We start from the raw sequence: 144,179 nt of genomic DNA, 5'->3' as shown, positions 1-144,179 counted from the left end.
TATAAATGTTCTGAATTTCAAGAGACACCTGAAAGCCTTTGAATCACACAAACACAAGGAAAGCATCTGAATACCCCTGAAATTTCATGAACAGCCCTGAGTCACAGTGAAATTTTGGAGATTTTCCTGACAACTACAGATACACTGTGGAATGCACTGAGATCCATTATAGCATGGGAAAGCCATGTGCTTCATTGTTGAGCTTCAAAAACACTGACACAAGAAAACACTAGGAAAGATCCACAACCCAACCTTGACCCTGGTGGAGGCCCTGAAACAACCTGTAAAACTATGTATTGAAGGCCTTTTGCCTCAGAGAAGTTCTAGGGGAAAACTCTGAATCCCAATCATACCTGGCATCTCAAAACAGACCCAAGAGAATTTCCTGAGCACATGTAAGTCATTCGAGAAAGCACTGAGCCAGACTGAGAACCTGGCAAAAGCCCTGAGCTAACACATGTGATCATGGGGTAGCCCTGAGTGCCACTCACACACTGGGAAAGGCCCTGAGCACCACTATGGATGGGTTACAGTGACACACTGGACAGGGATCTATTCCCCAATCAGACACTAAGAAAGTTATTAATTTCCCAGAATATGGTGGGAGTATCTGAGCAGCACTAGATATTGTGCAGAGTTTTATATCCACTGAAATAGTACTGTAGGCCCAAGAACCCACAATGATACTTGGGAAAGCCTGGACACAAATCAAACACTGAGAAAGATGCCAAGAACCACTGTGATGCTGGGAATGGCACTTAGTTCCAGAAACAACCTGTGGAAGGCTCTGGGATTCTTGAGAAACCCTGGTCAACCCTGAACCCCATGTTTTCTTTCAGAAGATTCAGAGCCCCACTCTGAAATTGGAAGAAACATTGAGCATCACTGAGATTCTGAGAATAGCACAGAGCCTCAGGGACAACCTATAATAGATTCTGAAGTAATACTCTGAGGTTGGCTCTGATCTCAGGGTTCCCCTGCAAAAAGCAACAAGACCTATGAACCTTTGGGAAGGTTTGGATTAAATTGTGAATCTGTGAATGGTGCTGATCTATCTAGAGAGCCTGGAAAGGCAATGAGACCACTAAGATTCTTGCAAAGGTTGTGCACACATCTACCAAAATAAGGAAGCCCCTTTCTCTTCCTATGAATCTGAAGATTATTTTGAACACAACTGAGATAATAATGAATAAAATTAATGAAGCTGAGATTCTTTATAAGGGTTAGACCTCTTCTAAACACAGGACAATATTAGAAGCACCAGGAAGCTCATGTGGCCCTTTCTAAACAAGATTGAAAATCTGGGGAAGGCCTTGAAACCTCCTGAGACTAGGTGAGGCTCTAAAGCCCACTGACACTGGGAAAGGCCAGATCCCCTCTGATACCCTAGTGTCACTAAGACTCTGGGTAGTCTCTGATCATCTGAGTGAGAACAGTATTGACACTGACACAAGCATTCTGGGAAAAAAATGGAAAACATTTTCACTAGAGAGTGAGGGTTTAGATGAAAATATCTATATGATTCTATAGAATCTGAAAATAAAGAATAAAGGGATTTTACAGCTGCATCTTATGTGTTACCTTCCATCAGAGGTCCAGTAATTTATCATTAATAAAAACAGATACCACCCCTCTTTGCTTACCTCTATCTGTATACAAGATTGACCCAGCTACAAGAGGAAGGGTAGATCAAGAAAGAGGGAGAATGTGTAACCTGACATAACAAAGAGACTCACCCATCATCATGAGACATGTGAAAAAAATTGGTGCTAAAAAAAATCTGCCAATACAACTTGATAGTAGGGGAAAAATTATAAATATTGAAGATGTAGAATTTTTCCATTAATGAGATATAAAACACGAATGTCCATGCCTGTTAAAGATAAAATTTTAGTAAAAACATCAGCAGATAATTATGCATATGTATCAGCAAAAGACAGAAAATTCCAGACTGAAAAATGAGAACTGAGTAACCATTCTAATATTCACAATCCTTGATTGTGAATAGCAATTACTCATATAAAGGCATAAAGTTTTCCAATGAAAATTACCAATGATAATGGCACATTAGATAAAGGAGATCAACTCACCATTACTGGCAACAATTTTCTGTTAATTTTTGTAGAGCTTGAAGAACGCAGTGTAGTGTTGTTTCTTTAACAACTAGAAAAAATGAGAGCATATCAATAGTTAATGGAATATAAGAACATGCTCAATTTATGTATAATAGAAATTGCTGTAAATAAACCAAAAAAATTTTTGAAGGAAGGGTCAAATTTGGGATGTGAGGAATTGAATATTTTTGAAGTAATGTATGTCCCAAGCACCTGATAGAGAGTTAAGGATGAATGTTTTTCTGTAACAACATGGAGACCTGATTGTAATAACACTTCCTGTAATGTTTGTAGAATTTCATTTGTGACGTTTAATCCTATCAGCAATATATGATCCATACAATGATAAAAAGGCAAATGAGAAAATTTCTGACCAAAAAAGAGCAATGCTTTATTAGCAATTTTTCTTAATTGTTTTGATTTGTTTTAATTAGTTATACATGACAGCAGAATTCATTTATGCAGCAAAAGACAATTGCTTTTGCTCTGGCTGGCCAGTGGGATTTGGCCTAATAGGTCAAACAGCTAAGGTGTGAGTTTCTCCCTCCTGCTCCACTTGCTGTAAACATTCAGCCAAATGAGATCTAACCAGTGGTGGCAGTAGCAGCAGAGAAGGAGGAGTTGGTGAAAGTGAAGGGAACACCTCCATAAAGAATGTCAGAATCACAAGTGGCAGGTGGGTGGTAGCAGACAGAGGAGGAGGTGTTTGCTGAGAGACAAATAGCATTGGGAGAAAGATGAAAAGCATGCAATGGGAGCTCACATTCCTCCTGAAGCTTCTTACCTATATCTTCCCAATATTTTGTGCATATGTAACCATTTTCTGAGTTTCAGGAGCAACAAGAACCTACTTCTGCCAGCAAAGCAGTGAAGTCAACATTACATACGGCATGTCCAGCCTTGATAAATAAATAGGAGAGCTCAGTCCAGTGACATAGTTGAATGCCAGACAGGCATTTTCCCATAGCTTACCAATGGGGATCAGTAGCATCTGGTGAAAGACAAACATCAGCCTGCTCCAGGTGATAAGAAATCCCTTCCCCCATTAACACATCCAGAAGGGTCCCTGTTTCGGATGTCCAGGTACCACATTGGGCTGCAGCTGTAAGAAAACAAAAAGAGAAAGAAGCAAGATGCAGAGGCAAAACAGCTGTTTAGGTTACCGTAGCTCACTGTACCACTAGTACATTATTGTTCATTATATCACTAAGTCAGATACTTTAGGTTATAATGTAAGATGTTCTTGTTAATAATCAGATAGGAGTTCTGGCCAAGCATGTATTAGTTATCTTAATAGTTTCTGAGAGAAACTGCAGAATGTTCCAGCTGTGAGAAATAAGACACCTATTATTCTAGGGGAGTTTGCTCACCAGAGAAATGTGCTGTCTTGTGTACATTTCCACAGTCAGAACACTTACATCAGACTCAGCAAGATCTTCAGAGGCACTAGGTCCTTAGTAAGTGGACTGAGACTCAGTAAGATGCTGGGGAGGCCCCAAGCAACACTGTGACCCTGGGAATGACACTAAACTCAACTGAGAACCTGGGGAAAGTGCTGAGGGTTGCAGAGACCCTGGCAAAACCCTGAATCTAGTGTGTTCTATGGGAACTATCTGAGCCCCACTGACGCCCTGGCAATAGCACTGGACAGGACTGAGACACTGCAAAAGGCCCTGAGAAAAAGCAAAAGCTTGGTAAAGGCCATTTTCACTCCCCATCCAGCACAGAAGACTAAACTAAGGACATTTATGTGAATTTGGGGTGATGCAAAATGAAACACAGACACAAATTACCTTTACACAAGTTTCAGAATGGCTTTTCCCAGTTCTCCAACTCAAGCTCCCCAGAAGGGATTACAAGAGAAAATCACAAGAGGTTGACAAGAGAGAGGAAAGCAGGTTCTGTTGGGAGTCGCCCAGGCTCCAAAGACTAACTTCCCCATCCCCCGGCAAGAGCCATCCAATGGTGAGCCCTGCTGGCTCACATGATCCTTACCCACCAATCAGACTAGCCCTGCTGGCTCACATGATCCTTACCCACCAATCAGAAAGCACTCCATGCCAACTGTCAAACCCTTCAACCTTTGAACTGTCATAACTGTCAAACCACCCCTGGCTCTATAAATATGCAGAGCTGTTCCTCAATAAACGGGCATTATCTCCAATGACGAGCCTTGTTCTTTCATTGGTGCCAAAACCTGGGAGGGGGAAAGCCTCACTGCTCCAGGGCCCCCTCTCTCAAGGCTTGCCATCCTCATCCACTCTTTCGAGCGCTGCTACTACTCACACAACACCAGCTCTTCAGTAGGTGAGTTGCCCTATCGGGTATCCAACTTCAGATGGGCTACGCAGGGGCTTTGACTGTGATCGTCCAGCAAACCTCTGACACCCAATCTGGAGAAGAGATCGAACCCCACCATGACCTTCAGGCCATGGTGGACTCTCTGTAGCCCGGTTCATGAGCGGAAGGTACTGAAGGGTGGAAGAATAGGCATTCCCCTCTCTCCCCCCCCTTTCAATAACCACCCTTGTATTGGAGCCTCTTCTTCCCTACCTGCAGACTCCCCCTTATTAAATTCTGCACACAAGATTGGCCTTACTATCAATTAGACAATCAAAGTCAATAGCCCCCAGGAGGATCCCTAGATCCCGCAATTCTCAGAGATCTGTTTAACTCCTGTGAGTGCTCGAAAAAGTGGAAGGAGATCCCCTAGGTTGAGGCTTTTTCTCTTCTTCATTCTACCCCAATGTATCCAGCAGATGAACCCCCTCCCTACCAACCTCCCCCGTCGGCTCCATCCAGCCCCTCAGGTGCTCCCCCTGACTCAGCCGAAACCTTTAGTCCCCCCCAAACTAGGTCCCGAGAGTTTCAATGGGTCCTCCAGGCTTATGGCCTCACTCACCAGAATCTGTGAACTTGTCAGAGCCCATGTGGATGAAACTCACCGAGTTAACCCTAATCATCCTTAGGGGCCACTTGCTGCCCCAGAAACTCCTGACTGGGATTATACACAAGCTGGCATACAGAGTAGGGACCGATTCTCTGCATGTATTATTGCTGGGTTTGCAAAAGTGGCATGTAAGGCTGTCAATTTCTGAAAATTAAAAGAGACCCCATCGGAATTTCTGGATCAGTTTACAAAAGCCTTTCAGCAGTAAACTAGATCCCGAAACCCCAGATGGCTGACATGTCCTTATGAGATATTTCCTCTCACAGAGCTACCCCGACAACTCGGCCAAACTAAAAAAGCTCGAACAAGGCCCTGCCACCCCCCAGACTGAGATCTTGGCGGTAGCCTTTAAGTTTTTTACCCATCACCACAAGTCAACACCCCCGGGCGCCTGCTTCAAGTGTGGCAAGGAGGGACATTGGGCCAGGGCATGCCCCGCACCACACACTCTGTATGTCCCATGCCCTAAATGTCAACAACAAGGTCATTGGGGCTCTGACTGTCCTAGATCCCGTAGGAGGCCTATGGCCAGGGAACCCTCTGACCTCCTGGGCATGGCAATTAACTGAAGGAGCCTTGGATCCTTGTCCCTGGTTGTAAGGAGACAGGAACCCAGGGTGCAGATTCAGGTGAATAGGTGCAAGATTGACTTTCTCCTTGACACCAGAGCTACCTTCTCAGTCCTGACAGAATTCTGGGGGCAAACAGTGCCGTCCACCTCTCCTATTGTCGGGGTAAGAGGAAAGACCATCTATCCAAAAAAGACTCCCCTATTATTCTGTCCATAGACAACTTCCCATTGTCTCAGACATTCCTAGTTATGCCCCAATGTCCAGTTCCTTTGCTTAGCCAAGATATTCTCTCTAAATTCAATACAACAATCAACATCTGGGCTCCTGGCATCAAATCAGGCCCCAGATCAGCCTGTTCATCTTTTCTGGCTCTTGTGGCAGAAGACTGGCCATTCTGCTCCACTTGTGAGGCTGACATGAAATACCATACTAACTTGGTTGACCCAATAGTATGGGATACCCACACACCCTCCACCGTTTCCTGCCCACCAATTAACATTCATCTCAAAGATTCCAACACCTTCCCCAATCAGGCTCAATACCCTCTGTCCACAAAAGCTCTTCTGGGCCTACAACCTATTATTCAGGACCCTCTTAGCAAGGGGTACCTCTGTTCTGCTCATTCCCCTTACAATACTCCCATACTAGCAGTAAAAAAGCCCAACAGGTCCTATCACTTAGTTCAGGACCTAGGACTCATCAACACCTCCATTAGGTCCATACATCCTTTGGTTCCCAACCCATACACCCTGCTGTCTCAGATCCCCCACACTGCCTCCCACTTCTCAGTCATAGATTTATGCTTTCTCCTCCATTCCCCTTGCCTCTGAATCACAAGATCTTTTTGCCTTTACCTGGACAGATCTCACCACCAGACATTCTCGATAACTAACCTGGACTGTCCTTCCTCAGGGATTTTGAGATAGTCCACCCCTCTTTGGACAAACCTTGGCCTCCGACCTCCAATCTTTCCACCCCCAGTGCCCCAAATCCACCCTCTTGCAATATTTTGATTATCGCCTGGCAAAACTCTTTGCCAACCTGCGGGGAGAAAAGCACCCTACCACAGCCTTTAAGGCTACGGTGGCCCTCAAGGATTCCTTCCTTGGGCAGCTTCCTAAAGTCCTAGTCCTCTCACCTGTAAGACTTGGCTGCAAGAGAGACGCTTACCCTCCCCTTCCTCTCTCTTGCTCTGCCTCTTCCCTCTTTCTGACCCTGGGAGTATCTGGCCTCTCCAGGAGGGGTCCCGAAAAGCCTTGACCAAGATCTCCCAAGGCTCTGACTCCATCCAGGATGAGAGCTTCGACTGTCAGGATTTGGTGACAATCAATCTCTGCAGCTCGAACCTGCCACTTAGGCACTCCTGATTTTTTGGCTCTAGCGGGGATGTCCCTTTTGCCAATAAATCAGTTTCCTCCTTCTCTGTGTCCTCTTCTGTCCTCCTTAAATGGGTACTGTGTCCTCTCTGCTGGTCGACTCTCCCCTACAATGCCTCTTGGATCAAATATAGCACCCAGGCCTGGTCCACTTATCCCTTAGACCACCGAAGCAGATGGCCCCTTTTTGGGTCCCTGGATCCCTCCGTTCTAAGGGGTCTCTTCCAGGCTTTCTTCTTGCTCCCATCCAATCCTGCTCTCTGCACCTCTTGCAAACCTCTACAAATTCTTCTAGCCCGTCCAAAGGGCACTCAATAGATGACACATTTCTCTACTTTTTTGGCCTTAAAGGGATCTCTCTCAAGGGGAAAGGGCCATTGCAGTAGACAGAAAACAGCTTATTGTGTCTATACCTACACCAAAGACCAAAGATGACATACTCTCCTTCTTGAGTTTGGCTGGGTACTTCAGGGCCTGGATTACTTTTGAATTTCTTCCTCCTTTCCAGGCTGCTATATAATCTGGCCAAGGGCCTCCAAGATGAGACCCTACCCTCAGCGGCAGGGAAGCCCTTTACAATCCTTAAAAAGGCCCTCCTCCGGGCACCCACCCTGAATCCCCCTGACCCCTCCCGACCCTTCACCCTCTATGTACATGAGAAACAGGGACAAAGTTTGGGTGTTCTGGGTCAGAAATATGGCCCCACATTTGCACCAGTGGCCTACCTATCCAAACAGCTCGACCCCACTGTCAGGGGCTGGCCCCCATGTCTCAGAGACCTGGCAGCAGCTCATGACCTCCAGAAAGAAGCACACAAGCTTACCTTTGGCTCCCTGCTAACCATCTCATCTCCTCACCATCTGAAGGATTTCCTCACTTACAGGGGGCTACAGTCACTTCCTCCTTCCAGGGTTCTATCCCTCCTTGTCTCATTCCTTGAAAATCCCTCCATCTCTTTTCAGCCTTGCTCTCCATCCATCCCATCCACAAATGCCTGGAGATATTAGAGATGAATTTACCCTGCCCTACTACCATTTCTGAGGGACCCCTGCCCTCTTTGGACCTTGTCTTGTTCTCAGATAGTAGCTCCTTTATATATAAAGGGGTTAAAGTGGTAGGGTATGCTGTCATTTCCCTCTCATCCATCATACAGGCAAAACCTCTCCCACCCAATACCACCAACCAACAAGCTGAACTCATAGCTGCCACAAGGGCATGCAAAACCCTCTCCCTACAAGCCTCCAGGCTGCCTTTCCAACTGGGAATGCAAGGCCCATCAAACTGACTCCTCCCTTACCATGGGGGAATTCCAAGGCCAATCAAGTGGCTCCATCAGCCACCCTATAGAGCTTTACCTCCTCTCCACTACTCTTCATTACCACCGGGGAATGGCCCAAAGATCCCCAACAACTCTTCCAGTTTCTTCACTCTCTATTCCATTCTAGTCCATAGAGTCTCACTAACCAATACCAATACTCCATTAAAACCTAAACCTTTCCCTTCTCATCAGGCCCACAGTCATATCCTGGCTGCAGACTGGCAGATTGATTTCACCAACATGCCCCAAGTAAAAAAACATAAAATATCTTCTTGTATTGGTAGATACTTTTTTGGGATGGGTTGAAGCCTTTCCCACTTCTAACAAGCGGGCCTCTACTCACATAATCTTCCATTTCAGGATGCCTACTTCTGTCCAATCAGACAGTGGCCCAGAATTCACCTCACAGATAACTCAGGGACTGGCTAACGTGCTATCACTCCCTTGGCATTTCCATTGCTCTTACCATTTACAGGCTTCCGGAAAAGTTGAAAGGACCACTCGGTCCCTTAAAGAAACCCTCACCAACTCACCATGGAATTAAGCCTGGACTGGGTAAAGGTGCTCCATTTGGCTTTATTGCACATTAGAGCCTTGCCAAAGAAGCCTTCTAATCTCTCACCTTAGGAAGTCATGTATGGCTGTGCCCTCATTTCTCCCCTAACTCCTACCCATCTCTGAAACCTATGCCCTGCCCCTCCTCTTACATCATCGTTCTGAACTCTGGCTCTATCAAGACTGGCTCCTTCCTGACCCCAGTCTCTCTCAAAACCCTACCTCTTTGACACCTGGTCAACTTGTTCACTATTGCCCACCGGGGGAAAAGCCCCCTCTAAAACCAAAATGGGAGGGTCCTGCTCAGGTGATTATGTGCGCTCCCTTGGCAGCCAAACTCAAGCTGTCTAATAACCAACTTACCCCATGGATTCACATTTTCAGGCTTAAGCCGGGTGCTCCTACACCTTCATCAGAAGAGCCAAGGATCGTCACCTGTCATTAAGTAGTCTTGTCAATGCTCTTCCTCATTTCTGGCCACTTTTAAGGCCTCTCTTTGCCCTATGTCTGGAGATTCAAAGCAAGTGACCCTAAGGGCCCGCTCCAGCCAGACCCCCTTCTCCTCCTTACAGACCCCCTACTTGCTTGGATCTGGCTGGTAGTGGGACCGTTGTGTGTTGTCCTTCTGACAAACCACTTAGGGGTCCAGAGCATGGTGACCCCTGAATAAGAGTGAAATACCTTTATCATAAGAGAGCACTTTACCAGTTCCCTTCTGGGCCTAAGGAGAAACATGTGTGTTTTGTTTACCCTTCCAGTTTCGTAAGAATTTCAAGTATCAGTATTTAAGGTTGAGATGTTTCACATAAAACCTGGAGAGATCTGACTGCTCTCAAAGGGAAATCTGGTAACAATGGGCCACCGTCCTCCCTTAGCCACCTTTGTTCAGAGCATGGGAGAAGCTGGCTTCTTTATTACAAAACCCATGAATTCTTGGTGTGAAGAGAGACAAGTCTAGGAAAAGCTTGGAACAGTGATATTTTGGGAAAGGTAAAGAGAGAAGCAAGCTGGTTTCAGAGACACCCAGGTAGGAGAGAGTTTGATGGTCAATAAGAGCAGCCTTAATAGAGAGGGGAGGGAGTTAGATTGGACTAGGAATGAAGAGTGGAATTGAGGGTGTTAGGTGCAGGATAGGCTGAATAAGTTGTCTGCAGGGCATGCCAAACAAAGTTAGCTGCAGGATGACCTGGCTTCTCAAACCCTCTGTCTGGTTCTTTATCACCTGTTTGCTTCAAGCCCAAATGCCCAAGCCCCCATTCAAGGCTGAACACTTAACCCCCCTTGTGCCAACAAGGCAGCTTGCAGACCAAGAGTCCCCATTAGATTTGGGCTATATAAACTCCCTGTGCCTGTTCCTTCGCTTTATCATAAAGTTCATTCAGACTCAGGTGGGTAAAAAAAATTTTAATCAAGCTTTTAACCAGCTTCTCCTCAGGAATTACCAACTCCTGGCTGCTGCTGATACCTCCATTTGAGACCTATGCTGAATGGACTGACATCATCATGGATCTGGGGTGGCAAGGAATCTTCATTGATCTGGTTCCTGAAGTTATACCAGTCCTTTCTGCCCTCCTGTGGGGCTCCCTACTTCCCTCCAATTCTCCTACACTGCCCCATCTCAGCAGAAAGCAGCAAGAATGAGTCCACACCCACTCTCATTTAATAACAAAGAGGAGGGAATGTTGGGAGTAGCCCCAGCTCCAAAGACTAACTTCCCCATCCCCTGAGAAGAGCCATCCAATGGTGAGCCCTACTGGCTCACATGATCCTTATCCACCAACCAGACTAGCCCTGCTGGCTCACATAATCCTTACCAACCAAACAGAAAGCACCTCATGCCAATTGTCAAACCCTTCAACCTTTAAATTGTCATAACTATCAAACTACCCCTGGCTCTATAAATACGCGGACCCGTTTCTCAATAAACGGGCATTTTCTCCAACTATGAGCCTTGTTCGTTCTTTCAGGTTTAAAGTGAATGTTTTATTTGGGAAATGCTATTCTTAGAAAGCTCTATCCAAAAAAAGGGCAGAAGGGGTAGGTCTACAAGGGAGCAGGTGAGTGTACCTCAACCCTAGTGGGCATGCCTACACCTGGATCTATGCCTTGCTGTCTGAGGTGGGACAACACCCAAGTCCTATGAAATGTAGTAACTGGTCAGAGCCTCAGGACTGGAAGGTGTGTTCATTCGGAGTGACTTCCCACAGGCCACGACTCCCACTGAGGCCCTGGACAAAACCAATAGCTTCTTGAAAACCTGGGGAATATTCTGAAACACACTGAGATGCTAGGAATGTCCAAGAATTCCAATGAATGCCCAGGGAAAGAAAGGATAACACTAAACTCATGGGAAACACTTGTATCATGTGTTGTGAGACTAGAGGAGACCATGAAACTTATTGAGACCCATGGCAAGACCTCACAATACATCAAATCAGTACAAGGGAGCCTGAACCTCATTAGTGACCTGGAAACTCCCTGAAACCCAATGGTACACTGAAAAAAAAGAACAGAAAACAACTTAAAAACCTTGGAAGTCCTGAAGCCCAACAGACAATTTTGGAGACCTTCTGATGATACAAACCCATACAAATGATCTGAACACACCTGAAATATGGGGGACAACCTTGAGCCACAGCAAAATCTTGGAGAAGAACCTGAGACTTACTGATATCTTGGACAAAGTACTGAGGCCCACAAAGAAAATATAGAAAAGCCATGAAACATACTATTGCCTTGGAAAGCACTGGAACACAAAATAAACTGGGAAAAATCTACAATTTAACATAGGCACTAGTGGAGGTCCTAAAACTCACTGAGCCAATAATGAAGACTTTTAGCCGAGCAGAAGCTCTCTGGAAGAATCTGCAACACAGTCATACTTAAGATCCAAAATAGACCCTAGAGGAATCCTGAGCTACTAAAAGCCAATTGGAAAAGCACTGAACCAGACTAAGACTCAGGAGTAATCCCTGAGTTTACACTCAGAAAGTTGGGGTGGCCCTGGGTGCTGTTGACACAGAAGGGAAGACCCAGAGCAACACTATAACAATGGGAATATCCCTGACTTTTAATGACACACTAAGCAAGGGATATTCCCCTTTGAGACACTAGAGAAGGCCATTATTTCTCCAGAATAACGTGGGAGAATCTAGGCACCACTGAATAATTTGCAGAGTCCTTAAACTCACTTAAATAATAGGCTAGGCCCTAGAACTATTCAAGTCTATTGGGAAGACCCTGAAACAAAATCACACTCTGGGGAAGATGCTGAGGAACACTGTGTTGTGGGGGAAGGGCACTGAGCTCCATACAAACCCTGGGTAAGGCCTGGGATTCAGTGAGAAACCCTGAAAGGCCCTGAAACAACTATTTTGTTGGGAGCAACTCAGAGGCTAGCTCTGAGTCTAGGAGAAGTGGTGAGAATTACTGAGACTGTAAGAATAGCACTGAGTCCCATGGAGAAGGTGGAAAAGACCCTAAAAGAAAATGAGACTTTGAGTATGGATCAGAAACTCAATGAGACTCTGAAAAAAGTAAAGAGACCTGTTGAGAGCCTCAGGAAGGTCCAAGTACTTGCTGACCTTGGGAATGGAGCTGAGATGCACAGAGATCCTGGGAATAAAATGAGACCACTAAGACTCTTAAGAATTTTGTGCATACATTTGACAACCTAAGGAAAGTCCTTGGATTACTGAAATCTCTGAAGAAGATTTTGAATATCATTGAGACAACTGTGAGTGAACTTAACCACTCTGAGACAGTTACTGAGGCCTCTAGCCTTTTTTAAAGACTGGGAAATATGCTGATCACCACAAACACCATGAAACTTTCTAAACAAGATTGAAATCTGTGAAAAGCCTGTAGCCCTCCTGAGACTCTAAGGTAAGACTGAGCCCCGCTGACACTGGAAAATACCTCTGAAACCCTCTAATGCCCTGAAGAAGGCCTTCAGGATCACCAAGACTCAGGGGGATGTGCTGATCACCATTAGAACCTGGGAATAATATAATTTCACTGAGTGTGTAGGAAGGGTACAAAGCCACTAAGATACTGGAGAAGGCCCTGACACTGCTGTAACCTTGGGGAATACCCTGAGACTCAGTAACTATTAAGTATAGAAAAAGAAATACCCACAAATTGTGAGACCTAGGAGAAATAAACAGAATAGAAAGCCATACACTGATGACTTTCTTCTCTCCCATAATAAACCATTCCCAGACACTGACCACAAGAAAGGAGAAAGAGTCTCAGGAAACCTAGAAGTGATAGTTTCTAAAAAAACATTACTTTTTTTTTTTTTATTATGACTCTTCTCTCAATACTGGTCACCAACTCATTAGCACAAGGATTCAAATCCCTGAGTGCCCAGACTCACATGCTCACTAAATCACCCACAACCTACACAAGCCCATTTCTGTCCTTTATAGCTCATGTGCCATCAGTAAATTGGGTGCATTTTCATTGGTGAAGTCCTGTTCCTGAATAAGGGCAAAAATGATCTGGGAAGATTGCCTCCAGCATACTCTTTTTGTTCTAACAAAAGACTGGATCTGGATTGGTTCTGAGCAACACTGGGATCCTGGATATGACAATGAACTCCAATGAGAACATGGGAAAGGTATTAAGATATTTCTGAGACCATGGCAGAAACTCTGAATGTCATGTGTTCTTGGAAAACTATCTATCCAAGCTGACACTCTGGGTATAACACTGAACTTGACTAAGACACTGAAAAAGGCCCTGAGAAAAATGGACAGCCTGATCATGGCCATGAGTCTGGTAGTGCCATGAGTTCCACTGAGGCCCTGGGCAAAGTCTTTGGCTTTTTGAAAACCTGCAGAATACTTTGACCAACATTAGTAAACTGAGAATGTCTAAGGCACAAATGAATGCATGATGAAAGGAAGAACAATGCTAAGACTCCAGGGGAACAACCTGAACATGACTGTGAATAAAGGAAAGCAGAAATATACTGAGACCCTGGCAAGGATTCACAATCCACTGAATTAGTACTAGAGCACATGAGCATCTTTAGTGATGTGAAAAACCCTGACTTCCAGTGATAACACTTTGAAAAGGCCTGAACACCAGTTAGAAACCAGTTGCCGAAGCCAAGTGCCAATGACTCGGCTTGGCACAGAATCACGAGCCACCACACAGCTCTGTAGGTTCAAACAGCAATTCTTTATTCCGGATCTCACACCAGCCTCCACACACGTTCAGGGGCAGTCTCGTTCTGCCGCACACTTCACCTACTCCACGAGGCTTTTTCCAAAATCCCATTTGAATCTCACGAGAACTCAACGGGAACAAGCAACAGGAACACCCTAATCCCAGCAGCAATAATCTTCAACCTCAACTTCCCTAAAACCCATATTCTTAAACCGGGAAACGCCTTAAACCGGGAACACCCTAAGCCCAAGGACCGGGATACTTCCTCAAACCTGCAGGATACTTCCTCAAACCTGGATCCACCCTCGATCACCTTGAGCAGGGTCATCTTTCTCAAACACACAAGCAAGGTCGCAGCAAATTTCCAAGGCAAGTCCATTTAACATGGGGTACACTGGCAAGGATTACGATGCGTCAATACCTACTTGGTAATGGCCCTCAGCATCTCCCCCCTTCTGATTAATTAAACAACAAGCAATGTGGCTTAGGACCGTGCCTGGTAGGTTGTCCAATTCAACATGTGGTTCTTACCCGTCATGGGAGAGCTGACCTTTGGGCGTCAACTTCCTGTCTTAGGTTGAATCCACTGCAACCAGATCAACCCGTCACTGACTACCGGTCCAGCATTCAGCCATGCTTGTGGATAGGCCTAAGCACCAGTGGGGGGGTGAGGTTCTTGCCTCACCTCTGTTGGCCCCCAAATTTTAGACCATCACTAGTAGAAGGGAGGAAGACACAGAAATGCCAAGACACCAAGCCAATTGACGGCTCCTTTGGAAAAATTGCGTCACTGGTGACACCATCAGCAAAGATGCCAGTGTTACCACAATTAACATGGGGTGCGCTGGCAAGGAAATTGCATCACTGGTGACACCATCAGCAAAAATATGCCAGCAGTACCACAATTCGCTGCACCAGACGATAGTTCACAATGCATGCAACTGATATATAGTCCAGGCAAGTTCTGCAGGCAGTTCAAAGTGGAAGAGTCTATCAATATGTCCATTTCCTCCCAAAGTAAATCAAGTCCTTGATTGAGCATTACTTGTTGAGTTATATTCATTGATGCATCAGTTTATACAGTTTACTGTGATCATAGAAGCTGTAGTTTGGTTTTCTTAGTCTTCACAGGCACTGGGATGGAGATGGGAATTCTGGCAATGATGTTAAAGAGACATTATCCTGAACAGAATTATTAAATATAATGAAAAGGAAAAGTGAAAGTAAACAAACAGATCTGTTAATCACTTTTAAAAACAATAGCAAGCAAACAGATCTGTTAACCACCTTTGAAAACAATCATTAACAGCTGTTTACCTAATTTAGATTAAACCACTTAAATCACGTGAATAAAAAAAAAAAAATTCGGATCCATTTTTTCATGAGCGCTCCTCAAATAAAAATATGGACATACACACATACTGACATGCAACACAAAACAGTACACACATAACATACAACACATAAGACAATAATAAGTAAAGGCCTTGTAGCTATACCTAAGTGAAATCTCCATTGCAATGTTTAAAAACTCCACAGTCAAAAAATAAAACACAGTCAAAAAACAAAACTGATCAGAAAAACATTAACCTAGGTTTGTATGAGCTCAAAAAATAAAATAGAACTTTATGATGTGGGAAAAATGCAATAATAAAATAGATATTGAAAAAAAGCACCGTGGTTAATCACTGTCGCAGATGTAAGAATAGCCAAGCTGGAGCTCTGGATATCAGCTGTTATGGATTTCAGTCAAATCATCTTCTTTTTCTGTAGAAATTGTTTTGGTTAACCTCTCTGGAATCCAAATCGGCTGCTGTTCTCCCTGTGGGAACACACAAACGGAACCCCGACTCCAGACAATAACTGGGTCGGGACCTTTCCATTGTCCTGTTAGAATATCTTTCCAAAGTACCTTAGGCTTATGTACATTTTTCGGATACATATGTCTTTCCGCAGCACTAAGTCCTGATGAATCCAAATTTAGAAAGTTTAGAGTAAAAAGGGTTATTTTAAGTTTATCTTTGGGGGATATATACCCCTTTCCAATTCCCTCTTTTTGCTTTAATAAGTACGTTTTAATAGTTTGATGAGCTCTTTCAACTATGCCTTGTCCCTGTGGGTTGTATGGGATTCCTGTTATATGAGTAATACCAAAGGATGAGCAAAATTGTTTAAAAGAGTTAGAAGTGTAACCAGGACCATTATCAGTTTTTAACTGTTTAGGAACACCCACAGTGGCAAAATTTTGTAAGCAATGAGCTATAACATCTTTAGTTTTTTCTCCGGCATGAAGGGAGCCCATCAAAAATCCGGAAGAAGTATCAACTGTAACATGTAAATATTTTAATTTTCCAAATTCTGGCAAGTGTGTGACGTCCATCTGCCAAATATGGTTAGGTATCAGTCCTCTAGGATTGACTCCAAGATTAACTTGTGGTAAAAAGGTCACACAATTTTGACATTGTTTTATTATATGCCTGGCTTGTTCCTTAGTTATTTTAAAATGCTTTTGTAAAGTATTAGCATTAACATGAAACCTTTTATGAAAATTTGTAGCTTCTTCTACAGTAGAAAAAATATGTATATCATGTGTAGTTTTATCTGCTAAATCATTGCCCAAACTAAGGGCTCCAGGCAATCCTGTATGTGCCCTGATATGTCCTATAAAGAATGGATCTTTTCTATCCCAGATTAGACTTTGTATAGTGGAAAACAAAGAGAAAACAGTAGAGGAAGGGGAAATCCTACCAGCATCTTCAAGGGATATAATAGCGTTAACTATATACTGACTATCAGAAAATAAATTAAATACAGAATCTTTGAACATCAGGAAAGCTTGTAAAACTGCATTAAGCTCTACCTTTTGAGCTGATTGTTTGGGAACTAAAAATGTAAAAGTTTGATCAGGGGTAACTACTGCAGCTGTACCATTATTAGACCCATCAGTGAATATATTTGGAGCATTCACGATAGGTGTTTTTCTTGTCATTTTAGGAAAAACTACAGGATGCTTAGACCAAAAAGACAACAAAGGATTAGATGGTAAATGATTATCAAATGAAACATTTGATTTACACATGATTATTGCCCATGTATTTAACTCATTAGCTAACTCATCAATTTGCTCCATAGTATATGGAGTAATAATTTTATTGGGAGAAATTCCAAACACTCCCTTTGCTGCTTTTATTCCTTTGAGTATTAATTGTCCTACAGCCTCAGGATACCTAGTAAGAATAGTGTTAGGAGAGTAAGATAAATGTATCCACAATAATGGACCTTCCTGCCAAAATACTCCTGTAGGAATATTTTTTGTTGGTAGTACGATAAATAATAAAGGCAAACTTATATCAATTCTATCTAAATGCATATTTTCCATATATGTTTCAATAATTTTTAATGCCTTTCTAGCTTTAGGAGTTAGCATTCGGGGTGAATTTGGATCTGATGGACCTTTTAGAATATCAAATAAAGGTCCCAACTCTCCTGTTGGTATGCCTAGATAAGGCCTTATCCAATTTATATCTCCCAACAACTTTTGAAAGTCATTAAGTGATTTGAGTTGATCTACTCGTATTTGAATTTTAGGTGGACGGACCATGGTTGAGGATAATAGAACTCCTAAATAATTAATTGGAAAATTTAATTGTACCTTATCTATTCCTATCTCTAGATTATAATTTTTTAACAAGTTTGTAAGTGTGGCATAACATTCCAGCAATGTGTTTTTATCTTTATGTGCTAATAATACATCATCCATATAGTGAAATATTTTTAGTTCAGGATTTTGATTTCTAAGTGGCTGGATTGCTTTATTAACATATATTTGACACATAGTCGGACTGTTAGCCATTCCTTGAGGGAGTACTTTCCATTCATATCTCTCATCAGGACCTTCATGATTTAATGCAGGGATAGTAAATGCAAAACGTGGACTATCCTCGGGATGAATTGGAATCGAAAAAAAGCAATCTTTAATGTCTATAGCTAAAACATGCCACGTTTTTGGTAAAGCAGACAATTGAGGAATCCCTGATTGAGCAGGTCCCATAATAACCATCTCATTATTAATTGCTCTTAAATCTTGTAATAATCTCCATTTACCCGATTTCTTTTTGATGACAAAAATGGGAGTATTATGGGGAGATACAGAAGGTTGTAAATGTCCTTCCGCTAATTGTTGTTTGACCAGATCATGGGCTACTTGTATCTTTTCTTTAGTCAGGGGCCACTGAGGAACCCACACTGGTCTTTCTGATTTCCAAGTAATTTTAATTGTCTCAGTGGCCCTTTCTGAAAATCCAACCCATGTCTGTCTGTTCCTTGATCTATTTGAATTGGTGCTGCTATACCTTGCTCTTGTTTTCCTAATCTTTTTTCTTTCCTGATACCTTGTCTAGCCCTAGTAGTGGGCGCATTAGGATTGATGTTATTTGTTAACATCAAACCTAGTTGATCTAGGACATCTCGTCCCCATAAATTAATAGGAAGGTGATCCAAAACATATGGCTGTATAGTTCCTTCACATCCTTCAGGATCCTTCCAATCTAATACCATAGCACTTCTATGGGGATTAGTCGCCACTCCTAGGCCTCGAAGCGTTTGAGTGGCTTGTTGTAATGGCCAATGTTTTGGCCATTCTTGAAGAGATATGATGCTAAGGTCAGCACCTGTGTCCAGCAGGCCATTAAACTCACGACCCTGAATATTTAGTTTTAGCATTGGGCAAGAATCTAAATTTAAAGACAACATAGCCCAATCTACACCTGTGGAGCCTAATCCCCTGGAACCTCTTTCTACATTAAGACTAGAGAACTTATTATGTAGGCTGGGTATTATTAACAACTGTGCTATTCTATCTCCAGGTGAAATTACTGATATACCTCCTGGAGAACTAGCTATAATTTTTATTTCACCTACATAATCGGGATCAATTACCCCAGGACTTATCATAAGTCCTTTTAATGTAGATGAACTACGTCCCAATAATAAGCCTACTGTTCCTTGGGGAAGAGGTCCTTTTATTCCTGTAGGAATGATTTGAACTCCCATCTCTGGAGTTAATACTGCTCTGGCAGAGGCGCAGATGTCCAACCCTGCGCTCCCTCGGGTTTGTCTGATGAGGGATTTAATGGACAATGTGTCCTGGGCACCACCCTTATGGGGTTGCTGGGTTCCTCCACTGCCCCGTATATTTGTGGTTGTGGGCCCCGGAGCATTGGGCCCCCCTGTCCGTTTTTTGGCAATGAAGCCTGATGCCTTTCTCCACGATATCTTGGGTAAATACCTGATCCTTCTCCGTTTTTTGATAAGGGAGTACCTTCTATGGTGGTTTGAGAACGGCATTCATTAGCCCAATGTCTCCCTCTACGGCATCGTGGGCAAATACCCGGTATTCTATTCCTTTGATTTCTAGTTTTGTTAAAACCTCCTCTTATGGGGCAACTCCTTTTAAAATGTCCTGTTTGTTCACAATTATAGCATGTTTCTGGCCTGGCATCTAAAGCCTGTTTTATTGCAGCTGCCATGACTTGCCCTTGTTCATTAACATCTCTACATAATTTAATATATGTGTTTAAATCTTCATGCCTCCATGGTCTAATAACCTCTCTGCAGCAACGATTTGCTTGGTCATAAGCCAATTGTTTTATTAATGGCATTGCTTGTTCTGTGTCACCAAAAATTTTGGCGGCCGTTTGAATAAGCCTATCTACAAAGTCAGCGTAAGGTTCATTAGGTCTCTGTAATACCTTAGATAGCTGACCTTGTAAATCTCCATGTCCTTGTAAAGTCTTCCATGCCCTAACTGCGTCTGCAGCAATCTGTGCATATACAGCAGGATCATATTCCATTTGTTGCCGCTGACCCTCATAATCTCCTTTTCCTAGCAGCATCTCTAGATTTCTTTGAGGGTAACCGGCTGCTGCATTTCGTCTAGCTGTCTCCCTGCAAAATTCCTCATTGGCAACCTTCCATAACAAATATTGTCCTCCATTTAGCACAGATTTACACATGCTAGCCCAATCTGCTGGCGTCATGTCCAAGTTAGTAATGGACTCCACCATGCTTACTGTGAAAGGGGCTTGAGGACCATAGGTTGTTACAGCCTCCTTTAACTGCTTCACTGTTTTAAATTCTAAAGCACGGTGAATTCGCTGCCCTCCTACCTGTTCAAATACAGGGCATGCTAATCTTTGAGGTCCTGTCTCAGGATCCCATCTATCAACTACGATGGGGTTTGAGGGCCATTCAGCTGTCTCCATCGGCGGGGCTGATGGTTGAATTACACCCTCTGGTAATAAAACGGAGTTAGTAACAGCCTTTTGTTGTGGCCTTTTTCCTAATAACCCCTTTTCCTTTAAATTTTCTTCCTCTCTCTGACTAGCTCGAGAGACCTTCTCTTTTCCTTGATCTAAAATGTCTTTCTCCATGGTCTGAACCTCTAACAATTTACTTAACAACTTTTCGGTTTCTTTTTTACTAATTTCTAATCTTCTATAAAGATAACGCAACCCAATAAGATAACATAAGAAAAAACCGCAACTGAATGAAACAAAAACTGAATAAAAATTCGCTGTATCAATTTTCTCTTTCTCGGGGCTAACAAACTTCAAACCTTGAGCGAACCATTTTTCCCAGTTTGCCTGAGAAATTTCTAGGGACAGGCAACTTGAAACAAAAACGAAATAAATCAAAACAAGAACACATTGTTTTTGGAAATGGTCACCCATTCTCTCGCCTTCCCTCAGGGGCGAGCAATTTACTCACCTCCAAATTTCAGATGTTCCGAGTACGGGCCACCAAATGCCGAAGCCAAGTGCCAATGACTCGGCTTGGCACAGAATCACGAGCCACCACACAGCTCTGTAGGTTCAAACAGCAATTCTTTATTCCGGATCTCACACCAGCCTCCACACACGTTCAGGGGCAGTCTCGTTCTGCCGCACACTTCACCTACTCCACGAGACTTTTTCCAAAATCCCATTTGAATCTCACGAGAACTCAACGGGAACAAGCAACAGGAACACCCTAATCCCAGCAGCAATAATCTTCAACCTCAACTTCCCTAAAACCCATATTCTTAAACCGGGAAACGCCTTAAACCGGGAACACCCTAAGCCCAAGGACCGGGATACTTCCTCAAACCTGCAGGATACTTCCTCAAACCTGGATCCACCCTCGATCACCTTGAGCAGGGTCATCTTTCTCAAACACACAAGCAAGGTCGCAGCAAATTTCCAAGGCAAGTCCATTTAACATGGGGTACACTGGCAAGGATTACGATGCGTCAATACCTACTTGGTAATGGCCCTCAGCAACCAGTAAAGAGCCTGAATATCAAGAGATACTTGTGAAGGCCTTTGAATAATACAATCTCATGAGAAGCACTGGAACACCCTTGAAATGCTATGAAAAGCCCTTAGTTACAAAGAAATCCTAGAGATCATACTAAGTACTGCAGATACCCTGTGGAAGGCATTGAGACCCAATAGAGAACATGGAAAGGCTATTAGCTTTATTGTTGAGCTGGAAAAGCACTGACAAACAAGGAGACTATGGGCAAGACCCCAATGCCAATGACCCTGGTGGAAGCCCTCAACACCACTGTAATGCTATTTATTGGAGAGGTTTAGCCTGAGATCCAATTACACCTGAGATCTCAGAAAAGATGAAGAGCATCTGTGAGCCTGTGTTAAGTCATTGGTGAAAGTACTGAGCCAGACTGAGACCCTGCAGAAAGCCCTGAGCTTATCCTAAGAAACAGGGAATAGCCCTGAGTGCCTCTGTCACAGTGCATAAATCCCTGAGCAAAGGGAATGACAATGACAATGGGAATATCTCTGTTATAATATCACATTGGCAAACTCTATTCCCCAATAAGACACCAGGGAAGGCTATTATTTCCCAAAATATGGTGGAAGAATCTGAGCACCAATAGATATTGCACAGAGTACTTAAATCCACTGAAAGAGTACTGTAGGGTATACACCACATTACTGAACTTAGAAAGGCCTTACAAACAATTGAACATGGTGGCGGATCCAAAGCACAACTATGATGCTGGGAATGGCACTTATCTTCACAGAGACCCTGGTCAAGGTCCTAAGATGCACTGAGAAACCCTGCTTGGCCCTGAAAACTGTGTTTGCTTGGGGAACATTCAAAGCCTCACTCCAAAGCTAGAAGCACTGAGCATCATTAAGACACTGAGAATAGCACTGAGCCTAAGAGGCAACCTGTAAAAGACTCTGAAATAATTGGATACTGAGCTTAGTTCTGAAACTCAGTGTTCCACTACAAATGGCAATAAGACCTATTGAGAACTTTGGGAAGGCCCTGAGCACATGGTGAAATTGTGAGTGATGCCAATCTACACTGAACATCTGGAACAGAAATGAGACCACTAACACTCTTGGGAATATTTTGCACACATCTGTAAAACTAAGGAAGGGCCTTGGCTTTCCAAAAATTCTGAAGGACATTTAAATCACCATTGAAAATTAACAAATTTAACAAATTTTTGAATCTTTGAGCCTCTTCTAAACACTTGGCAATACTACATACACCATGAATAACATGTAGACCTTTCTAAACAATATTGAAATTCTTAGAAAGGCCTTGAGCCCTCATAAGAATCTAGGGTATTCCCTGAGTGCCCAGGAAGGCAATGACACCACAAATACTCTGCAAAAGGCCCTGGAGATCACTGTAATCCTGGGGAATGCCCTGGTACAAAGACTCAGGGCAGGACCTGAGCAACACGGTGACCTAGAGAATGGCACTGAACTCCACTGAGAACTTGAGGGAATGTGCTGAGATTTACTGAGACACTGACAAAAACTCTGAATGTCAAGAGACTTTTTTTAAGGCCTTTGAATCCAAACTCATGGAACACCCCTGAAATTCTATGGACAGTTGTGAGCCATGCTGAAATCCTAGAGATATTCCTGACAACTACAGATATATTGTGGAAGGCTCTGAGCCCCACTAAGAACATGAGAAAGCCATAAGCTTCATCATATACCTGAAAAACACTGGGACACAAGGAGACAATGGGAAAGGTCCACAACCCCATTTTAATGCTGGAGGAGCCATGAACACTACTGTGAATCTATTAATTGAAGATCTTCAGCCTCTCAGAAGATATGAGGCAAAAAATCTGAAAGTGAATCTTACCTAAGTTCTCACAAAAGACCCTAGAGAATTCCCTGAGTTGCTGTAAGTCACTGGAAAATCCAATAATACAGACATAAACCCTGGAGAAAGCCCTAAGTTTAAACTAATAAACATGGGGTAGCCCTGAGTGCTGCTGACACAGTGGGGAAGGTCGTAAGCACCACTATGACAATGGGAATATCTCTCTGTTACAATGACACACTGCAAAAGGCTCTCTTTCCTAGTGAAACCATGGGAAAGTCCATTATTTTCCCAGAATAATGGGGAATAATCAAAACTCACTAGATATTGTATAAGTTCTTAAATTCACTGAAATATTAGGGTAGGGCCTAGGCCTCACTATTATTTTTGGGGAGGCCCTGACATATATACCACTTTAGATGCTGAGCGCCACTGTGATCTGTGGAATGACACTTAGCTCCACTCTGGACAAGGCCGTGGGATTCAGTGGGAATCCCCGCACAGCCATGAAAACTGTATTTTTATTTTTTGGGAAGATTCAGAGCATCACAAAGACCTGGAATAAGCATGAGCATCAGTGAGACTCTGATAATAGCACTGGGATTCTTAAACATCCTGGAAAAGACTCTGAAATAACAGGAGACTCTGGAAGGCTATGAAACTCAGTGTCCCCTACAAAAGAAAACATTGTCGATTGAGGCCCCAGGGAAGGCCCTGAGGAAATGGTGAAACCGTGGAAGGTGCTGATATGTACTGAGACCTGGGAAGGCAATGGAACACTAACTTTCTTGGGAAAGTTGTGTAGACATTTGTCAATGTATGGAGGGCTCTTTGCATTCTTAAAAATCTGATGAATATTTTGAACAATACTAAGAAAACAGTGAATTAAATTAATGAATCTGAGATTCTTTTTGAAGACTTGAGCATCTTTTAAACACTGGACAATATCCCAAGCACCATGAAGACCATGTGGAACTTTCTAAACCAGATTAAAATTCTGGGCAAGGCCTTAAGCCCTTCTGAGACACTATGGTAGGCCCTGAGGAACACTGTCACTAGGAAATACTCTCAACTCCTCTGACACCATGACTGTCACTGAGACACTGGTGTAGGCCCTGATCATCAGTGTGACCTGGGAACAATACAGCTCCACTGAGTGCCTGGGAAGGTCATGGCAGCACTGAGACTGGAGAAGGCCCTGGGCACCACTGTGACCCTGAGTAATGCCCTGATTCTCAGTAAAACTTGGGCTTACCCTGAGCAACACTGTGACCCTGAGAATGGCAATGAACTCCAATGAAAAATTGGAAAAGTAGCTGAGACTTTTTTGAGACCTAGGCAGAAACTCCAGAATAATGTGTCTTTAGGGAAGTATAGAAGCCATGGAGACACTTTGGGAATAGCACTGAACATGACGGAGACACATGGGAAAACTGAGAGCCTGGTAATGGACATGAGTTTCACAGAAACTGGCAAGGCCTTTGTTACCTTGAATAACTGGGGAATATTTTGAATCACACTGGACTGTGGGGAATGTCCAAAAGCTCAACTGGATGCACAAGAAAAAGAAAGAGAACACTAAGACTCTGGAGGAATGTGCTAATCATGACTCTGACACTGGAGGAGACCATGAAACCCACTGAGATCCTGGGCAAAAACCTACAATCCGCAGAGTCACTGACAGACTCAATGAGACTCCTTGATGACCTGCAAATGCACTGAATTCCAGTGACACACTGGGAAAAGCCAATTGGAATACCAATGAGAACTGAGTAAAGGCTCTTGATGCCAAGAGGCACTTTTGAAGGACTTTGAGTCACACAAATTCATGGAAAGCATCTGACCATGCCTGAAATTTTATGGATTGCCCAGAGTCACACTAAAATCTTGAGATTGGCCTGAGAACTACAGGTACACTGTGTAAGGTGGAGGCCCTCTACAGACTGTGGAAAAGCCAAGAGTGTTGTTGTTAAGCTGGAAAAGCAGTGAGACACAAGGACACCTGGAAAAGATCCCCAATCTCACTGAGACCCTGGTGGAGGCCCTGAAGCCCACTGTAAAAATGCTTATTTAAAGCCTTTACCCTCACAGAAGTTCTAAAGAAAAAAATCAACATCCAATCATACCTGAGCTCTCAAAAACTATCCCAGAGAATTCCCTGAGCTGCTATATTCATTGGGGAAAGCAGTGAACCAGACTGAGACACTGCAGAAAGCAAGAGCTTTACTAAGAGACATTAGGTAGCCCTGAATGTGGCTGGCACAGTGGGGAAAGTCTGAGCACCACTATGACAGTGGGAATATCTCTGTTATAGGAACACACTAAGTAAGGCTCTATTCAGCAATGTGACATTGGGGGAAGGTTGTTATTTTCACAGAATACTAGGGAAGAATCTGAGCACAATTAGATATTGTGCAGAGTTCTTAAATCCACTGAAATATTAGGGTAGGCCCTGGATCTCACTACAATATTTTGAAAGGCTCTGATACACAATCGAACTACTAGGAAGATGCTGAGCACAACTGTGATGCTGGGAATGACATTTGCTCCACAGAGACCCTGGGCAAGGTCCTTGGATACAATAAGAAACCCTGAGAGGCCCTGAACACTGTGTATCCTTTGGGAATATTCAGAGCCTTACTCTAAGGCATGAAGAATAACTAAGTATACCTGAGACTTTTAGAATAGCACTGGGTGTATTGAAAACCTGTAAAAGACCTGGAAATACTAGGAACCTCTATGTTTGGCTCTGAAACTCAGTGTTCCCCTGAAAAAAAGAAATGAGACATATTGAGCCCTCTGGAAAAACCCTAAACATGTGAGGAAATTGTGTATGGTGCTGATTTGCACTGAGAGCCTGGGAAGACAGTAAGACCACTAAGACTCTTGGAAGGTTGTGCACAACTATGTCTACCTAAGGAAGGTCCATTCACCTTTCTAAGAATATGAAGAATATTTTGAACATCATTGAGATCATAGTGAATTAAATTAATGAATCTGAGACTCTTATTGAAGCCTTGAGCCTCTTTTAAAAAAAATGCTATAATATTCAAAACACCACAAAGACCATAAGGACCTTTCTATATAAAATTGAAATTCTGGGATGACTTTGAGCCATCCTGAGACTTTAGTGTAGGTCCTGAGGCCCATTGACACTGGAATAGTCCCTAACCACGTCTGACATCCAAAATGTCTCTAAGCCTCTGAGATAGGCACTGATTATCAGTGTAACCTAAGAAGACTATAGCTTCACTGAGTGCCTGGGAAGTAATTTCACCACAATGATTCTGCAGAAGGACCTGGGCAACCACTATCACCCTGAAGAATGCCTTGAGAAATAGTGAGATTGTGGGCTGGGCCTGAGTTACCACTCTGATCCTGGGAATGGCAATAAACTCACAAAGAACCTGAGGAACGCGTTGAGATTCATTGAACCCTGTCAAAGACTCTAAAACCATTGCATCTTTAGGCTACTTTATAAGCCATTAAGAGACTCTGGGTATAGCATTGAACATAACTGAGACAGTGCAAAAGGACCTGCAAGAAACTGAGAGCCTGGTCATGGTCATGATTTCCACAGAGGCCCTGGGCAAGGCCTCTGGCTCTTTGAAAACCTGGGGAACATCCTGAGTCACACTGGGAGGCTCAGAATGGCCAAGAGCTCAAATGAATGCACAAGGAAGTGAAGGAGAACACTAAGTCTCTGGGGACACCCTGAGCACTACTGTGACTAGAGAGAAGACCATGAAACCCACTGAGACCTGGGCAAGAACCAGGGGATTACAATAAACAATAAACAACCTGGGAAAGGTGCTGAGATGAGTGAAACTCTGGCAAAATCTCTGAACTCAATGTGATTTGGGGGAACTATCTAAGACCTGGTGAGAATCTGGGAATAGACAGAACATGACTGAGACTTTGCAAAAGGCCCTGAGTAATACTCAGAGTCTGGTAATGTAATGGTCATGAGTTCCACTGAGGCCCTGGGTGAGGCCTTTTTCTCTTTGGAAACCTGGGTAACATCCTGAACCACACTGAGATAATACAAATGTTCATGAGCTGAACTGAATGCATGAGGGAAGGAAGGAGAACACTAAGATTCTGGAAAAACACCCTGAGCTAAACTGTGAGACTGTAGAAGATTATGAAATCCACTGTGACCAGGGCAAGACCCCACAATCCACTGAATCATTATCAGAATCCGAGCTTCCTTAGTGACCTGCAAAAACCCTGAAATCCAGTGAATCAGTGGGAAACCTCAATTAAAATATCATAAATGTTCTGAATGCCAAGAGACACTTTTGAAAGCTTTGAATCACAGAAACACAAGGAAAGCATCTGAATACCCCTGAAATTCCATGAACAGCCTTGAGACACAATAAAATTTTGGAGATATTTCAGATACTTACAGATACTACAGATACACTGGGAAATGCACTGACATCCATTAAAGCATGGGAAAACCATGAGCTTCATTGTTGAGCTTAAAAAACACTGAAACAAGGCAATCCTAGGAAAGATCCACAACCCTACCTTGACCCTGGTGGTGGCCCTGAAACAAGGTGTGAAACTATGTATTGAAGGCCTTTAGCCTCACAGAAGTTCTGGTTGGGGGGACTCTGAGAGCAAGTCATACCTGGCATCTCAAAAAAGACCCAAGAGTATTCCCTGAGCACCTGTAAGTCATGAGAAAAGCACTGAGCCAGACTGAGACCCTAGAAAAAGCCCTGAGCCTATACGTGTAAGCATGGGGTACCCCTGAGTGCTGCTGACACATTGGGAAAGGCCCTGAGCACCACTATGGTAATGGAGCTACCTCTCTGTTACAGTGACACACTGGGCAAGGATCTATTCCCCAATGAGACAATAGGGAAAGTCATTTATTTTCTTGAATACTGTGGAAGATTCTGAGCACCATAGATATTTTATATCCACTGAAATAGTACTATGTGCCCTAAACCCCAATATGAGATTTAGGAAAGCCCTCACACACAATCAAACACTGAGAAAGATGGTAAGCACCACTTAGCTCCAGAAAGAACCAGTGGAAGTCCCTGGGATTCACTGAGAAACCTTGGTCATCCCTGAACTCAATGTTTCCTTTGAGAGGATTTAGAGCCCTGCCCTGAAACTCGTAGAAACATTGAGCATCACTGAGACTCTGAGAATGGAAACAAGCCTCAGGGACAACCTGTAACAGACCCTGAAATAAAATGTACTCTGAGGTTGGCTCTGAAACTCAGTCATTTCCTGCAAAGAGCAATGAGACCTATTAACCCTTGGGAAGGCTTGGATTAAACTGTGAATCTGTGAATGGGGCTGACCTGTACTGAGAGCCTGGAAAGGCAATGAGACCACTAAGATTTTTAGAAAAATTGTGCACAAATTTTCTGTCAAAATAAAAAAGGACTCTTCCCTTTCCTATGAATCTGAAGATTATCTTGAACATAACTGAGACGATAATGATCAAAAATTAATGGAGCTGAGACTCTTGCTTAAGGCTTAGGCCTTTTCTACACTCTGGACAATATTCCAAGCACCAGGAAGACCATTTGGACCTTTTTAAACATGACTGAAAATGTGGGGAAGGCCTGGAGCCCTCCTGAGACTCTAGGTTAGGCTCTGAGGCCCACTGACATTGGGGAAGACCAGATCCCTCTGATACCCTGAGTGTCACTAAAACTCTGGGGTAGGAACTGGTCATCACTGTTACCTGGGAAGACTATACGTTCTGTGAGGGCTTGTGAAGGCAAAGGTAACACGAAGATTCTACAGAAAGTCCTGGACAAAACTGTCACTGTGGGGAATGCCCTAAGATTCAGTAAGACTTTGGTGTGACCCTGAGCAACCATGTGATGCTGGGAATGACAATAAATTCCACTGGCCAACTGGGAAGTGTGCTGAGATTTTTCTGAGTCCCTGGGAAAAACTCTAAATTCATTACTTCTTTCTGGAACTATCTAAGACCTGGTGAAACTCTGAGATAAGCAGTAAACATGACGGAGAGACTGCAAAGGGTCCTGAGTAAAACTGAGTGCCTGGTAATGACCAAGAGTTAAAATGAGGCAACAGGCAAAGCCTTTGGCTCTTTGAAAACCTAGGAAGCATTCTACTCCACACTGATATTATGGGAATGTTCAGTAGCTCAACTGAATGCACAGGGAAGGGAAAGAGAACACTAAGACTCTGGGGGAATACTCAGACACAGCACTATGCCTGGAGGAGACCCTGAAGCCCACAAAGAACCTGGGCAAGACCCATAATCGAACAAATCAGAACCAGAGTCCATAAGCCTCCTTAGTGTCTTGCAAAGCCCTGAATTTCAGTGAATCACTGGGAAGGCCCTGAACACCATATAGGAACCAGTGAGTGCCCTGAATTACAAGAGACACTTCTAAAGGCTTTTAAATCACAAACACATGGAAAGCACCTGAACATCCATGAAATGCTGTAGACAGGCCTAAGTCCCACTGATAGCATAGAGATGGACCTGAGAACTACACATACACAATGAGAAACAATGAGGCCCACTACAGAACATGGGGAGCCATGAGCTTCATTGCTGAGCTGGGAAAGCACTGAGACACAGGAGACCCTGGAAGAGATCCACAAGCCAACATTAACCCTGGTGGAGGCACTGAACAAAACTGTGAAGTATTTATAACAGTCCTTTAGCCTCACAGAAGCTCTGGGGGAAAACTGTTACACACAATGTACCGGACATCACAATAAAGATGCTAGAGAATTCCTAGGCCCCTGTAAGTCATTGCGGGAAAACATTGAGCCAAACTGAGACCCTGAAGAAGGCCCTGAGCTTACATTAAGAAACATGTGGTGGCCCTGAGTGCTGCTGACACACTGGGAGTATTATGAGCAGTGCTAGGGAGTGTCTCTGATATGATGACACACAGGGGAAAGCTCTATTCCCCAATGAGACACTACAAAGGCCATTGTTGTCCTAGAGTACAAGAATCTGAGCACCACTAGATACTGTTCCACATTCTTAAAACCACTAAATTATTGTGGTAGGCCCAAGGTCTCACTGCAATTCTTGGGAAGGCCCTGACAAACAATGAAATTCTAGGGAATATTCTGAGCACAACTGAGGTGCTTGGAATGGCACTAAGCTCCATAGGTGTAGGGCCCACAGTACTATTCCAGTGGATATAAAATATCTAGTGGTGCTCAGAATCTTCCACAGTATTCAAGAAAATAAATGGCCTTCCCTAGTGTCTCATTGGGGAATAGATCCTTGCCCAGTGTGTCACTGTAACACAGAGATAGCCCCATTACCATAGTGGTACTCAGGGCCTTTCCCAATGTGTCAGCAGCACTCAGGGGTGCCCCATGCTGACACGTATAGGCTCAGGGCTTTTTCTAGGGTCTCAGTCTGGCTCAGTGCTTTTCTCAATGTCTAACAATGCTCAGGGAATTCTCTTGGGTCTTTTTTGAGATGCCAGGTATGACTTGGTCTCAGAGTTTCCCCCCCAGAACTTCTGTGAGGCTAAAGGCATTTAATACATAGTTTCACACCTTGAAGACCACTAAAGAACATGGGAAAGTCATGAACTTCATTGTTGAGCCTGAAAAGCACTGAATCACAAGGAGAACATGGGAAAGTTCCACAATCGCACTTAGACGCTGGTAGAAGACCTCAACTACACTGTAATATACTGAAGACCTTTAGCATCACAGATGATTGGGGAAATAATTTGAGAGTCAGTAGTATCTGAAATATCAAAAAAGACCCTAGAAAATATTCTGATCCCATGTAAGTTACTGGGGAGAGCACTGATCCAGACTGAGATACTGGAAAAAGCCCTGAAATTACGGTGAAAAATATGGGTAGTCCTGAGTGCCAGTGACACAGTAGGGAATGGCACCATTATAAAAGTGGGAATATCTCTGTGTTACAATGCCACACTGGGCAAGGCTGTATTCCTCAGTGAGATATTAGCAAAGGCCATTCCCCCACCCCACACCCCACCCCAGAATGCTGTGGAGAAATTGGAGTACCACTAGATATTGTGCAGAGTTCTTCAACCCACTAAAATAGTAGGATAGGACTTAGGTCTTATCAAGATTCTTGGGAAGGCTGAGATACTCAGTCAAACTCTGGGGAGGATGCTGAGCATCTTCGTTTGCAGCTGTGAAGCTGCAAATGGCACATACCTCCACAGAGACACTGGGCAAGGTACTGGGATTCATTGAGAATCCCTGAATGCCCCTGAATCCAGTGTTTCCTTGGGAAGATTCAGAGACTTTCTTGAGAGTGAAAAAAACACCAAGCATCCTGGAGATTTTGAGAATAACTCTGAACTTCTTACCAAAGTGTAAAAAAAAAAAAAAAAAAAAAAAAAAACATGAAATAATAGACACCCTGAGGTTGGCTCTGTAACATAATGTTCTTCTGCAAAAAGCAGTGACACCAATTGAGAATCTTAAAAAGACCCTGAGCACATGGTGAAATTGTGAATGGGGCTGATCTGTACTGAGAACCTGGGAAGGCACTGAGATTACTAAGACTTTGGGAAGGTTGTGCACACATCCTTCAATCTAAGGAAGGGCCCTTCACCTTCCTAAGAATATGAAGACAATTTTCAACACCATTGAGACCACAGTGAATAGAATAACCAATCAGACAATGTAGAAGCCTCAGCATCTTAAACACTGGGCAGGAGTCCATGCACCATGAATACCACATGGGCTCTTCTAAACAACAATGAAATTCTGAAGAAAGCCTTGAGCACCCCTGAGAATCTAAGGTATGTCCTGAGGTGCTCTGACACTTGGAAAGACCCTGAGCCCCTCTGAAACCCTGAGTGTCACAAAGATTTTGGGGTAGGCCCTGATCATCAATGTAAACTGGGAAGACTATGGATTTACTTAGTACCTCAGAAGGCAATGATATCCCTAAGACTCTGCAGAAAACCCTGAGTACCACTGGGACCCTGAGAAAGGCCCTGAGACCCAGTAAGTCTCTGTGCATTCCCTGAGAAACTCTGTGATCCTGGAAATGGCAATAAACTCAACTGAGAACATAGGAAATGTGCTGAGATTTACTGAGACCTTGGCAAATACTAAGAACCCCTGGTGTCTTTAGGGAATTATCTAAGCCCAGGTGAGAGTCTCAGCACTGAACATGACTGAGACTCTATAAAGGCCCCAGAGAAAATTGAAAGCTTGGTAATGATCATGAGTTCCACTGAATCCCTGGGTAAGACCTTCTGCTCTTTCAATAACTGAGGAACATTATGAAACTCACTAGGAGGCAGGAATGTCCAAGAGCTCAGCTGAATGAATGAGGAAAACAAGAAGAACACTAAGACTCTGGGGGAACTCTCTGAGCATGAATGTGAGACTAAAGGAGTCCATGAAACCCACTGAGAACCTGGACAAAACCCCCAATCCATGAATCAGTAGCAGAGTCCATGAATCTCCTTTATGACCTGCAAAATCCCTCAATTTCATTGATACACTGAGAAAATCCCTGAACACCATGAAGAAAGCAGTGAAGGCCCTGAATGCCAAAAGAAATATTTGAAGGTCTTTGAATCACAAAAACTCATGGAAAGCACCTGAACACCCATGAAATTTAATGGATAGTCCTGAGTCACAATAAATTCCTGAGATTGTTCTGATAATTACACATAAACTGTGAAGTCATTGTGGTTCTAGAAGGATAATTGGGAGACACATGAGCTTCATTGTTGAGCTTGAGAAACACTGAGACACAAGGACACACTGGGAAAATCTACTACCCCATGTAGTCCATGGGGGAGGCCCTGAACATTACTGTAAATCATTACTACAAATTACTGTGAAGCCTTTAGCCTCACAGAAGCTCTAGGGAAGAATCAGAGACACCTCATACCTGAGATTTTAAGAGAAAGGCTAGTGACTTCCCTGAGCTCCTGTAAGTCATTGGGGAAAGCACTGAGCCAGATGGAGACTGGGGAGAATACCCTGAGCTTACACTGAGAAATACAGGCTAGCCATGAGTGCTCCTGGCACAGTGAAGAGAACAATAATGAAAATGGGAATATGTCCATGTTACAAGGACACTGGCGGCAAGGTTTGATTTCCCAATGAGACTAGTGAAGGCCATTTTCCCAGAATAGTGTAACAGAATCTGGGCACCATTTGATTTTTGTAGAATTGTAAAGACCACTAAAAGAGTAATAAGTCCCTAGGCGTCACTATGATATTTGGGCAGCCCCTGACACACAATCAAACACTGGACAACATGCTGAGCACCAGTGTGAAGTAGAAAGTGGAGTTTAGCTTAACTGAGAATCTGGGGAAACCCTGGGATTCACAGAGGAACCCTGAATAGCACTGAAGCCTGTGTTTCTTTTGGAAGGTTCAGAGCCTGGCTCCAAGGCCAGAAGAAGCACTGAGCATTACTTTGACTCTGAGACTCATGAAAAATGTGTCAAAGATCCTGAAAGAATAGGTGCTTCCAGGTTGGCTCTAAAACTCAGTGTTCCTCTGCAAAAGCAATGAGACCTAGTTAGGTGTTTTCAAGGGCCCTGAGCACATGGTGAAATTGTGAACAAGGCTGATCTTCACTGAGATGCTGGGAAGGCAAGGAGGAAAATAAGACTTTGGGGAAGATTGTGCACACATCTATCCATAGAAACAGGGTCCTTCACTATTTTCAGAATATGAAGAATGATTTAAACTGCAATGAAACTACAGTGAATAAAATGAAAGTGAGTTATTTCTTGAGGTCTTGAGCATTATGTAAACACTGGGCAGTATTCCAATCAGTACCATGAAGACCACATGGATCTTTGTAAACAAGACAGAAATCATGTGGAAGGCCCTGAGTCCTCCTGAGTGTCTAGGGGATGTCTGAAGGCTCACTGACAATGAAAAAGACCTGACCCCTCTGAAACCTTAAGTGTCACTAACACTCTGGAATAGGTCCTGATTATCTCGATAACCTGGGGAGATTACAGCTTCACTGAGGGTCTAGGAAGGCAATAGAACCACTGACACTCTGCAAATAAGCCTTGAATACCACTGTGACCCTGAGAAATGTCCTGAAAGTCATTTAGACACTGGAGAGGCCCCTGCAAGAGCAATGAACTCCACTGACAACCTGGAAAAAGGTGTTGAGATTTACTGAGACCCACAAAGTCTCAGAAAACCAATAAGTGTTTGCAAACCTATCTAAGCCCTGGTGAGGCTCTGGGAATAGCACTGAAAATGACAGAGACATTGCCAAAGGCCCTAAGAAAAATTGAGCATGGTAATTGCCATGAGATCCACTGTGGCCGTGGGCAAGTCTTTTGGATTTGAAAGCTGGGGAACACCCTGTACCTCAGTGAGATGCTGGGGATATCACAAATCTCAACTGGATGCACAAAGAAAATAAGCAGAACATGAAGGCACTGGGAAAATACCCAGAGCACGAGCATGAGACTGAAGGAGACCATGAAAGCCATGAGACCCTGGAAAAGGACACACAGTCCACTAAATTAGTACCAATGCCCAGGAGCCTCCTTATTGACCTGCAACTTCCTGAATTCCAGTGAGATACTGTGAAAAATCCTGAACAACAATCAGAACCCTGAGGGCCCAAAATGCCAAGAGAAAGTTTTGGACCCAAGCAAGCAAACTCATGGAGAGCTTTGGAATGCCACTGCAATTCTATAGACATCTCTGAGTCACAGGGAAATCTAGAGATTGTGGTGAAAACAACAAACACACTTTGGAAGGCTTGGAGGTCTAATAAGATACACGGAGGGTCATAATCGCTATATTGAGTGAGAAAAGCATAGAGACACAAAGAGATCCTAGAAAGCTTCACAATCCCTCCAGATCCTGAAATGGGCCCTAAACCCCACTGTAAATCTCCTGAAGGTCTCTAACCACACAAAAGCTTTGGGAAGAATTGAAGGCCCAACAACAACTGAAATCTCCAACAAGAGCCCAATGAGTTCCCTTAGAGCCTCCAAGACATTAGGAGAGCACTGAGCTAGACTGAGTCCCTGGAGAAAACCCTGAGCTGACATTAAGAAACATGGAGAAGCCCTGAGTTCCTGTGATGCAGTGGGCAAGGCCCTGAGCACAATCATGACAATGTGACTATGCCTGTGTTACAAGGACTCGGGAAAGCATACATTTCCCAATGAGACACTAGTGAATGGCATTATTTTCCTAGAGTAGTGCAAAAGAATCTGAGCAGTACTCAATATTTTGTAGCAGTCTAAAACCCAATGGAAGTGTAGCAAGATGCTAGGCCTCATTGCAATGTTTGGGCAGGCCCTATCACACAGCAAACACTGAGCAACATCATGAGATCAACTGTGAACCTGAAAATGGAGTTTAGCATCAATTTAAATCTTGGAAAACCCTGGGATTCATTGAGTAACTCTGAATGGAACTGAAGGCAGTGTTTTCTTTGGATGACTCAGAGCCTGGTTCCTAGGCCAGAAGAAGCACTGAGCATCTAGAAGACTCTGAAATAGCACTGAGTCTCATGAACACCCTCTAAAAACCCTTAAATAATGATGACCTTTTAACTTGGCTCTGAAACTTAGTGTTCCACTTCAAATCACCATGAGACCTACTGAGACTTTTCGTAAGGTTCTGAGCACATGGTGACATTCTGAATTGTACTGATCTGCACTGAGAGCCTGGGAAGCTAAAAGACACACAAATTATTGGAAAGTTGTGCACACATCTGTCAATGGAAGGAAAAGTCCTTCCCTCAAATGAATAAAGTGCCCTTAAGCTTCTACAAATATGAAGAATATTTTGAACCCCAATGAGACCACAGTGGACAAAATTTATGAATGTGAGATGCTTTGGGAAGACTAGAGCATATTTGGAAAACTGGGCAATAGGTCAATCAGTACCAGGAAGACTAGGTCAACATCTATAAACAACATAGAAATCACAAGAAAGGACTAGAGTCCTCTGGAGTGTCTGGGGTGGGCCCTGAGGCACATGACAATGCAAACATCCCTGAGCTTTTCTTAAACTCTCAGTGTCCCTAGGACCCTGTGGTAGGCCCTGATCATGTGAGTAACCTGGGAAGACTAGAGCTTCTTGAGTGCCTGGGAAGGCAATGGAACCACGAAGATTTTGCAAAGAAACTTTGAATATCACAGTGACCCTGTGAAATGCCCTGAGGCTCACTTAGACTGGAGATACACAGTGACGTTGGGTGAGCAATGAAGTCCACTGAGAACTTTAAGAAGGTTCTGAGATTGACTGACACTCTGGTAAAACTTCTAAAATCAGTGTGTCTTTGAGAAACTCATCAGACATGGTGACACTCTGTGAATAGCACGGAAAATGACTGACACACTACAAGAGGCCCTAAAAAACATCTGAGAGCCTCATAGTGGCCATGAGTTCCACTAAGGCCTTGGGCAAGTCCTTTGGCTCTTTGAAAATCTAAGCAATGTCCTGAACCACACTGAGATATAGGGAATCACCAAGACTAAAATTGCATGCACGTCAATGAAAGTAGAACACTCGGTCTCTGGGGAAGCTCACAGAGTATAACTATGAGACTGGAGGAGACCATGCAACCCACTGAGATGCTGGGCAAAACCCCACAATCCAATGAATGTGTACCACTAACCATGAGCTTTCTTACTCACCTGCAAAAGCCCAAATTTCAGTGAAACAGTTGGGAAAGCCCTAAATACCAATTAGAAACCAGATAAGGCCCTAAATGCACAGAGACCTTCTAAAGGCATGTGAGTAACCCAAACTCTTGGAAAGCTGGTTATATCACATCAAACTAGTATAAAACCCAGAGTCACACTGAAATCCTGGACACTGTTATAAGCACTACAGATACACTGTGCAGGGCACTGAGGCCCACTAAAGGACAAGGAAACCCCAGAAGCTTTATTATTGTGCTTGAAAAGCACTAAAACACAGGACACCCTGGGAAAGACCCACAACCCCACTTTGATCCTGGTGGAAGCTTTGAAACCTACTGTCAATCTATTTATTGAAAGCCTTTAGCCTCTCAGAAGCTCAGGAAAAAAATCTGAGAATCAATCATACCTGAGTTCCCATTAAAGGCCCCAGAGAAATCCCTGAGTCTCTGGATGTTATTTCTCAATACACTGAGCCAGACTGAGACCCTAGACAAAGCCCTGAGCTTACACTCAAAAACATGAGGTAGGGGCTGGGGTTGTGGCTCAGAGGTAGAGCACTCACCTAGCATGTGAGAGGCACTGGGTTTGATCCTCAGCACCACATAAAGTGAAATAAAGATATTGTGTCCACCTAAAACTAAAAAATAAATATTAAAAAAAACAAAACATGAGGGAGTCTGAGTGCCACCCATGCAGTGGGAAAGGCCCTGAGCCCCAAAAGGAAAATCTGAATATCTCCCAGTTACAATGACACACTGGGCAAGGCTCTATTACCTATTTAAAATCTTGTGACACCCCTTGTTATCTCAGAATGCTGTGGAAGAACTTGAGCACCACTAGATGGCATGCAAAGTTCTTCAATCCAATGATATACAAGAGTGTGCCATAGGAGTGACTAGGATTTGGGGGAAGGCTGTAACACACATTCAAACACAGTCATTTCTGGGGAAGATGCTGAGCCATCCTGTGCTTCTGCAAAAGGCATAGAACTTCACAGAGACTCTGAGAAAGCCCTGGGATTCATAGAGCAAGGCTCAAGTTCACTGGGCCCAGTGTTTCCTGGGAAAGGATTCAGAGACTCACCCTGAGACTGGAAGAAACTCAGAGTGAATGGAGACTTTCAGAAGATATCTAGCCCTAGAGACAACCTTGAATAAATTATGAAAGAAGAGGAGACTCTCAGGGTGGCTTTCAAACCCAATGTTCTTGTGCCTAATACACTAAGAGCTTCCAGAACCTTGCGAAGGCCCCGAGCACATGGGGAAACTGTGAATGGTGCTGATATGCACTGAGGCCCTGGGAAGACTAGGAGAACACTGAGAGTCATGGGAAGTTTGTACACAAGGGATCTCAACTTCTGAAGGTTTGTAAGAATGTTTTGAACACTATAGTGACCACAGTGAATGAACCTGATCCATCTGAGACTATTGATGATATACATCTGAACACTGGGGTCTATTCAAAGTCCCATGAAGACCAAGTAGACCTTTCTAAACAAGACAGAAGTTCTGGGGAAGGCCAGGAGCCCTTTCTGGATTTGAGGGTAGACCCAGAGGTCTACTGACACCAAGAAAAACCAGGAGCCACTCGGATACCTAGAGTAGGGTAGGCCCCAATCATCCATGTGACCTGGAAAGACTAGAGTTTTAATGTGTGCCTGGAAAGGCAAGGACAACACTAAGACTCTGCACACACCCCTGGGTACTCCAGTGACCCTGGAGAATGCCCTGACACTCACCTCAACTCTGAAATGGCCCTGAGCAACACCATGACCATGGGAATTGCAAGGAACTCTTCTGCAACCCTGGGACAAGTGCTGAGATGGATCGAGTCCCTGGCTGAAACTCTGAAACAGTGCATCCCCGGTGAACTATCTCAGCAGTAATGGAATTCTGGGAATGGCATGGAAGATGACTGAGACTCTGGAAAGTCCCTGAAATCAACTGACATCCTGAAATGTCCATGACTTTCACAGTGGCCCAGAGCAAGGCCTTTGGCTCCTTCCAAAGCTGAGGAACTTCTGGAACTGGACTGAGATGTAACTGTGTCCCAAAGCTCAACAGAATGCATGAGGGAGTTCAGGAGAACCCTCAGTCTCTGGAGAGACACCCAGACCAGGAGTGTGAGATTGGAGGTGACCATAAAAACCACTAAGACCCTGGGAAAGGAGACAAAGTTCACTGAATTACTTCTCAGAGTCCAGCAGCCTCCTTAGTGACCTGCCAGCATCCTGAATTCCAGTGCAACAGAGCGAAAAGCCCCAAACAATAATCAGAACCCAGTGAAGACCCCAAATGCCAAGAGACAGTTTGGGAGGCCTTTGAAGCAAACCAACTCACGGAAAGCATCTGAATACCACGGTAAGTCTACAGAGAGCACTGAGTCACACTGAGAAAAAAAGACACACTGTGGAAGTCATGGAGGCCCTGGAAAGAACATTGGAAAGTCATGTTCGCCATTCTGGAGTGGGAAGAGCACTGTGACATGAGGACACCCCTGGGAAAGCTCCACAAACCTTCGAGGACCTGAAAGGCTCTGAACCCACTGTCAATCTCTTGAAGGCCTTTGGCCTCACAGAAGCTCTGAGGAACAATTTGATGCCCAATCCCACCTGAGATTTCCAAAAGAGCCTAGGGAATTCTCTGAGTGCCTGTAAGTGTTTGTGGAAAGCACTGAGCCACACTCAGATGCTGGAGAAACCCTGAGCTTACTTTCAGAAATTTGGGGTAACCCTGAGTGCCACTGACACCCTGGGCAAGGCCCTGAGCACCACAAGGACAATGGGAAGCTGTCCATGTCATGAGGTCACAAGACACAAGGCTCCATTCCACAGAGACACTGGTGAATGCTCTTCATTTCCCAGAACAGTGTGGAAAAATCAGAGCTTCACTCAATAGTGTATAGAGTCTAAAGGCCCCTGAAAGTCAAGCATAGGCCTTAGGCTGCTCTACTGTTTTTTGAAAGTTCTTGACAGAAAATCAGAGTGCAGGGAAGATACTGAGCATTACTGTGAAGTTCAAAATGGCATTTAGCTTCCCAGAGACCCTGGGAAAGCCCTGGGATTCACTGAGGAACCCGGAACTGCGCTGAAGCCAGTGTTTCCTTTGAAAGAGTCACAGCCTTGTGCCCAGGCTTGAAGAAGCACTGAGCATCTAGGAGACTCTGACAACAGCATTGAGCCTCATGGACCACCTGTCACAGACCCTGAAATCATATGAGCCACAGATGTGGAGGCTGAACTCAGTGTAACCCTACTAAATGCCATGAGACCTCTTGCAACATGTGACAAGGCCCTGAGCACATGGTGGAATGGGGACTTGTGCTGATCAGCACTGAGAGCCTGGAAGGCCAGGAGAACAATCAGACTTTGGGGAAGGCTATGCACATACTAAAGGAAGTGCCCTTCACCTTTCTACAAATAAGAACAATGTTTTGAACCCTAATGAGACCACAGTGAATAAAACTCATGAATGTGAGATGCTTTGGGAAGAGTCGAACATCTTTGGAAACCTGGGCAATAGGTCAATCAGTACCATGAAGACCATGTGGACCTTTGTAAACAAGACATTGTAAACAGGAGAGAAATCCTGGGAAATGTCTTGAGCCCTCCAGAGTGTGTTGGGTAGGCCCTGAGGCACATGACAGTACAAAAGACCCTGAGCTCCTCTGAACCCTTCAGTGTCCCTAAGATGCTGTATTAGGCCCTGATCATGTGAGTAACTTGGGAAGACTACAGCTTCTTGAGTGCCTGGGAAGGCAATGGCACCACTAAGATTCTGCAAAGAAACTTTGAACATCACACTGACCCTGGGAAATGCCTTGAGGCTCACTAAGACTCTTATCTGGACCAAAGATACACTGTTACCTTGGGTGAGAAATGAAGTCCACTGAAATCCTTAGAAAGATGCTGAGATTGACTGAAATGCTGGCAAACCTCTGAAACTAGTCTGTCTTTGGGAAGCTATCTCAGCCATGGTGACACTCTGGGAATAGCACTGAAAATGAGTGAGACACTATAAGATGCCCTAAAAAACTTTGGAGAGCCTCTAATGACCATGAGTTCCACTAAGGCCTTGGGCAAGTCCTTTGGCTCTTTGAAAACCGGAGGAGCATCCTGAAGCACACTGAGATGCAAGGAATGTCCAAGAGTACAATTGCATGCACGGTGAATGAAAGAACAACACTGAGACTCTGGGGGAGCTTGCAGAGTACGGCTATGAGACTGGAGGAGACCATGGTACCCACTGAGACGCTGGGCAAAAACCCACAATCCAAGGAATCTGTACCAGTGTACATGGCTTTCTTACTGACCTGCAAAAGCTCTGAATTCCAGTGAAAGAGTTGGAAATGGCCTGAACACTATTAGAAACAAATGAAAGTCCTGAATGCCCAGAGACATTTCTAAAGCATGTGTCATCCAAACTCATGTAAATCTAGTGACTTCACATCAAATTAGTGTACAACCCATGTGACTCTGAAATCCTGCACACTGTTCTGAGCACTACAGATACACTATGCAGGGCATTGAGAGGCCCACTAAAGAATAAGGAAACCCCAGGAGCTTTATGGTTGTACTGGAAAAGCATTAAAACACAGGACACCCTGGGAAAGATCCACAACCCCACATTGATCCTGGTGGAAGCTTTGAAACCTACTGTCAATCTAAAGGCTTTATTGAAAGCCTTTAGCCACTTAGAAGCTCAGGAGAAAAATCTGAGGATCAATCATACCAGATTTCCCATTAAAGGCCCCAGAGAAATCCCTGAGCCCCTGGATGTCATTTCTCAATACACTGAGCCAGACTGAGACCCTGGACAAAGCCCTGAGCTTACACTCAAAAACATAGGGGAGCCTGAGTACCACCCATGCAGTGGGAAAGGCCCTGAGCCCCACAAGGACAGTGGGAATATCTCTCGGTTAGAAAGACACTCTGGCCAAGGCTCTATTTTCTATTTAAGGTATTGTGACACCCCTTGTTTTCTCAGAATGCTGTGCAAGAACTTGAGCACCACTAGATGGCATGCAAAGTTCTTCAATCCACTGATACAGTATTGTGTGCCCTAGTCATGACTAGGATTTGGGGGATGCCTGTGACACACATTCAAATACACATACCTCTGGGGAAGATGCTGAGCCATCCTGTGCTTCTGCAAAAGGCATGAGACCCAGAGGAAGCCCTGGGATTCTTAGAGCAAGGCTCAAGTTCCCTGAGCCACGATTTCCTGGGAAAGGATTCAGAGACTCATCCTGAGTCTGGAAGAAACACAGACTGAATGGGGATTCTGAGAAGAGAACTAGCATTCAGGGACAATCTCAAAAGATTCTAAAAGAAGAAGAGACTCTCAGGGTGGTTTTCAAACACAGTATTCTTGTGCCAAATACATTAAGAGCTTCAAGAACCTTGGGAAGGCCCCAAGCACATGGGGGAAACTGTTAATGGTGCTGATATGCACTGAGGGCTTGGGAAGGCTAGGAGAACACTGAAACTCATGGGAAGTTTGTACATACATCTTCCATCTTAAGGAAGGGACCTCACCTTCCAAAGATTCTGAAGAATATTTTGAACACTACCCAACAATAATTTTAAGTAAAAATTCCTCATCCTTATGAAACCATATTTAAAGATAGGTAGTGGGAAACTCTTGTGACTCCATTTTTGGAAACCGAGCTCTACCTCAGAGCAAAGCCTGTCCAAGGAAGAGGGCATGACCCTTGTCCTTGGAAAATCCCACAGAGCACTCCTAGACACATACTCACCCTCCTGAGTTGTTTGTCTGCAAATAACAGGAGAGATCTGTGGTGCCAGGTGTCCCTGACTCAGTTAGTGTAGGTGAGTAAGCATAGCAACCCCCTAGCAACCTCCAATCAGCATGAGACAGGGAAAATACCTGGGATGCCTGATGACCCCCTACTAGTTTATGGTGGTTGATAACATGTTGGGAAAACATGTTGTTAAGCACCTACATTCCTCATGGATTAACCCCATCAGTTCAAATAAATCCCCCTCTTGTACTAACCAATCACCCTTACCCAACTTTTTCCTACCAGTGAATGTGCTAATCAATGTTGAGTTGTTGTTTGACTTTCCCTTGGTGTGAAATGATTTGCTGAGTGTTGTTTTGAGGCATAGAGTATCCCCCAAACCTATGAAATCTCACTGAACAAATGACCAGGACTCACTCCCTGGGACCTCTGCATCAGAATCAGTTGTGAGTCCAGGCTCAAGCTTGCAATAAAGACTCTTGTGTGATTGCATGGGATTGGGCTCATGGAGGTCTACTGGGGTCCCAAGGATCTGGCATTACAGGTACTTAGTGTAGTTAGGTAAATCAGGTCTAATATTGAGTCAAATAAAGAAAATGGAGGCCATTATCAAGAATAGAGTCCAGGACATCAGAGCAGCACTTGGGGAAATTGAAATGTTAATGTCCCCAAGGCCCAGAGCCCATCCTAAGGAAATGTTAATGAAGCAGCTCCCAGCAAACAGGGAGGAGCTAATCCAAAAGCCACCCCAGGCCCTTCCTGACCAGGTTACTTTTTCAGCCAACCTGTCTGCCACCTTCTGGGCCTTCCCACCTGCATTCTATCACTGAGAAATAAAAGGAAACAAAAGACATAAATGTGAGAAAGCTGAAAGAAGACCTTAGCTATAAAAGAGGGAAGACCTCCCCCTTACACAGATTCCCCTTCTTCCAACAGGGAGAAGTCTTTTTGCTCTCCTTTAATAAACCTTCTACTTTCCATTCTACACTTGCCTTGGTGAGCTTCTCTGGTGTTATACTTCAGCATTGGGGAAGCAAGCACTCCCCAGCAGTACACAGAGGTAACACTTACATTAATACTAGATTTGATGATAATGAAAAATTTTCCTAAATTGGTAGGTAAAAAACTACTTGTTCTTCAATTTTATTTTTATTAGTGGTAATAATAGTTCTTTTCTATACTAATTAAACATATATTTATTATTTTAAAAAATGTCTCTATTAATATCTTCCAGGGCCCTTTATAGAGGTCACAACTCCTAAGTTAAAAAGTCTGCCTCTCACCTCATTTCAAGTAAAGGTAATCAAATTCATTTAAAGTTAAGTTCAAAAGATAAACTTTTATTATATAACTCTCTGTATTCTTTAACAAAAACTAGTATACATGGGGATTAGTTATATAAATTATATTTCTTAACTTATACCTATTATAATAATTAAATATATTCTTACTCTTGTTAATTTTGTATTGTATTTTCCCTACAAACCTTACAAGTTTTGATTGTTAATACACAAACAATACCCAACTATCAATTCTAACATAATGAGTTAATTTAAAACAGTAAGTCTATTACCTATAGAACAAACAAGTTCTAAAACTGACTTTCAGCATCTATACTGACTCCGTTTTATAATTCTATTGCTCAGCCTATTACTAGAGATAAAATCAAATCTCACATTTGGTAAAAACTAGACTTTCTTGTACTGTAATGCCCTTTTAAGTTCAATAACATTAACTTTAATGATTTTCACATGCCTAACAATTAAATTTTGATAATTCTCTTGCCCAGACAAAAATATTTATTCAGTCACTTCTTATTATTTAAATATTTGTACAATGCCAGGCCATTGTCTACAATCTAAGGCTAATTATGCTCCAACTTATATCAATTATTTTCTTCAATTAAAAAAAATCAGTTAAAGGTGGACACAGTATCTTTACTTTTATTTAATTTTTTATGTAGTTATGAGGATTGAACCCAGGGCCTCGTGCATGAGGAGGCAAGTAATTCACGAAAAAACTGTTGGAACAACCTGAGCATGACTGTAAGACTGGAGGACACTAGGATCTGAGCCATGACCCACAGGGACTGAATGCACACCAGAGTCCATGACCCAGCTTAGTGAGATGCAAAGACCTGAATACTAGTGATACACTGGGAAAAGCCTCAACACCACTTAGAAACCAGTGAGGCCCAGACTGCCAAGAGACACTTTTGAAGGCCTTTGAATCACACAAACCCATGAAAATCATCTGAACACACCTGGAATGTTAAGTATAGTCCTAAGTCACACTGTAACCCTGGAGAATACTGTGGAATGCATTGAGGCCCACTAAGGAATAAGGAAAAGCCATGAGCTTCATTGAAAATTGGGAAAAGTACCCAGACTCATGGAAACTGAGGGAAATGTTCAAAACACCACATTGACTTTAGTGGAGGCACTGAAACCATTAAAAATTTATATACTGAAGTCATTTTGCATCACAGATGCTGTGAAGTAAATTTGAGTCCCAATTATATCTAAAATTTCAAAAAATGACCCTACAAAATTCTCTTACTCCTGTAAGTCATTGGGAAAAACACTGAGCCAGACTGTAAACTTGAAGAAAGCCACAAGTTTATACCAAGAAACATGCGCTACCTTGAATGCCTACAAAAGAAAGAGGAGGCCCTGAGTACCACTATGACACTGAGAGTATCTCCATGTTACATTAACACATTGGGCAAGGCTCTATTCCCCAATGAGTCACTAGGGAAAGTCATTATTTTTCTAGAATACTGTGGAAGTATCTGAGCACCACTGGACGTTGTGCACAATTTCATAGTAACTGAAATAGTTCCATATAACTGAAGCCTCACTACAATATTTAGAAAGCCCCGGACACACAAAAACACTGAGAAAGATGGCAAGCACCAATGTGATGCTGGAAATGGCAATTACCTCCACAGAGACCCTGTGATAAGCCCTGGGATAAGAGAAGCCAAGTCATTCAAGGATGATACCAGTCCTACAAATGTGTCCCCCATGATGCTCAATGCCACAGACACCCCTGTGATGCCCATGAGAAAAATTTTGTGGGACTGAAAGCCATGAATAATTATGATGAGGTCTATGACTGAATGGGCTTCATTCTTTTGGGCCCCCAGAAGCCTATGGTTCAAATGCTTATCAGGAACAAACATATGGACTTTATGGTACATGCTAGGGCTCACCATTTGGTTGTGACCCAACCTGTGGGCCCACTTTCAAAGAAAGAAACCACAATTGTGGGGGCCCCAGTAAACAAAACAGATTATCCTTTCCTTTACCACAGCATGGAAATTCAGGGTCATAAAGTAGTCCAACAATTTCTATACATGCAAGATTGCCTAGTTCAATTGATAGTTTGAGACTTGGTAGGAAAGCTCCAAGCCCAGATAACTGTTAATGCAAAAGGCCAGTCACTGGTATCATTGAGAAAACCTGAAGCAAATATTATAACTCTCACATTTCCCTGGGAAGAGGAGTGGCAACTCTTCAGCCTAGTAGAAACATCACAAAAGGAACTAGACATTCCTTTCCAACTACAAGAAGTAAAGACAGAGGACAACCCACCTTGACTAGCCCAAAACTTTCTCCCAGTGGTGATGAAATTTAAAGTTGAAGGCATACTGGAAACCTAAGACAACATCATATTTCTTATACAGCAAAATTTGGAATTCAAAAATATTTGGACACACTTTTACAATATGGAATTCTCAGAACTCAACAATCACCATGAAATACACCTCTTTTGCCTGTCCAGAACCAGAAACTGATGATTATTGGCTAGTCCAATATTTACATGCAGTAAATCAAGCCACAGTCAACTTACATCCTGTGGTTCCCAATCCACATAATCTCCTAAGTCTGCCCCCAGCTGAGGTGGGCTATTTCACATGTCTGGACCATAAAGATGCTTTCTTCTGCATGCAAGTTGTACCAAAGAGTCAGCCACCCTTTGCCTTCCAATGAGAACACTCCAATGGGAACAAAGGCCAATTGGCCTGGACTAGGTTAAAACAAGGTTTCAAAAAGTCACCAACCATCTCTGGGATGGTGCTGGCCTCTGACTTAAAAGCCTTTCCTGCAAAACAATGTAGATGCACATTGTTGCAATATGTAGATAATTTATTCCTGGCTGGAGCAATGAGAGAAGATGGCATAAAAAGAACACAGCTGCTTCTCACTCTCCTATGTAAGGCTGGTTACAAAGTGTCAAAAAAGAAAGCCCAGATCTGTCAAGAAAAGTAAGAACCTTGGTTTCTGTATGACTTGGGGACAGTGGCAACTGGGCTACAAGAAGAAACAGGTCACCTGCTCAATTCCAGTCCCTTCAACCTGCTGTCAAATCAGAGATCTTTGGTGCCTCTTAATTCTGCTGTGTATGGATCCCCAACTTTTCAGTTATGGCAAAACCCCTCTGTGAAGGCAAAAGAACAGGATCTGCTGTTTGTGGGGCCAAGAAAACAAAAGGCCTTTGAGGATACTAAAGAAGCACTCACCAATGCACCTGGACTAGGACTCCCTGACCTCACAAAGCCTTCTTCCTGTATGTCAATGAATGGTATGGGATAGCTGTAAAAGTCCTGACTCAAATGCTGGAAACATGGCACATCCAGTGGCCTATCTATGTAACCAGCTGGACTCTGCATGTAGCCCAAGGCTGGCCACCTTGCTTATGGGCCTTCTGGTGTTGGAAGCTAATAACTAGGGTATGAAACAAGAATTAGGTGCCCGTGTTCTTCATTAATTTTGACATTATTAGATTACAAAGGATAATGTTGGTTGAATAATGAAAGAATGGTCAGTTACCATTGGGTGGGAAAACAAACCTTTTTCTTAAGATTGCAGCTGTTGCTTAAGATGGTTATCCAGATGCTAAGCTAGGACCTTCCACTGGGTAAGAGAGTCTTTATGTAGTAAAGTTGACTATATCTAAATTAAAAAAAAAGAAAAAGAGAATATAATTAAGTGATAAAAATGTCTATATAAATGAAGGGTAAACTTTAAAAGGTTTGTGTGCAATTAAGTTGGTTATACATAAGTAACACAATCAGGTAAATCTACTCAAGTTTCCCTAAAGTCAAATATTAATGTACTGATGTAATCCAAAGTTTAATACATATGTTGAAATGACAAGGATTTTTTCAAATATTAATTGACTCTTAACATTGAATATGTTAAGTTTTACTATCTAGAGCAATTAGTGTTAAAAATCAGGGTTTATATTGTTATTTTAGAGCATTGCACTAAATTACAGAGTCTAGATTTTTCTTTAAAAGCTAAACCTGATTACTATGTAAACATCAATGTAATTATGGCACTGTTACACTTCTTTGTATATTAAATGTGTTCATATATTTCAGATATAGAAGTTTTTAAAGTAAAACATTTATTTTTTAATTTTTATATGTTTATTTTATTTATATGTGGTGCTGAGGTTTGAACCCAGGGCCTCCCTCGCACATGCTAGGTGAGCACTCTACTGCTGAGCCACAACCCCAGCTCTGAAAGTAAAAGTTTTGAAAGAACATTTTATCAAGCTAGTGGTCTCCAAACTAAAGTTGTCTCTAATGGTAATTTTAGACTTTTAAGGATAACAAATTTTATTGGGGATTTATTTATATCATTGAATGTTCTGTAACCAAATCTAAACTTTATGTTACTTGTTACATTGGGATAAAAATGTAAATGTATTTCTAAAAGATAATGAGGGACGAACTACTTAAAGACTGATCTTGGAAAACTTAAAAATGTTTTGCCACTTTTTCCACAAAAAGAAAGTTAAACCTTTCTTAGCCTTTCTTTAATTCTTGTTTCAGAAAATGTCATATTGTGTTAACTAACAAAATCAGTTAGGCCAGAATCATCTCACTTCAAATTTTATTCAAAAGATTGATATTTTATTTTAAAGATTACTGTAGTCTCAAACATAGGATATAATGTATAACTCTTCTAAGGTTTAAGATTATGTATAAACGCAATAGTTTTTTTTACTCTTGTTAATTTCATTTTAAATTTTTCTTGTAAACTTTAACTGCTATATGTTAGTGCCTTACAAAAGTACAACTTCAAATATAACAACCTAAATTAATTTGAAATATAAGGCCATCATCAATAGACAGATAGTATATAACACTAATTTCCAATACTAATAGAGACCCCAATTAAATAAAAGGGGTAAAGATGATTGTAAAGTTATAAACATTAAAGTTAAATGCCAGTACTCTTACTTTAAGACTGGATTGCTGGATATTTAATATCAAGGCTTAAAGATTATGGTTAAAAAGATGGGGTGGGGGCAAGAAACACAATATTTAGCTCTTGCCCACTGAGTCAGCTTCAGCCCAGGAAACAAGGGAAATTCTCTAAGAGCTTTGCAACTCTGGGTCACATGACCCCCCAGTCAGGTGGATTACTGGGATCTTTAAAAAATCCAATCAGTACACTTACTGCAAAAGAGGAGAGTCATTGAAAAAGAGAGATATCCCTGATATTTCCAAGGGAAGCCACATGGTCAGTGAGGCCTTGACTTATCCTGATGGATGGCATTAGCAGAGTTGAACAGCTGCTCATTAGTTCCCCAACAGAGACCCCAAGAGAACTCAGCTGACTCCTAATGATAGATAAGAACAAGTCCACTTTGACCAGCTTGATCTTGGATACCTAAAAATACACTTAAAATGAACACAGAGATCATTCCAATAAAAAGATATTTTATAAAATTCAGATGGCATTAAGTAGCTTAACTAAATGTTGTGTTTACATTCTTGATAACTCTGAACTGACGTACATATTTTCTCTATACTAGAAGAAGCTATAAATTTTCATAAAAGGTTCCATGTCAATGCTAATACTTTACAAAAGCGTTTTAAAATAACTAAGGAACAAGCTAGACAAATAATAAAACAATGTCAAAATTGTGTGACCTTTTTACCACAAGTTAATCTTGGAGTCAATCCTAGAGGATTGATACCTAACCATATTTGGCAGATGGACGTCACACACTTGCCAGAATTTGGAAAATTAAAATATTTGCATGTTACAGTTGATACTTCTTCTGGATTTTTGATGGGCTCCCTTCATGCCGGGGAAAAAACTAAAGATGTTATAGCTCATTGCTTACAAAATTTTGCCACTGTGGGCATTCCAAAACAGTTAAAAACAGATAATGCCCCTGGTTATACATCTACTTCTTTTAAACAATTTTGCTCATCATTTGGCATTACTCATATAACAGGAATCCCATACAATCCACAGGGACAAGGCATAGTTGAAAGAGCTCATCAAACTATTAAAATGTACTTATTAAAGCAAAAAGACGGAATTGGGAAGGGGTATATATTCCCCAAAGATAAACTTAAAATAACCCTTTTTACTCTAAACTTTTTAAATTTGGATTCATCAGGACTTAGTGCTGCAGAAAGGCATATGTGTCCAAAAAATGTACATAAGCCCAAGGTACTTTGGAAAGATATTCTAACAGGACAATGGAAAGGTCCTGACCCAGTAATTGTCTGGAGTCGGGGGTCTGTTTGTGTGTTTCCACAGGAAGAACAGCAGCCGATTTGGATTCCGGAGAGATTAACTAAAGTCCTGACCCAGTGATTGTCTGGAGTCGGGGGCCTGTTTTTGTGTTTCCACAGGGAGAACAGCAGCCGATTTGGATTCCAGAGAGATTAATTAAAGCAATTTCTACAGACCAAAAAGAAGATGATTTGGCTCAAATCCATAACAGCTGATATCCAAAACTCCAATTTGGCTATCCTTACATCTGCAACAGAACCAGGATGCTTTTTTCAATATCTATTTTATTCTATTTTGTTTTTTGAGCTCATATAGACCTAGGTTAATGTTTTGCTGATCAGTTCTATATATATATATATATATATTTTTTTTTTACTATAGAGTTTTTAAACATTGCAATGGAGATTTCACCTGTAAAAAGTTATAAGGCCTTTACTATTATGTTATGTGTTGTATGTATTATATTATGTGTGCACACTTGTGTTTTGTGTTATATGTTTGAATGTACATATGTCCATATATCATATATGATTGAGCGCTCATAAAAAAAAAAAATGGATCCAAAATTTTTTTTTTATTCACGTGATTTAAATGGTTTAATTTAAATTGGGTAAATAACTGTTAAGAAGGTTAACAGATCTGTTTGTTTACTTTCACCTATTCTTTTTATTATATTTAATAATTCTTTTCAAAATAATGTAAATTGTTAAGAAAATTGTTTTCTTTTAGTGCCTTCTAGAATGTTACACAATTATTAATATTAACCATTATTGCCAAAATTCCTATCTTCATCCCAGTGCCAGTGAAGATAATGTAAATTGTTAAGAAAATTGTTTTCTTTTAGTGCCTTCTGGAATGTTACACAATGTTTTCTTTAGCTATTATTGCCAGAATTTCTATCTTCATCCCAGTGCCAGTGAAGACAATGTAAATTGTTAAGAAAATTGTTTTCTTTTAGTACCTTCTAGAATGTTATATAATTTTTTCTTTAGCCATTATTGCCAGAATTCCTATCTTCATCCCTGTGCCGGTGAAGACAAAGATAAAACTAATCTACAATCTCTGCAATAGCCATCACTGAACCGCTTACAGAACTTGCCTAAACTATGTGTCACATGTATGCATTGTGAACTCACTTGTATGCATTGTGAACTATCTGTTGGTGCAGTGACTTGTGGTAGTGTTGGAGTATTTTTGCTGATGATGTCATCGGTGGTACAATTTTTCCAACAAGAGCTGTCAATTGGCTTGGTATATCTTCCTCTCTTCTGCTTGTCATGATCGTTCAGCTATTTGGGGGCCAACAGAGGTGAGGCAAAGAACCTCACCCCCCCCGCTGGTACCTCTCCACAGGTGTGGCTGTATACTGGACCGGTAGTCAATGACGGGTAAGATCCAATTACAATGGTTCCAACCTAAGACAGGAGGCTGACGCCCTGAGGTCAGCTCATCCGAAGACGGGTAAGGACCATATGTAGTATTGGACAACCTAAGGCAGGCACGGTCCCTAAGCCACATGCTTGTTGTTTAAACAGAGAGGGGGAGATGTTGAGAGCCACAGCCAAAGGGGCCCCAGAAAACTTCCAGCTGCCAGCAAACTCCCAGCTGCCGGCTGATGATTGGCTCACAGTGGCCCCAGCAACATCTAGCTGATTGGCTCCTCTGTGGTGATGTTCATTGGGCTGTTTCCCTGCCCTTCAGACTGCCAGCTGATGATTGGCTCACAGCGGCCCCAGCAACATCTAGCTGATTGGCTCCTCTGCGGTCATGTTCATTGGGCTGTTTCCCTGCCCTTCAGACTACGGAACTGCTCATTGGGGGACTTCTTTGGCTCCGCCCACGCGACCTAGCCAATCGGCCTCAAGAGCAGGAGGATTGTGGGAGGTGGTTGTTGGTGTGTGGGAGAGGCTTGTGGAAGCCGGTGGTGGCAGTTGGGCTCTGAGGGTTTTTCCTGAGGAGCTGTTTTGTTTGGCGTTTGTAGTTTTAAAAATAAAGTTTGTTTCTTTTGACAAGTGGCTCCTGAATTGTGCCCAGCCAGACTGCGGCAACCAGATTAAAGATTTACTACCCCAAATTTAGCTTTGTCCTCTCTGTCCTTTTAGGCCTTATTATGAGGACAACTTCTCAACTCTGACATCTCCTGGTGAGAGATTATTAATTTCTAATATCTTCATGATATTCATTGACATGTTCCAGATGATGAAACATTTATTTTGTATTAATCTCATAACAGTTCTTGTGTCTTTATGGTTCTTTCACAGACACACCCATGTTTTGAGGAGTCTCATGACTAAACACTCAAGGTCATGACAGGTAAACTGGGAGGCAAGAAATAACCACACAGAGGCAGAGAAATATCTTTTTTCTTGAGAAATACCTTTTTCTTTGGGTTCTTTGATGGCTCCTGCAACCTTGGCATCTGTGGAAAGAGAGAGAGGAGCACAGATTGAACCCTTTCATTGGGAAGAAGCCATTCAAATGAGGCAAATGGTAGGATTACAAGGGAACAGGTGAGTGTAGCTCAATTGCTTCCACGTGGGCAGCTGAACTTAAGGTTGCCCATGTGAATTTCCAGGGACACCAAAGAAAACTCAGACACACACTTTACCTTTAATCAAGCTTCAGGATGGTTTCTTCATTCTCTGCCTCAGGCTCCTCAAATGGGATAGCAAGAAAAAGTCATGAGGAGCAGGTGAGAGAGAGTAAGCATATTTGAACATGGAATTTTATTGAGGGACCCTTATTCTTAGAAAATTCCATCAAAAAAAAAAGGTCAGAAGTGTCAGGGTTACAAAGGACAGGTGAGTGTAATTTGACCCAAAGGGCCATGAGGTGAGAGGCCTACATCTGAAGACTTGCCCTCAAACTTCCAGGACCGGGGCAATGTCCAGGTCACTATGATATGTAGTGGCTGTCAAAGCCTCTCCCCTCCAGGATGGAAGGCATAAATCATTCAGAGTGGCTTCCCACAGTCACCCCTCTGGGTACCACCTACCCCTAGGGCTACTTCCAGAGCCACACCTTGTTATCCAACCATGGGAAAGATGGAGAATGAGTCATGGCACTTCTGCTCCAGACTACATTGATCTTTCAGACCCCCATGGTGCATCAGGACTAAAGGTGCCTGAATTTGGAGTGGCTACCTACAAAGGTAATTGGGTTATTAGATGATTTAGTCACCAAGAAAATATGGTTAAGCTACTTCCCAGTGTAGGGAATAGTATGTAAATATTACCATATTTTTGTGGATAAAAGGTCCAATCAAAGAATTTATATAATACCAATGAATTTTCAACAAAGTTTGCAAACTTTATTACTCAAAACCAATGTACCACTATAGTTTGAAGAACTCAGTGTTCTCCCAAGTCTCACAACTATCCAGAAAAAAAACAAAAAAAGAGTAATTCGTAAATTTCAGCAGGGTCTTTGAATCAATCAAATTTAGACTCTAAGGAGAATTGTCAAATTTGGGATCTAAGTCAGCAGTTAAATATATTTCATGTTTAATCAAGAATGTGAATTTATTTACTAAAATTAATACTTGCCGTAAACAATGAGAATCATTAGGCAATAAAGACCTTCTTGAAAGGAAATACACTTAACATTTTAATAGGTCTTTATTGTGTCAAAATATTGACAATATCTTAGCACACATCAGCACAGTAGATTCAAGAAAATAGCCTGAAATACTCTTGAATTAATCAAGTAAAATTTTATAGTCAGTCCAGTACATATGATTCTCTTTTTCAATTGTTTTAACTTTCTATATCATCTGTCTACATAATGATATAAAGATTTTTCTTTTTAGGAAAATACCCTTATCATTAAAATCCAGAATACAAAGACCTTGTTTTACCCAAAGATGATTCATTTCTTCCTCTTAGGACCTCCAATGTGTGCTTCCTCTTTGTGGAAGTATCTTCTTTTCCTTTTAGAATTTTTCCTGGTTTGCCTTTGAAAAATATTAGAAAACTGTAGAATATAACAAATTATTATACCTTCATAAGAAGAAACATCTCAAATGAAAATATAGTTAAAGCCATTGGATATTACTGTAGACAGAATTAATTATATTTGTTTATTACCTTATAGAGTTTGTACAACAATTTGGGAGAGATTACTTGATAGTTGTATTATCTATTGAAAGCAAATTTATAGTAAAATACATTTATCTCAAATACCTGAAATTAAAAGGCAGAGCATCAGAGAAATGCATGTATAAGTAATATATAAATTATGTGTTTTCTGTTGAAGAAAAACAATTAGATAAATACATACTAATTAAACAATTAGACATATATGCTAATTATTTAATGAATTAACAACAATAAGTTATCCAAATCCCTAGAAAAATACGTACTAAACATAAGGGCATAACTTATAATTGTATTTAGTTTATGCAACAATGTGGTTCTTATGATATTTGGATACATATTAATTTTTCTTGGATTAGTAGTGCATTGTTTTATATTTCTGCTATAACATATTAAGATCCTTCTGTATACATTTACTTAGGTCTTGTATTTCTATACTCAGGAATGAGAATGAGGATTCTTTGATTATCACAGGGACATTGCCAGCTTTTGTTTCTAAGACAAACAAATGCCTGTCATAACCTTCAAAGTTAAAAGCAAAATATAAAGAAAGTTATGTATTTTTTGTAATTGTTACTTTATCTCTGCAATTTTTCTTAATATTATAGCTATAAAGAAAAAATTTGGTAAGTTACCTTAGAAACTTTGAAAAAGTTAGGCTCAAGGATGCAATGTAGAAGCCTGTGGAATTAAATTTTGCCTGAAAAAGATCTTTCATTAGTATTTATAAGTGGATATTTTTTAAAAAATGCAGTCTCTGTGCAGCTCCTGGTAGCAGGGATGAAACAGGAAGTACAGGTTAGTGGTGGAAAGTGGGACCAGAAGTCCTGTCTGAGTGACAGTGAAATGACCAATGGGAAGCCAGGAAAATACAGGAGGCAGGACCAGGAAACCAGCCTGGGCCTTCCAGGCTTCCTGTTGTTACCTTGGTGATGGAAACAGCAGGGGCCAGCTGTTCCTTGTCTGGGGCAAAGGCTCCCTGAGCTTCCCTGGCCACTTGCATTCCATTTGATTTGTTTGTATTTTCTGCAGCTGGGGAGGGTCCTAGGGTGGGAGGCACCTTGCCTTGTCTCTGCTACCTGCTTTTAGCTGGTGTTCTTCTGTCTTTTCTATATTTCCTTGATGCATGTGTGACTTTAAAATGTGTGTTTTAACAGCAGATGCCAGTGTTACTATCAGATCTTAAGGCAGTCTGCCTTTGGCACCTAGTTCAGGTTGTTTAAGGGTTAAAAGCACTGCTGGTCTAGTTATAGACCACATTATAGAACAGTGGCTAAAGTCTTTAAATTCTGATGTGGTAGGACAAGAATGTAGCAAAGAGGTTCAATATAAACTGTCTGAGTATTCACAAAAACAATAGAAAAATAAAATTCACTTCTCTACAGGTAAAGAATCCATGTAAGAAGTCTCATCACAAATTTCTTCTTTCCTTTCTCTCAGTCTCCAAGGGCAAACTTCTAGTACATAACCACCACCACCCCCCCAAAAAAAAAAAACTTTACCTAATATTTTACAATATAAAGATTTATAAAAACAATTTTAGAAAGCCCACAAACGTACTTTTCCCATGGGAGAGGACTGAACTTAACAACATATCCCATTAGTCTTCTTAACAATTCTTTACATTTATTTAGAGTGTCTAGAATTGTAAAAATTATTTTTACCCTTTCTAAAGGCAAAATATTCCCAAATATTAAAAGTATAATGCCACAGATTTTTCTTCTATCTAATTCACTTACTTTTTACAATTCAGCCCACAATAAGACCAAGACATGAGCCATGGCACTACCATGCAAGACTACAGTAGTCTTTCAGATCCCTGTGGTGCATCAGGACTTAAAGGTGCATGCATTTGGAGTGGCTCCTCACAACATCCTACACAGGTGGTGGAATTTGGGGTTACTTTTGCATAAAGCAGCCTAGCTGTGAAATACCACCAAGAAAAGAAGGCAGCAGAAAAACCACACTACACAGAAAGTAATTTTGAAAGAAGGTGTGGGATGGCTCTTTGGCCTTACAAATCAAGCTTCCACACTGGGAAGAGAGAGCCCAAAGTTGCTTTATTATATAGAGAGAACATTCAAAGATTTTCCATGCAATATTCTTCTGCCAAAAAAGGTAGCAGGTGGCCTGTCCAGGCCCAGTGGGTCATACCTAGTTCTGAAGCTACAAGAGCAGCCCCTTCAGCCAAGGTAAGACTGAAGTTCACTTGCATTGCATAATTCATGAAGTGGGAGAAGCCATAAAATGACTTGCAATGCCAAACAAAAATCTCCCTGGCTCAAGGCCAAGTGAAGATACTAAATAGCTCAGGAGTGGCTTCCCACATCCACCTCAAGATGACTTTACAACCTGTTCTTCACAAATCACACTTTTACCATAGACTCCTTGACCCACCCTATCTCTAATAGGGGACTCCAACTGCTTGTCCCACTACCATGATGTCCCCTATAACCTTGTAGCAATAAGAGTGATCCTCCCACTTTTTCTTACAGCAGCAAGGAGTCCCTAGAATTAGATGGGGAAATAAAGTAAAAATTTCAGTTAGTGTAGAGAGGTAATTGGGTCAGATCACAAAAAAATGGAGACCAGTCTGGTCCAAAAAGTTGGAGACCACCTCTGGATTATTCAAATGTTCAGACCTCCAGAGCCCTTCCTCCATTCTAAGATAGATACTCCTGTTTCAACCAGTTGTTAAGTCTCTTAACAGGTTCAACCTGAAGCTTATAAGTTCCTTGGAGAGAACAAACCCCAAGAGAACACTGATTTCCAACACCCATTCCAGACAGGAAAATATGTCTACAGCACAAAGGTGTCTCCTGAAAAATAAATTAAATAATAAATAAAAGAAGAAGAAGAAAGATAGTAAAAAAAGAGAAAAGAGCAAATGGCCCTCAGAGGCCCCAACCTCCCTCTAAATATAAGAATAAAACATGTTGCTCAAGTTTTGTCTATTACTCAGACTGTTTTATAAAGCCATAGCTATTACAATAACATACTTTGTCAGTCAAATTATTATATATGTTTGGCAATTGCAACATCTTCCTGGATTCAGAAGGTAAATCAAGGGTTTGATTGTTTTTAGATAAAATTAGAATATTATGAACCAAACTACATGTTCCTTGATCAGACAATCTCCATTCTACCTTTAGACTCCATTTCAATAAGATTTGTTTCATGAGAAACCTCTGCCTCTACCACCTCCTGCCAACCACACATTGTTTGGAAAGCCATGGTGGTTAAAAAATGTTTTTCTTATTCTTATACAGTGTATTATCAAGAAATACAGTTGTAAGAAGCTCTCTTTTAGTTGATATTTCTCATTGGAAGTGTACTGTACCCTGAACTGGGTCATTCTGGCCCATATCCTACATTGCTATGGTTTTGAATTACTGGTAGATTTCAGGTTTTGGCTACAAAAGAGATATCCTACTTTCTGCAAGGGGTTGAGATATGCAGAGGCAATGTGGTCAGTGGCCCTTGACCAGCCAATTAATAAATATCCATGTCTTCCTTCATGGATAGGAAGGAAGACATAGATATTCTCGTGTCTCGTCCAGTGATTTATCTAGAACATGCCACAACACCAGGCTGCACTATTCACTAAATCACTACCAGAGGCCATGAGCCTCATTAGTGACCTGGGAAAGCCCTGAATTCCAGTGATACACTGGGAAAAGCTCTGAATGCCCATTAGACACCAGTGAAGGCCTGAATGCCAAGAGACATTTGTGAAGGCCTTTAAATCACACAAAATTATGAAAAGCATTTTAGTATCCCTGAAATTCTATGGACTACACTGAATCATAGCCAAATCCTGGAGATAGTCCTGAGAACTACTGATATACTATGGAAGGTAATGAGTCCAACTAAAGCATATGGGAAAGCCTTGAGTTTCACTGTTGAGCAGGAAAAAAACAAGGGAATCAGGGAAAGGTCCACAAACACATTTAGAGATGGTGGATCTGAAAACCCCAGTGACAAGATACTAAAGGCTTTTACTCTCACAGAAGAACTGGGGGAAATCTGAGACAAAATCATACCTGAGACCTAAAAAAAAAAAAAAAAAAAAAAAAAAAAACTAGACAGTACTCTGAGGTTTGATAAGCCATTGAAGTGAACACTGAGCCAGACTGAGACTCTGGAGAAAGCCCTGAGCTTACACTAAGAAACATGGAGTAGCCCTGAGTACCACTGACAGAGTTGGTAGGCCCTGAGCAACACTATGACAATGTGAATATCCCTGAGTTTCAATGACACATGAGGCAAGGAACTAATCCCCATTGAGACACAAGTGACAGACAATATATTCCAAGAAATGGGGGAAAAATCTAAGCATTACTACATATTGTGAAGCATAATAAAATGTACTGAAAGATTAAGGTAGGCCTCAGGCCTCACTATGATACTTGGGAAGGATCTAACACTCAATTAAACACCAAGAACACCACTGTGATGCTGGAAATGGCACTGAGCCACACAGAGACACTGGAATATCCCTGGGATTCAGTAAAAACTGCTGAAAGGCCCTGAACCCAATATTTCCATTGGGAAGATTCAGTGTCACTCTGATGCTGGAAGAAACACTGAATATCAACTGATACTCTGAAAATAGCACTGAGCCTATGGGGAACTCTATAAAAAGAAGAAAAAAAGGAGACACTGTGGATGGCTCTGAAATCCATGGAGGTCTTGATAAGGCAATGAGACCTATTAAGAGCCTAGGAAGGAACCTGAGCACAAGGTGAACATCGGAATGATGCTCATTTGTACTTACACCCTGTGAAGGTCATGAGACCACAAAGACTCCTAGGAAGACTGTGAATACATCTGTCAACCTAAGGAAGGCCTTTAGCATTCTTAAGACTGAAGAAATTTTAACACCACTGAGAAAACAGTGATTAAAACACTGAGACATTTATGGAGGTCATCAGCCTCTTCTAACCATTGGCAATAATCGGGGCACCATGAAGAACATGTGGAGGTTTCTAAACATGACTGAAATTTGAAGAAAGGCCTTGAGCCCTCCTGAGACAAACAAAACAAATAAAAACAAAAGCCCCTGAGCTCCTCTGATATCATGAAGAAGGCCCTGATTGTCAGGTAGACAATGGGGTAAACCCTGGTCATCAGTGTAACCTAGGAAAACTATAGCTTCACTGACTGCTTGGAAAGGCAATGACACCAATATAATTGAAGAAGGCCCTGGGAACAACTGTGACCCTGGGAATGGCAATGAACTCCATTGAGTGCCTGGAAAGGGGGCTGAGATTTACTGACACTGAACCCAGTTTACCTTTGGGGAAATATTTAAGCTGAGGTGAGACTCTGGAAATAGCACTGAACATGACTGAGACACTGCAAAATATTCTGAGAAAAACTGAGTGTCCAGTAATGGTCATGAGTCCCACTGATGATTTGGGCAATGCTTTTGACTCTGTGAAAATTTGGGGGAACATCCTGAACCATATTGAGATTCTGGGAATGTTTGAGAGATTCACTGAATTCCGGCGGAATGGAAGGAGAACACTGAGACTCTTTGAGACCACCCTGAACATGACTGTGAGAATAGAGGAGACCATAAAACTTATTGAGATTCTGGGCAAGGACAGAGTCACAGTCCATTGAATGCATATGAAAGGCCATGAGTCTCATACTGACCTGGAGAAGCTCTCAATTCCAGTGATTCACTGGGAAAATCCCTGAATCCCATTTAGACAATTTGCTGATATTTTCTGAGACCCTGGCAAAAATTCTGAACATGATACCCTAGAGGAACTACCTAATTCCAGCTGACATGCTGGGAATAGCACTTAATATGACTGAGACACTGCAAAAGACCCTGAGAAACACTGAGAGCCTGGTAATAGCCATGAGATTCCCAGAGGCCCTAAGCAGGGCTTTTGGCTCTTTAAAAACCTAGAGGAACATTCTGAACCACACTGAGATGCTGGAAATTTCTAAGATTACCCATGAATACCCAAGGAAAAGAACAATAACATTAACTCTCTGGGGAAAACACCCTGAGCATGACTGTGAAACTTGAGGAGACCATGAAACACACTGATGCCCTGGGCAAGGTGCCACACTCCACTGAATCAGTATGAAATGCCATGAGGCTCTTTAGAGATGTGCAAAATCTTTCAATTCCAGTGATACACTGTAAAGAGTTCTGCACCCAAATTAGATACCTGTGAAGACCCTGAATGCCTAGAGACATTGCTCTGAGTCACACTGAATTTCAGTGTATCCTTAGTACTATGGATATTCGGAGGAAGGCACTGAGGATCACTAATGAGCATGAGAAAGCCATGAGCTTCATTGTTGATCTCAAAAAGCTCAGAGATACAAGGAGACCCTGGGAAAGGTCCACAACTTTGTTATAGTTTTGATGTAAGGTGTACTCCAAACCTTTACACATGAGACAACGCAAGAAGGTTCAGGGGAGAAATGATTGTGTCTTAAGAGCGTCAACATCGTGATTCAGTCCCCTCATTTGGATTAACTGAGTGGTCACTGAAGACTGTTGGGGTGTGGCTGGAGGAGTTGGGACTTTTGAGGCATGGCTTTCTGATATATATTTTTTATCTGGTGAATGAAGTTATCTTCTGCTTTCTGTTGGCCATGTGAGTTTGTTCCCTCTGCCACACACTTTCACCATTGTCACAAGGGGGCAAAATTGGGATGTATGAAGTTTAGGGGAGGAGTAAAGGATGTCCACTCTCTTCTGCCCCTTTCAATGCTTATTCACTCAAATTACTCCACGCAATTTCATTTTATAGGTTTTTTTAATCAAGAAAATGACAATTCTTAATACTAGGCATTGCAATAAACATAATCAATTCATAGCAAACAATTCTAGATTAATTAATACACAGCAAACAATTCTAGATTAATTCTAAGCTCTGAAAAACACACTTAATCATGATAGTCTGACAGACATTTTCTCTGGAAGACTTAGGCTTTAAGTCCAGCAGATGCACTCTAACTCAGACCCGGTGATCAAGTCCGAAAGCAAGGTATGCTTTTCCTGGTGTGGAGTGGATGATCAATTGAGGAGAGGGTCATAGGAGAAGTTGTGGCTCTCACCAAGGTCCAGATGAGGTGGTAGAGTTTGAGAGTGGTGAGGATTATGAAGACGCTCAGGAAATGATGACAAGTGATGGGATGTCTGGTCCTCATCAGGCTCTCCAGCTTGAGTGCATCCTTGTTTCAGCTGGCTGAATTCCTGTTCATTTGCTCTATTATTCATACAAAATTTGGGGGATTTAACCACCTTTTCAATCCTTACCAGCTACCACCAGATTTCTCAGTGACATCATTTACCCTGTGGTCAGAAACATCTTGTCTGGTGGTCTCCACCCTGATGGTCTTGCTGTTTCCTCTTATCAGGACAGCTTTCCAGGGCTTCACTCATGTTTAATAAGCATTCTGAGTTTTTGGATTTGGTGGGAGGAATTTTGCGATGTGTAGCAATGTAGAGGGAAATGCTTTAGACTGGTATAAGCAGATATTAATGGCTGATTCTGGTGGGAGCTCAGAAGACCAGAATGGCAACAGGACACTGGTCAGTGAAGACCAGGCTCAAGAGGATTTAGAAATGGAGGACTTTATTGGAATTTGGAGTTGAGACTATTCTTGTTATGTTCTGGCTGAGAAGTGTCTGCATTTTGCCCAGGTCCTGAGACTTTCAGTGGGGCTGATTTTAGAAGCGGTGGACTTTTTTTTTTTTCTTATTTTTAGATGAACACAATACCTTTATTTTTTTTTAAATTTATTATTTATGTGGTGCTGAGGATTGAATCCAGTGCCTCACACATGCTTGGTGAGTTCTTTGCCACTGAGCCACAACCCTAGCCCCAGAAGTGACTTCCTTATGTGGTGGAAGAAATGTCTAGGCAGCATAGCATTCAGGCCATGACATAGATATTGCTGACACCTTTTAGCAAAATTTATTGGATTATTCAGGAGCAGAAAGCAAAGCAGAAATATTTGGAAAACGTTAACTTGAAATTTTATAAAACTAAGGCTAAGGAAGTTTCAGTTGTTAAAGCCATTACCACCATTACAAAAATGCTAAAGACTTTGAACAGAGACAATAAAAAAGATGGCTTTAGGACTTCTCAAAACCTGGCAAGTCTACACTCCAAGCTCCTGGGAGTAAAGGTGAGAATTTTCTTAACAAGAAACCAGAGAGGAAACCATCTTAAGCAAGAAGGCCTAGAGAGTGTTTTCTACAGGCTCCGCTCCATACATACTCAGAGGCTGCTGAAGCCAGCATCCCTGGAATCTTGGTTATTGCTAAACACGGTGGCAGTCCTTCGGACCAATCATGACATCCTTGTTCTGAATAAATGCGTGGTTCCTGGAGTTAGGGATTTATGGAGGGTTCTTCCTTGGTTTCAAAGGAAGGCCTGGGGAACTAGACAAACTGCAACAGGATTGGAGTCCCTGCGAACACCTGAGAAGTTAAAGTCTGCAGATATGAGGAGGAAACTGAAGCTGCAGTGGAGACAAACCCTCCTCATTTAGAAATGCCAGGAAAATGGTCATCATTCTTGGAAAGCTGCAGGAATTGAGCAGAGACAAGCCCACAGAACAACCACTTGGGCTACAAGCAACAAGGCCACAGGGGCAGGGATACACAAGACCTTTGGAAAGAACATCATGATGCCACGTGTTTCAGATGTGGACACAGAACTAGAGGACATGTTTGACCAGCTGGAGTTTGGTCTTGCTCTGATCCTATCCCTTCTTTCTTTGTCCCTAATTTTGTGAATGAAAATGTTTACTTTGTACCCATTATATATTGGGTAATTGTAAATTGCTTTTAATTTTATAGAAGCTCACAATGAAAGATTGTATTGGGCCTCAGAGAAGACTTTGGACTTGAACTCTTACCAGTCTTGGAACTGTTGAGACCATGGAGACTATTGGGAATGGACAAAATGTACTTTGCATTGTGAGATGGCTGTGAGCTTTTGGGGGCCAGGTGTGGAACATTATGTTTACAATGTGGGGTGTCCCCCAAAAGCTCACTTGTGAGACAATGCAAAAGGTTCAGAGAAGAAATGATTGGGTTCTAAGAGCATTAATTCAATAAGTGAGTTATTTCCCTGATAGGAATTAACTGAGTGATAACTGAAGGCTGATAGGGTGTGACTGGAGAGATAGGACATTGGGGGCATTACATTGGGGGATATATATATATATATATATTTATTTTCTTGTAGTTGTAGATAGACAGCATGTCTTTATTTTATTTATTTTTATGTGGTCAAACTCAGTACCTCATGTGTGCAAGGCAAGCACTCTGCCACTGAGCTACAGCCCCAGCCTGGGGTATATATGTTATATCTCTTGAGTGGAGTTTCCTCTCTCTACTTCCTATTCTTCCTGTGAGCTGCTTCACTCTTCCATCATGATTTCCTGCTTTACCTTGAATCCTGAGAAATGGAGCCAGTCTTTTGTACACTAAGACCTCTAAAACTGTGGGCCTTCAAATAATCTTTTCCTCTTCCACAGTTGTTTTGTCCAGGTGCTTACATTAAACCAGCAAAAAGCTGACTAAAACAACTCAACTTCAATGCTAAAGAAGTCCCCAAACCCCACTGAGAAACTGTTGAAGGCCTTTAGCCTCACGGAAGACCCAGAGACAAAAAAAAAAAAAAAAAAAAAACTGAAAGATTCCCTGAGCCCCTGTAAGCCATTGGAGTAGGCACTGAGCCACACTGAGACCCTAGAGAAAGCCCTGAGGTCACACTAAGAAACATGTGGTGACCCAAAATGCACTGACACTGCAGAAGGCCTAGAGCACCACAGTGACAATAGGAATCACCCTGAGTTTTAATGACACACTGGGCAAGAAATTATTTCCCACTGAGACACTGGTGAAGGCCATTCTTTACACAGTATACTCTGGAAGAATCTAAGTATCACTAGATAATGTGCAGAGTTCTTTAAGCCACTGAATCAGTAGGGTAGGCCCTAGGCCTCACTAAGACCCTTGGGAAGGCCCTGACACACAGTCAACCTCTGGGCAAGATGCTGAACACCACTGTGATGCTGGGAATGGCACTTAGCTCCATAGAGACCATGGGCAAGGCCCTGAGATTTATTGAGAAATCCCTAAAGAGCCTGAACTCAGTGATTCCTTTGAGAAGATTCAGAGTCTTGCTCTGAGGCTGAAAGAAGCACTGAGCAAAACTGCCACTCTGAGAATAGCACTTAAATGTTTTCATGGAGAACATTTAAAAGATCCTGAAGACAAAGAGGACTCTGAGGATGGCTCTGCAATCCATGAGCCCCAGGAAAAATCAATAAGACCTATTGAAACTGTGTGAAGTCCCAGAGTGTAGTGGTGCACTCTCCTCCACCAAATAAATTTAATTAAGCTTCTACAGGTACCTTCAACATCTGTGTTCTTATTAAGAGAATATCAGAAAAAAAATTCTGCAAAAAAAAAAAAAAACAAATGTGGTTAGACTTTCTATTTCCTGTTACTCTGTCTTGCAAAAGCTAATTTTGGCAAGAGACTTTGTGATGTTACTTCTGCTTTTGTGGTAAAGCATATAACTTCTGACTCATCTAAAAAACAAAAAAAGTGAGACAAAAGCTCTCTTTATGAACTCAAAGAAAAAAAGATACTTTTAGGTAGATTCCAGCAAAAGTGGAAATCCAAGCCCCTCCTCCCAGTGGGTATAAAGTTCAAAGAGTTTCTAGACTCATGGTTCAGTGGAGGAAATTTTAGGATATAGCCACACTCTGAACCAGGTGTCACCAATAATCCTCCGTTCTGCTAATTCCTCGGGTGTGCAGCCTCATCTGTCCTGCATCTTTGGCAATCCACATGGGATGGAAATGGTGAAGTTGCCTCTCTTGTCTCTGGAGTCTGGGATGTTGGAGGACATCGCTTCCCCTTAGCACACCACAGAGGCAACTCTACTGAAGGAGGAATGACTCACCTGACATCTCAGAGCTGCCACCTGAAGCACAACAGAATCCATGAGGAGAAGGATCCAGGAATAGGGAACGTGGAGCACCACCTGACCAAACAGGCAGGTCCCAGGTTCTTCAGTGGTGTCCCACCTGACTTCAACCAAGAGGCCCACATAGGTGGAAGAGAGGCTTGTTCAACATCTGAGGGTCCTGAATAACCTCCCAAAGGAATTGGGGCCAAAAAGGATTCAGGGGAGCTGGGGATGTGGCTCAAGCAGTAGTGCACTCGAGTGGCATGCGTGCGGCCCAGGTTCGATCCTCAGCACCACATACAAACAAAGATGTTGTGTCTGCCAAATACTAAAAGCAATAAATAGTAAAATTCTCTCTCTCTCCATCTCTCTCACTCACTCCCTCTTTAAACACAAAAAAGGATTTAGGGAGTCACCTAATTAATCTCTGTTTGGTGTCATCAAACATAGGGGAAACCGTGACTTCCTTTGTTTTGTATAATATGGGGGTATAAAATATTGCTCTGACAATTGTTATGGCAAGATTGCAATAAATTACTGAGCTATCTTAAGAAGGAGATGGAATATTTATTCATCAGCTGGTAGTCTGGATTTACCAGATGACAGGCAAAGGGGAAGATTGCAAATTTATACTCTTCTACCCCTTCAAAGGGTTAGAGTACAGCTTTATAGATCAAAACCACATTAATTATAAGAGGCTCTTGCTATGATTCAAACTACACAAACAACATGATATCTAAAACCATAAGCAGAATGGGAAGAAAGTCAAATGACCCCATTTGAGTACCAGTTAAAGAATAGTTATTAACATCTAGACAATATTTTTCTGACAGGATACACTGTCCAAAAAAAATGGGAACCAAAAACATTTTACATTATAAAAGAAAGAAAAAAAATTGTTTCTAAGCAGGGTGTGCTAAGCAGGATCAGGATGGCAGAGGCAGAATTTTCTCATGGGAGAAGCATTTTTTACATGACATGGAGTCTCAGGATAAATGGAGTCTGTTTGGTCATTGCTCATATAGCCTGGCCCATAACACCATGTCTGTGTGAAAGTGTAAATGAGATGGACAAGGGAAGAATTCGGACCCAACCTGAGTACAAAGTGAGTGCTAAGTCCCAATTCATGGTTCCATGAAACCTCACACAGTCTGTGGCAGAATTGCACCAACCAACATCTAGATGGAAGCTCCAGGTTGGGGGCTGACGTGGACAAACAAGGCTGAGAGGACCCTAAGTTCTAAGAGGAGAAAGGATGGATATGGATTAAGTGTTTCTTGTCAGAAGTGTGTGACACTGATGCAGTGTGGAATATGGGAGGCACACAAAGTAACTAAATCCTTTAAACCCCTTGGAATGTCTGTTGTGAAACCTTGAGAAAGATTTAGGAGAGACTATGGGGTGAAATTTACTCAGCAAAGTTGTGTACTCTCAGTGAATTAGAATGGCCAAGCTTAGGTGTGGGATAGCCACCAGAAAGATCTTCAATTAAAACTCTCATTTCTGAAGTATTTTTAATAGTTGTTGGATCCCCTGGATACCCAGAATAGTTCCCTTGAATGCTGGAAAGAGACAATATAGAAATATCCCCCTTGGTTGAGAGCCTGTCTAGATGGACAATCCAAATTGTTGTTAGCTCAGATTATACCAGTCTCTAAGACCCCCCCAAAAGGCAACTAAGCAGATAAAATCTGACAAAGAAAGGGAAGGACAAGAACCAATTTTATCCAGTGAGTCAGAAGAGAACCCACCTCCTTACATGCCACTCTACCTGACATTGTCAGGACCATGGAGACAATGGGCAGTGCCCTCAGGCCCCTCATTTCCAAAAACTACAGAATATGGCCTTTCAACCCCAGCTCCTCCTTCCTATATAAGGTCCTCAAGGCCAGAGGCTTCCCCAAGGAAAAAGATTCCTCCTCCACCTTGCAAGACCACCATGGTAACCCATCCTAAGACCCAGAGCCACAACCAGCTGACACCTCTCCAGATGCCCCTGTGAGAGACTAGAGGACCTGCCTATGTTGACCAGGAGGAAATCATCTGTGGGGCCTAAAGCATTTGTAAGTATCAGGCTTTCACCTCAAATTATCTCTAAAATTGAAAATATCATACCACCTCCTACACAGAGAAACCTCAGACCATCATTGCTATGATGCAATTCATTATCCAGACCCACTAATCAACGTGCAAGTTATGGTTTGGATGTGAGGTGTCTCCCAAAAGCTCACTTGCATTATTGTTAGATAATGCAAGAAGGTCCAGAGGAGAAATAGTTGGAGTATAACAGTGTGAATCCAATTAATTATGAATCACCTAATTCAGATTAATTGAGTGATAACTAAAGTGGTAGGGTGTGGTTGGAGGGGGTGGGAATTGAGGTGTGTTTATATATTTGAATCTCAAAAGTGGAATCTCTCTCTCTCTCTCTGCTTACTGATCAATATGTGAGCTGCGTCCCCCTGCCACATTCTTCTGCCATGAGGTTCTGCCTCAACAGAAGCCCTAAGGAATGAACAAAGCCTTCTGTGGGGTAAAACATCTGAAACTGTGAGCCCTCAAATAAACTTTTCTTGTTAAACATTTTGTTCTGTTCAGATTTTTCAGTCACAGCAGCAAAATATCTGACTAAAACACTGGGAGAACTGCTGCCAGCTACTTCTTACTTTATTCAATACAGATGTGGGCAAATGTGTGACCCATGTGCTTTAAAATGGCTAGAGAAACATGTCCCAGATGCACAAGGCAACATCCAAGCCTATGCCCAAGCCCAGTTTCCCAACACAGACTCAGGGTGGGACCCCAGAAAAGATGAAGACCTCCAAATAATAAAGACATATCAACAACCCCTCATAGGAGGCTTCAAAGAAGGGGAAGGAGAGCCCTAATCATGAACAGATGTCAGAAGTTCTCCAAAAGCCTGATGAAAGCCCCAGTCAGTTCTATGAACAACCTTGTGAAGCCTCTGACTCTTCACTCCCTTTGATCCTGAGGCACCAGACAACCAGCAGGTGGTCAACACAACCATTGTGGGACAGACCCAGAGTGACAGTCACCAAAACTACAGAACACTAGAGGGTTTTTCTGGGAAGAATGCCAGTGAGCTGTTTGAAGTGGCCACCACAGTGTTTGTCAATCAAGACCAAGAGATCCAGCAAGAAGCAGACTGAAAGATGAAGAAGATGGTTTCTCCTTGCAGCTGCCCTTCCCACAGACCCAGGAGTCACCAAAAGGGGTTCCCATCAGGAAAAGCCAAAACAAATATTAGAATCAGGACCAGATGCAGGGCTGAAGGATGGTCTGGACCAACCTCCTCACCTGGAGACTAGGCTGACACTAAACCAACGCAACAACTGCCATCTAGAGGGCCACTGGAAAAATGAATGCCCCACATGAAGAAAGTCAACTAGGTTCTTGCTACTCCTTAACAGGATAAGCAAGACCAACTCCTTCAAGGATGATACCAGCCCTACAAACGTGTTCCTCATAATGCTCAATGAGAATGACAACACTATGATGCTTATGAGAACATTTTGTGGGATTTGAAGACTTGGGAAATAATGATGAGGACTAGGACTGACTTTGGGCCCCCAGAAGCCTATGGTCCCAACACTTATAGGGGACCAACCGTTAAAATTTATGGTGGACACTGGGGCTCACCATTTGGTTGTGACCCAACCTGTGGGCCCACTTTCAAAGAAAGACACCACAATTAAGATGGCCCCAGGAAACAAACTCATCATCTTTTCCTGTTATCCCAGCATTTCAACTTAGCAGGCCATGGCTACTACATGGCTTACTAAATTGAAATACTGGGATAACAACCAAAGAAGATGACTTAACAGGAACACAGCAGCATCTCACTGTCCTACTTAAGGCTGGTTACAAAGTTTCAAAAAAGAAAGCTCAGATCTGTCAAGAAAAAGTCATGTATCTTGGTTTCTGTTTGACTCAGAGTCAGTGGCAACTAGGCTAAAAGAGGAAACAGGTGACCTGCTCAATTTCAGTCTCTTCAACCTGCTGTCAAATCAGTGATCTTTGGTGCTACTTAATTCTGCTGTGTATGGATTCCCAACTTTTCGGTAATGGCAAAACCTCTCTATGAAGGAACACAAAGAAAAACACAGAATCTGCTATTTGGGAGAAGAACAAATCAAAAGGAATTTGAGGACACTAAAGAAGTACTCACCCATATACCTGGACTAGGTCTTCCTCCTGTATGTCCATGAATGGTATGGAATAGCTTTAGGAGTTCTGACTCAAATGCTGGGAACATGGCACATCCAGTGGCCTATCTCTCTAAACAGATGGACTCTGTATGTAGCCCAAGGCTGGCCACCTTGCTTATGGGCCCTTGCAGTAATGGCCCTTCTGGTGTTGGAAGCTAATAAACTGGCTATGAAACAAGAATTAGGTGTCTGTGTTCCTCATTAATTTTGACATTATAAGAGAACAAAGGCTAATATTGGCTGAATAATGAAAGAATGGTCAGATTCCAGAGCATGTTATGTAAAAATCCACATAGCCTTGTGTTAGTTAGATAAACTCTATACGCAGCAACTCTGCTGCCTATCAGAACAGGACAACCTATTACAACTGCACTGATGTCATGGGTGAAGTGTTCTCCAGCAGAACAGACCTGACAGACAAGTGCCTAAATAACCCTGATGCAGAATACTTCAGAGTTGAGAGCAGTTGGAGACAGCCCTGAGCTTATACTCGGAAACCTGTGGTGGCTCTGAGGACCAAGGACACAATGTGGAAAGTCTTGAGTACCACTGTGACAATAGAAATGTCCCAAAAGTTCAATGACACACTGGCAAGACACTAATCCCCATTGAGTCATTAATGAAGGCAATTAGTTATCTAGAATACTGTAGAAGAATCTAAGCATAACCAGCTATTTTGAAGAGTCCATAAACCTGCTGAAATAGAAAGGAAGGCCCTATTTCTCACTATTACTCTTGGGAAGGCCCTGATATAAAATCAAATCCTGGGGAAAATGCTGAGCACAACTGTGATGCTGGAAATGGCACTCAGCTCCACAGAGAATCTGGGCAATTCCCTGGGATTCAATGAGAATCTCTGAAAGATCCTGAATGTATTATTTGCTAGGGAAAGATTCAGAGACTAACTCTGAGGCTAGGAGAAGCAGTGAGCATCACTGAGATTCCAAGAAAAACACTGAGTCTAATGGAGAAGGTGTTAGAGAAGGGGACTCTGAGAATAGCTCTGAAACTCAGTGAACCCCTAGAGAAATCAATGGCACCTATTGAGAACCTTCAGGAAGGCCCAGAGCTCTTACAGACCTTGAGAATGGTGCTGTGCTTCACTGAGAATCTGGAAAGGCAAGGAGACCACTGAGATTTTGGGGGATGCCATGCATACATCTGTCAACCTAAGGAAGACCCTGAGTCCCATAATACTCTGAGTAGATTTTGAACACTATTGAGTCAACAGTGAATGAACTTAACCCCTCTGAGATTTTGTAGGACTTTAGCCTATTCTAAAACCTGGGCAATAATCTGAGTACCATGAAGACCATGAGGACAATTCTCAACATGATTGAAATTCAGGAGAAGTCCTTGGGTCCTCCTGAGCTGTTGGGTAGGCCCTAATCTTCTAAGATCCTGGGGTTGTCCATGAGATTTACTCATGTTGAGAAAATACCAAAGATATAAATACCTTGAAGAAAAATCTTGACATCATAAAGGTTCAGTGGCAGGTGCTATGCATGACTGTGAACCTGGCAATGTTGCTAAGCTCCATTGACTGTGTGAGAAGGCAAAGAAACTAGTAAAACATTGAAGATCCTGGTGCATATATCTATGACACTGGGGAAGGTCCTGAGATTGTAAGGGAACAAAAGGAGAAGGAAGCAAGATGCAGAGGCAAAATGGCTGCTTGTCTAAGCAGCTGTCTTTATTTATACTGATAGGTTACAGAAGCTCACTGCACCATTAGTACATTAGGTGTTCTGGTCGAGCATGCATTAGTTATCCTAATAGTGTCTGGGAGAAACTGCAGAATGTTCCAGCTGTGGGAAACAAGACACCTCTTATTCTCCAGGATTGCTCACAGAGACACTTGCTATTTACTACATTTCCACAGTCACACACTTATAGCTTCTTGTTTTTTAGTTTGTGTGGCCTTTTGAATGGATGATGTTTGGGGTTTATTTTCTGTTTTGTTTTTCAATATTGGTGGAGGTAAAATTAGGGTAGGCTTCAACAACAACAAAGACAAAACAACAATCTCAGTATTAGTAGACACTCACCAATGATAAGTTGTTTAATCCAAGTAAGATTGGTTAACCACACGGTTAAGCAATCCAATATATCTGAACTTCCATAATTCTGTTGGATCTTTTTAATGATATCTATAAGGTAATATAACTCATCTGAAATGGAGTGACTATTGTCCCTTGAAATAAAGCAAGACATATTGTTAAGATCATTACAGTCTTTATGATGTGATTATAATAATAATCAATTGCAGCCCAATTGTGAAGAATGACCAAATGATTTTTTTGTTTTCATTTAGCATATTGATTTCCATAGAGTTGTAATTCATATTTTTCACCACATCACAGGCCAATTTCTTTCTTTGTTTGTAAGCTGTGATAGTCAGCCAATGAGTACAAAATGATGCAAAAGCATAGGACATATGTGAAGGGGCAAATGTTTTAAAAATGAATACATTTTTAAATGAGTAGGTTTGTCCATAGTGGCAAAGCAGAGTGATAAATAAGAAATGCAAGCAGGTACCTTTTTAGACCTATGGGCACTAGCCCTAATGAACCCAGAATGAGTCTTAATGGAAACATGGAGAAAGGAAAAAGGATGAAAGGAAAAGAAATGGATAATGTTCATTTCCCAAAGTGCATTAGACTGTAGGCCCTCATGAATTTACAGATTCCCATATGGGGTCCCAGAAGGGCATATAGAGAGAACAGTTACTGAGAATGGCACAGCCTGTTGGGAAAAAATGGAAAACACCTTAATTAGTGAGCAAGAATTTTGATGAAAATATTCATGAGATTCTACAGCATCTGAAAATAAAGTAAAATGGGATCTCACAGCTGCATCTTGTGTGTTACCTTCCATCAGAGGTCCAGGAATTTATCATTAATAAAAACAGATACTATCCACTTTGCTTACCTCCATCTGTATACAACATCAACCCAGCTACGAGAAGAAGGGTAGAGATCAAGAAAGAGGGGGAGTGTGTAACCTGACCTAAGAAAGAGACTCACCCATCATGAGATATGTGAAAAGAAATAGATGCTAAAAAAATTCAACTTGATAGTAGGAAAAAAAAATTAAGCACTGGAGAAGTAGAATTTTTCCATAAGTGAGATATAAAACATGAATGTCCATGCCTGTGAAAGATAAAATTTTAGTGCAACCATCGGCAGTTAATTATGCATATTTATCAAAAAAAGCAGAACATTCTAGCCTAAAATATGAGGAAAGTGCAACCATATTGATCTATACAGTCTTTGATTATAAATAGCAATTACTGCTATAAAGGCATAAAGTTTTCGTACAAAAATTACCAATGATAATGGCACATTAGATAAAGGAGGTCGACTCACCATTACTCGCAACAAATTTCTGTTAATTTTTTGTAGAGCTTGAAAAAGGCAGTGTAGTGTTATTTCTTTAATAACTAGAAAAAAATAAGGAAGCACATCAGTAGTTAACAGAATACAAGAACATGCTCAATTTAAATGTAGAAGAAATTGCTGTAAATGAACCAAGGAAAATTTAGAAGAAAGGGTCAAATTTGGGACGTGAGGAATTGAATATTTTTGAAATAATATATGTCCCAAGTACCAGATAGAGAGTTAAGGTTGAATTTTTCTCTGTAACAACGAGTGTTTCCCATGAGTTTAGTGTTATCCTTTCTTTCCCTGGGCATTCATTGGAATTCTTGGACATTCCTTACCATCTCAGTGTGTTTCAGGATATTCCCCATTTTTTCAAGAAGCTATTGGTTTTGCCCAGAGCCTCAGTGGGACTCATGGCCTGTGGGAAGTCACTCTGAATGGACACACCTTCCAGTCCTGAGGCAGGGGGGTCTGACCAGTTACTACATTTCTTAGTGACTTGGGTCTTGTCCCTCCTCAGATAGCAAGGCTTGGTTCCAGGTATAGGCATGCCCACTGGGGTTGAGGTACACTCAGCTTTTCCCTTTTAGTCCTACCCCATCTGCACTCTTTTGGACAGAACTTTCTAAGAATAGCATCCCCCCAAATGAAAGGCCACTTCCAAACCTGCTTCCCTCTCTTGACAACCTCCTGTGATTTTTCTCTTGTTCTTCTTTCTGGGGAGCTTGAGTTCAAGAACTGGGGAAAGCCATCCTGCAACTTGTATAAAGGTAATTTGTGTCTGTGTTTTATTTTGCATCACCCCAAATTCACACAAATGACCTTAGTTTAGTCTTCTGCACTGGTTGGGGATAGAAATGGTCCTTACCAGCTTTTGCTTTTTCTCGGCATTGTGCAGTGTTCAGTCATGTCCAGTGCTATTGCCAGTGTCTCAGTGGGGTTCAGATAGTTTCCCAAGGACACACTGGATTCAGGGTTATGCTAAGGTCTCTGTAGCCCTCAGCACTTTTCCCAGGTTCTCAGTTAAGCTTACTTTCAATCCCAGTGTCACAGTGTTGCTTGTGGCCTCCCCAGCATTTACTAAGTCACTAAGTCTCAGGCCATTTACTAGGGACCTAGTGCCTCTGAAGCTTCTTGCTGAGTCTCATGTAAGGGTTCTGACTGTGGAAATGTACACAAGACAGCACATTTTTCTGGGGAGCAAACTCCTGGAGAATAGGTGTCTTATGTCCCACAGTTTCTCCCAGAAGCTATTAAGATAACTAATGCATGCTTATTCATGACTCCTATATTAACAGGAATATCTTACATTATAACATAATGTATCCGACTTAGTGATATAATGAACAATAATGTGCCAATGGTGCAGTGAGCTACTGTAACCTAATGGTATAAATAAGGACAGCTGCTTAGATAACAGCCATTTTGCCTCTGCATCTTGCTACCATCTCCTTTTGTTTTCTTACAGCTGGCACCCAATGTGGTACCTGGACATCTAAAACAGGGACACTTCTGGATGTGTTAATCAGGGAAGGCAGTAGCTTTTCACCTGGAGCAGGCTGATGTGTGTCTTTCATCAGCTGCTACTGATCCCCATTGGTAAGCTATGGGAAAATGCCTGTCTGACGATCAACAATTTCATTGGGCTGAGCTCTCCTATTTATTTAGCAAGGCTTGTCATGTCACATGTATTGCTGACCTCATTGCTTTGCTGGCAAAAATAAGTTCTTGTTGCTCCTGAAACTCAGAAAATGGTTATGTAGGCACAAAAGATTGGGAAGATATAGGTAAGAAGCTTCAAGAGGAATGTGAGCTCCCGTTGCATGCTTGTCATCTTTGTCCCAATGCTATTTGTCTCTCAGCAAACACCTCCTCCTCTGTCTGCTACCACCCACCTGCCACTTGTGATTCTGACATTCTTCATGGAGGTGTTCCCTTCACCTTCACCAACTCCTCCTCCTCTGCTGCCAATGCCACCACTGGTTAGATCTCACTTGGCTGAATGTTTACAGCAAGTGGAGCAGGGGGGAGAAATGTAGAGAGAGTTTATGTAGCATGTTTCTGCCCCATGTAGGAAAAGGTTCTGCCATCACATGTGGCTGCACATGGGTGATGATCTGTGTTGGATTGGAAGGGGCAGAGCATTGTGACCACAGGGAGCTCTTGGACACCCATTCATTATCGCCTTCTATGTCCCAAACCAGAGTTGCCCTTTGAAGGGGCCATGTATGAGACCATACCAAAGGGGTATGATATTAGCACCTGTGTCCAATAATCCCATAATTGGTTGTTCATTTAAGTAAAGAGCCAATTTAGGTCTACTTTCAGTGATCAGTAAACATGTTCCCAAGACACTAGAGCTAAACCTTGCATTTCTTCTTTTGTTTAAAGGCTGTTTTGCTGTAACATAGGGAATCACAATTAATTGAACAATAGAGAATCCTTTAGGGAGACTTAAAGGCATATGGAAACACATTGGGGCACATATTATACTGGTAAAATCAGAATCAATTACCTCCAGAATAATAAGTATTCTTTCTTTAACACTATGAGTATAAGAAAAAAAAAATCCCAAAGCATTTTTGGGTAAAGTCTCCTGAATTTGAGTGGCAATTGTATATACCTCCCCAGGAAGCCACACCAGGCTTCTGCAGCAGTAATTAAATCTATGCCAGTACTCCCTCTAGGGGCATGAAAAAATTTCTGGAAGGATGCTGTGTTTTAACCTGAAGAGATGGCTATGTCTAGACTGGTAACATTTGTGTCATAGGATCTTGAGAGGGCTAGAAAAATGCATTTCCCTCCTTATTGCCACTTTCCAAAAAAGTATGTTGACATTCTTATTTATTTATGTATTTATTTATTTTAATTATGTATATGTGACACTGCTGTCATGCATTTTGATTCATCGCACACAATTTCAGCACAACTTTACATTTCTATGATTGTACATGATGTAGCTTTGCACCATATGCACAGTCATACACATATCTAGGGTAATGATGTCCATTTCATCCCACTAGCAATTTTTCTTAATTATTTTGATTTGTTTTTATTAGTTATACATGACAGCAGAATGCATTTATGCAGCAAAAGACAATTGCTTATGCTCTGGCTGGCCAGTGGGATTTGGCCTAATAGGTCAAACAGCTAAGGTGTGAGTTTCTCCCTCCTGCTCCACTTGCTGTAAACATTCAGCCAAATGAGATCTAACCAGTGGTGGCAGTGGCAGCAGAGGAGGAGGAGTTGGTGAAGGCGAAGGGAACATCTCCATGAAGAATGTCAGAATCACAAGTGGCAGGTGGGTGGTAGCAGACAGAGGAGGAGGTGTTTGCTGAGAGACAAATAGCATTGGGACAAAGATGACAAGCATGCAACAGGATGTCACATTCCTCCTGAAGCTTCTTACCTATATCTTCCCAATCTTTTGTGCCTACATAACCATTTTCTGAGTTTCAGGAGCAACAAGAACTTATTTTTGCCAGCAAAGCAATGAGGTCAGCAATACATGTGACATGACAAGCCTTGCTAAATAAATAGGAGAGCTCAGCCCAATGAAATTGTTGATCATCAGACAGGCATTTTCCCATAGCTTACCAATGGGGATCAGTAGCAGCTGATGAAAGACACACATCAGCCTGCTCCAGGTGAGAAGCTACTCCCTTCTCCAATTAACACATCCAGAAGTGTCCCTGTTTTAGATGTCCAGGTACCACACTGAGTGCCAGCTGTAAGAAAACAAAAGGAGATGGTAGCAAGATGCAGAGGCAAAATGGCTGTTGTCTAAGCAGCTGTCTTTATTTGTACCATTAGGTTACAGTAGCTCACTGCACCATTAGTACATTATTGTTCATTATATCACTAAGTTGGATACATTATGTTATAATGTAAGATGTTCCTGTTAATAATCATATAGGAGTCATGAATAAGCATGCATTAGTTATCTTAATAGCTTCTGGGAGAAACTGTAGAATGTTCCAGCTGTCGGACATAAGACACCTATTCTCCAGGAGTTTGCTCCCCAGAAAAATGTGCTGTCTTGTGTACATTTCCACAGTCAGAACCCTTACATGAGACTCACCAAGAAGCTTCAGAGGCACTAGGGCACTAGTAAATGGCCTGAGACTTAGTAAATGCTGGGGAGGCCGCAAGCAACACTCTGATCCTGGGTTTGAAAGTAAGCTTAACTGAGAACCTGGGAAAAGTGCTGACCATTACAGAGACTTTAGCATAACCCTGAATCCAGTGTGTCCTTGGGAAACTACCTGAACTCCACTGAGAACCTGGCAATAGGACTGGACATGTCTGAACACTGCAAAAGGCCGAGAAAAAGCGAAAGCTGGTAAAGACCATTTCTATCCCCAACCAGTGCAGAAGACTAAACTAAGGTCATTTGTGTGAATTTGGGGTGATGCAAAATAAAACACAGACACAAATTACCTTTATACAAGTTGCAGGATGGCTTTCCCCAGTTCTTGAACTCAAGCTCCCCAGAAAGAACAACAAGAGAAAAATCACAGGAGGCTGTCAAGAGAGAGGGAAGCAGGTTTGGAAGTGGCCTTTCATTTGGGGGGATGCTATTCTTAGAAAGTTCTGTCCAAAAAAGTGCAGATGGGGTATGACTACAAGGGAAAAGCTGAGTGTACCTCAACCCCAGTGGGCATGCCTACACCTGGAACCAAGCCTTGCTATCTGAGGAGGGACAAGACCCAAGTCACTAAGAAATGTAGTAACTGGTCAAAGCCCCCTGCCTCAGGACTGGAAGGTGTTTCCATTCAGAGTGACTTCCCATAGGCCATGAGTCCCACTGAGGCCTTGGGCAAAAGCAATAGCTTCTTGAAAAGGGGAATATCCTGAACCACACTGAGATGTTAGGAGTGTCCAAGAATTCCAATGAATACCCAGGGAAAAGAAAAATAACACTAAACTCATGGGAAACACTCGTATCATGTGTTGTGAGATTAGAGAAGACCCTGAAACTTATTGAGACACTTGGCAAGACCTCACAATCCATGAAATCAGTAGAAGAGAGACTGAGCCTCATTAGTGACCTAAAAATTCCCTGAAACCCAATGGTACACTGAAAAAGAACAGAACACAACTGAGAAACCTTGGAAGCTCTGAATCCCAAGAGACACTTTTGGAAATACATATGGGACAAACAAACTTATAGAAATGATCTGAACACTCCTGAAATATGGTGGATAACCCTGAGCCACAGCAAAATCCTGGGGAAGGACCTGAGACTTACTGATATCTTGACAAAAGTACTAAGGCCCACAAAGAAAATATGGAAAAGTCATGAAACACACTATTGATTGAAAAGACTGAAATACATTATAAACTGCAAAAAAATCTACAATTTAACAGAGACACTGGTGGAGGCCCTAAAACCCACTGGAGAGATATTAAAGACCTTTAGCCCAGCAGAAGCTCTCTGGAAAAAATTCTGAGACACAATCATACCTAACATCCAAAAAAGACCCTAGAGGATACCCTGAGAAAATTGGGAAAGCAATGAAGCAGACTAAGTCACTGGAATAAGCCCTGAGTTTACACTCAGAATCTTGGAGTGGTCCTGAGTTCTGCTGACAAAGAAGGGAAGACCCTGAGCATCACTATGACAATGGGAATATCCCAGAATTTCAATGACAAACTGAGCAAGTACTATTCCCCTTTGAGACACTAGAGAAGGCCATTATTTTCCCCAGAATACTGTGGGAGAATCATACTTTGCAGAGTCTTTAAACCCACTGAAATAATAAGCTAGGCTCTAGGCCAATTAGAGTCTCTTGGGAAGACCCTGACACAAAATCACACTCTGGGGACGATGCTGAGGAACACTGTGATGTGGGGAATGGCACAGAGCTTCACACAGACCCTGGGTAAGGCCTGGGATTCAGTGAGAAACCCTGAAAGGCCCTGAAACCACTATTTGAAGGGAGCTCTGAGTCTAGGAGAAGTGGTGAGCATTACTGAGACTCTAAGAATAGCACTGAGTCCTGTGGAGAAGCTGGAAGAGACTCTGAAAGAGAAGGAGACTCTGAGTATGGATCAGAAACTCAGTCAGCCTCTGGAAAAAGTAATGAAAGCTGTAGAGAGCTTCAGGAAAGTCCAAGTACTTGCTGACCTCGGGAATGGAACTGAGATGTACAGAGATCCTGAGAAGAAAATGAGATGACTACTACGCTTGAGAATTTTGTGCATACATTTGTCATCCTAAGAAAAGACCTTGGATTTCTGAAGACTCTGAAGAAGATTTGAATATCTCTGAGACAACTGTGAATAAATTTATCCAATCTGAGACTGGTACTGAGGCCTTTAGCCTTTTTTAAAGATGGGGAGGAAATATTTTGATCACCAAAAACATCATATGGAACTTTCTAAACAAGAGTGAAATTCTGCAAAATGCCTCTAACCCTCCTGAGACAATAAAGAGGAATTCTTCCTGACACTGGAAAATTCCCTGAAACCCTCTAAGGTCCTGAAGAAATTTTCAGGATCACTAAGACTCAGGGGCAATCCCGGATCACCAGTAGAACCGGGGAATAATATAATTTCACTTAGTGCCAGGAAGATTGTGAAGCCACTAAGATACTGGAGAAGGCCCTGGCATCACTGTGACCATGCAAAATGCTCTGAGACTCAGTAACTATTGAATGTAGAAGAAGAAATACCCACAAATTGTGAGACCTAGGAGAAAGAAATAGTATACAAAGCCATACACTTATGACTTTCCTATCTCCCATGATAAATCCTTCCCAAACACTGAACACAGGAAGGAAGAAAATGTCTCAGCAAACCTAGAAAAATATTAATTTCCTTTAATACAATTTGTCTCCCAGTAGTGGCCACCTACACCCCAGCACAAGGATACAAATCCCTGAGTTCCCAGACTTACATGCTCACTAAATCACACTCAACTTATATAAACTCATTTCCCTCCTTTATAGCTTATGTTCCACCAGTAAATTGAGTTCATTTTCATTTGTGAAGTCCTGCTCCTGAATAAGGGCTAAAATGATCTGGGAAGCTTGCCTTAAGCCCAGTCTTTTTGTTCTAACAGTAAGGAGCTGGGTTGGCCCTGAACAATACTGTGACCCTGGGTATGACAATGAACTCCAATGGGAACATGGGAAAGGTGCTGAGATATTTCTGAGACCATGGCAGAACCCCTGAATCTAGTGTATCCTTGGAAAACTATCTAGTCCAAGCTGACACTCTGGGAATAGTTCTGAACTTCACTAAGACACTGAAATAGGCCCTGAGACAAATGGATAGACTGATCATGGCGATGAGCCTGGTAGTGCCATGAGTTCCACTGAGGCCCTGGGCAAGTCTTTGGCTTTTTGAAAACCTGGAGAATACCTTGAACAACACTAGTAAGTTGAAAACATCTAAGGGCACAACTGAATGCATGATGAAATGAAGAAGAATGCTAAAACTCTGGGGTACAACCAGAACATGACTGTGACTGGAGGAGACCATTAAATGCACTGAGACCCTGGGTAAGGATCCCTAATCCGCTGAATTAGTAGTAGAGCACATGAACATCTTTAGTGACCTGAAAAACCCTGAATTCCAGTGATAACAATTGGAAAAGGCCTGAACACCAGTAAAAAAAAACAGTGAAAAGCCTGAATATGAAGAGACACTTGTGAATGCCTTTGAATCACTCAAACTCATGAAACTCATTGGAACACCCCTGAAATGCTATGAAAAGGCCTTAGTGACAACAAAATCCTAGAGCTCATCCTAAGTACTACAGATACCCTGTGGAAGTCATTGAGACCCAATACAGAAAATGGGAAGGCTATTAGCTTTATTGTTGAGCTGGAAAAGCATGACAAACAAGGAGACCATGAGCAAGACCCCAATGCCAATGACCCTGGTGGAGGCCCTCAACACCACTGTAATGCTATTTATTGAAGAGCATTAGTCTGAGATCCAATTATACCTGATATCTAAGAAAAGACCAAGAGTGTCCGCTGAGCCTGTTGAAGTCATTGGGGAAAGCAATGAGCCAGACTGAGATCCTGCAGAAAGCCCTGAGCTTACCCTAAGAATCAGGGAGTAGCCCTGAGTGCCACTGACACAGTGAGGAAGTTCTTGAGAAATGGCAATGACCATGACAATGGGAATATCTCTCTGTTATAATGACACAATGGCAAACTCTATTACCCAATAAGACACTAGGGAAGGCCATTATTTCCCAAAATATGGTGGAAGAATCTGAGCACCAATAGATATTGCACAGAGTACACAAATACACTGAAATTGTACTGTAGGCTATTCGCCACACAAATGTACTTGGAAAGGCCTTACAAATAATTGGACACTGTGGAGAATGCAGAGCACCACTGTGATGCTGGGAATGGCACTTAGCTTCACACAGACCCTGGTTAAGGTCCTGAGATGCATTGAGAAACCATGCTTGGCCAGAAACAATGTTTTGCTTGGAGAGACTCACAGCCTTGCTCCAAGGCTAAAAGAAGCACTGAATATCATGAAGACACAGAGGTTAATACTGAGCCTCAGAGACAACCTGTAAATGACTGAAATAATTAAATACTGAGCTTAGTTCTGAAAATCAGTGTTCCATTGCAAATGGCAATAAGACCTATTGAGAACCTTGGGAAGGCCCTGAGCACATGGTGAAATTGTGAATGATGCACATCTGTACTGAATGCCTGGAACAGAAATCAGACCAATAAAACTCTTGGGAAGGTTCTGCACACATCTGTAAAACCATGAAAGGGCCTTGGCTTTCCAAAAATTCTGAAGATCATTTATAGCATCACTGAAAATTAACAAATCTGAGACTCTTTTTGGAGCTTTGAGCCTCTTCTAAACACTGGGGAATATTACATACACCATGAATTATATGTAAACCTTTCTAAACAATGTTGAAATTCTTGGGAAGGCCTTGAGCCCCCATAAGACTGTAGGGTAGACTGTGGTGCACACTGGCCCTGGGAAAATTTCTGAGTCCCTTTGATACATTGCCTGTCACTAAAAATTTGGCATAGGCCCTGATCAACAGTGTTTCCTGGGAAGACTATACTATCACTGAGTGCCTAGGAAGGCAATGGCACCACCAATACTCTGCAAAAGGCCCTGGAGATCACTGTAATCCCGGGGAATACCCTATGACAAAGACTCTGAGCAGGACCTGAGCAACACTGTGACCCAGAGAATGGCAATGAACTCCACTGAGAACCTGGGGAAAATGCCGAGATTTACTGAGACACTGACAAAAACTCTGAATGACATAAAACATTTTTTAAGACCTTTGAATCACACAAACTCATGGAACACTCTTGAAATTCTATGGACAGTTGTGACTCATGCTGAAATCCTAGAGATAAATCTGACAACTACAGATATACTATGGAAGGCTCTGAGCCCCACTAAGATCATGGGAAAGCCATAAGCTTCATCATAGAGCTGAAAAAACACTGAGACCCAAGGAGACACTGGGAAAGATCCACAACCTTTTGAAGCTGAAGGAGTTGTGAACCCTACTGTGAATCTATTTTTTTTAAGATCTTCATCCTCTCAGAAGATAAGAGGCAAAAAATCTGAAAGTTAATCATACCTAAGTTCTCACAAAAGACTCTAGAGAATTCTCCATGTCCCTGTAAGTCACTGGAAAAAACAATCATACAGACATAAACCCTGGAGAAAGATGTGAGTTCACACTAATAAACATGGGGTAGCCTTGAGTGATGCTGACACAGTGGGGAAGTCCTAAGTACTAAAATGACAATGGGAATATCTCTCTGTTACAACCACACACTGCAAAAGGTTAGCTTCCCTAGTGAAAAAAAAAAAAAGGAAAATTCAATATTTTCCCAAAATTCACTGGGAAATAATCTAAGCTTGCTAGATATTGTATAAAATTCTTAATTTACTGAAATAGTAGATTAGGGCCTGGGCCTAACTATTATTCTTGGAAAAACCCTTAAAAAATTTCCTGAAAACTGAACAGCCATGAAAACTGTATTTTTATTGGAAAGATTTAGAGCATCACAATGAAGCTTGACTAAGCGTGAACATCTCTGAGACTCTAAGAATAGCACTGGGATTCTTAAGCAACCTGGAAAAGACTCTGAAATAACAGGAGACTCTGAGGTTATCTCTGAAACTCATGTTCCCCTATAAAAGAAAATGTTACACTTGAGGCCCTGTGAAGGCCCTAAGAAAATGGTAAAGTTTTGGTGGGTGCTGATCTGCACTGAGAGCTTCTCAGGCAATGAGAATACTAAGTCTTGGGAAAGTTGTGCAAACACCTGCCAATGTAAGGAGGACCCTTTGCCTTCTTAAAACTCTGATGAATATTTTGAACATGACTGAGACAACAGTAAATACAATTAACAAATCTGAGATTCTTGTTGAAGACTTGAGAATGTTCTAAAAACTAGGCAATATCCCAAGCACCAGGAAGACAATGTGAAACTTTCTAAACAAGATTGAAATTCTGGGCAAGGCCTTAAGCCCTCCTGAGACTCTATGGTAGGCCCTGAGAAACACTGACACAGAAAGACACTCAACTCCTCTGATACCATGACGGTTACTGAGACATTGAAATAGGCCCTGATCATCAGTGTAACCTGGGAACAGTATAGTGTCACTGAGTGCCTGAGAAAAACATGGGAGCACTGAGACTGGAGAAGGCCCTGGCCACCACTGTGACTCTGGGGAATGCCCAGAGCTTCAGTAAGAATCAAGGCTGACCCTGAGCAACACTGTGACCCTGAGAATGGCAATAAACTTTATTGACAAGTTGGAAACTTTGCTGAAATTTTTCTGAGACCTGAGCAGAAACTCCAGGATAGTGTGTCTTTAAGAAAACATAGAAGCCATGGTGACACTTTTGTAATACCACTGAACATCACTGCAAGGCACTGAGGAAAATCTGAGAGCCTAGTAATGGCCATGAGTTCCCCAGGAACTGGCAAGGCCTTTGTTAACTTTGACCAAGTAGGGAATATTTTGAACCACACTGAGCTGTGGAGAATGTCCAAGAGCTGAACTGGATGCATGAAGAAAAGAAAGAGAACAGTAAGACTCTGGAGGAATGTGCTAATCATGACTCTGACACTGGAGGAGACCACAAAACCCACTGAGATCCTGGGAAAAAACCTACAATCCACTGAGTCACTGCCAGACTCAATGAGACTCCTTGATGACCTGCAAATGCAATGAATTCCAGTGACACACTGGGAAAAAGCCAATTGGAATACCAATTAGAACTGAGTAAAGGCTCTTAATGCCAAGAGACACTTTTGAAGGACTTTGGGTCACACAAATTCATGGAAATCCTTTGAACATGCCTGAAATTTTATGGATTGCCCAGGTTACACTGAAATCTTGAGATTGGCCTCAAAACTACAGATACACAGTGTAAGGCTGAGGCCCTCTACAGAGTGTAGAAAAGACAGAAGCTTTGTTGTTGAGCTGGAAAAACACTGAGACACAAGGACACCTGGATAAGATCCCCAATCTCACTGAGACCTTGGTGGAGGCCCTAAAGAACAAGATAAAAGTGTTTATTAAAAGTCATTACTCTCACAGAAGTTCTGGAAAAAAAATTAAGGCCCAATCATACATGAGCTCTCAAAACAATCCCAGAGAATTCCCTGAGCCCCTGTGTTCAGTGGGGAAAGTGGTGAAACAGTCTGAGATACTGTAGAAATCCCTGCTGGAATCCTGAACACAATGGTAAATCTGTTTATTGAAGGCCTTTAGCCTCACAGAAACTGTGGGTAAAAAATCTATGACTCAATTATAACTGAGACCCAAAAATACCTTAGAAAACTCCCTGAGCCCTGTAACTCATTGATAAATGCACTGAGCCACACTGAGACCATGGAGAATGACCTGAGCTTACAGGAAGAAACTCAATGTAGCCTTGAGAGTCTATGAGACAGGGAAAGACTCTGAGCCCCTCTGATACATGGAATGTGACTAAGACTCTGGGGTAGGCCTGATCATTGGTGTTACCTGGAAGACTATAGTTTCACTCAGTGCCTGGGAAGGTAATGACACCACTAAGACCCTGCAGAAGACCCTGGGCACCACTGAGACCCTGATGAATATCCTACAACTCAGTAGACTCTGGGCTGGCCCTGGGACACTGCAAACCAGGGAATGGCAATAAACACACAACCTGGGAAAGGTGCTGAGATGAGTGAGACCCTGGCAAAATCTCTGAACTCAGTTTGATTTGGGAGAATTATTTAAGTCCTGGTGAGATTGTGGGAATAGCATAGAACATGATTGAGACTTTGTAAAAGGCCCTGAGTAATACTCAGAGTCTGGTAATGGCCATGAGTTCCACTGAGGCCATGGGTGAGGTCTTTTTCTCTTTGGAAAAGTGGGGAAAACCCTGAACCACACTGAGCTGCTACAAATGTCCATGAGTTGAACTGAATGCATGAGGGAGGGAAGGAGAACACTAAGATTCTGGAAAAACACCCTTAGCTAAACTGTGAGACTGTAGAAGATTATGACATCCACTGAGACCCTGGGCAAGAACCCACAATCCACTGAGTAATTACCAGAATCATGAGCTTCCTTAGTGACCTGCAAAAGCCCCAAAATCCAGTGAAACAGTGGGAAATCTCAATTAAAATATTATAAATGTTCTGAATGCCATGAGAAAAACTTTTGAAGGCCTTTGAATCACACAAACACAAGGAAAGCATCTGAATATACTCCTGAAATTTCATGGACAGCTCTAAGTCACAGTGAAATTTTGGAGATTTTCCTGGCAACTATAGATACAATGGGGAATGCACTGAGATCCATTTTAGCATGGGGAAGCCATGAGCTTCATTGTTGAGCTGCAAAAACACTGACATGAGGAGACTCTAGGAAAGATCCACAACCCAACCTTGACCATGGTGAAGGCCCTGAAACAACCTGTAAAACTATGTATTGAAGGCCTTTTGCCTCAGAGAAGTTCTAGGGGAAAACTCTGAGACCCAATCATACCTGGCATTGCAAAAAACACCCAAGAGAATTTCCTGAGTGTAAGTCACTGGGGAAAGTACTGAGCCAGACTGAGACCCTGGAGAAAGCCCTGAGCTAACACATGTGATCATGGGGTAGCCCTGAGTACTGCTGACACACTGGGAAAGGCCCTGAGTACCACATTGGTAATGGGGCTATCTCTCTGTTACAGTGATACACTGGACAGAGATCTATTCCCCAATCAGACATTACGAAAGTCATTAATTTCCCAGAATCCTGTGGGAGTACCTGAGCAGCACTAGATACTGTGCTGAGTTTTATATCCACTGAAATAGTACTGTAGGTTCAAGGACCCACAGTGAGATTTGGGGAACCCTAGACACAAATCAAACACTGAGAAAGATGCCAAGCACCACTGTGATTCTGGGAATGGCACTTAGCTCCAGAAAGAACTTGTGGAAGGCTCTGGGATTCATTGAGAAAACCTGGTAAACCCTGAACCCAGTGTTTTCTTTCATAAGATTCAGAGCCCAACTTTGAAATTGGAAGAAACTGAGCATCACTGAGATTCTGAGAATAGCAACCAGTCTCAGGGACAACCTGTAATAGACCCTGAAGTAAAAGAATACTTTGGGGTTGGCTCTGATCTCAGGGTTCCCCTGCAAAAAGCAACCACACCTATGAACCTTTGGGAAGGTTTGGATTAAATTGAGAATCTGTGAATGGTGCTGATCTGTACTGAGAGTCTGGAAAGGCAATGAGACCACTAAGATTCTTGCAAAGATTGAGCACACATCTGCCAAAATAAGGAAGCCCCTTTCTCTTCCTGTGAATCTGAAGATTATTTTCAACACAACTGAGATAATAATGAATAAAATTCATGAAGCTGTGACTCTTTTATAAGGGTTAGACCTCTTCTAAATACTGGACAATATTCTAACACCAGGAAGATCATGTGACCCTTTCTAAACAAGATTGAAAATCTGGGGAAGACCTTGAAACCTCCTTAGACTAGGTGAGGCTCTAAAGCCCACTGACACTGGGAAAGGCCAGATTTCCTCTGATACCCTAGTGTCATTAAGACTCTGGGTAGACCCTGATCATCTGAATGAGAACAGTATTGACAATGGCACAAGCCATTTGTGAACAAATTTTCACTAGTGAGTGAGGGTTTAGATGAAAATATCTATGTGATTCTACAGCATCTGAAAATAAAGAATAAAGGGATTTACAGCTGCATCTTACGTGTTATCTTCCATCAGATGTCCAGGAATTTATCATTAATAAAAACAGATACTACCCCTCTTTGCTTACCTCCTTCTACATACAACATCAACCAAGCTACAAGAGGAAGGGTAGATCAAGAAAGAGGGGGAATGTATAACCTGACATAACAGAGAGACTCACCCATCATGAGACATGTGAAAAGAAATTGGTGCTAAAAAAAAGTCTGTCAATACAACTTGATAGTATGAGAAAAATTGTAAATATTGGAGATGTAGAATATTTCCACAAGTGAGATATAAATCATGAATGTCCATGCCTGTTAAAGATAAAATTTTAGTGCAACCATCTGCAGAAATTTATGCATATGTATCAGCAAAAGGCAGAACATTCTAGCCTGAAAAATGAGGAGAGTGTAACCATTCTAATATACACAATCCTTGATTGTGAATAGCAACTACTGATATAAAGACAAAGTTTTCCAACAAAAATTACCAATGATAATGGCACATTAGATAAAGGAGGTCAACTCACAATTACTGGCAACAATTTTCTGTAATTTTTGTAGAGCTTAAAGAAGGCAGTGTAGTGTTGTTTCTTTAACAACTAGAAAAAATGAGAGAGCATAACAATAGTTAATGGAATATAAGAACATGCCAATGTAAATGTACTAGAAATTGCTGTAAATGCTCCAAAAAAATTTTTGAAGGAAGGGTCCAATTTGGGATGTGAGGAATTGAATATTTTTGAAATAATATATGTCCCAAGTACCTGATAGAGAGTTAAGGTCGAATTTTTGTTCTGTAACAACATGGAGTACTGGTTGTGATAACACTTCCTGTAATGTTTGCAGAATTTCATCTGTGATGTTTCATCCTGTAAGCAATATATCATCCATACAATGATAAAGAAGTAAATTTGAAAATTACTGACCACAAGAGAGCAAGGCTGTATTAACAAAATTTTGACATAATGTTGAGCTATGTAGCATTCCTTTGGGGAGAACTTTCCAATGCAATATATTAGTAGTCTTATGATGGTTAAAAATGAGGACAGTAAAAGAAATTTTTTCTGATCATCAGGAAAGAGACACTTTAAAAAAATTTTTTGTATTTGTTTTGATTAGTTACACATGACAGTACAATGACCTTGAAGGAACAGTTTTAAAAGATTCTTTTAAGTCAATGACATATAAAGAAAAATCCTGAGGAATTAAATTTGTGTTTGGTGATCCACATTGAAGCAGACCCATGGGTTTATACATGTATTAATTTCTCTTAAATCTTGTAATAATCTCCATTTTCCTGACTTCATTTTTATAACAAAACAGGCATATTTCAAGGGCTAGTAGAAGGTTCAATATGTCCCAATTGTAGCAGTTCTTGAATAAGGGCCTCTGCAGCTTCCACATTTTCCTTTGACAATGGCCATTATTCAACCCAGACAGGGGTGGTGAATTTCCACATTAGTGACAAGGCAGTCAGATCTGCAGAGGCCTGTATAAAAAAGTAATTCTGCAGACATCTGGAGTTTATGTAGCATGTTTCTGCCCCATGTAGGAAAAGGTTCTGCCATCACATATGGCTGCACATGGGTGATGATTTGTGTTGGATTGGAAGGGGCAGAGCATTGTGACCACAGGGAGCTCTTGAACACCCATTCATTATTGCCTTCTATGTCCCAAACCAGAGTTGCCCTTTGAAGGAGCCATGTATTAGACCATACCAAAGGGGTATGATATTAGCACCTGTGTCCAATAATCCTATAATTGGTTGTTCATAATTTGTAAAGAGCCAATTTATGTCTACTTTCAGTGATCAGTAAACATGTTCCCATGACACTAGAGCTAAACCTTGCATTTCCTATTTTGTATAAAGGCTGTTGAGCTGTAACATAGGGAATCACAATTAATTGAACAATAGAGGATCCTTTAGGGAGACTTAAAGGCATATGGAACCACATTGAGGCACATATTATACCGGTAAAATCAGAATCAATTACCTCTGGAATAATAAGTATTCTTTCTTTAACACTATGAGTATAAAGGAAAAAATCCCAAACCATTTTTGGGTAAAGTCCCCTGAATTTGAGTGGCAATTGTATATACCACCCCAGGAAGCCACACCAGGCTTCTTCAGCAGTAATTAAATCTATGCCAGTACTCCCTCTAGGGGCATGAGAAAATTTCTAGAAGGATGCTCTGTTTTAACATGAAGAGATGGCTGTGTCTAGACAGGAAACATTTGTGTCATACGATCTTGAGGGGGCTAGAAAAATGCATTTCCCTCCTTATTGCCACTTTCCAAAAAAGTATGTTGACATTCTTATTTATTTATTTATGTATTTATTTTAATTATGTGTATATGACACTGCTATCATGCATTTTGATTCATTGTACACAATTTAAGCACAACTTTTCATTTCTATGACTGTACACGATGTAGCATTGCACCGTATGTGCAGTCATACACATATCTAGGGTAATGATGTCCATCTCATTCCACTAGCAATTTTTCTTAATTATTTTTATTCGTTTTTATTAGTTATACATGACAGCAGAATGCATTTATGCAGCAAAAGACAATTGCTTATGGTCTGGCTGGCCAGTGGGATTTGGCCTAATAGGTCAAACAGCTAAGGTGTGGGTTTCTCCCTCCTGCTCCACTTGCTGAAAACATTCAGCCAAGTGAGATCTAACCAGTGGTGGCATTGGCAGCAGAGGAGGAGGAGGAGTTGGTGAAGGTGAAGGGAACACCTCCATAAAGAATGTCAGAATCACAAGTGGCAGGTGGGTGGTAGTAGACAGAGGAGGAGGTGTTTGCTGAGACACAAATAGCATTGGGACAAAGATGACAAGCATGCAATGGGAGATCACATTCCTCCTGAAGCTTCTTACCTATATCTTCCCAATCTTTTGTGCCTACATAACCATTTTCTGAGTTTCAGGAGCAACAAGAACTTATTTTTGCCAGCAAAGCAATGAGGTCAGCAATACATGTGACATGACAAGCCTTGCTAAATAAATAGGAGAGCTCAGCCCAATGAAATTGTTGATCATCAGACAGGCATTTTCCCATAGCTTACCAATGGGGATCAGTAGCAGCTGATGAAAGACACACATTAGCCTGCTCCAGGTGAAAAGCTACTGCCTTCCCCGATTAACACATCCAGAAGTGTCCCTGTTTTAGATGTCCAGGTACCACATTGGGTGCCAGCTGTAAGAAAACAAAAGGAGATGGTAGCAAGATGCAGAGGCAAAATGGCTGTTATCTAAGCAGATGTCCTTATTTATACCATTAGGTTACAATAGCTCACTCACCATTAGTACATTATTGTTCATTATATCACTAAGTCGGATACATTAGGTTATAATGTAAGATGTTCTTGTTAATAATCATATAGGAGTTATGAACAAGCATGCATTAGTTATCTTAATAGCTTCTGGGAAAACTGTAGAATGTTCCAGCTGTCGGACATAAGACACCTATTCTGCAGGAGTTTGCTCCCCAGAGAAATGTGCTGTCTTATACAATTCCACAGTCAGAACCCTTACATGAGACTCAGCAAGAAGCTTCAGAGGCACTAGGGCACTAGTAAATGGCCTGAGACTTAGTGACTTAGTAAATGCTGGGGAGGCCCCAAGAAACACTGTGACCCTGGGAATGACACTAAGCTCAACTGAGAACCTGGTAAAAGTGCTGAGGGTTATAGAGACCTTAGCATAACCCTGAATCCAGTGTGTCCTTGGGGAACTATCTGAACTCAACTGAGACCCTGGCAATAGCACTGGACATGACTGAACCCTGCAAAAGGCCTTGAGAAAAAGCAAAATCTGGTAAAAGACCATTTCTATCCCCAACCAGTGCAGAAGACTAAACTAAGGTCATTTGTGTGAATTTGGGGTGATGCAAAATAAAACACAGACACAAATTACCTTTATACAAGTTTCAGGATGGCTTTTCCCAGTTCTTGAACTCAAGCTCCCCAGAAGGAAGAACAAGAGAAAATCACAAGAGGCTGTCAAGAGAGAGGGAAGCAGGTTTGGAAGTGGCCTTTTATTTGGAGGGATGCTGTTCTTAGAAAGTTCTATCCAAATAAGGGCAGAAGGGCTAGGAATACAGGGAGCAGGTGAGTGTACCTCAACCCCAGTGGGCATGCCTACACCTGGAACCAAGCCTTGCTATCTGAGGAGGGACAACACTCAAGTCACTATGAAATGTAGTAACTGGTCAGACCCCCCTGCCTCAGGACTGGAAGGTGTGTCCATTCAGACTGACTTCCAAAGGCCATGAGTCCCCCTTAGGCCCTGGGCAAAACTGATAGCTTCTTGAAAACCTCAGGAACATCCTGAACCTCACTGAGATGCTAGGAATGTCCAATAATTCCAATGAATGCCCAGGGAAAGGAACAATAACACTAAACTCATGGGAAACACTTGTATCATGGTTGTGAGAGCAGAGAAGACCCTAAAACTTATTGAGACCCTTGGCAAGACCCCACAATCCATGAAATCAATAGAAGAGAGCCTGATCCTCATTAGTGACCTAAAAATTCCCTGAAACCCAATGGTACACTGAGAAAGAACAGAACACAACTTAGAAACCTTGGAAGCTCTGAATCCCAAGAGACACTTTTAGAAATACAGATGGTACAAACAAACTCATAGAAATGATCTGAACACTCCTGAAATATCGTGGATAACCCTGAGCCACAGCAAAATCCTGGGGAAGGACCTGAGACTTACTGATATCTTGACAAAAGTACTAAGGCCCACAAAGATAATATGGAAAAGCCATGAAACACACTATTGATTGAAAAGACTGAGATACATTATAAACTGCAAAAAAATCTACAATATAACAGAGACACTGGTGGAGGCCCTAAAACCCACCGAAGAGATATTAAAGACCTTTAGCCCAGCAGAAGCTCTCTGGAAAAAAATCTGAGACACAATCATACCTAACATCCAAAAAAGACCCTAGAGGATACCCTGAGACAATTGGGAAAGCAATGAAGCAGACTAAGTCACTGGAATAAGCCCTGAGTTTACACTCAGAAACTTGGGGTGGCCCTGAGTGCTGCTGATACTGAAGAGAAGACCCAGAGCATCACTGTGACAATGGGAATTTCCCAGAGTTTCAATGACACACTTAGCAAGTACTATTCCCCTTTGAGACACTAGAGAAGGCCATTATTTTCCCCAAATACTGTTGGAGTATCTAAGCACTTTGCAGAATCCTTAAACCCACTGAAATAATAGGCTAGGCCCTAGGCCTATTTAAGTCACTTGGGAAGATCCTGATGAAAAATCACACTCTGGGAATGCTGCTGAGGAACACTGTGATGTGGGGAATGGCACTGGGCTCCACACAGACCCCGGGCAAGGCCTGGGATTCAGTGAGAAACCCTGAAAGGCCCTGAAACCACTATTTGAAGGGAGCTCTGAGTCTAGGAGAAGTGGTGAGCATTACTGAGACTCTAAGAATAGCACTGAGTCCTGTGGAGAAGCTGGAAGAGACTCTGAAAGCGAACGAGACTCTGAGTATGAATCAAAAACTCAGTGAGCCTCTGGAAAAAGTAATGACACCTATTAAGAGCAACAAGAAAGTCCAAGTACTTGCTGACTTTGGGAATGGAGGTGAGATGCACAGAGATCCTGAGAAGAAAATGAGATGACTACTACTCTTGAGAATTTTGTGCATACATTGGTCATCCTAAGAAAAGACCTTGGATTTCTGAAGTCTCTGAAGAAGATTTGAATATCTCTGAGACAACTGTGAATAAATTTATCCAATCTGAGACTGGTACTGAGGCCTTTAGCCTTTTTTAAAGATGGGGAAATATTTTGATCACCACAAACATCATATGGAACTTTCTAAACAAGAGTGAAATTCTGCAAAATGCCTCTACCCCTCCTGAGACAATAAGGAGGAATTCTTCCTGACACTGGAAAATTCCCTGAAACCCTCTAAGGTTCTGAAGAAATTTTCAGGTTCACTAAGACTCTAGGACAATCCCTGATCACCAGTAGAACCTGGGAATAATATAATTTCACTTAGTGCCGGGAAGATTGTGAAGCCACTAAGATACTGGAGAAGGCCCTGGCATCACTGTGACCCTGCAGAATGCTCTGAGACTCAGTAACTATTAAATGTAGAAAAAGAAATACCTACAGATTGTGATACCTAGGAGAAAGAAATAGAATAGAAAGCCATACACTTATGAATTTCTTATCTCCCATGATAAATCCTTCCCAAACACTGAGCACAGGAAGGGAGAAAGTGTCTCAGCAAACCTAGAAAAAACATTAAATTCCTTTAATACAATTTGTCTCCCAGTAGTGGCCACCTACACCCCAGCACAAGTATATAAATCCCTGAGTGCCCAGACTCACATGCTCACTAAATCACACTCAACTTATATAAACCCATTTCCCTCCTTTATAGCTTATGTTCCACCAGTAAAGTGGGTTCGTTTTCATTGGTGAAGTCATGCTCCTGAATAAGGGCTAAAATGATCTGGGAAGCTTGCCTTAAGCCCAGTCTTTTTGTTCTAACAGTAAGGAGCTGGGTTGGCCCTGAACAATACTGTGACCCTGGGTATGACAATGAACTCCAATGGGAACATGGGAAAGGTGCTGAGATATTTCTGAGACCATGGCAGAACCCCTGAATCTAGTGTATCCTTGGAAAACTATCTAGTCCAAGCTGACACTCTGGGAATAGTTCTGAACTTCACTAAGACACTGAAATAGGCCCTGAGACAAATGGATAGACTGATCATGGCGATGAGCCTGGTAGTGCCATGAGTTCCACTGAGGCCCTGGGCAAGTCTTTGGCTTTTTGAAAACCTGGAGAATACCTTGAACAACACTAGTAAGTTGAAAACATCTAAGGGCACAACTGAATGCATGATGAAACGAAGAAGAATGCTAAAACTCTGGGGTACAACCAAAACATGTCTGTGACTGGAGGAGACCATTAAATGCACTGAGACCCTGGGTAAAAATCCAAATCCACTGAATTAGTAGTAGAGCACATGAACATCTTTAGTGACCTGAAAATCCCTGAATTCCAGTGATAACAATTGGAAAATGCCTGAACACCAGTAAAAAAACAGTGAAAAGCCTGAATATGAAGAGACAATCATGAAGGCCTTTGAATCACACAGACTCATGAAAAGCATTGGAACACCCCTGAAATGCTATGAAAAGGCCTTAGTGACCAAAAAAAAAAAAAAAAAAAAAAAAAATCCTAGAGATCATCCTAAGTACTACAGATACCCTGTGGAAGTCATTGAGACCAAATACAGAAAATGGGAAGGCTATTAGCTTTATTGTTGAGCTGGAAAATCACTGACAAACAAGGAGACCATGAGCAAGACCCCAATGCCAATGACCCTGGTGGAGGCCCTCAACACCACTGTAATACTATTTATTGAAGAGCATTAGTCTGAGATCCAATTATACCTGAGATCTCAGAAAAGACCAAGAGTGTCCCCTGAGCCTGTGGAAGTCACTGGGGAAAGCACTGAGCCAGACTCAGATCCTGCAGAAAGCCCTGAGCTTACCCTAAGAATCAGGGAGTAGCCCTGAGTGCCATTGGCACAGTGAGAAAGTCCTTGAGAGATACCAATGACCATGACAATGAAATATCTCTCAGTTATAATGACACACTGGCAAGCTCTATTCTCCAAAATGTACTTGGAAAGGCCTTACAAACAATTGAACACTGTGGAGAATGCAGAGCACCACTGTGATGCTGGGAATGGCACTTAGCTTCACACAGACACTGGTTAAGGTCCTGAGATGCATTGAGAAACCATGCTTGGCCGGAAACAGTGTTTTGCTTGGAGAGATTCAGAGCCTTGTTCCAAGGCTTAAAGAAGCACTGAATATCATGAAGACACAGAGATTAACACTGAGCCTCAGAGACAACCTATAAATGACTGAAATAATTAAATACTGAGCTTAGTTCTGAAAATCAGTGTTCCACTGCAAATGGCAATAAGACCTATTGAGAACCTTGGGAAGGCCCTGAGCACATGGTGAAATTGTGAATGATGCAGATCTGCACTGAATGTCTGGAACAGAAATCAGACCAATAAAACTTTTGGGAAGGTTCTGCACACATGTGTAAAACTAAGTAAGGGCCTTGGCTTTCCAAAAATTCTGAAGATCATTTATAGCATCATTGAAAATTAACAAATCTGAGACTCTTCTTGGTGCTTTGAGCCTCTTCTAAACACTAGGCAATATTACATACACCATGAATAATATGTAAACCTTTCTAAACAATATTGAAATTCTTGGGAAGGCCTTGAGCCTCCATAAGACTCTAGGGTAGACTCTGATGAATACTGGCCCTGGGAAAACTGCTGAGTCCATTTGATACATTGCCTGTCACTGAGAATTTGGCATAGGCTCTGATCAACTTGGGAAGACTATACCATCACTGAGTGCCTAGGAAGGCAATGACACCACCAATACTCTGCAAAAGTTCCTGGAGATCACTGTAATCCCGGGAAATACCCTATGACAAAGACTCTGAGCAGGACCTGAGCAACACTGTGACCCAGAGAATGGCAATGAACTCCACTGAGAACCTGGGGAAAATGCTGAGATTTACTGAGACACTGACAAAAACTCTGAATGACATAAAACATTTTTTAAGACCTTTGAATCACACAAACTCATGGAACACTCTTGAAATTCTATGGACAGTTGTGACTCATGCTGAAATCCTAGAGATAAATCTGACAACTACAGATATACTATGGAAGGCTCTGAGCCCCACTAAGATCATGGGAAAGCCAAAAGCTTCAACATAGAACTGAAAAAATACTGAGACCCAAGGAGACACTAGGAAAGGTCCACAACCCCATTTGAAGCTGAAGGAGTTGTGAACCCTACTGTGAATCTATTTTTTTTTTAAGATTTTCAGCCTCTCAGAAGAGACAAAAAATCTGAAAGCTAATCATACCTAAGTTCTCACAAAAGACTCTAGAGAATTCTCCAAGTCCCTGTAAGTCACTGGAAAAAAACAATAATACAGATATAAACCCTGGAGAAAGATGTGAGTTCACACTAATAAACATGGGGTAGCCTTGAGAGATGCTGTCACAGTGGGGAAGTCCTAAGTACTAAAATGACAATGGGAATATCTCTCTGTTACAACCACACACTGCAAAAGGCTAGCTTCCCTAGTGAAAAAAAAAAAAAAAAAAAAAAAAAACAGGAAAATCCAATATTTTCCCAGAACACTGGGGAATAATCTAAGCTTGCTAGATATTGTATAAAGTTCCTAATTTACTGAAATAGTAGAGTAGGGCCTGGGCCTCACTATTATTCTTGGAAAAACCCTGACTTATATCACACTCTAACATGCTGTGATCTTTGGAATGGCACTTAGCTCTACACTGGACAATGCCTGGGATTCAGTGGGAAACCCCACACAGCCATGAAAACTGTATTTTTATTGGGAAGATTCAGAGCATCATAATGAGCTGGAATAAGCATGAGCATCACTGAGACTCTGAGAATAGCACTGGGATTCTTAAACATCCTGGAAAAGACTCTGAAATAACAGGAGACTCTGAGTAGGCTCTGAAACTCACTGTCCCCTACAAAAGAAAAAATGGTCTATTGAGGCCCTAGGGAAGGCCCTGAGGAAATGGTGAAACCGTGGAAGGTGCTGATATGTACTAAGAGCTGTGAAGGCAATGGAACACTAACTTTCTTGGGAAAGTTGTGTAGTCATTTGTCAATTTATGGAGGGCTCTTTGCAATCTTAAAAATCTGATGAATATATTGAACAATACTAAGGAAACAGTGAATGAAATTAATGAATCTGAGATTTGTTGAAGACTTGAGCATCTTCTAAACACTGGGCAATATCCCAAGCACCATGAAAACCATGTGGAACTTTCTAAATGAGATAAAATTCTGGGCAAGGCCATAAGCCCCCCTCAGACACTATGGTAGGCCCTGAGGAACACTATCACTAAGAAACACCCTCAGCTCCTGACCTCCTCACTGTCAATGAGACAATGGTGTAGGCCCTGAAGATTATGTAACCTGGGAAAAGTACAGCTTCACTGAGTTCCTGGGACAGCCATAGCAGCACTGAGACTGGAGAAGGCCCTGGGCACCCCTTTCACCCTGAGGAATGCCATGATTCTCAGTAAAAATTGGGGCTTACTCTGAGCAACACTGTGACCCTGAGAATGGCAATGAACTCCACTGACAAATTGGAAAAGTTGCTGAGACTTTTTTGAGGCCTGGTTAGAAACTCCAGAATAATGTGTCTTTATGGAAGTATAGAAGCCATGGAAACACTTTGGGATTAGCACTGAACATGACTGAGACTATGAGGCACTGGGAAAAACTGAGAGTCTGGTAATGGTCATGAGTTCCACAGGAACTGGCAAGGCCTTTGTTACTTTGACTAACTGGGGAATATTTTGAACCACACTGGACTGTGGGGAATGTCCCAGCGCTCAACTGGATGCATGAAGAAAAGAAAGAGAACACTAAGACTCTGGAGGAATGCGCTAATCATGACTCTGACACTGGAGGAGACTATGAAACCCACTGAGATCCTGGGCAAAAACCTACAATCCACTGAATCAGTGCCAGACTCAATGAGACTCCTTGATGACCTGAAAATGCACTGAATTCCAGTGACACACTGGGAAAAGCCAATTAGAGGGTCTGGAGATTGGGCTCAAGCAGTAGTGTGCTCACCTGGCATGCGTGCTGCCCAGGTTTGATCCTCAGCACCACATACAAACAAAGATATTGTGTCCGCCAAGACTAAAAAATAAACATTAAAAAATTCTCTCTCTCTCTCTCTCTCAAAAAAAAAGAAATCCAATTAGGATACCAATTATAACTGAGTGAAGGCTCTTAATGCCAAGAGACACTTTTGAAGGACTTTGAGTCACACAAATCCATGGAAAGCATCTGACCATGCCTGAAATTTTATGGATTTCCCAGAGTCACACTAAAATCTTGAGATTGGCCTGAGAACTACAGCTACAGTGTAAGGCTGAGGCCCTCTACAGAGTGTGGGAAAGCCATAAGCTTTGTTGTAGAGCTGGAAAAGCACTGAGACACAAGGACACCATGGAAAAGATCCACAATCTCACTGAGACCCTGGTGGAGGCCCTGAAGCCCACTGGAAAACTGTGTATTTAAAGCCTTTACTCTCACAGAACTTCTGCAGAAAAAAAAAAGACCCAATCATACCTGAGCTCTTCAAAAATATTTCAGAGAATCCCAGGAGCCCCTGTGTACACTGGGGAGAGCAGTGAACCAGAATGAGACACTGCAGAATGCCCTGAGCTTACACTAAGAGACATTGGATATTCCTGAATGCTGCTGACACAACAGAGAAAGTCTGAGAACCACTATGACAGTGAGAATATCTCTGTTAAAAGAGCACACTGAGTAAGGCTCTATTTGGCAGTGTGACACTAGGGAAGGCCATTATTTTCCCAGAATACTAGGGAAAAATATGAGCACAATTAGATATTGTGCAGAGTTCTTAAATCCACTGAAATACTAGGGTAGGCCCTGGATCTCACTACAATATTTTGGAAGGACCTGACACAAAATCAAACTGCTAGGAAGATACCGAGTACAACTGTGAAGCTGGGAATGACATTGCTCCACAGAGATCCTGGGCAAGGTCCTTGGATTCAATAAGAAACCCTGAGAGGCCCTAAACACTGTGTATCCTTTGGAAATATTCAGAGCCTCACTCCAAGGTAGAAAGAATAACTCTTAGAATAGCACTGGTTGTCATGAAAACCTATAAAAGACCCTGAAATAATAGGAGTCTCTGTGGTTGGCTCTGAAACTCAATGTTCCCCTGCAAAAAAGAAATGAGACATATTGAACCTTCTGGAAAGGCCCTGAGTATTTGGGGAAATTGTGAATGGTGCTGATCTGCACTGAGAGCCTGGGAAGACAGTAAGACCACTAAGACTCTTGGAAGGTTGTGCACAACTATGTCTACCTAAGGAAGGTCCATTCACCTTCCTAAGAATCTGAAGAATATTTTGAACACCATTGAGATCATAGTGAATAAAAGTAATGAATATGAGAATTTTGTTGAAGCCTTGAGCCTCTTTTAAAAAAAAGGGATAATATTCGAAACACCATAAAGACCATATGGATCTTTCTCTACAAGATTGAAATTCTGGGAAAGACTTTGATCCATCCTGAGACTTTATGTAGGTCCTGAGGCCCACTGACACTGGAATAGTCCATGACCACGTCTGATATCCAAAGTGTATCTAAGCCTCTGAGATAGGTGCTGATTATCAGTGTAACCTAAGAAGACTATAGCTTCACTGAGTCCCTGGGAAGGAATTACACCACAATGACTCTGGAGAAGGCCCTGGGCACGACTATGACCCTGCAGAGAATGCCTTGAGATTCAGTAAGACTGTGGGCTGGCCCTGAGTACCACTCTCATCCTCAGAATGGCAATGAACTCCACTGAGAACCTGAGAAAAGTGCTGAGATTCATTGAACCCTGGCAAAAACTCTAAAACCATTGTATATTTAGGCAACTATATAAGCCATGAGGAGACTCTCGGTATAGCACTTAACATAACTGAGTCAGTGCAAAAGGCCCTGCAAAAAACTGAGAGCCTGGTCATGGTCCTGAGTTCCACAGAGGCCCTGGGCAAGGCCTCTGGCTCTTTGAAAACCTTGGGAACATTCTGAATCACACTGGGAGGCTCAGAATGTCCAAGAGCTCAAATGAATGCACAAGGAAGTGAAGGATCACACTAAATATCTGGGGGACACTGTGAACACTACCATGACAATAGAGAAGACCATGAAACCCACTGAGACCTGGGCAAGAACCAGGGAATGACAATAAACACACCACCTGGGAAAGGCACTGAGATGAGTGAGACCCTGGCAAAATCTCTGAACTCAATGTGATTTCGGGGAATTATCTCATCCTGTTGAACTCTGGGAATAGCACAGAACATGACTGAGACTTTGCAAAAGGCCCTGAGTAATACTCAGAGTCTGGTAATGTAATGGCCATGAGTTCCACTGAGGCCCTGGGTGAGGTCCTTTTCTACTTAAAAACCTGGGGAACATCCTAAACCACACTGAGACAATAAAAATGTCCATGAGCTGAACTGAATGCATGAGGGAGGGAAGGAGAACACTAAGATTCTGGAAAAACACCCTGAGCTAAACTGTGAGACTGTAGAAGATTATGACATCCACTGAGACCCTGGGCAAAAACCTACAATCCACTAAGTCATTACCAGAATCTGTGAGCTTCCTAAATGACATGCAAAAGCCCTGAAACCTATTAAAATATCATAAGTGTTCTGAGTGCCAAGAGATACTTTTGAAAGCCTTTGAACCACACAAACACAAGGAAAGCATCTGAATACCCCTTAAATTCTATGAAGAGCCCTGAGTGACAATAAAATTTTGGAAATATTTAGGACAAATACAGATATACTGGAAATGCATTGACATTCATTATATAGGATGGGAAACCCATGAGCTTCATTGTTGAGCTTCATTGTTGAGGTTAAAAAACAATGAAACAAGGTGACCCTAGGAAAGATCCACAACCCCACCTTGACCCTGGTGAAGGCCCAGAAACAAGGTATAAAACTATGTATTGAATGCCTTTAGCTCACAGAAGTTCTGAGGGGAAATTCTGAGACCAAATCATACCTAGAATCTCAAAAAACAAAAGACCCAAGAGAATTTACTGAGTACCTGTAAGTCATTGAGAGAAGCACTGAGCCAGAATAAGACCATGTAGAAAGCCCTGAGCTTACACATGTGATCATGGGGTAGCCCTGAGTGCTGCTGACACATTCGGAAAGGCCCTGAGCACCACTATGGTAATGGGGCTATCTCTCTGTTACAGTGACACACTGGGCAAGGATCTATTCCCCAGTGAGACACTAGGGAAGGCCATTTACTTCCTCAAATACTGTGGAAGATTCTGAGCACCACTAGATATTTTATATCCACTGAAATAGTACTGTGAGCCCTAGACCTCACTACAACACTTGGAAAAGCCCACACACACAATCAAACACTGAGAAAGATGGTAAGCACCACTGTGATGCTGGAAAGGTACTTAGTTCCAGAAAGAACCTGTGGAAGTCCCTGGGATCCATTGAGAAACCCTGGTCAACCTGAACTCAATGTTTCCTTTCAGAAGATTTAGAGCCCTGCTCTGAAACTGGTAAAACATTGAGCATCACTGAGACTCTGAGAATGGCAACAAGACTCAGGGACAACCTGAAATAAAAGGATAACCTGAGATTGGCTCTGAAACTCAGACTTTCCCTGCAAAGAGCAATGAGACCTATGAACCCTCGGGAAGGCTTGGATTAAATTGTGAATTCATGAATGGTGCTGACCTGTACCGAGAGCATGGAAAGGCAATGAGACCACTAAGATTTTCAGGAAAATTGTGCACAAATCTGTCAAAATAAGGAAGGACCCTCCCCTTCCTAAGAATCTGAAGATTATCTTGAACATAACTGAGACAATAGTGATTAAAATTAATGGAGCTGAGACTCTTGTTTAAGGCTTAGGCCTCTTCTACACACTGGGCAATATTCCAAGCACCAGGAAGATCATTTGGACCTCTCTAAACATGACTGAAAATGTGGGGAAGGCCTGGAGCCCTCCTGAGACTCTAGGTTAGGCTCTGAGGCCCACTGACATTGGGAAAGACCAGATCCCCTCTGATACCTGAGTGTCACTAAGACTCTGGGGTAAGCCCTGATCATCACTGTTACCTAGGAAGACTACACCCTCTGTAAGGCCTTGTGAAGGCAAAGATACCATTAAGATTCTGCAGAAGGTCCTGGGCACAACTGTGATTGTGGGGAATGCCCTGAGAATCAGTAAGATTCTGGTCTGACCATGAGCAACACTGTGATGCTGGAAATGACGATCAATTCCACTGGCAAACTGGGAAGTGTGCTGAGATTTACTTGTTACCTAAATTTATTGTTTCCTTCTGCAATTATCTAAGCCCTGGTGAAACTTTGGGAATAGCACTAAACATGATTGAGAGACAACAAAAGGCGCTGAGTACCTCGTAATGACCATGAGTTCCACTGAGGCAACAGGCAAAGTCTTTGGCTCTTTGAAAACCTAGGAAGCATCCTACTCCACACTGATATTATGGGAATGTTCAGTAGCTCAACTGAATGCACGAGGAAGGGAAAGAGAACACTAAGACTCTGGGGGAATACTGAGACACAGTACTAAGACTAGAGGAGACCATGAATCCAATTGAGAACCTGGGCAAGACCCATAATCCAATGAATCAGAACCAGAGTCCATAAGCCTCCTTAGTGTCTTGGAAAGCCCTGAATTTCAGTGAATCACTGGGAAGGCCCTGAATACCGTATAGGAAACAGTGAGTGCCCTGAATTACAAGAGACACTTCTAAAGACTTTTAAATCATAAATATATGGAAAGCACCTAAACATCTTTGAAATGCTGTAGACAGGCCTGAGTCCCTCTGAAAACATGGAGATGGACCTGAGAACTACACATACACAATGAGAAACAATGAGGCCCACTACAGAACATGGGGGAGCCATGAGCTTCATTGCTGAGCAGGGAAAGCACTGAGATACAGGAGACCCTGGAAGAGATCCACAAGCCAACCTTAACCCTGGTGGAGGCATTGAACAATACTGTGAAACTATTTATAGAAGGCCTTTAGCCTCACAGAAGCTCTGGGAAAAAAACTGTTACACCCAATGTACCTGACATTACAATAAAGATGCTAGAGAATTCCTAGGCCCCTGTAAGTCATTGCAGGAAAAAACTGAGCCAAACTGAGACCCTGCATAAAACCCTGAGCTTACATTAAGAAACTGGTGGTGTGGCCCTGAGTGCTGTTGACACACTGGGAGCATTATGAGCAGTGCTAGGGAATGTCTCTCTGATACAACGACACACTGGGGAAAGCTCTATTCCCCAATGAGACACTACAAAGGCCATTATTGTCCCAAAGTACTATGGAAGAATCTGAGTACCACTAGATATTGTTCCATATTCTTAAAACCACTGAAAATTCTGGTAGGCCCTAGGTCTCACTACAATACTTGGGAAGGCCCTGACAAACAATCAAATTCTAGGGAAGATTCTGAGCAAAATTGAGGTACTTGGAATGGCACTTAGCTCCACAGACACCCTGGACAAAAACCCTGGGATTCATTAAGAAACCCTCAATGACCCTGAACACACTGTTTCCTTTGGAAAGACTCAGTGCCTCATTCCAATAATCACAGAAGCACTGAGAATAGCACTGAGCTATAGCACTCATGAACACCTTACAAAAGACCCTGAAATTATACTATACTCTGAGGTTGGCTCTGAAACTTAGTGTTGCCCTGCAAAAGGCAATGAGACTTATGGAGACCCTTGGGGAGGCCGTGAGCATATGATGTGCTGATCTGCACTGAGAGCTGGGAAGGCAATGAGATCACTAAGTCTTGGGAAAGTTGTCCCTACGTCTGTCAATGTAAGGAGGGCCCTTTGTCTTCCTAAAACTCTGATGAATATTTTGAAAAGAACAGAGAAAACAGTGAATGAAATTAATGAACCTGAGACTTTTTTGAAGACTTGAGCCCTTCTAAACACTGGGCAATATTACAGGCACCATGAAGACCATGTGAAACTTTCTAAACAAGATTAAAATTCTGAGGAAGACCATGAACCCTCCTGAGACAGTGGGGTTGGCCCTGTGGCTCTCTGACACTGGAAAAGACACTAAATCCCTTTGATAACCTGAGTCTCACTATGATTCTGTGGTAGGCCTGATAATTAATGTAAGCTCAGAAAACTCACTGAGTGCCTAGGAAGACAATAACACCATTAGTTCTATGGAGAAGGCCTGGGCACCACTGTGACCTCTGTAATGTACTAAAACTCAGTAAGACACTGACTTACACTGAGGAACACTGTTACCCTAGGAATGGCAATGAATTCCACTGATAAATAGAAACAAGTGCAGAGAGTTCCTGAGACCCTGGCAAACACTCTAAACCTAGTGTGTCTTTAGGGAAGTATCTAAACCTATTTAGTCTCTGACAATAGCACTCAAAGTGACTGAGACACTGCAAATGGCCCTGAGAAAAAATGGGAGTGTAGTAATGATTAAGAGTTCCACTGAAGCCCTTGGAAAGACCTTTGGCTCCATGAAAACCTGGGAAACATCTTTTCCCATGCTGGGAATGTCCAAGAGCTCAACTGAATGCACAAGCAATGGAAGCAGAGCACTAAGACTTTGAGGGATCATCCTGAAAATGACTGTGAACAGGAGAAGATCAAGAACCCCATGAGCCCCAGGACAAAAATCCAATCCCATTGAATCAGTACCAAGGCCCAGGATACTCCTTTGTGACCCTCAAAAGCTCTGAATATCACAGATACACTGAGAAAATGCTGAACACCAATTAAAAACCATTAAAGGCTGTGAATTCCCAGAGATTATTTTGAAGACCTATGAATCACACAAATGCATGGAAGGTCTCTGAACAGACCTGAAACTCTGTGGACAGCCCTGAGTCACATTAACATGCTAGAGATTGTCCTAAGCACTACACACTGTGGAAGGCATAAAGTTACTCAAGAAAATATGGGAAAGACATGAGCTTCATGGTTGAGCTTGAAAAAAAAAAAAAAACCTGGAACCCAAAAATTTCCTGGGAAAGATCCACCACCCTGCTAAGAGCCTCATGTGCCCTGTGCACAACTCTCAGCCTGTTCATTGAGAGCCTCTAGCCTCACACTAGCTCTGGGGAATAATCTGAGACCCAATAATAGCTGAGATCTCAAAAAGCACACTAAAGAATTCCTTGAGCCCATGTAGATCAGCAGGGAAAGCACAGAGCTAGAGTGAGACCCTGGAGAAAACCCTGAGCTTACACTAGCAGACATGGGGTAGCCCTGAGTGCTGCTGACATGGTGGGGTAGGCCCTGAGCACCACTATAACAAAGGGAATATCCCTGAGTTTTAACAGCACACTTGGCAAGGCCGTATTTTTCAATGAGACACTATGGAAGATGACAAGAATGCTGTGGAAGAATTTATCACTACTAGGTATACCGCAGAGTTCGGAAATCCACTGAAATGGTGCGTAGGTCTCAATACACTTCTTGAGAAAACCCTCACACACAATCAAACTTTAGGGACATGTGGAGCACAAGTGCAATACTGGAAATGGCACTTACCTCCGCAGAAATCTTGGGCAAAGCCTTGGTATTCATTGAAAAACCCTTAACGGATTGAACCCAGGGTATTGCTTTGGAAATATTCAATCCACACTCCAAGGCTGGGATAAGCACTGAGAGACTTGAAGAGACTGAGATCCTGAGATTTTGAGAATAGAACTGAGTCTCATGGACAACCTGAAAAACCCAGAAATAAATAGGAAACCCTGAGATTGGCTCTGAAAAAGTGTTCCCCTACAAAAGGCCATGAGACCTATTGAGACCTTTGGAAAGCTCTGAGCAAAGAGTAAATTGTGAATGTTGCTGCTCTGCTTGGACATGGAAGGAGACCACTGAGATACTTGGGAAGGTTATGCACACACAAGTCTACCTAAGAAAGGGCCTTTTTTCTTCCTACAAATCTGTAGATATTTGATTACAATAGAGAGAATAATAAAATTAATGAATCTCTTGTTGAAGTTTTGAGCCTCATCTAAAGACTGGGCAAAACTCCAAAAACCATGAAGACCATGTGGACATTTCTAAACAAATTGAAATTCTTCAGAATGCCTTCAGGCCTCCTGAGACTCTAGGGTAGACCCTGAGGCCCACGGACACTGGGTAATACTCTGAGCCCCTCTGATACTCTGACTGTTATAACTCTGGGATAGGCCCTGATCATCAGTGTAACCTGGAAAGACTTAGATTCACTGAGAGCCTGGGTAGGCAATGACACCACTAGGATGTTAAAGAAAACCCTGGATACCACTGTGACCCTGGGAATGCTCTGAGAATAACTCAGTTTCTGGGCTTACCATGAGCAATTATGTGACCCAAGGTATGTCAATGGACTTCACTGAGAACCTTGGAAAGGTGTTGAGAATCACTGAGACCCAGGCAAAAACTCAAGCCCAAATGAATCTTGGGGAACTACCTAAGCCCTGGTGAGACACTGGGAATAGCCCAAACATGACTGAGACATTGCAAAAGGCTGTGAGAGAAACTGAGAGCCTGATGATGGGCATAAGCTCCACTAAGGCCCTAAGCAAGTCCATTGGCTCTTTGAAAACTTGAAGAACATCCTGAACCACACTGAGATGCTGGGAATGTCTAAGAGCTTAACTGAATACACAGGGAAGAAAAGGAGAAGTCTAAAACCTGGGCCAACACCTTGAGCCAGACTCTCAGACTGGAGAAGACCATAGAACCAACTAAGATTCTAGGTTGGAACAAAAATCCACCAAAAGTTATCAGTATTTATGAGCCTCCATACTGTCCTGCAAAAGCCCTGAATTCCAGTGATACTCTGGGAAAAACCATGAACACTAATTAAAAACCAGAGAAGGTCCAAAGAGCCAAAAACACCTCTGAAGCCCCTTAAATCACATTAACTCATGAAAAGCATCTGAGACTCCTGAGTCTCACTGAAATCCTGGAGATTGTCCTGAGAACTATAGATACATGGTGGGAGGCATTGATACCCACTAAAAAATAAGGGCAAGCCATGAACTTCATTGTTGTTTTTGAAAGGCACTGAGACATGAGGACATGCTGGGAAAGACCCACAATCCCACTTAGTCCCTGGTGGAGGGCTTGAACACCACTTAACCTTACTGAAGGCCTTTTGCCTCACAGAAATTCTGGGGAGGAATCTGGGACCTGTCAATCTAAGGTGTGGTCCTTCACCTTTCTAAGATCTGAAGAATATTTTGAAAATCACTGAGACAACAATGAGTGTAATTAACAACTCTGATACTCTTGGTGAAGCCTCCTCTAAACACTGGATAATATTTCACACATCATGAACACCCTGTGGAACATTCCAAACATGACTGCAATTCTGGGGAAGCCCTTGAGCCTTGGAGAGAATAGGGGGCAAAAAAAATCTCAACTGGATGCAGAAGGAAGGAAATGAGAACATGGAGACACTTTCGGAACAACATGAGTATGACTGTCAGACAGGAGGAGACCATGAAACCTACAGACATCCTGAGCTGGGACCCAAAATCCAGATACACTGTGAAAGGCCTTGAAGTCCACTAAAGAACATGGGAAAGCCATGAGCTTCATTGTTGATCTTGAAAAGCACCGAGACACAAGGACACCCTGGGAAAGTTCCACAATCCCACTTAGACCCTGGTAGAAGTCCTCAACTCCACTGTAATATACTGAAGACCTTTAGCATCACAGAAGATTGGGGAAATAATTTGAGGCTCAATAATATCTGAAATATCAAAAAAGACCCTAAAAAATACCGTGATGCCATGTAAGTTACTGGGGAGAGCACTGAGCCAGACTGGGACCCTGGAGAAAGCCCTAAAATAACAATAAGAAATATGGGGTATCCCTGAGTGCCAGTGACACAGTAGGGAATGCCCTGAGCACCATTGTAAAAGTGGGAATATCTCTGTGTTACAATACCACACTTGGCAAGGCTCTATTCCCTAGTTAGACATTAGCAAAACCATGTTCCCCTCCCAAATATGCTGGAAGAATTGGAGTACCACTAAATATTGTGCAGAGCTCTTAATCCAATTAAAAATCTAGGGTAGACCTTAGGCATCACCAAGATTCTTGGGAATATTGAGATACTCAGTCAAACTCTGGGGAGGATGCTGATCTTTCTCAATTGCAAATGTGAAGCTGCAAATGGCACATACCTCCAGAGACACTGGGCAAGGCACTGGGATTCATTGAGAATCCCTGAATGCCCCTGAATCTATTGTTTCCTTGAAAAGATTCTGAAAATTACTTGAGACTGAAAAAAACACTGAGGATCCCAGAGATTTTGAGAATAGCTTTGAGCCTCATACACAAACTGTAAAAAACAATGAAATAATAGACACTCTGAGGTTGGCTCTGATACATTGTGTACTTCTGGAAGAAGCATGACACCAATTGAGAATCTTAAATAGACCCTGAGCACATGGTGAAATTGTGAATGGGACTGATCTGTACTGAGAATCTGGGAAGGCACTGAGATTACTAAGACTTTGGGAATGTTGTGCACACATCTGTCAACCTAGGGAAGGGCCCTTCACCTTCCTAAGAATATGAAGACTATTTTGAACACAATTGAAACCAGAGTGAATGGAATTAACCAATCTGAGAAATTTGTAGAAGCCTTAGCATCTTTTAAACACTGGGCAGCATTTTATATGCCATGATAACAAATGGGCTTTTCTAAACAACAATGAAATTCTGAAGAAGGCCTTGAGCACCCTGAGAATCTAGGGTAGGCCCTGAGGTGCACTGACACTTGGAAAGACTCTGAGACACTCTGAAACCCACAAAGCCTTTGGGGTAGGTCCTGATCATCAATGTAAACTGGGAAGACTATAGATTTACTTAGTACCTCAGAAGGCAATGGCACCACGAAGACTCTGCAGAAAACCCTGGGTACCACCATGACCCTGAGAAATGCCCCGAGACTAGGTAATGCTCTGTGCATTCCCTGAGAAACTCTGTGACCCTGGAAATGGCAATAAACTCAACTGAGAACATGGGAAATGTGCTGAGATTTACTGAGACCTTGGCAAATACTATGAACCCTGTGTGTCTTTAGGGAATTATCTAAGCCCAGGTGAGAGTCTGGGAATAGTACTGAACATGACTTAGACTCTAAAAGGCCTCAAGGAAAACTGAAAGCTTGGTAATGATCATGAGTTCCACTGAAGCCCTGGGTAAGACCTTCTGCTCTTTTTATAACTGGGGAACATCATGAAACTCACTGAGGAGGTGGGAATGTCCAAGAGCTCAACTGAATGAGTGAGGAAGGAAAGAAAAACATTAAGACTCTGGGGAACTCTCTGAGCATGACTGTGAGACTAAAGGAGTCCATGAAACCCACTGAGACCCTGGACAAAACCCCTCAATCAGTAGCAGAGTCCATGAGCCTCCTTTGTGACCTGCAAAATCCCTGAATTTCACTGATACACTGAGAAAATCCCTGAACACCAAGAAGAAACCAGTGAAGGCCCTGAATGGAAAAAGACACTTTGGAAGACCTTTAAATCACACAAACTCATGGAAAGCATCTGAACACCCCAAATATTCCTGAGTCACAATGAATTCCTGAGATTGCGCTGAGAATTATACATAAACTGTGAAGGCTTTGTGGTTCTAGAAGGATAATTGGGAGACCCATGAGCTTCATTGTTGAGCTTGAGAAACACTGAGACACAAGAACACACTGGGAAAATCTACTACCCCATGTAGTCCATGGGGGAGGCCCTGAACATTGCTGTAAATCATTACTGTAATTACTGTGAGGCTTTTAGCCTCACAGAAGCTTCAAGGAAAAATCAGAGAATGTCATATCTAAGATTTTCAGAAAGGGGCTAGTGACTTTCCTGAGCCCCTGTAAGTCATTGGGGAAAGCACTGAGCCAACTGGAGACTGGGGAGAATATCCTGAGCTTACACTGAGGAACACAGGCTAGCCATGAGTGCCCCTGGCACAGAGAAGAAGGCCCTCAGCATGACAATGAAAATGGAAATATGTGTGTGTTATAAGGACCCAGGGGGTAAGGTTCTATTTCCCAATGAGACTAGTGAAGGCCATTATTTTCCTAGATTAGTGTAACAGAATCTGAGCACCACTAAATTTTTGTAGAGTTGTAAAGACCACTAAAAGACTAGTATAGTCCCTAGGCCTCACTATGATATTTGGGCAGGCCCTAACACACAGTCAAACACTGAGCAACCTGCTCAGCAGCAGTTTGAAGCTGAAAGTGGAGTTTAGCTTTGCTGTGAACCTGGGAAAACCCTGGGATTCTCAGAGGAATCCTGATTAGCACTGAAGCCTGTTTTCCTTTGAAAGGTTCGGAGCCTGGCTCCAAGGCCAGAAGAAGCACTGAGCATTACTGAGACTCTGAGCCTCATGGAAAATAGGTCAAAGATCCTGAAAGAATAAGAACCTCTAGGTTGGCTCTAAAACTCAGTGTTCCTCTGCAAAAGCAATGAGACCTAGTTAGGTATTTTCAAGGGCCCTGAGCACATGGTGAAATTGTGAACAAGGCTGATCTACACTGAGATGCTGGGAAGGAAAGGAGGAAAATAAGACTTTGGGGAAGGTTGTGCACTCATCTCTCCATGAAACCAGGGTCCTTCACTATTTTCAGAATATGAAGAATGTCTAAAAGAGCAATTAGACTACAGTGAATAAAATGAAAGTGTGTTTTTTGTTTAAGACTTGAGCATCATGTAAACCCTGGGCAGTATTCCAATGAGTACCATGAAGACTACATGGACCTTTGTAACAAGACAGAAATAATGTGGAAAGCCCTGAGCCCTCCTGAGTGTCTAGGGGATGTCTGAAGGCTCACTGACAATGAAAAAGACCTGACCCCTCTGAAACCTTAAGTGTCACGAAGACTCTGGAATAGGCCCTGATTATCTCCATGACCTGGGGAGATTACAGCTTCAAAGAGGGTCTGGGAAGGCAATGGAACCACTAACACTCTGCAAATAAGCCTTGAATACCACTGTGACCTGAGAAATGAACTCAAAATCATTTACACTCTGGAAAGGCCCCTGCAAGAGCAATGAACTCCACTGACAACCTGGAAAAAGGTGCTGAGATTTACTGAGACTCTGGCAAAGTCTCAGAAAGCTGTATGTGTTTGCAAACCTATCTAAGCCCTGGTGTGGCTGTGAGAATAGCACTGCAAATGACAGAGACATTGTGAAAGGCCCTAAGAAAAATTGAGCATGGTAATTGCCATGAGATCCACTGTGGCTCTGGACAAGTCTTTTGGATTTTGAAAGCTGGGGAACATCCTGACCCTCACTGAGATGCTGGGGATATCACAAGTCTCAACTGGATGCACAAAGAAAATAAGCAGAACATGAAGGCACTGGGAAAACACCCCAGAGCACGAGCATGAGACTGAAGGGGACCAGGAAAGCCATGAGACCCTGGGAAAGGACACACAGTCCACTAAATTAGTACCAATGCCAAGGAGCCTCCTTATTGACCTGCAAAAGTCATGAATTCTGGTGAGATACTGTGAAAAGCTCCAAACAACAATCAGAACCCTGAGGACCTGAAATGCCAAGGGAAAGTTTTGAACCCAAGCAAGCAAACTCATGGAGAACTTCTAACACCACTGAAGTTCTATGGACAGCTCTGAGTCACAGGGAAATCCTGGAGATGGTGGTGAACACAACAAACACACTGTGGAAGGCATCGAAGTCCTGTAAAGTACATGGGAAGTCATGATCGCCATATTAAGTGAGAAAAGCATGGAGACACAAAGAGACCCTGGGAAAGCTCCACAATCCCTCCAGATCCTGGCAAGGACCCTGAACCCCACTGTAAATCTCCTGAAGGTCTCTAACCACAGAAAAGCTGTAGGGAACTATTGGAGGCCCAATGACAACTGAGATCTCCAACAAGAGCCCAGTGAGTTCCCCGAGTGCCTCCAAGTCATTGGGAAAGCACTGAGCTAGACTGTGACCCTGGAGAAAACCCTGAGCTGACATCAAGAAACATGGAGAAGCCCTGAGTGTCCATGTCACAGTGGGCAAGGCCCTGAGCACAACCATGACAATGTGAATATAACTGTGTTACAAGGACATGGGGCAAGTACACATTTCCCAATGAGACACTAGTAAATGCCATTATTATCACAGAGTAGTGCAAAAGAATCTGAGCACTACTCAATATTTTGTAGTGGTCTAAAACCCAATGTAAGAGTAGCAAGATGCTAGGCCTCCCTGCAATATTTGGACAGGCCCTGTCACACACAAAAAACTGGGAAACATAATGAGAACAACTGTGAATCTGAAAATGGAGTTTAGCATCACTGAAAATCTGGGAAAACCTGGGATTCACTGAGTAACTCTGAATGGAACTGAAGGCAATATTTTCTTTGGATGATTCTGAGCCTGGCTCCTAGGCCAGAAGAAGCACTGAGCATCTAGGAGACTCTGAAATAACACTGAGACTTATGAACAACCTGTAAGAAACCTTGAATAATAATAATCTTTTAACTTGGCTCTGAAACTTAGTGTTCCACTTCAAATCACCATGAGGCCTATTGACACTTTGCTAATTTCTGAGCCCATGCTGACATTGTGAATTGTACTGATCTGCACTGGAGCCTGGGAAGCTAAAAGACACACAAATTATTGGAAAGTTGTGCACACATCTGCCAATGGAAAAAAAAAAAAAAGCCTTCCCTCAAGTGAATAAAATGGCCTTAAACTTCTACAAATATGAAGAATATTTCGAACCCCAGTGAGACCACAGTGAACAAAATTTATGAATGTGATATGCTTTGGGAAGACTAGAGCATATTTGGAAAACTGGGCAATAGGTCACTCAGTACCAGGAAGACTAGGTCAACATCTATAAACAACACAGAAATCACAAGAAAGGCCTAGAGAACTCTGGAGTGTCTGGGGTAGGCCCTGAGACACATGACAATGGAAAAGTCCCTGAGCATTTCTAAAACTCTCAGTGTCCATAAGACCCTGCAGTAGGCCCTGATCATGCGAGTAACCTGGGAAGACTAGAGCTTCTGGAGTGCCTGGGAAGGAAATGTCACCATGAAGATTCTGCAAAGAAACTTTGAATATCACAATGACCCTGAGAAATGCCCTGAGGCTCACTAAAACTCTTATCTTGACCTGAGACACACTGTAATCTTGGAAGAGCAATGAAGTCCACTGAAAACCTTAGAAAGGTGCTGAGATTGACTGAAACTCTGGCCAAACTTCTGAAACCAGTGTGTCTTTGGGAAACTACTCAAGCATAGAGACACTGTAGGAATAGCACTGAAAATGACTGAGACACTACAAGAGGCCCTAAAAAACATCTGAGAGCCTCATAATGGCCATGACTTTCACTAAGGCCTTGGGCAAGTCCTTTGGTTCTTTGAAAACCTGAGGAGCAATGTCCTAAACCAACTGAGATGTGGGGAATCACCAAGAGTAAAATTGCATGTACAGTCAATGAAAGGAGAACACTCAGACTCTGGGGGAGCTCACAGAGTATAACTATGAGACTGGAGGAGACCATGCAACCCACTTAAATGCTGAGCAAAAACCCATGAGCCAGTGAATCTATACCACTAACCATGAGCTTCCTTACTCACCTGCAAAAGCCCCAAATTTCAGTGAAACAGTTGGAAAAGGTCTAAACATCAATTAGAAACCAGAAAAGGCCCTGAATGCACAGAGACATTTCTGATGGCATTTAAGTCACTCAAACTCATGGAGAGCTGGTGATCTCACCTCAAATTATAAAACCCAGAGTCACACTGATATCCTGGACACTGTTATAAGTACTACAGATACACTGTGCAGGGCATTGAGGCCCACTAAAGAACAAGGAAATCCCAGGAGCTTTATTGTTATCTGGAAAAGCACTGAAACACAGGACACCCTGGGAAAGATCCACAGCCCCACTTTGATCCTGGTGGAAGCTTTGAAATTTACTTTCAATCTATTTATTGAAAGCTTTTTGCCACTCAGAAGCTCAGGAGAAAAATCAGAGAATCAATCATATCTGAGTTCCCATTAAAGGTCCCAGAGAATTCCCTAAGCTCCTGTATGTCATTTCTCAATACTCTGAGCAAGACTGAGAGCCTGGACAAAGCAATGAGCTTACACTCAAAATCATGAGGAGCCTGAGTGCCACCCATGCAGTGGGGAAGGCCCTGAGCCCCTCAAGGAAAATCTGTATGTCTCTCAGTTACAATGACACTCAGGGCAAGGCTCTATTTTCTATTTAAAGTCTTGTGATACCCCTTGTTTTCTCAGAATGCTGTAGAAGAACCTGAGCACCACTAGATGGCGTGCAAAGATCTTTAATCCACTGATATAGTAGAGTGTGCCCTAGGAGTGACTAGGATTTGGGGGAAGGCTGTGACACACATTCAAACATAGTCATCTCTGGGGAAGATGCTGAGCCATCCTGTGCTTCTGCAAAAGGCATGAGACTTCACAGAGACCCAGAGAAAGCCCTGGGATTCATAGAGCAAGGCTCAAGTTCCCAGGGCCCAGTGTTTCCTGGGAAAGGATTCAGAGACTCACCCTGAGTCTAGAAGAAACTCAGAGTGAATGGAGATTTTCAGAAGATATCTAGCCCTCCGAGACAACCTTGAATAAATTCTGAAAGAAGAGGAGACTCTCAGTATGGCTTTCAAACACAATGTTCTTGTGCCAAATACACCAAGATCTTCCAGAACCTTGGGAAGGCCCCGAGCACATGGGGAAAGTGTGAATGGTGCTGATATGCACTGAGGGCCTGGGAAGGCTGGGAGAACACTAAGAGTTGTGGGAAGTTTGTACACACATCTGTCATCTTAAGGAAGGGACTTCAACTTCCGAAGATTTGTAAGAATGTTTTGAACATTATTATGACCACAGTGAATGAACCTGATCTATCTGAGACTTTTGATAATACTCTTCTGAACACTGAGGTCTATTCAAAGTCCCATGAAGACCACGAGGACCTTTCTAAACAAGACAGAAGTTCTGGGGAAGGCCTTGAGCACTTCCTGGATTCTAGGGTACCTGTGAAGGCGCCACTTCCTACCAAAATCCAAAGCCAGGAGGGCTTTACGTGGAAGCACTGCCACTGAATGTGTTTTGCTTTTGCTTTAAAAAAAAATTGCAGGCAACCATGTTTAATTTGAATTTTTAATATAACAAGTTATCTAAGAAGCTAGGAAAATTATTGAGTTATCTTGAACAATTTTCAGAGTACAAAAATAAAATTAGATATACAGTTGTTCTGATTCTTTAAAAATCCAAATGATTTAGATTACTCCCTATTGCTTTGCCACCATGTAATGAAGGGCAAGTTAAGGTCTGGCAAACTGATTGATGTTACACTAGAAAGATCATTAATTTGTATTTGGATTTATAGCAGTTATTCCTTATTTGATGATAATTTGGGTCCTGTATATCTTAATTTACTCTTTCAGGATTTTATATGTTTCCTATGGACATAATCCATTCTGTCATGATACTATGACCCATAGCAGTTTCTTTGGTAATATTCTAACTTTTAGGAAAGATAATATTATAAATGATCTCTGGCATTTAATTGTTGCCTAAGATTTTCTGCATCTTACATGGATCCATACCTAACTTAATAGGCAGAAACTACAAGGAGGGTTCCTGCTATGGCCTGCAACCCTATATTCAATTATCTTACGTTCTAAGTTTTAGAAATGTAAAATTAAGCACAAATGGATGATAGATGTCCTGTAAATTGTAAGAAATGTAATCTAACAAAGCTCATTTACTTAATAAATTGGCTCAAAATATTTCCAAAGTCCTATACAATGAAGTAAGTATTAAAGAAGAGATTAAAACTAAATCAAGTACTTTTAAAACTATTGTTATAAATATTGATAATGAGCTTTCTGCTCTCAGAATTTGACCAAAGGCTTAAACTCCATGTTAACTATAAGTAGGTATGTGTTACTAGAGCCAAATATCATACTTCCCAATAAAATTGGGAAAAACTCAGAAATCATCTGTTGGATATATGACATACTAATAATAATAGCTTGAGCCTTAGAGCATTCAGGATATTCAGAAAAACAGAACCAATCTCATGGACCTGTATCTGTAGCTGATGAAATTAATTGGCTTTCCAACCTTGAAACATTCTACATGGTATATTACTGAAATGCTATGTTTGCTACTAATTCTTATTATATCATGATAATAGGTTGTCTTACCCTCAGAACAAGGATCCAGGAACTCAAAGTAATTATCCCTCATTTACATTAAAAAATTAAATATGGGAAAGACGTAAAGACTCATTCATGGACAGTGTATGAAGCAAATTGACATCATAGCCAATGAATAGAAAACTTTCAGTGGTTATACTGCTGGTTAAGACTGCTGAGAGACATGTGAGCTCTATTCAGCTCTGCCAGATTACACACACCACTGGTGACCTGTTACCGCCACCTAGTCATGCAGACTCCCAGAGATAAGTGTGGCTTCCCAGGATGCAAATGAACATGTTGACTGCAAGACACCATGAAGAAAACCTCCACCCACACAAATCTTTTCCTTGCCTTTGATTTACACCCTTAAATAAACAAACAGAGCCATTTTTTAAAAAGCAGAGTTCCAGCTCCTGTGTGAACTGGACCTCTCAGATGCTCCATGCTTTCCAAAAGTAATTCTAATTTTCTAATCTTTCCTCACTAACTACTTCAGACTTTAACTTTTCAGATGGCTTATCCCTTCCTGCACAGGATAAATTACCCTGGTGAGGTGCTGGTCACCTTGTGAAACTGGAGAGACTCTGGGAATAGCACTGAAAAACACTGAGACACTGCAGAAAACCCTGAGTAAAACAGAGAGCCTGCTAATTGCCATGAGTTTCACTGAGGGCTTGGGTGAGGTCACAGCTCTTTGAAAACCTGGGGAATATGTTGAAACACACTGAGATTGTGGGAATGTACAAAAGGTTAATGGAAAGCATAGTAAAAGGCATGAAATACTAAGAATCTGTGGGAATGCCCTGAACATGAATGTGAAAATAGAGAGGACCAGGAATTGTATTGAGACTCTGGGCAATGACCCACTCGACACTGAATAAACCAGAGTCCACGAGTCTCCTTAGTGGCCTGCAAAAGTTCTGATGTAAAGAAAACAAAAGGAGACAGAAGCAAGGTGCAGAGGCAAAGTGGCAGAACAGCAGGATGGCAGAGTGGCAGAAAGGCAGAAAAGGCCCCTTGTCAAGTTTGAAGCTTTATATCAATAGGCCACATTAGATCACTGGCATCAGAGCTTCATTACTGTTCATTGTGTCACTAGGCAGTTACAAAGTTAGCAACATTATGCAGCTTATTTCTCAGTTACATACATTAGTTGTAATGTGCTAGGTTAGGAGTTTCATGTAGCTCTCAAGAAAGTCCATTGTTTAAAGGTACTGTGATGTGGACAGGTTCAGGCTCAGTTTAGCTTGGTGAAACATTGTGGTTGTCTAATAAGAGAATTCCTTTATTCCCAGGAGCTGAGCACCTAAAATGAAGGTCAAGGCTGATAAGACTCTAGCACAGAGCCTCCTTGTACAGGGCATGGCCACAGTAGCTAGGCATTGCCTATATATTAGTTACAATATGAGTTACTGGGGGGAAAACTACAGAATAGTTCTAGTATGGAAAATAGGCGATTTTGACCCACAGAGAGTTTGCTCACCAGAGGAATGCTGTCCTGTACATCTCCACAGCCAGAATCCTTACACTCTGAAATAGAGTAATGTTACAAGAAAAGTTCTGAACCCCAATTAGAAAAAAAAAGTAAAGGCCTTGAATGGCAAGAGACACCTCTGAAGGCCTTTGAAGCTCACATATTCATGAAAAGCATCTGAAGATACCTGAAATATTATGGACAGTCCTGAAATTCTGAACACAGAACTTCAGTCACACTGAAATTCTGGACATTGTCCTGAGAACTACAGATACAATATGGAAGGCATTGAGACTTACTAAAGAACATAGGAAAGCCATGAGCTTCCTAGCTGAGCTGGAAAATGACTGAAACATGAGGAAATCCTGGAAAAGACCCACAGCAACACATTGACCCTTGTGGAGGCCCTGAACCCCACAGTAAAACTACTTATTCAAGGCCTTTATCCTCACAGAAGCTCTCTGGAAAGTCTGAGACCCAATCATAACTAAGATCTCAGTGAAAATACTAGAGAACACCCTGAGCCCATGAAAGACACTGAGGAAAGCACTGAGTGAGACTGAGACCCTGAAGCAAGTGCTGAACTTACATCAAGAAACGTGGGGTAGGGCTGGGAATGTGGCTCAGGCGGTAGCGCCCTTGCCTGGCATGCGTGCGGCCCGGGTTCGATCCTCAGCACCACATACCAACAAAGATGTTGTGTCCGCCGAGAACTGAAAAATAAATATTAAAAAAAAAAAAAAAAAAAAAAAAAAAAAAGAAACGTGGGGTAGGGCTGGGGATGTGGCTCAAGCAGTAGCACACTCACCTGGCATGTGCGCAGTACTGGGTTCGATCCTCAACACCACATAAAAATAAAGATGTTGTGTCCACCAAAAAAACTAAAAACTAAATATTAAAAAATTATCTTTTCCCTCTCTCAAAAAAAAAAAAAAAGAAAGAAGAAAGAAACATGGGGTTGCCCAAAGTTCCATTGATAGGGAGAAAAACTCTAAGAACCACTATGAAAATGAGAATATATCTCTGTTACAGTGATAAGCAAACCTCTATTCCTTTTTGAGACCCTGTGGAAGGCCATTATTATTCTCAGAATAGAGTGGAAGAATCTGAGCATGAGTAGAAATTATACAGAGTTCTTCAAAATACTGAAATAGTAGGGTAAAACCTAGGCTTCACTATGAAACTCAGGAAGAACCTGACACACAATAAAACTCTGAGAAAGATGCAGAGCACCACTGGGATGCTTACAATGTAACTTAGCTTAACAGAGACATTGGGCAGGATCCTGGGATTCATTGAGAAGCCCTGAAAGGCCCTGAAAACAGTGATTCCTTTAGGATTATTTACAGCATCACACTGAGACTGGAAGAAACACTGAGACTCTGAGAATACAGATGAGCTTTATGAAAAACCTGTAGAAAACCCCACAGCAGTAGGAGACCCTCAGGTTGTTCCTGAAACTCAGTGTTACCCTCAAAAAACAATGAGACTTATTGAGACATGTGGAAAGGCCCTGAGAAAATGTAAATGGTCCCAATCTGCACCGAGAATCAGGAAAGGCAATGAAAACACTAAATATCTTGGGAAGGCAGTGCACACATCTGTCAACATGAGGAAGAAACTTTTGACTCCCCCAAAATCTGAGGAATATATAGAACAACACCAAGAAAACCATTATTGAAATTAATGAATCTAATACTCTTGTGAAGGGCAATATTCCAAGGACCATGAAGACCATGTGGACCTGTTGAAACAACATTGAAATTCTGCAAAGGGCCTTGAGCCCTCCTCAGACTCTAGGGTAGGTTCTGAGGCTCACTGACTCTGGGGGAAAAAAAAAGCCTGAGCCACTCTGATGCCCTGAGTGTCATAAGGCAGGAACAGATGCCCTAATAATCAGTGTAACCTGGGAAGACTACAGCTTCACTGAGTGCCTGGGGAGCAGGACAAGAATAAGACAATGTAGAACAGCCTGGGCGCAATGTACCCTGGGGAATGCTCTGTGACCAGTAATATTCTGGTCTGAACTTGAGCAACACTGTGGCTCTGGGAATGTCAATGAACTTCTTTGACAAGATGAAAAAGTGCTGAGATTTTCTGAGACAAGGGAAAAACTCTAAAACTAGTGTGTCTTTGGGGAGCTATTTAACCATGATAAGACTCCGGGAATAGCACTGAACATGACTGAAACACTGCAAAGGCCTTGGAAAAACTGAGAGCCTGGTAATTGCCAGAGAGGCCCTGGACAAGGCTTTGGTCAGTTTGATGAACTGGGGAACATCAAAGTTACACTGAGATGTGGGAAAAGTCTAAGAGAACAACTGAATACAGGCAGAAAAGAAGCAAAACACTGACACTCTGGAGGGACAGGCCAAGCATGACTGTAAAATAAAAAGACCATGAAATGCTCTGAGTACCTGGACCAGGACCCACAACTCACTGAATCTTTACCAGAGTCCATTAGACTACTTAGTGAGTGCAAAAGCCCTGAAGTCCTCTGATATACTAGGACACCACTGAGCACCAATTGAAAACCAATGAGGGACCTGAGTGCCAAGAGACAACTTTGAAGGCCTTTGAGTCACACAAATTCATGGAAAGTGTATGAAAACCCCAGAAATTATATGGACAGCCATGATTCACATGGAAATCTAGGAAATTGTCTGGAAAATGACACAGAATGGAAGGCACTGAAGCCTTCTAAGGAACACAGGAATCCAGGAGTTTCATTGTTCATCTAGAAATGCACTGAGACACAAGCAGACATTAGGAAACATCCACAACCCAACTTATGTACTGGTAGAGGCCATGATGTCCACTGACAAATTATTAAAGGGCTTTAGCCTCACAGAGGCCATGGGAAAAACTTGATACCCAATCATACCTAAGATCTCAAAAAGGATTGTAGAAAATTCTCTGAGTCCCTGTAGTCATTGGGGAGACCACTGAGCCAGACTGATACCTTGGAGAAAGCCATGAGCTCGCACAAAGAAAAATGGGCTATGCTGAGTGCCTACAATGCGGGGGAAAGGCCACAAGCACCACTATGACACTGAGAGTATCTCCATGTTACACTAACACACTGGGCAAGGCTCTATTCCCCAATGACACACTAGGGAAGGCCATTACTTCCCCCAGAATATGGTGTATTATCTGAGCATCACTAGATATGGGGCAGAGTTTTATATTCACTGAAATAGGACTGTAGGTCTGAGGCCTCACTATACTATTTGGGAAGGCCCTGACACACAATCAAACACTGAAAAAAATGGCAAGCACCACCATGATGCTAGAAATGGTACTTCGCTCCACAGAGATCCTGGGAAAGGCCCATCATAAATTCATTGAGAACACTTGAGTGACCCTGAACACAGTGTTGACCTTTCAGAAGGTCCAGTGCCTCACTTCAAGCCTGGAAGAAACACTGAGCACCAGTAGACTCTGAGAATTACATTGAACCTCACAAACAACCTGTAATAAACCCTGAAATTAAAAAATACTTTGAGGTTGGATTTGAAACACATTCATTCCCTGGGAATCATGCTGACCCTCACTGAAAGCCTAGGAAGAAAATAAGAGCACTAAGATTCTTGGGGAGGTTGTGCACACACCTGTCAAACTAAGAAAAGGAGCCTTCACCTTCCGGAGAATCTAAAGATTATTTTGAACCCCATTGAGACAACAGTGAATGAAATTAACAAATCTGTGACACTTGTTGAAACCTTGAGCCTCATCTAAGGACTGGGGGTAATATTACAAGCATATGAAGACCATATGGATTTTTTTTAAATAGGATTAAAATTCTGGGGAAGTTCTTGAGCCCTCCTGAGACTCTAGGGTATACCTAAGGCACACTGACACTAGGAAAGACGGTGAACCCCAGTGATACCCTGAATGTCATTAACAATCTCTTAATGACAATGATCATCAGTGTAACCAGGGAAGATTGTAGCTTCACTGAGTGCTGGAAAGGCAATGATACCTTAAAGACATTGTAGAAGGCCCTGGGCACCATGGAATGCCCTGCGAATCAGTAGACTCTGGGCTGGTTCTGTGCAACACTTTGATCCTTGAAATACCAACAAACTCTACTTAGAACCTGGGAAATGTGCCAATATTACTGAGACCCTGCAAAAACTCTAAATCTAGTGAATCTAAGCCCTGGTGAGACTCTGGGAAAAGCACTGAACATGACTGTGACTCTGCCAAAGGCACTGAGAATAAAGAAAGCCTGGTAATGGCCTTGAATTCTACTAGGGTCTGGACAAAGTTCTTGGATCTTTGAAAACCTGGAAACATCCTAAAGCACACTGAGATGGTGGGAATGTATAAGACTTCAATGGAATGAACAAATGGAGTGAAAAAGAACACCAAAAATCTGTGGGAACAACCTGAGCATGACTGTAAGACTGGAGGAGACTAGGAACTGAGCCATGACCCACATGCACTGAATGCACACCAGAGTCCATGACCCAGCTTAGTGAGATGCAAAAGACCTAAATACCAGTGATACATTGGGAAAAGCCTCAACACCACTTAGAAACCAGTGAAGGCCCAAATGCCAAAAGACACTTTTGAAGGCCTTTGAATCACTCAAACTCATGAAAATCATATGAACATACCTGGAATGTTAAGTACAGTTCTGAGTCACACAGTGTTTCTGGGGAACACTGTGGAAGGCATTGAGGTCCACTAAGGAACAAGGAAAAGCCATGAGCTTCATGGAAAATTGGAAAAAGTACCCAGACACATGGAAACTGAGAAAAAGATTCAAAACACCACATTGACTTTGGTGGAGGCACTGAAACCCATTGTAAATCTATATACTGAAGTCCTTTTGCATCACAGATGCTGTGGGGTAAATCTGAGTCTCAATTATATCTAAAATTTCAAAAAGGACCCTACAAACTTCTGTCACCACTGTAAGTCATTGGGAAAAACACTGAGCCAGAATATAACCTTGGAGAAAGCCACAAGTTTATACCAAGAAACATGCACTATCTTGAATGCCTACAAAAGAAAGAGGAAGGCCCTGAGCACCACTATGACACTGAGAGTGTCTCATGTTACATCAGCACGTTGGGCAAGGCTCTATTTCCCAATGAGTCACTAGGGAAAGACATTATTTTTCTAGAATACTGTGGAAGTATCTGAGCACCACTGGACGTTGTGCACAATTTCATAGTAACTGAAATAGTTCCATAGGCCTGAAGCCTCACTACAATATTTAGAAAGCCCCTGACACACAAACACACTGAGAAATATGGCAAGCACCAATGTGATGTTAGAAATGGCAATTACCTCCACAGAGACCCTGTGATAGGCCCTGGATAAGAGAAGCCAAATTATTCAAGGATGATACCAGTCCTGCAAATGTGTCTCCCATGATGCTCAATGCCACAGACACCCCTGTGATGTCCATGAGAAAAATTTTGTGGGACTGGAAGCCATGGAAAATTATGATGAGGTCTATGAATGGGCTCCATACTTTTGGGCCCCCAGAAGCCTATGGTTCAAATGATTATAGGGAACAAACCTATGAACTTTATGGTGAATGCTAGGGCTCAACATTTGGTTGTGACCCAACCTGTGGACCCATTTTCAAAGAAAGAGGCCACAATTGTGGGAGCCCCAGGAAACAAAACAGATTATCCTTTCCTGTTACCACAGCATTGAAATCATTGAAATTCATCAGGTCATAAAGTAGTCCAAAAATTTCTATACATGCCAGATTGCCCACTTCAATTGATAGGTTGAGACTTGGTAGGAAAGCTCCAAGCCCAGATAATTGTTAATGCAAAAGGCCAGTCACTGATATCATTGAGAAAACCTGAAGCAAATATTTTAACCCTCATAATTCCCTAGAAAGATGACTGGCACCTCTTCAGCCTAGTAGAAAAACATCACAACAGGAAACAGACATCCCTTTCCAACTACAAGAAGTATAGACAGAGGCCAACCCCCCTGGACTAGCCCAAAACTTTCTCCCAGTGGTGATGAAATTTGAACCTGAAGCCAAACCAGTACACTTGAGATGACATCATATTCCTTATAAGGCATAACTTGGAATTCAAAAATATTTGGACACTCTTTTACAATATGGAATTATCAGAACTCAACAATCACCATGAAATACACATCTTTTGCCTGTCCAAAAACCAGAAACTGATAATTATTGGCTAGTCCAATATTTACATGCAGAAAATCAAGCCACAATCACCTTACAAATCGTGTTCCACAATCCACATAGTCTCCTGAGTCTGCCCTCAACTGTGGTGGGCTATTTCACATGTCTGGATCTTAATGATCCCTTTTTTTACATGCAACTTGTACCACAGAATCAGCCACATTTTGCCTTCCAATGAGAAGACTCCAATGGGAACAAAGGCCAATTGGCCTAGACTAGGTTACCACAAGGTTTCAAAAAGTCAACAACCATCTTCGGGATGGTGCTGGCCTCTGACTTAAAAGCCTTTCCTGCAAAACAATGTGGATGCACATTGTTCCAATATGTAGATAATTTGTTCCTGGCTGGATCAACCAGAGAAGATGGCATAAAAAGAACACAGCTGCTTCTCACTCTCCTATGTAAGAGAGTTTTACAAAGTTTCAAACAGGAAAGCCCAGATCTGTCAAGAAAAGTCAAGTACCTTGGTTTCTGTATGACTCAGGGACAGTGGCAATTGGGCTACAACAGGAAACAGGTCACCTGCTCAATTCCAGTCCCTTCAACCTGCTGTCAAATCAGAGATCTTTGGTGCCACTTAATTCTGCTGTGTATGGATCCCCAACTTTTCAGTTATGGCAAAACCCCTCTGGGAAGGCCCAAAAACAAAAGAACAGGATCTGCTGTTTGGGGGGCAAAACAAAACAAAAGGCCTTTGAGGACACTAAAGAAGCACTTACCAATGCACCTGGACTAGGACTCCCTGACCTCACAAAGCCTTCTTCCTATATGATCATGAATGGTATGGAATAGCTGTAGGAGTCCTGACTCAAATGCTGGGAACATGGCACATCCAGTGGCCTATCTATCTAATCAGCTGGACTCTGTAGCCAAAGGCTGACCACCTTACTATGGGCCTTTCAGTCATGGCCCTTCTGGTGTTGGAAGTTAATAACCTGGCTAGGAAAGAAGAATTAGGTGCCTGTGTTCTTCATTAATTTTGACATTATTAGATTACAAAGGATAATGTTGGCTGAATAATGAAAGAATGGTCCGTTACCATTGGGTGGGAAAGCAAACCTTTTTCTTAAGATGGAAGCTGTTGCTTAAGATGGTCATCCAGATGCTAAGCAAGGACCTTCCACTGGGTAAGAGAGTCTTTATGTAGTAAAGTTGTAATACATCTAAATTTAAAAGAAAGAGACAATATAATTGATAAAATGACTATATAAATGAAGGGTAAATTTTAAAAGGTTTGTGTGCAATTAAGTTGGTTATACATAAGTAACACAATCAGTTAAAACTCCTCAAGTTTCCCTAAAGTCAAATATTAATGTACTGACATAAACCAAAGTTTAACACATATGTTGAAATGACAAGGATTTCTTCAAATATTAATTCACTCTTAACATTGAATCTATTAAGTTTTACTATCTAGAGCAATTAGTGTTAAAATCAGGGTTTACATTTTATTTTAGAGTATTGTACTAAATTACAGAGTCTAGATTTTTCTTTAAAAGCTAAACTTGATTACTATATAAACATCAATGTAATTATGGCACTGTTACACTTCTTTGTATATTAAATGTGTTAATATATATGAGGTATAGAAGTCTTTAAAGTAAAACTTTTTTTAAATTTTTTATATGTTTAATTTATTTTTATGTGGTGTTGAGGATTGAACCCAGAGCCTCCCTCACACATGCTAGTTGAGTGCTCTACTGCTGAGCCACAACCCCAGCTCTGAAAGTAAAAGTTTTGAAAGAACATTTTATCAAGCTAATGGTCTCCAAACTAAAGTTATCTCTAATGGTAATTTTAGACTTATAAGGATAACAAATTTTGGGGGGGATTTATTTATATCATTGAATGTTCTATAACCAAATCTAAACCTTATGTTACTTGTTACACTGAGATAAAAATGTAAATGTATTTCTAAAAGATAATGAGGGACTGATCTACTTAAAGAGTAATCTTGTAAAACATTTTTCCACTTTTTCCACAAAAAGAAAGTTAAACCTTTCTTAGCCTTTCTTTAGTTCTTTTTTCAGATAATGTCATATTGTGTTAACTAACACAATCAGGCCAGACTCATCTCACTTAATGTTTTATTCAAATGATTGATATTTTAAAGATTACTGTGGTCTCAAACATAGGATATAATGTATAGCTCAGCTAAGGTTTAAGATTATGTATAAACTAAATATTTTTTTTTACTCTTGTTAATTTCAAGAGTTTTTACTCAAATTTAAAATGAAATAAATAATTCTTGTAAACTAACTGCTATATGTTAGTGCCTTACAAAGGTATAAATTCAAATATAACAACCTAAATTTAATTTGAAATATAAGGCCATCATTTATAGACAGATATTATACAATGCTAACTTCCAATACTAATAGAGACCCCAATTAAATAAAAGGGGTAAAGATGACTATAAAATTATTAACATTAAAGTTAAAGCCCAGTACTTACTTTAAGACTGGAGTGCTGGATATTTAAGATCAAGGCTTAAAGATTAAGGTTAAAAAGGTGGGGTGGGGGCAAGAAACAATTTTTAGCTCTTGCCTTCTGAGTCAGCTTGAACCCAGGAAACAAGGGAAATTCTCTAAGAGCTTTGCAACTCTGGGTCACATGACCTCCCTATCAGGTGGATTACTGGGATCTTTAAAAAATCCAATCAGTACACTTACTGCAAAAGAGGAGAGTCATTGAAAAAGAGAGATATCCCTGATGTTTCTAAGGTAAGCCACATGGCAAGTGAGGCCCTCACTTATCCTGATGGATGGCATTAGCAGAGCTAAACAGCTACTCATTAGTTCCCCAACAGAGACCCCAAGAAAACTCAGCTAACTCTTGATGATAGATAAGATCACTTTGACCAGCTTGATCTTGAATACATAACAAATACACTTAAAATGAAACCAGAGATCATTCCAATAAAAAGATATTTTATAAAATTCAGATGGCATTAAGTAGCTTAACTAAATGTTGTGTTTCCATTCTTGATAACTCTGACCAGGTTAAAGATTTACAACCCTAAATTTAGCTTTTTCCTCTCTGTCCTTTTAGGCCTTATTATGAGGATACTTCTCAGCTATGACACCTCCTGGTGAGAGATTATTAATTTCTATTATCTTCATGATATTCATTGACATGTTCCAGATGATGAAACATTTATCTTGTATTAATCTCATAACAGTACTCATGTCTTTATGGTTCTTTCACAGACACACCCATGTTTTGAGGAGTCTCATGACTAAACTCTCAAGGTCATGACAGGTAAACTGGGAGGCAAGAAATAACCACACAGAGGCAGAGAAATATCTTTTTCTTGAGAAATACCTTTTTCTTTGGGTTCTGTGATGGCTCCTGCAACCTTGGCATCTGTGGAAAGAGAGAGAGGAGCACAGGTTGAAGCCTTTCATTGGGAAGAAGCCATTCAAATGAGGCAAATGGTAGGATTACAAGGGAACAGGTGAGTGTAGCTCAACTGCTTCCACGTGGGCAGCTGAACTTAAGGTTGCCCATGTGAATTTCCAGGGACACCAAAGAAAACTCAGACACACACTTTACCTTTAATCAAGCTTCAGGATGGTTTCTTCATTCTCTACCTCAGGCTCCTCAAATGGGAGAGCAAGAGAAAGCCATGAGGGGCAGGTGAGAGAGAGTGAACATATTCGGGTGTGGAATTTTATTGAGGGACCCTTATACTTAGAAAGTTCCATTCAAAAAAGGTTAGAAGTGTCAGGGTTACAAAGGACAGGTGAGTTTAATTTGACCCAAAGGGCCATGAACTGAGAGGCCTACATCTGAAGACCTGCCTTCAAACTTCCAGGACCAGGGCAATGTCCAGGTCACTACAATATATAGTGCCTGTCAAAGCCTCTCCCCTCCAGGATGGAAGGCATAAATCATTCAGATTGGCTTCCCACACTCAACCCTATGGGTACCACCTACCTCTAGGGCTACTCCCAGAGCCACACCTTATTATCCAAACATGGGAAAAAATGGAGTATGAGTCATGGAACTACTGCTCCAGACTACATTGATCTTTCAGATCTCCATAGTGCATCAGGACTAAAGGTGCCTGAATTTGGAGTGGCTACCCACAAATTCCCCCTTGATTAATATTTAAAGGCCATTGGGGTATTGCATGATTTAGTCACTGGATTCTCAGTCCAAGTTCAACAAAATCTACTATTGAAACACAAAATTAGTAGAAAACATATCATTTTAATAATATAATCAACTTGAAAGATCCAGGTTATTATTATTACTCAGACAAATACTCATCAGAAGATTTTTAAACTTTTCTCAATTTTATTGGGAAGCATTGAATTTGGCCATTGTACCACAGATGTATTTAATTGGCATGGCATTTAAGTCTATCCACAAACCACAGAGTAGAAGGCTTATTTGCATTATATTGTCTTCTAGGGCATTTTAACTTAGTTCAAATTCTTCCATCAGAACTTAATTGACTACGAAGGATCTTGGAAGTGATTTAAATCAAATCTGAAGAAAATTCACATGTTGTAAGTTTAAAACATAGCCATAAAGACTATAATTATAGAAGCAAGGAATGATGTTTAATGTAGTCACTTTAAGGATCATGAGATCAGGAGCTTGCCTAGGTCTGGTTAATTAGCATGCACCTGTTTCAAAGCCTGAATGTTAACCTCAGCATATTATAGCTCTGAAATATTAGCTGGAAATAACTAGTGATACAATAAGAGAAGGTGCATTCTTACAGGCTACAGGTATTTATCATCCTTTCAGTTAATTCTCACATTTAAGGAGTTTTTTATGTCATAAATGTAAATATTTTGAAGGTAGAAGTCAAACATCAAAACATCCTTTTGGGTGCCAACTCACTGAGGGTTAGGTTATTACAATAAACCTCCAGGTGTTATGACATCCTTGCACAATCAGCTTGGTCAATTCTGAGAGACCAGTCTAAAATATATCCACTATTTCTAGATATCTTCTGTCATAGTGGCAAGACATTTGCACAAGCTATCCATTCTACAATTCCTATTGTAGAATGAGTAGGAGAATAATATGTTGGTGGATATCTTATGTACATAAATGGCCTGTATAGAAAAAAATCTATTGTTTAATTAAGAATGTGAATTTATTTACTAAAATTAATACTTGCTTAAACAATGAGAATCATTAGGCAATAAAGACCTTCTTGAAAGGAAATAAACTTAACATTTTAATAGGCCTTTATTATGTCAAAATGTGGACAAAATCTTAGCTCACATCAGCATAGTAAAATCAAGAAAATAGCCTGAAATACTCTTGAATTAGTTAAAATTTTTGTAGTCAGTCCAGTACATATAAATCTCTTTTTCAATTGTTTTAACTTTCTATATCATCTGTCTACATAATGATATACAGATTTTCCTTTTTAGAAAAACACTTTTATCATTAAAATCCAGAATACAAAAACTTTGTTTTACCCAAAGATGATTCATTTCTTCCTCTTAGCACCTCCAATGTGTGCTTCCTCTCTGTGGAAGTATCTTCTTTTCCTTTTAGAATTCTTCTTGGTTTTTATTTGGAAAAATATTTGAAAACCTTAGAATCTAACAGATTATTACACCTTGATAAGAAGAAACATCTCAAATGAAACTATAATTAAAGCCATTGGATATTTCTGTAGACAAATTTAGTTATATTTGTTTATTACCTTATAGAGTTTGTACAACAATTTGAGAGAGATTAGTTAATGGTTGTATTATCTCTTGAAAACAAAATTCTAGTAAAATACATTTATCTCAAATACCTGTAACAAAAAGGCAGACCACCAGAGAAATGCATGTATAAGTAATAATATAAATCATGTGTTTTCTGTTGAAGAAAAACAATTAGATAAATATATACTAATTAAACAATTAGACACACATGCTAATTATTTAATCAATTAACAACTATAGGTATCCAAATCCCTAGGAAAATATGTATTAAAAATAAGTGCATAACTTATAATTGCATTCAACCATGTGGTTCTTATGATATTTGGTCCATTTTAATTTTTCTTCTATTAGTAGTACATTGTTTAATATTTCTGTTATAACATATTAAGATCCTTCTGTATATATTTACTTATATCTTGTATATATATAAAATCAAAAATGAGAATGAGGATTCTTTGATTATCACAGGGACATTGCCGGCTTTTGTTCCTAAGACAAGCAAATGCTTCCTCATAATCTTCAAAATTAAAAGCAAAATATAAAGAAGCTTATGTGTTTCTTATAATTGTTACAGCATCTCTGCAATTTTTCTTAATAATACAGGTATAAAGAAAAAAATTGGTAAGTTACCTTTGAAACTTTGAAAAAGTTAGACTCAGGGATGCAATGTAGAAGCCTCTGGAATTAAATTTTGCCTGAAAAAAAATCTTTCATTAGTATTTATAGGTGGATATTGTTGAAAATGCAGTCTCTGTGCAGCTCCTGGTAGCAGGGATAAAACAGGAAGTACAGGTTAGTGGCTGGAAAGTGGGACCAGAAGTCCTGTCTGAGTGACAGTGAAAGGACCAATGGGAAGCTGGGAAAATACAAGAAGCAGGACCAGGAAACCAGCCTGGGCCTTCCAGGCTTCCTGTTGTTACCTTGGTGATGGAAACAGCAGGGACCAGCTGTTCCTTCACTGGGGCAAAGGCTCCCTGAGCTTCCCTGGCCACTTGCATTCCATTTGATTTGTTTTTATTTTCTGCATCTGGGGAGGATCCTAGGGTGGGAGGCAGCTTGCCTTGTCTCTGCTCCCTGTGCTTGCTTTTAGCTGGTGTTTTCTGTCTTTTCTATATTTCCTTGCTGCATGTGGGACTTTAAAATGTGTGTTTTAACAGCAGATGTCAGTGTTACTATCAGATCTTAAGGCAGTCTGCGTTTGGTTGTTTAAGGGTTAAAGCACTGCTGGTGGTGGGTCTAGTTACAGACCCCATTATAGAACAGTGGCTAAAGTCTTTTGATTCTGATGTGGTAGGTCAAGAATGTAGCAAAGAGCTTCAGCATAAACTGTCTGAGTATTCACAAAAACAATAGAAAATGAAATTCACTTCTCTACTGGTAAAGAATCCTTTTATCAAGTCTCATCACAAATTCCTTCTTTCCTTTTTCTCACTCCCCAAGCACAGACTTCTAGTACATAAACTACCCCCCCAAAAACTTTACCTAACATTTTACAATATAAAGATTCATAAAAAGAATTCAAAAAAGTCCACAGAAGTGCTTTTCCCATGGCAGAGGACTGAACTTAACAACATATCCCATGAGCAATAGATTGGATAGAGAGAAAGGATGGGAGAGGAGGGGAGGAGTTGGGAGGATAGGAAGGGCAGCAGAATAGAATAGACCATATTATTGATGTATGTACATTCCATATATGTATTATGTATCAAAATGCATTCTACTGTCATGTATGACTAAACATAAATAAATAAAAATCTTAATAATTCTTTTCATTTTTTTGGAGTGTCTAGAATTATAAAATCTTTTTTTTTCGCTTTCTAAAGGCAAAATATTCCCAAATATTAAAAGTGTAATGTCACAGATTTTTCTACTAATTTACTTACATTCTACAATTCAGCCCACAATAAAAACCAGTCATGAGACATGGCACTACCATGCCAGACTACAGTAATCTTTCAGATCCCTGTGGTGCATCAGGACTCAAAGGTGCATGCATTTGGAGTGGCTCCTCACAACATTCTGCACAAGTGGTGGAATTTGGGGGGTTGTTTTCCATAAAGCAGACTAGCTGTGAAATACAGTCAAGAAAAGAAGGCAGTGAAAAATCCACTACACAGAAAGTAATTTTGAAAATCAGGGGTGGGACAGCTCTTTGACCTTGCAAATCAAGCTTACACACTGGGAAGAGAGAGCCCAAATTTGCTTTATTAAATATGGAGAAACTTCAAAGATTTTCCATATAATATTCTTCTGCCAAATAAGGTAGAAGGTGGGCTGTCCAGGCCCAGTGGGTCATACCTAATTCTGAAGCTACAAGAGCAGTCTTTTCAGCCAAGGTAAGACTGAAGTCACTTGCATTGCATAATTCATGAAGTGGGAGAAGCCACAAAATGACTTGCAATGCCAAACCAAAATCTCCCTGGCTCAAGGCCAAGTGAAGACACTAAAGAGCTCAAGAGTGTCTTCCCACACCCACCTCAAGATGACTTTACAACCTGTTCTTCACAAATCAGACTTTTACCATGGACCCCTTAACCCACCCTATCTCTAATAGGGGACTCCAACTGCTTGTCCCACTGCCATGCGGCCCCCTATAACCTTGTAGAAATAATTGTGATCCTCCCCCTCTTTTTTTACAGCAGCAAGGAGTCCCTAGAGTTGGATGGGGAAATAAAATAAAAATTTCAGTTAGTGTAGAGAGGTAATTGGATCAGATCATAAAAAAAAAAAAATGGAGAGCAGTTTGGGTCCAAAAAGTTGGAGATCACCTCTGGAGGATTAAAATATTCAGACCTCCAGAGACCTTTTTCCATTCTATCTAAAATAGCATACTTCTGTTTCAACCTGAAGCTTATAAGTTCCTTAGAGAGAACAAACCTCAAGAGACCACTGATTTCCAACACCCATTCCAGACAGGAGACTATGTCGACAGCACAAAGGTGTCTCCTAAAAAATAATTAATTAATTAATTAAAGAAGAAAAAGCAGAAAGATAGAAAAAAGAAAAGAGCAAATATCCCTAGGAGGCCCCAACCACCTTCTAAATATAAGAATAAAACATGTTGATAATGTTCTGTCTATTACTCAGACTGTTTTATAAAACCAGGCTGCTAAAATAACATATTTTGTCAGTCAAATTATCATATGTTTGGCAATTACACCCTCTCCCTGGATTCAGAAGGTAAATCAAGGGTTTGATTTTTTCTAGAAAAAATTGAAATATTATGGGCCAAACTGCATGTGCCTTCATCAGAAAAACTGCATTCTACCTTTATATTCCATTTAATATAAGAAAGATTTGTTCCATGGGAAACCTCTGCCTCTACAACTTCCTGTCAACCACACACTGTTTGGCAAGCCATGGTGGTTGAAAAATGTTTTTCTTATTCTTATACAGTGTATTATCAAGAAATACAGTTGTAAGATGCTCTCTGTTAGTTGATATTTCTCATGGGGAGTGTACTGTACCCTGAACTGGGACATTTGGACCTACATACTATATAGCTATGGTTTTGAATTACTGGTAGATTGCAGGTTTGGGCTACAAAAGAGATACCCTACTTTCTGCAAGGGGTGAGATATGCAGAGGCAATGTGGTCAGTGGCCCTTGGCCAGCCAGTGAATAAATGTCCATGTGTTTCTTCAAGCCCCATCCAATGATATATCCAGAACATGCCACAACACAAGGCTCCACCATTCACTAAATCAGTACCAGAGGCCATGAGCCTCATTAGTGACACGGGAATGCCCTGAATTTCAGTGATAAACTGGGAAAAGCTCTGAACACCAATTAGACACCAGCGAAGGCCTGAATGCCAAGAGACATTTTTGAAGGCCTTTAAATCACACAAAATTATGAAAGCACTTGAGTATCCTTGACATACTATGGACAACACTGAATCAAGGCCAAATCCTGGAGATAGTCCTGAGAACTACTGATATACTCTGGAAGGTAATGAGTCCCACTAAAGAATATGGAAAAGCCTTGAGTTTCACTGTTGAACAACAAAGAAACAAGGGGAATCAGGGAAAGGCCCACAAACACATTTAGAGCTGGTAGAATCCCAAAATCCTACTGACAAGCTACTAAGGGCTTTTAGACTCACAGATGAACTGGGGGAAAATCTAAGACCAAATCATACCTGAGCCTTCAAAAAAAATCCCTAGAAAATACTCTGAGGTCTGATAACCATTGAAGTGAACACTGAGCCAGACTGAGACTCTGGAGGAAGTCTTGAGCTTACATTAAGAAACATGGAGTAGCCCTGAGTACCACTGACAGAGTGGGTAGGCCCTGAGCAATACTATGACAATGTGAATATCCCTGAGTTTCAATGACACACTAGGCAAGGAACTAATCCCCATTGGGACGTTAATGAAGGCCAATTTTTTCCAAGAATTCTGGGAAAAAATCTAAGCATCACTTGATATTAAGAAGCATCCTAATACCCGTTGAAAGATTAGGGGTAATCCTCAGGCCTCACTATGATAGTTAGGAAGTCTCTAACATTCAATTAAACACCAAGAACACCACTGTGATGCAGGGAATGGCACTGAGCTCCACAGAAACACAGGAAAAATCCCTGGGATTCAGTAAAAAATGCTAAAAGGCCCTGAACCCAATGTTTCCATTGGGAAGATTCAGTGTCACTCTGATGCTGGAAGAAACACTGAATATCAACTGATACTCTGAGAATAACACTGAGCCTATTGAGGAACTCAATAAAATCAAGAAAAACTGGAGACACTGTTGATGGCTCTGAAGTCCAGGGAGGTCTAGAAAAGGCAATGAGACCTATCAAGACCCTAGGAAGGAACCTGAGCACAAGGTGATCATGGAAATGGTACTCATCTGACCTTACAACCTGTGAAGGTCATGAGACCACAAAGACTCCTAGGAAGGCTGTGAATACATCTGTCAACCTAAGGAAGGCATTTAGCATTCTTAAGAATGTGGAGAAATTTTTACACCATTGAGCAAACAGTGATTAAAACACTGAGACATTTATTGGAGCCACAAGCCTCTTCTAAGCAGAGGGCAATAATCTGGGCACCATAAAGAACATGTGGAGGTTTCTAAACATGACTTAAATTTTGAGAAAGGCCTTGAGCCCTCCTGAGACATAACAAAACAAAACAAATAAAAACAAAAGCCCCTGAGCTTCTCTGATATCATGAAGAAGGCCCTGAGTGTCAGGTAGACAATGGGGTAAACCCTGGTCATCAGTATAACCTAGGAAAACTATAGCTTCACTGGGAAAGACAATGACACCAATATGACTGTGAAGAAGGCCCTGGGAACAACTGTGACCCTGAGTATGGCAATAAACTCCACCGAGGGTCTGGAAAAGGGGCTGAGATTTACTGACACTAAACCCAGTTTACCTTTGGGGAAATATTTAAGCCGAGGTGAGAGTCTGGGAATAGCATTGAACATGACTAAGACTGCAAAATTTTCTGAGAAAAACTGAGGGCCCAGTAATGGTCATGAGACTCACTAATGATTTCAGCAATGCTTTTGGCTCTGTGAAAATTTGGGGAACAACCTGAACCACTAAGATCACTATTGAGATTGAGATTCTGGGAATGTTCAAGAGATCCACTGAATGCCTGACAAATGGATGGAGAACACTGAGACTCTGGGAGACCACCCTGAACATGACTGTGAGAATAGAGCAGACCATAAAACTTATTGAGATTCTGGGCAAGGACAGAATCACACTCCACTGAATGCATATGAAAGGCCATGAGTCTCATACTGACCTGGAGAAGTTCTAAATTCCAGTGATTCACTAGGAAAAACCTTGAATCCCATTTAGACACCCATGAATGACTGAATTCTAAGACACACTTTTGAAGGACTTTAAAATCACACACTTGTTAAAAACATCTGAACACCCTTGAAATACTATGGACAGCCTTCTTTCTGACTGAGATCCTGGAGAGGATTAAAAGAACTACTGTTATACTGTGGAAGGCACAGAGGCCCAGTAAAGAACAGAAGAGAGTCATGAGCTCCCTTTTTGAGTCTGAAAAGCACTGAGACACAAGGATATCCTGGGAAAGGTCCACAACCCACTTACCCCCTGATGGAATCCATAAAGCCCACTGAGAAGTTATTGAAGGGATTTAGGCACACAGAAGTTTTTAGGGAAAATCTGAAAACCAATTATACCTAAGAATTCAAAACAAACAAACCAAACACCCCTAGAGAATTCCCTGCACCCAGTAAGTCATTGAGGAAAGCACTGAGTGAGAGTTAAACTTTGAAGAAAGTCCTGAGCTTACCCTCAGAAAATGGAGTGGCCCAAATGCCACTGACACAGTGGGGAGGGAACTGAGCACAACTGTGACAATGGAAATATTTCTCTGTTACAATAACACACTGGGCAAGGCACTATTCCCCTTGGAGACACTAGTAAGAGCCATTATGTTTCCAGAATACTGGGGAAGAGTCTAAGCACCACTAGATATTGTGCACAGTTTGTAAACCTGCTGAAAGAAGAGGGTAGATCCTAGGCCTCACCATGACACTTAGGAATGCCCTGACACAATTAATCAATGGGAAGATGGTGAGCACCACTGTGATGCTGGAAATGACACTTAGCTTCACAGAGACCTTGGGTAGTGCTCTGGGCTTTATTGAGAAATCCTGAATGGCTGCAAATCCAGTGTTATATTGGAGAACACCCATAACCTCATTCTGAGGCTGGAAGAAGCACTGAACATCATTGAGACTAGCACTGAGCCTCATGGGGAACTTTTAAACACACCGGAAAGAAAAGGTGACTCTGGGGATGGCTCTGAAACTCAGTGAGCCCTGGAAAATGTGATGATTACTATTGGAGACCTCAGCAAGGCCCTGAGCACATGGTGACCTTCGGAAGGTTGCTGAGCTGCCCTGAGGAGCCTGGGAAGGTAATGAGACCCCTAAGACTCTTGGGAAGGTTGGGAATACATCTTTCAACCTAAGAATGGCTCTTAGCCTTCCAAAGACATTGAGGAAAATTTTGAACACCTTTGAGACAACCATGAATGATTTTTTTTAAAGAGAGAGAAAATTTTAATATTTATTTTTTAGATTTTGGTGGACACAACATCTTTGTTTGTATGTGGTTCTGAGGATCCCAGGCCGCATGCATGACAGGTGAGCGTGCTACCAATTGAGCCACATCCCCAGCCCCCATGAATCAATTTGACAACAATGAATTTGTGAGTCTTGTTAAGACATTAGACTTTCTAAACACTGGGAAATAATGTGGGCACCATGAAAACCATGTGGATCTCTCAAACAAGATTGAAATTCTGGAGAACAAATTGAGTCCTCCCAAAACTCTAGGGTAGGCCCTGGGTTCCACTGGCACTGGGAAAGACCCAGAACTCCTCTGATACCCTGAAGAAGATCCTCAGGATCACTAAGACTCTGGGAAGGCCCTTAGCATAATTGTAACCTAGGAAGACTATAGCTTCACTGAGAGCCTGGAAAGAAAATGACACCCCTCACACTCTGGAGAAGTTTCTGTGCACCACTGTGACCCTGGGAGATGCTCTGAGACTCAAAAAAGATTCTGAACTGCCCTGAGCAACCCTGTGACCCTGGGAATAACACTGAACTCTACTGAGAACCTAGCAGAAGTTTCCTGGCAGAAACCCTGAACATGGTACACTTGAGGAACTACCTAATTCCAGCTGACACCCTGGGAATGGCACTTAATAAGATTCAGACACTGCAAAATGCCCTGAGAAACACTGAGGGCCTGGTAACGGCCATGAGATCCCCAGAGGCCTTAATCAGGGCTTTTGGTTTTTTAAAAACCTGGGGAAACATTCTGAACCACACTGAGATGCTGGGAATGTCTAAGATCACCTCTGAATACCGAAGGAAAAGAAAGATAACATTAAGACTCTGGGGAAAACACACTGAGCATGACTGTGAAAGTGGAGGAGACCATGAAACACACTGATGCTCTGGGAAAGGCACCACACTCCATTGAATCAGTATAAAATGCTGTGAGGCTCTTTAGAGATGTGCAAAATCTTTCAATTCCTGTGATACTCTGGGAAGAGTCCTGCACCCAAGAGACCTTGCTCTGAGTCACACTGAATTTCAGTGTATCCTTTGTACTATCAATATTCAGTGGAAGGCACTGAGGGCCACTAATGAGCATAAGAAAGCCATGAGCTTCATTGTTGATATCAAAAAGCTCTGAGACACAAGGAGACCCTGGGAAAGGTCCACAAGTCTTGTTATAGTTTTGATGTAAGACGTACTCCAAACCTTTACATATGAGACAATGCAAGACAGTTCAGAGGAGAAATGATTGTGTCTTAAGAGCCTTAACATACTCAGTGATTCAGTCCCCTCACTTGGATTAACTGAGTGGTCACTGAAGGCTGTTGAGGTGTGGCTGGAGGAGTTGGGACTTTTGGGGCATGGTTTTCTGATATATATTTTGTATCTGGTGAATGGAGTTATCTTCTGCTTTCTGTTGGCCTTGTGAGTTTGTTCCCTCTGCCACACTCTTTCACCATTGTCACGAGGGGGCAAAATTGTGATGTATGCAGTCGAGGGGAGAAATAAAGGATGTCCATGCACTTCTGCCCCTTTCAATGATTTATTCACTCAAATTACTCAATGCAATTTTATTTTATAGCTTTTAATCAAGAAAATGACAATCCTTAATGCTATGCCCTGCAGTAGACATAATCAATTCACAGCAAACTATTCTAGATTAATTCTAAGCACTGAAAAACACATTTAATCATGATAGTCTAATGACAGACATTTCTTCTTCAAGCCTTAGGCTTTAAGTCCAGCAGATGCACTTTCACTCAGAATTGGTGGTAAGGTCTGGAACCAAGGTAGGCTTTTCCTGGTGTGGAGTGGATGACCCATTGAGGAGAGGGTTATAGGGAGAAGTTGTGGCTCTTATCAAGGTCCAGATGAGGTGGTAGAGATTGAGAGTGGTGAGGAACATGCAGAGGCTCATAAAATGATGACAAGTGATGAGATGTCAGGTCCTCATCAGGCTCTCCAGCTTGAGTGCATCCTTGTTTCGGCTGGCTGAATTCCTGTTCATTTGCTCTATTATTTATACAAAATTTTGAGGCTTCAACCACCCTTTAAATCCCTATGAGCCACCCCCATATTTCTCAGTGACATAATTTACCCTGTGGTCAGAAACATCTGGTCTGGTGGTCCCCACCCTGATGATCTCAGTGTTCCTCTTATGAGGACAGCATGCCAGGGGCTTAACTCATGTTTAATAAGCATTTTGAACTTTTGGGGAATGGTGGGAGGAATATTGAGATGTGTAGCAGTGCAGATGGAAATGCTTTAGATTGTTGTAAGCAGAGATTAATGGCTGATTCTGGTGGGAGCTCAGAAGACCAGAATGGCAATAGGACACTGGTCAGTGAAGACCAGGCTCAAGAGGGTTTAAAAATGGAGAACTTTATTGGAATTTGGAGTTGAGGCCATTCTTGTTATGTTCTGGCTGAGAAGTATCTGCATTTTGCCCAGGCCCTGAGACTTTCAATGGAGCTAATTTTAGAAGTGATGGATTTTTTTTCTTAGTTGTAGATGAACACAATAATTTATTTTTATTTATTTATTATTGATGCAGTGCTGAGGATTAAATCCAGTGCCTCACACATGGTAGGTGAGTGTTGTGCCACTGAGCCACAACCTAGGCCCAGAAGTGACTTTCTTATGTGGTGGAAGAAATGTCTAGGCAGCATAGCATTCAGACCATGACAGAGATATTGCTGGCACCTTTTAGCCAAATTTATTGTAATATTCAGTAGAAGAAAGCAGAGCAGAAATATTTGGGAAAAGTTAACTTGAACGTTCATAAAACTAAGGCTAAGGAAGTTTCAGTTGTTAAACTCTTACCGCCACTACAAAAATGCTAAAGATTTTGAACAGAGACAACAAGAAAAATGGCTTAAGGGCTTCCCAAATTCTGGCAAGACTACACTCCAAGCTCCTGGGAGTAAAGGTGAGAAACCAGAGGGGAAACCTTCTCACCCAACAGGGCCTAGAGAGTGTTTTCCACAGGCTCTGCTACCCAAACACTCAGAGGCTGCTGAAGCCAGGGTCCCTGAAAGCTTGGTTATTGCTCAACATGGTGGCAGTCCTTGGGACCAATCATGAGGTTATTGTTCTGCATGAATGCAGGATGCTGGAGTTAGGGATTTATGGAGGGTTCTTCCTTGGTTTCAAAGGAAGGCCTAGAAACCAGACAAAGTGCAACATGATTGGAGTCCCTGCGGGCACCTGAGAATTCAAAGCCTGCAGATATGAGGAGGAAACTGAATCTGCAGTGGAGAGAAACTCTCCTCATTAAGAAATGCCAGTAACATGGACATCATTCTTGGAAAGCTGCAGGAATTTAGCAGAGACAAGCCAACAGAACAACCACTTGGGCTACAAGAAACAAGGCCACAGGGGCAGGGAGACACAAGACCTTTGGGAAGAACATCATGATGCCACGTGTTTCAGATGTGGACACAGAACTAGAGGACCTGTTTGGCCAGCTGGATTTTGGTCTTGCTCTGATCCTATCCCTTCTCTGTATTTCCCTAATTTTTTGAGTGAAAATGTCTACTTTGTACCCAGTATTTGTAAATTGCTTTTAATTTTACAGAAGCTCACAATGAATGATTGTATTGAGCCTCAGAGAAGACTTGGGAGTTCAAGTCCGAAGTCTTGGAACTGTTGAGATCCTGGAGACTCTTGGGAATGAACAAAATGTACTTTGCATTGTGAGATGGTTGTGAGCTTTTGGGGGCCAGGTGTGGAATGTTATGTTTAGGATGTGGGGTGTTCCCCTAAAGCTCACATGTGAGACAATGTAAAAAGGTTCAGAGAAGAAATGATTGGGTCCTAAGAGCATTAATTCAATAAGTGAGTTAATTGCCTGATAGGAATTAACTGAGTGATAACTGAAGGCTGGTAAGGTGTGACTGGAGAGGTAGGACATTGGGGGCATTTCTTTGGGGTATATAATTTATTTTATTTTTATTTTTTGTAGTTGTAGATGACAGCATGTCTTTATTATTATTTTTTTTTAATATGGTGCTAAGGGTCGAACTCAGTACCTCATGTGTGCAAGGCAAGCACTCTGCCACTGAGCTACAGCCCCAGCCTAGGGTATATATTTTGTATCTTGTGAGTGGAATTTTCTCTCTCTCCTTCCTATTCTTCCTGTGAGCTGCTTCACTCTTCCATCATGATTTCTGCTTCACCTTGAGCCCTGAGGAGTGGAGCCAGTCTTCTCTGCACTAAGACCTCTAAAACTGTGCACCTTCAAATAATCTTTTCCTCCTCCACAGTTTTTTTGTTCAGTTCCTTACATTAAACCAGCAAAAAACTGTCTAAAACAACTCAACTTAGATGCTAAAGAAGTCCCCAAACCCCACTGAGAAGCTGTTGAAGGCCTTTAGCCTCATGGAAGACCCAGGGACAAAAAATATATAAATAAATAAATAAATAAACAAACAAACTGAAAGACTCCCTGAGCCCCTGTAAGCCACTGGGGTAATCACTGAGCCACACTGAGACCCTAGAGAAAGCCCTGAGCTTACACTAATAGGACATGTGGTGACCCAAAATCCACTGACACTGCAGAAGACCCCAGCACCACAGAGTCAATAGGAATCTCCCTGAATTTTATTTTGTTTTCTTTTTTTTTATTAATTGCACATGACAATACAATGATCTTGACATATCATACATTTGAATCAAATAGGTATAATTTCTTATTCTCCCTGAGTTTTAATGGCACACTGGGCAAGAAATTATTCCCCACTGAGAAACTGGGGAAGGCCATTCTTACACAGGATACTGTGGAAGAATCTAAGTTCCACTAGATAATGTGCAGAATTCTTTAAGCCACTAATCAGTAGGGTAGGCCCTAGGCCTCACTAAGACACCTGGGAAGGCCCTGACACACAGTCAACCTCTGAGAAAGATGCTGAGCACCACTGTGATGCTGGGAATGGCACTTAGCTCCACAGAGACCCTGGGCAAGGCCCTTGGATTTATGGAGAAATCCCTGAGCCTGAACCCAGTGATTCCTTTGGGAATTTTCAGAGACTAGCTCTGAGGCTGAAAGAAGCACTGAGCAAAACTGACACTCTGAGAATAGCACTGAACCTCATGGAGAACATTTAAAAGATCCTGAAGACAAAGAGGACTCTGAGGATGGCTCTAAAATCTATGAGCCCCAGGAAAAATCAATAAGACCTATTGAAACTGTGTGAAGTCCCTGAGTGTAGTGGCACCCCCTCCTCCACCAAAGAACCTTAATTAAGCTTCTACAGGTACCTTCAACATATGTGTTCTTATTAAGAGAATATCAGAAAAAATTTCTGCAAAAAAAACAAAACCCAAATGTGGTTAGACTTCCTATTTCCTGTTATTGGGTCTTGTAAAAGCTAAGTTTGGCAAAAGACTTTGTGATGTTACTTTTGCTTTTGTGGTAAACCATATAACCTCTGACTCATCTAAGAAAAACAGTGAGACAAAACCACTCTCTATGAACTCAAAGAAAAAAAGATACTTTTAGGTAGACTCCAGCAAAAGTGGAAATCCATGCCCCTCCTCCCTGTGAGTATAAAGTTCAGAGTTTTTAGACTCATGGTTCAGTGGGGGAAATTTTAGGATATAGTCACACCCTGAACCAGGTGTCGCCAATAACCTTCCTTCTGCTAGTTCCTCAGGTGTGCAGCCTCATCTGTCCCACATCATTTGGCAATCCACATGGGATGGAAATGGTGAAGTTGCCTCTCTTGTCTCTGGAGTCTGGGATGTTGGAGGACATCGCTTCCCCTTAGCACACCACAGAGGCAACTACACTGAAGGAGGCACAACTCATCTGACATCTCAGAGTTGCCACCCTGAAGCACAACAGAACCCATGAGGAGAAGGATCCAGGAATAGGGAACGTGGAGCACCACCTGACCAAACAGGTAGGTCCCAGGTTCTTCAGTGGTGTCCATCTGACTTCAACCAAGAGGCTCACGTAGGTAGAAGAGAGGCTTCTTCAACATCTGAGGGTCTTGAATAACCTCCAAAAGGTGTTGGAGCCAATAAGGATCCAGGGAGTCACCTAGTTAGTCTCTGTTTGAGGTCAGCAAGCAACCATGACTCCCTTTTTGTTTGTGTAATATGGGGGATTAAAATATTGCTCTGATCACTGTTATGGTGACATTGCAATAAATCACTGAGTCTGTCTTAAGCAGCAGATGGAATATTTATTCAATAGCTGATAGTCTGGATTTACCAACTGATAGGCTAAGGGGAAGAAAGCAACTTTATACTCTTTGACCCCTTAGAGGGGTTAGAGTACAGCTTTATAGTCCAAAACCACATTAATCATAAGCGGCTCTTGCTATGATTCAAACTAAAAAAAACAACATGATATCTAAAATCATAAGCAGAAGTGGAAGAAGGTCAAATGAGCCCATTTGAGTACCAGTTAAAGAATAGTTATTAACATCTAGATAATATATCTCTGACAGGGTACACTGTCCAAAAAAATTGGAACCAAAAATATTTTACATTGAAAGAACAGAAAAAAAATGGTTTCTAAGCAGAGTGTGCTAAGCAGGATCAGGATGGTAGAGGCAAAATTTTCTCATGGGAGAAAATGACATGGAGTCTCAAGATAAATGGAGTCTGTTTGTTCATTGCTCATACAGCCTGGCCCATGACACCATGTCTGTGTGAAAGTGTAAATGAGATGAACAAGGGAAGAATTCAGACCTGACCTAAGTACAAAGTGAGTGCTGAGTCTCAATTAATGGTTCCATGGAACCTCATACAGTCTGTTGCAGAATTACACCAACCAACATGTAGGTGGAAGCTCCAGGCTGAGAGTTGATGTGGACCCACAACGCTAAGAGGACCCTAAGTCCCTGAGAGGAGAAAGGCTGGAGATAAACCAAATGATTCTTGTCATAACTGTGTGACACCAATGCAGGGTGGAATATGGGAGGCACAAAAAGTAACTGAATCCCTTAAAGCCCTTGGAATATCTGCTGTGAAACCTTAAGAAAGGTTTTAGGAGAGAATATGGGTGAAATTTACTCAGCAAAGTTGTGTACTCTCTGTGAGTTAGAATGGCTAAGCTTAGGTGTGGGCTGACCACCTGAAGAATCTTTAATTAAAACTCTCATTGCTGAAGTCCTTTTAATAGTTGTTGTAACCCCTGGACACCAAGAATAGTTCCCTTGATTGCTGGAAAGAGATAGTCCAGAAACACCCCCCCCTTGGTTGAGAGTCTGTCTAGATGGACAATACAAATTGTTGTTAGCTCAGATTATACCAGTCTCTAAGACCCCCCCACCGCAAAAGGCAACTAAGCAGAGAAAATCTGACAAAGAACCAATTTTTTCCAGTGAGTCAGAAGAGAACCTACCTCCTTTACATGCCACTTTACCCAACATTGTCAAGACCATGGAGACAATGGCAGTGCCCTCAGCCCCCTCATTTCCAGAAACCACAGAATATGGCCTTTCAACACCACCTCCTCCTTCTTCTATAAGGTCCTCAAGGCCAGAGGCTTCCCCAAGGAAAAAGATTCCTCCTCCACCTTGCAAGACCAAGATGGGAACCCATCCTAAGACCAGAGCCACAACCAGCTGACACCTCTCCAGATGCCCCTGTGAGAGACTAGAGGACCTGCCTACAGTGACCAGGAGAAAATCATCTGAGGGGCCTAAAGCATTTTTAAGTATCAGGCTTTCACCTCAAATTATCTCTAAAATTGGAAATATCATACCACCTCACACAGAGAAACCTCAGACCATGATTGGTATGATGCAATTCATTATCCAGACCCACTAACATACCTGCATGTTATGGTTT

This window comes from Urocitellus parryii, chromosome 4 (assembly GCF_045843805.1).
Source record: "Urocitellus parryii isolate mUroPar1 chromosome 4, mUroPar1.hap1, whole genome shotgun sequence".
Classification (NCBI taxonomy): domain Eukaryota; kingdom Metazoa; phylum Chordata; class Mammalia; order Rodentia; family Sciuridae; genus Urocitellus; species Urocitellus parryii.
The sequence above is the reverse complement of the archived record's forward strand: the minus strand, read 5'-3'. Positions refer to the sequence as shown.